Here is a 144,179-nt window from a genome sequence, read left to right as displayed (position 1 = left end):
AGAGGCATCCAAGAGGTCACTTTCGCAGACTCCACCAGTGCTTCCTTATGACTGTAATTGATTGTGGATGGAGACAAGATGAAATGTTGTCTCCATTCATGTCATAAGGAAAAGCCAGAACTGTGGAAAGATATGATCCTGCATGGTTTCAAAGTAAGCACCAGTAGGACAATAATAATAGGCAAACGTAATGGTAGATAACCATGAAACTTACGCAGGACTTCAAATTGACAAGTAAAATAAATAATTTCTATTGTACAATCTGACAGAGCATTGCATTTAATATTAAATACTGACTGACAATGCAGAAGTTATTATTACTTATTGAAATTGAATATTCTGAGAACTTAATAAAGACCAATCTTCTGGTCAATCTTAAAATCATACCTCAACAGATTGGCCAAGATTGCCTATCGATATCCATATTCACTTCAGTCAGAGTAAACATGCCTTCAATGCAGCGAATCTGACAGAGATTTGATCATAGACAAATACACATGGCACAGACCAGATGGCATGCTCCAACAGATCTGACCTTGTGTGATCCTTGGTTCACACGAAAACATCCCAGAAACATCAAGGTTTGATGCTGTGATCAAGGCAAAGGTCCAAAGGGCTTGAACCAATAACAGATGGAAGACATCCAGAACTTCTGGACTGTTGTAGAATAAGAAGTGCTTGGCTGGGTTTGCTCCCTCCATGCAAGCAAAGGTTTGGGCTGGAGGCCTGTCTTCAGTGTCTTGACTGGATGCCATCGGAGCAGGCCGCAGCTGAAAAACAGGTCAATACTGACTGTTAATGCCACGATTGGATGGTTTGTGGTCCGACCATTTGGAAGACTTAACAAAATAACATTTTACTGGGGTTCATAAACCTCTTGTGGATGTTAGAATGGCTCCTCCATAAATCCTAGTGATCCAAGTGTTGAAGGCGAGACATTAAAGTCCAAGTCACAGGAATGACAAAATGTATAGAACCTCAGACTTTCAAGGGAGTCTCAGTGCATGCCAGGTAATTAAACTGTAGGACGTCTGGTGTTATGCAGGCAATATAAAAAGCCAGTAAAAATTGATGAGTGGCAAATGATAATCACTTTGAGAGGATCAATGTGCTACAGTGCAATGTGGATGGATTTAGGAATGGTATTAGTTCTCTGTGAATAAAACAACACAAAACCATAGCTTGGAATTCCCCTCAACCCCTTCAGCTGGACATATTGATCTCAGAAAAATGTAATAGTATTGCAACAAGCAATTATTTTCATCAATGTTATTTTTCATCAATGTGTGATCGACTAATGGCAAAATTGTTTTGTCTTTAAAATGTCAGAAAATTGTAAAAAAAGATCCATTGCTTCCAAGTCCAAGCCAAATTGTAAATTCCATTTGCAACAATATCAAAAAAAGTAGATAATCTTCTCTCTGTGGGAGCTGACACAAGAGAGTGCATGGAGGTTTTGTATGAAAAAATGACTAATGATTAATCGAGTTCAGATTTTCTGGTTTCTTATTCTAATCGATGAGTCAGTTTAACGTTTCAGCTCTCAAGTCGAATCGTCAGATTGGAGTCCTAAACCCCATTTTTTTAACAGGTTTTTGATGAGGTGCACAAGTTTAATAGATTTAGAATGTTTTTTATGCAACATAATGTCCATAATGTATTTGTGAATTTTAAAAGCTATCAGGTATCTCAAAAAGGTGCTTGCTAACAAGGGGCTAAATGAGAAACGGCATCATGCTAAACACGAGTCCAGCTTTAGCTTCGCGGTTGTGACTTGAAGTCAAGCCACATGTAGCCAACAATGTTAGCTTATCACTTCTGGCGATTGTATTTATACTTCAAAAATATAACAATGGTGCTAATTTATTAAGATTATCTTGCTTGAAAACATGTAAGCGTTATGAACGTTGCTTTACTTTCTGCTTTAGGCAAAATACAATTGGCTTTTTGTCGAGGAAACAAATGCAATGCTAACTTCCCAGTTGGCCTCGAGGAACATATAAAAGGAGAAGTCCTCATGTCACAGAACTCCCATTGGTGCTAAGTGTGTACACTTTAGTAATATTTAGGGTTAGGGTGATTATTCCCTCAAAAGGGCCATCCATGCTGTGCAAAAGAAGGGCTGTGGGAACATATTATCTGCCCAGAGAATTGTTTTGTTTCTGCTGTTTGCATTCCCCCTGATGCAAATTTAAAAAAGGCACTAAAAGGAATGCATTATTGTTTTTGTTTTGTTTTATCATGTTTTTCTCAAATGGGCTACACCTGCATTTCATTGTCCAACCCTGTGTTGCATAAATACATGTTATCCATGAATGCTGTGGGGAGGCACAAGTTCCAACAGCCACTCAATCATTTCCAGGGACATCATTTATGAAACTAAAGTTAACTCAAATGAACAATGGAGCGTGTGGATCTGTGACACATGTGTGCTGTAGCTGTGTTGCCAGTGAAAAAACAAATGAAAAGCAGGTGATGCAGGGCGGATGTCAGTGGTAGTAAGGGAGGGAGACAATGAGCACATGGGCAGCTTTTATAGCTTGGAAGGTCCAGGTGAGCATAATCAAGCTGACGAGCCAACTGCCTGGTTAAGTTGTTCAGGACATTCTCCAAGACAGAGGGAGGGGCGTCAAGATGAATGAACAGATATTGCACAGGTTACAGGACAACCTGTTGCTGTGAGTTTGCTGTCCTGTCACTTGCCAAAACCCCAACATGACCCATGAAAGAAACCTCCCCACTTTCATTGTGTAATGTTGGAAGGACAACTGTGTTGTATATGATCTATCAAAACTTGACCAAAAAGTGCTGTATTGTGGGAATAAATGCAAACTTTAACCAAGTTAAAGTCGGCACTTTAACCAGGTATGCACAATGCATGCAGTGCCATCCTAGTTATTCCATCTTGACTTTAAATGCACTTAAACAATGTGTGTGTGATGTGTTTGTTACAGGCCTGCTGTTTTGATGGGGTGAGTTTTTGTCCTTGGTGCTGCGGTCACGGCATCTTCAACAGCAGGCAACAAGAAAACATTGTGTATGGGGGAAAAGCGACTCATGCTGATGCCAGTATGAAAATGAAGATTTCATTGATGTTATTGAAGGGTGACTCATCCGATGAGCTGCAGCCTCATCCGATAGGGAAGCCAGCAGACCAAAACACATCTGTGTATTACATCCAGTAAGTGGTGCATCATCTGATTTGATGTGATTTAAGCAAGGGCCTCCTCCTGAGAAGATAGAAATTATACTAATGTCTTGTATACTAACAATGAACTAATGGTAGTTTGAAGTTGATCAAAAGCCAGCTCAAAATGGATGTTCTGAGGTCAGGTTGAAAATAAAGTATACCCAAGAGGTTCTTCTTCTCTTATGGTTATCATTATGTGCACACGGAGGATTTGGCTTGATATGGAACCACTGAAGTGCATACACATATCAAAAGCAAAAAGCATCCCTGGGGTTATTAAAGTCCACCGCTGCATCTGTATAAAATCACATTTATCTCTGCGAGCACATGTACCAGCTCAAACTTGTTTATATTCTCAACTCTATCCCGGTCAAGTCATTCTTTTGTTTTTTTGCCCTAAACTATTTCTACATCCCATGTGGTGAGGGAAAGGCATCTTCAATTTTAAGTAGCAGATAACACCTGCTGCTGCTTTAGGTGAAAGTTAACCTGCCCATGTGGAATTTAGCCCCGTGGTGAGCCGAAAGAGGATCCTCTGGAGGAAAAAAAAGAGTGGCAAACTCCAGGACAGAAACCCCGCTGTGACCAATACATAAGCCAGCGTGAGTCCTCCTGCTAAGACTGCACAGATATGATGACCTTCTACGTTATGCTGTAGCTGCATCAGTCGGGCCCCATCGAGGCGAAGTTTGCATCCACCCGCTCTGATGGGTTTCAGATGTTCTCTCCCTAAGGGACAGTCAGGGGGGAGAGAAAGCTGGAGAACGGGGGGGAGACGAACCAGGAGGCCCAGTTTGTTTTTGATACACTTCCGGAAGTGACGCCACTGATTTGACTTGTCTAAGACAGACACTTATTGTAATAAAGGGTGCACCATCCAGTGGATTGTTGGATATTCATCATGAGATGACAATGAACAATCAGGAAGACTGATGTAATGATAATCAATCAGGATTTGATACATGGCACCATCTCCCTGCTTCCCCCGTTAGTCCAAAAATACTGCCGTTTCAGTGCGCCAGAAACTATACAGAACCGCAGCCGGAGTTCTTTCCCCCAATCCAGTCCAGTGTGGCTGAAGCAACCCACAGGGGTGATGAGGACAGTCTGGCTGACCCGTGCCTCAAAAGAAAATCCCCAGCAGGTGCCAGAAGCTCCCCAAACACCAGAGATCATATGAAGGGAACAGAGTTGTTGAAAGTAAACAAATGAACAGTTGGCTTTTTAATGTTGCGCTTAGGTTTTTGTGGGATTTCATTAGAGTTGGAAGAACATGCAACCACAGGTAAAAAACCCTCCTGGATGCAAAAATATATGGTATGTGTTTGAAGCGATAACTGCTCCAAAAACAAGTACAGAATGTTCAGACCCAAAGCTACATAGAAGGTGTAACGATTCTGGGAGACTCAATCTCAGACACAGAACAGCAGGTAGGTTTCAAAAAGTCTAGATGTTTAATGAAAAGCAGGTATAGACGATTAACTAGTCCAAGAAACAAATCCTGACGGGGAGTCGGCCAAAAAGTCAGAAAACAGGGGAAACCTTCCACTGGCAAATTGTTTTAAAGCAATGGCAACATAAAGTAGAGAACAAAGGTTGGGGGAACAGGGAAAACAAGGGACTATATAAACAGGCTACACTAACAGCAAAAATCAGGGGCAGGTGAGTAATTAAGGACAGGTGTGGATGATCAAGGAAGCAGGAAACACAAAAAGTGCATAAGTAAAATAAAAATACAAGGTGCATGAGGATAGAAACTACAAAATAAAACAGAATGAGCTTAAATGAATAATATGAGGCTAAGAAAAAAACTGAAAATCCAGAACAAATTCCCACGATGACTGATAACACAACAAAAAATAAAAAATAAACAAAGACAGATAAAGTAATAAACACCACTGATATTGTGACAGTTCAACTTAGGACCCAAATGCAAACAGACAGCAAATAGTAAAAGTCAGGGGGATGGAGAGGCAAAGCCAAAACCCTAAGAACTAAAATATTAGAACGCAAACAGTGTTGAAGTCCAAGGGCCCTGGACGCAGAGCCAGAATATTACAGAAGTGACATAAGAGGGGAAAGACCTCACAATTTCATAATATGTACTCCTTTTAATTCAAACTTCCAATCTTGGGAGTTCAAACTTGGCAAACCGAGGTAGGGAGTCCGCGTGTCCACTGTACACTCACTTTGCAACTGGGGCAGAAGTATTCTCAGTATACATCACACTGTCTGTTCACTCTCAATTACGCAGCGAGCCTCAAATCTGCTGCGACAGTCACACGACGGAGGCCCCCGTTTAATCATGTCGTAGTCCACCTGTTGCCTCAGACTTCACCTTCCCTAGCTCACTATGGGGATGAGTCTTTTATGTGTCAGGCTTGGCTTAAACATTGCTTTGTAAAACAAAATGTAACAAATAATACATATAAATTTATTGAATTTTTATCCATCATTAAAATAAAAAAAATATACACAAGCAACTTGTTAGAAAATCATCAAAATTATCAAAATGAATAGGAAATTTCAATTTAAGTCTTAAAGGTCTAAATGCAGCATTGATAAAAAATTCCAGTATATAAACATTGACTTGAATAGATCAGCCTGGTTACCACTGGTAACAGTGCTGTTGCATCATCTATTCTACATGAGTTAACTAAATTATAATTCCTTCAAGTTGTTGTAACTTTGAATGTTTCAATGCCACGTCTTTGGCAGTTTTTCTCGTTCACATATTTACAGAAAAAAATGCAGGAAATATCTTCAGTTAGTTTTAATGAATTGCCTCAGTCCAGAGTGACGTGTGATGGCCACAGCACTGAGATGATTAACAAATGGAAATAGCTTGGCTCTGAACAGAAAGAAAATGTAATATGTATCTTTACCTCATTTTCCCAAAGCTCAGCCAAAGTCGATGGTCATAAGTTCACAAAGTCTGAGACTGCAAACAATGATGAAACTAATTTTTCTACCGACATACAATAGCAGCCAAGTCGTTTTCAGTATCGGTTACCCTGGTATCTAACATTCAAATCATCAGGAAATGATGGTGCATTGAGCTGTTCCGCTCCATTCTGCATGATTGTACACGGATCAAAGAGTTCAAATCTGTTCAACGAATGACACCATAATACTCACATATCCTGCTGGGTAAAACTACAATACATACAATGCTGTCAGTGTAAATTCTCAATTCCCATTTGTCGGCTCAATGGAAAACAGTCCGAGAGAAAGCACAAAGGAGCGGTTGAAATAACATTTGCATACTATACAAAAGCGATTTCCTGGTTATGCTTGTCAGGAGACTGCTGGTGGAAGATGGACAGTGAGATTCAGTGTCTTCTGTGGTCTCCAAATGTGATGAATCCAAAATACCCGCATATTTTCCCAGACATCCTATCTCTATCGTCCCCCGGTCCAGCCGGCAGACCATGTATTGGGCTTCACGCTTCCCAAGCCCCTCGCCTCCCTTCTACAGACCACGACTTCCTACCACAGGACCCCTGTCGCTCGGCGAGGCCCTGAAGCCAGACCACTCGTCTACCCAACACTAATGGCTCTGTTTAGTAACTCGGAGCCTCTCGTGGATGAGCCAAGCACTCACCAGGAGTCAAATTTGACATGGAGACCTGGAGCACATTCTCACAGATTCCACACATCTCTCTCTCTCTCTCTCTCTGTCTCTGTCTCTCTCTCTCTCTGTCTCTCTCTCTCTCTCTCTCTCCGTCTATTATGGAGGGCTTTCAGTTTGCAAGGTGTCATTTTTATCTGGGGAATTCTCAGAGCACCACTAACCGATGGCTTTGATCTAGAAACACATAGCGTAATCAACGTAATTTTTCCAGATATTATGCCACACCCGAAAAAGAGAGGAGGCTTAAGATGCTTTTTCTCCACACAGAGTGTAAGTAGGTAGTGTAGGTCATCGGCTAAACTAATAACTTGCCTGAATCCATGTTTATTTCCAATAAAAAGCTGCTAGTAACGTCACTAGCCATTCCACTGTAGAAAGTAATGTCTGCTGATATTAACGGAAATGTCAACCGTTATCACGTTAGCAAGCGTTAGCTAGCATGCTAACCCTGGCTCCGGTCATCTGTTGGCTAGCAGTAAGGTAGGAGTACACATCAAATTGGTGGGTATTTCAAAATATTATAATTTCAGCCTAGAAATAGAGCAGTACATGACATGACTTCATCACATCAATGTTTTTTAGTCTACATCTGCCTTAAATAGTGTAATATTGTCAACTGAACTGTCCACCTGCTATTGGCTGGCCTTAAATGCCAATTGACATCTCTCCTAAAATGTGACCTCACTAACACGTACAAGCCAAAAGCACAGCACTTTAGGTTCAGCTTTTGGTTATTCTTACAAATTTGAACCTACATCCACACTACAATTATCCAGCCTGCATGTTTTTACAGTTATGAGTGAAGAGAACAAGCTGTCCGTAGGATCACGGCATGTGTGTGACACGACTGCCAAGCCTTAGTAAAGAAAGAACGCCAAATGAAAGTGTCTGGGTCCAAGGGTGTGTATGAGTTTAATAGTGGACTTTGTTTTGTAAGTCAGTCAGGGCTTGGTCATGCATTGAAAAGGGGAAAAAAAACTTAAAAAAAGAACACCATGTTCATATGGCCAAAAATCCATGTGTTGATTCTTGGAAATATCGGCATGAATACAATATCCTCCAGGTTGGACCGGTGCTGACTCGACGTGTTAGTGGAGAACACGTCAACAGAGCAGCAGTAAAATCACGTTGGATCCTCAGACAGCACTTCGACGCTTCCTGTATTGAGCCATGAGATTTATCGAAGGGTCGTGACAGCCGTTGAATTGATTTCTCTGTGTGGTCAGGAAGTGAATCGCAGACCTTCTTGTGCAGACCAAACATGCCTATACTGACACATGGTAGTTTCATAAACACACACAAGAGTAATCCCCGAGAGTAAATACACATTTTGGTATTCCAACCCTTGTTAAACGAGTCAAATAAAATATCTAACGTGTTTGGATGAACTAAGGCAGAGATCCACAAGGGTCTGAGCTACTTCAAAAAAGTACAGCACAAATGTTTGCATACAGTCAGCCCTAAAATAATGAATCGAGAAGGAAAAGCAGCATCAAAAGTCTTGATCAATCAATTTAAATGCAGTACAGCTCTTAGTAAATTTACCATTGGCCCTCCACAGTGCATTGATCAACATCCAAAAACACTTAAACAGTTAACATTAAAAAGGAAATATATTACATGACTGAATAACCTCAGTTCAACCTGTGAGCAACATATGACGTGTAGTGGGAATTATATATAAATGAAAATGTCTTACTTAAAGGAGAAATTTTTGACCCCATTTTCGTTGTCCCCAGGGTCATCCCGAATTATTAGAAGCAAAAAAACAGACAAAAATGTACTTGACCTAGCCCGAGATGTGTACCTGCCTGCCAGCCTTCCAGAATAGCTCCAATGCTAACCTATAGGGGGAAGTGTTATCTGCTTTTCTGGGCCTCAGAAAATAATAATAAGACCTATGCAACACAGGGTGGGTCCGTACGAGACACAACAGCGCTCGTTTAGCTCAAATAGTGTGGCGAAACAACATAAATATGTGTTTTTGCATGGAGTTACTCACCTCAAATCACCCCGTAGCCATTAGCAGTAGAGTGCCGGGCGCGCTCGTCCCTCCCACTCACCGCAGAAACGAAAACGTTTTCCTCGTAGTTTCGATTTTGTATCCATAAAGAAACGATCGATCCTCACTCTGGAGCTGTTTTCAAGCCAGTGAGGAGTCAGACAAGAACTTGCGCGAGACTTGCATTGTTTTGGCTACGGGCTGCTGTTTAGCTGTAAGAAATCGTTGCTATGTTGTAACATAGTCATACATATGGACATAACAGCTTCATGGATTTATATGGACATGACGACTGCACTGCTCGATCGTTTCTTTATGGATACAAAAACGATTTCATTTCTGCGGTGAGTGGGAGGGACGAGCGTGTGCCCGGCACTCTACTGCTAATGGCTACGGGTGATTTGAGGTGAGTAACTCCATGCAAAAACACATATTTATGTTGTTTTGCCAAACTATTTGAGCTAACTGAGCGCTGTCATGTCTCGTAAGGACCCAACCTGTGTTGCATAGGTCTTGGAATTATTTTCTGAGGCCCAGAAAAGCAGATAAAACTTGCCCCTATGGATTAGCATTGGAGCTATTCTGGAAGGCTGGCAGGCAGGTACACATCTCGGGCTAGGTCCAGTCAATTTTTGTCAGGTTTTTTGCTTCTAATAAGTCGGGATGACCCTGGGGACAACGAAAATGGGGTCAAAAATGTCTCCTCTTAATAAGTGAATTTATTAGCACAATCATTCCATCCATTGTAGTTTTATTTATTAAGCAAATAAATACAGTTCACAAAAACACTTTTCTGCATTATGTCAGTCAGCAGTGGTCCAAAATTCCCCCCGAATGATAGTGACCTTTGTGAGAAAATGTTTCTTTGAGTCACTAACACTACAAATGTGCCAGCAAGCCACACTGCCGGACTTGTACTTGATTTCAATGTGTGAAAATACACATATGTTGCTTAATGCGTCACTTCCAGCACTGGATCTGGTTTCAGACAGACTTTATGTGTGTTGTTACGCAAAACATGAGTTTATTAGCATCATGATTGTATAAGGAGATTGTCTACTGTCAGCTACTACTTCCAGTTTATTACATGACCACCCAAATGAATGCATAACTGATTATTTAAAAAAAAAATCCCAGATAAATGCAGTTGTAACATTCTTGCAAAATGACCAAAAATAATGTCAATAACAATGCAATATTGACAAGAAGGTGGCTATTATTAGTAGTTGTATTTATACTGTACATCACACAACAGTACCACTAACAATAATACCACCAGCAGCTTGGCTTGTCGTCTTTCTAACCGTCTCCCCTTCGGCATCCATATAAAGCTCTGGCTTCCCACTTGACTGGCTGATGATGAGTGACAGCATCCCTGATTCCCAGAATCCAGAGTGGGCTAGCGAGGGGAGAGGAGGGTGGGCTGAGATGCCGGCGAGCTGGATCAGGGCATGTGTTCCGGATGATTTGGTACGGGCCGGCCTGGACGGCCATCAACAAATCACTGCTTCTCTCCTTTCTTGATGACGGACCGTTTGCTTTCCTTATTTTACTGTTAACTGACAAGGAATGGTCGATCCAACCCGAGGAAGACTTGGTTGCCTGATGTTTAACCCCTGAAGCTCTTATTTGGGCTGCTGGGGTGGTTGGCGGTGGCAGTGACATCACTGCCAGCAGTGAGGATAAGTAATGAGATGAGTGTGTATCACTCAAATGAAATACATCTATCCATCAATCTGTGTTTGAATAATGATGGTGTCTGGATTTAACCTGTCTCATTAATCTCCAGGGGCTAGCCCTAGCCCACCAGCTTGGACCAGCATGGGTCCCTTTACCCCTTTAAATATAAAAGTAAGAAAGCACAAGTCAAAATTCAGCTCCCCCTATTCCCCTCTCTCTTGGCAACACGAGTCAAACTCGGCTTTTCAAATGTACGCCACAATTCAAGTCTATACTACCATCTGTTCTAATTGTAATTCAGAGAAGGAAAAGGGGATTTTGTCTTTCCCGGTTCAAATTGGCCGTCCAAGCATTCAGGTAGACTTGCAGACTACTCCTTTAAGGGCTTGATAAGACTCCAACAATATATCAGAAGAAAATAAGAACCATAAGAGTGTTGACGCACGAGGGCAAAACAGTAATTCTCCCAGTCAAGGAACGTAATAGTTTTGGTTTTTTAATCCCACTGCTGAGACCTCTAGGAGGAAAAAATAGCCCAATTTGGGCTGCAAGGGAAACCGGACCGGTCTCGATCTTGGACTGAATCACAGCCTGCACAACAAAACAAATTTGGATCAAGGATTATTTTCCAAAGGGGAGGTGGGGGGGGGGGGGGGGGGGGGGGGATCTTGCAGTAACTTTCCAGAAGTATGAACAGGGCAACTATTGACAAACAGTCACCACAAAGGTAACTTTACCCTTCTGACGAGCATGCGTCGTTCAGGGTGGGATATGCATTACTTATCCAGATCTTCACAAGTGCTGCATTGCTGTATGATACAGTGGCCTTAATGTGAGCAGGCAGCGGCAATTGAGATTATTGAGTTGGACTTAAGTATCTCGGAAGCCAAAGAGAAGGTAAACTTTATTGGACCTTGCAGAATTTGATAGCTTAAAGAAGAACCTGAGCTCCTCTCTCTGTTCGCCGTTGCTGCTCCTTTGGCTGTGCTGATACACAGATAATAGGTGTGATAATATTACTTGAAAATCTTTTTGCTGTTACTCAGTTGCGTAGTACTCGGATCCATTGCTTCAATAACAGTTCTCATGTAATATGTATAAAATACTAGCAAAAGTCATGCACTTGAAATGAAGTCAAAGCACAAAATATGGGCAGCAAAATAGGCAGAAAGTATCAAAAGTAAAGGTAGCTGTTTGAGGTGGAGCTAGTTCATCTACTTTATATACAGTCAAGTGGTTTAGCTCACAAAAAAGGGTCAGGAGATAAATCTGAGTTTGTGAGGTGATTAATTAGGATAGAAAGAAAAGAAAAGTAAAAGTTCTGTTCAGCAAATTTATATTCATTTCTTTTGGTTTTGATTTTGATCCATGCATTCTTGTGAAATAATGGATCATTTTATTGTTTTTGGGCCTCAATCAACTATTAAAATAAGATTCTAAGCTGCCAGCATGCTTGTCCGAATCAAACAACTTGTGAAACTTCCCGGATCCATCTGAAATCTCCTTCGAGCAGCGCTTGTTCAGGTGAGCAGAGGTGAGGAAGCATGGTTTGATCTTCTCTCTCTCGTTTATTTATTTATTTATTTTTTCATTCGTCACACAACTATTTCTTTCACCGAAAAAAAATTATGACGGTGATGAGAATGGACCTTAACGGTAAAGTTAACCGGACAGCTAAACAGTGAGCTGAAAATCACTATGAAGTCCAAAAGCTGAGAAATGAGGCAGATTCAGGTGATGATTCTCCATAGAATCTCAGATAGACGTGGTTGGATTGTTTTCACATCTTTATTTGATACCTTGTAACGATTAAAAAAAAAAAAAAAATACAGATTACTTTAAGATGGCCCGTGGAAGCATCCTGGATGGTGAGCAGCCATGTGAACTAGGTTTGTTGTCTGCCTCCATGCTGTAATTCCCTCTCTGTGCTGCTTCTGATGAATAATTAAGAATGGACAAAGTGGATCACTGCCAACATTGATTGTAATGCATTATGCTTTTTGCAATCGAATCCTCAATGTCGAACGTGTTACGATTATCTGCAACAAGCCTGACTGAGGAGATCCTCCGTGCAACACCTACATGCGTAATGCGTTTTCATATGAAAGATCCCACTTTGACTTGAGAGGAATATGTGGTGAAATGAGACTCTATGGTTTGGCTCTCTGGAAGACCCGAAGGGAAAAACCTGCAAATTGTAGCCAACGCTAATACTGGGAGAAGGTCAGGGGGGCAACCGCAGTGGACTTGATCAAGGGGTGTCATTTAATATAGGAAATGTAATGACTCGTATGTGAGAATTTACACCTTCCGTAGATTGAAGAAACACGATGTTGGACCAACGCCTGCGACTTTTAATGTGGTCGCTCAAAGCCAGATTTAACAAGTATCATTAGTGGCCCGATGAATATCTGGATGTTTTAGTGTTCCTGAAATAGAGAAATGCATAATTAAGAGCTTTTGCTGTCCACAGTCCAGATGAACAAAATGTCCATTAAAAAAGCTGCCATACTGTAGGTAATGCTGTTTTTTTTATACTCTGGCATGGATTTGAACTATTCATTTGGTTGAGGACCCAAACTCATAAACCTCTTTTTATTTTGTTTTTCTGTTTTTCTATTAGTCTACTGGCTATGCTTCACAGTTCAAGCACTCCCTTTGCATGTTTCTGTTCCTTCCTTTATGTGTCTCCATGAGCAAAGAATCCTCCCCAAGCAGAACTCTCCCAATTAGCATTTATTAAAAAATCCCTACCTGGAAGTATTGGCGTAAACTGGCGCCAAGATTTACATGGGTAAAAACTGCATGAATAAGAGATCCTGTTTGGTTTACACAAAAACGACGTAGACGTCTGAGAAATGTTACGGTAGCTGCCAGCGGACTGGAGAAGCACTTTGTCGGTGTGCCGTAGCCCCATGTTGTACAAGGTCCAAGCGCTGTGGAATGAGGAGTCTGCGCTGTCTGGGAGATAGAGACTGAGTGGAACCCATCACTATTACCTTGGCTGTTTGTGGTCGTCCGCCTGCCATATCCCTCTCGCCGCAAGCAGATGGTAGCGTCGCCGGCCTGCCAAGTTTACACTGACGAGAATGTGTGTGTGACACGTGTATCCGATGGCGTGTGTGTACGTGAAAAAAAATGTACGTGGCAATGACGCGGTAGAGTTCATCGCGATCCAAGACGAGAAAAAACGGCTAGATGAAAAAGGGCCTTTATCTTGCACGCGGCGTATGGTTTTTCGCGTCAATTTGCCTCGAGATCACGTCACGGGGGAAAGAGAGTGATGAATTTTGATATATGTGGGATATATGTGAGAAAGGGATGTAATACGGTAACCTTGCTCTGCTGCAGAAAAAGGAGACGGTAAGCGAGTGGTGGGGAAACGAGCGCAGTCAAAGCGAGTCAGCAGACCGCATTGCATGTCAGTATGTCCTGCAGATGTAGACATGAATCGCTCACTGATGCCATAATTTACACGTATGAAACAACACCAGGCTGCGTCGGGCTTCTCACTGGGGATCCTCATGTTTCTTTAAACCCCTCCATGTTTGCCAGTTATCGTAGTTGGGGAAATTACCAGTGACCAACCACCCCAGAGACGCTGGAGGAGACAAATGACTACCATGAGGATAAAGGAACCAGCCAACGGGCGAATGAAACCATGCATGGCTGCAGCTCTTATGAGCGCATATGGATGGAATTAATAACAATATTGCTGGAGATTACTAAAAAAGGGAAAACATGCCATTGGAGTTCGGGCAAAAAGCTTTGGAATTTAAGCAGACTTAACAGGTAGAGGGAGGCCGAGTCAGGAGCATGAATAACTATACAGATCTTTTACTTAGTTGAAGTAAAAGTAGCAGGAGCATAATTAAATTACTTAAGTAGCCTAAAGGTGGCTACAAGTATCCATGAAATGTACTAGTATCAAAAGTACTAGCTATATTTTGTATCTATAGTAATGCTGGATTAATACAAACAGCATTTAATGCTGGAACTGGATGTGACGGAGCTTGCTTTAAAAGGAATAGTTCAACATTTAGGGAAACGTGCTTCTTTGCTTTCCTGCTGAGAAGAAACCCTGATGTCTGCACGCCAAATAAAGCCCATCATAACAATTGAAGTCCACAAATTAAAAAGCGACATCTTGCATGTGCAAGGTGCAAAAATCAAAGTGTAGAAATTACATATTGTGGTTTAAACCGACAAAACCAGGCTGGCTGTTTGTCCTTGTGCTAAGCTAAGCTAAACTAACCAGTTGCTGGCTGCAAGCTTTATATTAGAAAAGAAAGTAGCTCTACTAAGATGTCACATAAATCTAGTGCAGTAAAAAAGTATGCTTCTGAAATGTAGTGAAGTAGATAGCATGGAATGGACGCTTTTATTTGAGGCCTTCTTGAGTATTTTAATTTAAACCTTCACAATGTAGATACTTGAGTAGGCTAATTGAGCATATGTACTGAGTTACATTATACTACCATTGACAGTATGGTATGCCATTAAAAATGTGAGAAGGAAGTGTTCACACGGCATCAAAGCTCCAACTTGGAGGAATATGTGTTCCATTGTTCCCAGTTGGAATGAGCTTTGGCACCGTGCCTCGGAACTCCTTTGACTCCGGCGCTGTAGTAAAAATAGTGTTTACCATTCCTGGATGGTATCATGTTAGTGTACACAGATGAGATGTCTCACAATGCCTATGGAATAAAAGAACATGTTCCAGCTTGTGTGCATTCACAAACCCGTGTAAACTCTGTCTGTACAACCCCAAACCTCCGCTACTTCCACATACTCCCAGGCTCCGTTGCATCCCTCTCAGGGTATAAAATATCCCTCTGTGGTCGCCATTAACATTCACCCAGGAAGCTCAATCAGTAGCCAATTCTGGTTTTCCCTCCTTTTTGTAATTAGGCCCCAGGCCTTGTGTGGGGTAAGCCTGTGCTTTCTGGCTGAGAAGACGCCCTGAGAGGGGATTTGCGGTTTGGGAAGCCTGGGTTGGAAAGAACAACTGTCTGTTGGAGCCAGCAACTTGCCCCTCTCTGATTTGACGCATGCCCTACGCTGTGACAAGAGTTTGCAGACAGGATGCAGCCTTGACATATGCTCGGTTTGAGGCCGCTGCCAGAAAAGCCTGGAGCTGAGAAGCCGGCGCAACAACCAGAACGGCCCGTGGAGGCCACAGAATATCCTCTGGAAGAAGATCGCAGCAGTCTGGAGCCTCCTGGTCAAGAGGTTTAGGAGTACAAGCATCGCCCGAAGCCAATAGTTTTAATTCCACGGGCAAAAGCTCTTCATATTGTTGAAATTACCACATAGTCTCACTCACAGGCAGACACACAAACTCAAGCTGACACAAAGGCATGCCTGCACATTGTCTGCACATTCATAATCACACTTTCATAACCACACTCTCCCTCACACACACACACGCACAATTCTCTGGGATGTTCTCTTGCCTTGAGAGGAAATTATTTTCCCAGCATTGATGCCCTTGGAGAAAAAAATAAGTTTGCATTCGTGCTGGTGCAATTGTGTTTGGGGGAAAAAATAATACAGAATCAACAAGGAGATATTGTGCAATGACCAGAAGAAAGAAAAAAAACCCTCTTTTGCCAGATGACCCGACTGCTTCATATGCAATGATTGCATTTTATTATGCAATACGAGGCTCCCTCTTTCCACATAAACATCCTACCTCCTTATCAGTGTGTAGCGAAGCAGTTTCAACGCTCTCTCCTTCCTGTGCAGACGGATGAGTGTGATGTGGTTAAATCTTAGCATGTATCCAAAAAAAAAAACGACTTTGATGAATGCATTCTTGTCAACGGTGTTTTCCACAAAATGATTTCCCTCGTGAAAACGGAGTTAATTTGACACGATAAGCCAAGCGGATCTACGAAAACACACCAGAATTAATAAATGTGCATTTATTATGATGCATGTGTGTTAATATTCAAACCTAATTGAAATGGATCAAATGCTTGGAAGTGCATTAAGCGTTGCGGATTTATTTATTTTTGCTGAATTTGGAGTTCTGGATGGCCGATTGCGTGGCGACTGGGGTAGTTATCTCCTCACAACTCTCCTCTACATGTCAGGTGTTGTTTGACTGATCCATCCTCGCTGGTCCAAACCCTGCATCTCCATTCCCAGAAAAAGGGAGTGTGGGTCAGGCCGTCCGTGCTCGTAGCCAAAACAGTATTTCATCACCAGGCCCTGGACAGGGCAGGATTTAGCGCTGCATGCCTCATCCATCTTTGGCGCTCCCAGCCTCTCCCCCTAAAACGGACAGAGATGGATGAGCGAGCTGGAGCCCTGCTCTGCCTTTCCACTCACTCCCTCACCTTGGGAAACTTCCCCCATGTTCCGCTCCTGAGCATCACGGAGCAGTTTGCTCTTCCCCTCTGTCTCGCAGCCCCTCCACTTTGTTTCGCTCATCTTCTTCGACCTCCACTTTGATCTCCCACCAATCCTATTCCCCTGGCCCGTCCAACAGCCGGTACCCTCCCCTGCTTTAAACGCTATGAGGCTCTACTTGAATTTGTCTCTCAACGCGAGCTTTGGACAGTTGTAAATTACCGTCATCACCCCTGCGTTTGATGAATAGGCCGATCAGGCTCGGCTCTATCCGGGTGTAAGCTCATCATCCCAGGGCTCATCCTGTTCAGCTAACCTGGCCACTGTAGTGCAGCCGAGGACAAGCAAACCCTCTCCAGGGGCTAATCTCCCAGGGAATCCAGGATTATGGCCAGCACGAACAGCGAATCCCCTACACACGCTAAACTGAGCCAGCAGCTTAGTGAGGTTAGAGGGTTCTCGCCTCTTGTCTTTTGGTCCGGCTCTGCTGTCCAGGTATAGACCGACGAGATGCTCAGAAGCTCTGAACTATTGGGACAAAGGTCGAAAAGGGCTGTCGGTGAGCTGAAAGGCGTTCTAAACAGTGAGGCGATAAGTGATGCTAAGATTTATTCGGACTCAGGAGGGCCAACATGCTATTTTTCTTGACTCTACAAGGATATGTTTGGATTGCACAGCTGAGCACAAGGAAAAGATTTAACAGAATTCATGACTGATAAATGATGCGTAACCCACTTTTCTTCTTTGCTCAGCAAATCAGAGTTGCAGACAGGCTCAAAATAACATGACATACAGGTCAAGTTGAAGTTTAATGCATGGTGGTTATAGCCTACTTCCAGGTGCAAACCGTTACTCATTGCAGTCAAAAGGTTTTTTTACCCAAAGTCATGAGTTCTTAATCCAGACTACAGATGGCACTATTGCCTCAGTATGGCTGGCACTGCATACCAATACCTCATGATGACCCATCAAACTGATTGACAACCTTTATTCCCTTTTTACAAGTTCATAAATGACCTATACAGCAATGTTTGCATGGGAGCTACAACAAAAATGCTTCAATTCAAACAGCTTCCACCCTGTGAGTGTTCAAAAGGAACCTAATTTAGCCTCAGTCCTTTTCCTGTAAAAAATAACTCAAGTCAGTTTATGCTCAAACATCCCCTGGCTTTCATTGGTTCCGCCAGACTGGTGAGGCAAATCAAATGCAGACACTCATCCACTGACCAAGGCCAGAGAGTATTAGGAACTTGAGAAAACTGCTTTACACACTGCAGGCTTTGAGTTGGTGACCCCTCTCAATTTAAAAGCAGTCAAAAAAAACAAAATGAGCATTAACTCAACACTCAACTTTTCCATCAGTCAAAGAGTGAAATTATGACCCAGTTGCCACAACTTAATAAACAAAAGGAATCGGATTAACAGCTGACCCCGCACGGCCGGACGACAACTTTAGATAATCATCTGGATCAATTCAGATTCAACAATTACATTAAGCGAATTTGGGGTACAGCCGAGGAAATCAGCGCTGCCTCTCTAAAGTAAAATAAAAATGACTTTTCCCCGCCTGTCATGAAAGTTTCCAGATTCATGAATAATTTTTGTTTTTTTCCCCAAACTTGTGGCGTGTTAATTACTGGCAGCGTTCTCCGAGGCTCTCTAAACTGAAATGACAGAGGTGTTTTTCAGTGTGCTGAAGTTGGTTCAGCTGCTGTCCAAGGTAATTGAAAGGCAGGATTTTGCAGCTGGGATCACTGGGAAAGAAGAGGCCCCTTTTAATGCCCCTGTTGTTACCACTTCTGCCTTCATAATGACAAATGTCTCGCTCCTTCTCCAGGATAATTATAGCGAGTTCAAATATGTCAATAAGTGTCGCTGCTGGGTACAACGTGACTATTTCAATGTACCGATATCCGAAAAACATCCGACTAACCCTGCTGCTACAAAACACCCATTACGAAAATGTGGTGGCAATCAATTCTACTTTTATTAAGACATTTTGATAGATTAGACAAAAGAAAAAAACTAATTTTATTTGATAAAGACGTTTCATTTACAGATAGCACAGAAACAGTAAAGGACCTCAGTGCAGACAGGTGGGATCGCCACATCGTCTTCATAAATAGATTTTACTGTACAGCTTGTCATCTTTACTGGTCACATAGTTATAGCCTTGATGTGGGTGTGCTTATTAGTGATATCAGTGAGAGACGAACCCAAAAGACAGCATGGAATGGGGATGGATAAAATTATCCAGTCATGGGGAAATCACAGTTGGATTAATACTAAGTAGAACTTGTTAAAATAAATTGGATTACTCGGAATTTGCTATTGTAGGTTCCAGATGGGTGGGGGAAATCTTTGCACTTGAGGAAAACAAATGTTTTCCATTGTCCATGTCAAGTCCAATCAATTACAGATCGAAACTTGAGAGGATGAAGAGGGGAATCTGCAACATCCGGTTCTGGTCACCTTGTAAGGCTGTTTGAGCTGCAGTGTCGCTCCAAGTGGCTGTGTGAACAGGAGGGGAGAGAGGAAGGTGACGATGAGGGCATCTAGGACATGGTGATCTGCATGGACTCCAGCATTTCCTCTACCGCCTTCATGGAGCATTTATTCTCCTTGGTCCCGCGACCGGCCAGCTGCATGTGAGGGAAGGTGAAAGGCAGAGAGACACCGAGTGGGACAGAGAGGAGGGGAGGGGAAAAAAAGAGAACATCAACTTGTTAGATCTCTTCGCCAACTAAAGCAATGGGGAACCAAACACACTCGAACGCAGCATCACAGAGGCAGTGATAATCTCATCCACTCAATATAATGATTCACGGAGTTTACAAAGCAAAGAGCAAAAATAATCAGATATTAGATAGCACACAGGTCATGCAAAGTCATACAATATCGCTAAACAGCGGGGTTTTTCCTCAACTGTTTCATAAGTGTGCCTGTGAGAGCTCCGAAATAGGATGCCCACATGATGAGTCCACTTCCATGGCCTCTAGTACAGGAGTACATAACACGCCACTATAATTTCTGTACTGTGTCCACAGGGTTTCACAGGAAGTGCCGCAAATTATGATCCACAAGCACATCCGGGATTACTCATGCATGCACACACATGCATGCACTTCTTCTTCCCAATTAAACTTTGCAGCAGACAAGGCATCCCCTCGACAAAAAGCGAAGAGAAAGACAACTTCCTTAACCTTGGGCAGGGGAACCGCGGATGTAATAAAGGCCTAATTAACCTCAATTTACCCATATTTAGATTGACATAAATCTTTCATTCAAATTAAGTGAAATATATATTTTGCAACTAATGCCAGTTGATAAAAATAAAATGTGACATGCATCTTCCATTGTAGCCACTTTACGTTAAAACGCACTGTCTGAGCAACAATGAGATGTAAAGCAAAGCGTCACCATTATTTATTGTTCATGTACAAGTCAAAGAGTCAACAGCCAGGCTCGCAGCCCTGTGAGGCTGTAGCTAAATGCTAACATCAGCATGCTAACATGCTCATGTTCAGCAAGTACAAGGTTTACCATGTTCACCACCATAGCGTGTCAGCATGCTGACATTTGCTGATTAGAACTAAAGACAAAGTTCAGGCTTATGGGAGAGCCATTGGTTTTGCAGGTATTTGGTCAGAAACCAAGTACTGGACAAATATATTGACCTGATGATGGCGCCAGATCAAGAGTCTGGGGATGACCAAAGTTTTTAGAATTGATCCTGAGAGGGAGATGAACATCTTTACAAAATTTAAAACATTTACTCTGGAGACTGAGTTTAAGGAAAAGAGCAAATATATCATAACGTACTAAAAATCTATAATTGGTATTAAAAATGCTCAAATTAAATGTCATTATAACAAATGTATGACTTAATACATATAAAACACTACATATCAATCAACATTTAAAATGTGTAGAAGCACAGCAGCAACAACTACAACTACTGAACAGCAAAGGACAAGCAGGAGGCAACAGCATTGCGGGTGTCCTTTCAATTAATAGTGTTTCAATGCCGTCTCTGGACAAGAAAGCACACCCTGCATGTCCTCCAAGGTGAGAGATGAGCTCCTTGAGAGCGTGTGCACACTTGCTCAGTCAGAAGCACACACAGTCATTGTAAACATAATTTCAATACTTGAGACACACAGTTGGCTGAAGAAATATTGTGTCCTCATCTCGGCTTCCTTCCAAAACCATATACAGCCGCTCCTCTAAGTTTCATCTTTTTGTGGAGCAACACGGCAAAATGGACTACACTCACCCTGCTGTGTATGCTGTGAGGTATTTATGCATTCAACCTTTGGCTATGTCTAGGCTTCTACAAACAGGAACCTACTGTAGCCTAAACCTAGCCTATACTGTATTTCCATGGTTAAAATTGTTTTCCTTCCTCGTTTGCCAAACTCCATCTTGGCTAAGGTGTGCAATTGGCTACGTCATTTCCAAGTGTGACTCATTCTTCTAGATTTAGGGTGTGTGTGTGTGTGTGCGTGTGGTAGGGTAGCTATAATGATCAGTGCATTTCATTGCCTTGCTGCCTAATGCACCATTACCCCGGGCCCGGTAGTCAATTATCTCCTCAGCCTGAGGTGAGACCACCACATTAACTCCTGCCCTGTTCTACAAGAGTAGGAGCGGACAAGACAGCTCCACATCTATTTAGAGCAGCTGATAATAGAGTCATGACGCAGTGGGAGCCTGTGGTCCGTGACAGAGGAGCTAATCAGAGAATCTGTTTAGAAAGTTAGGGCAGGAGGGCAGGCCATGTAGGGCCGCTTTGAAGCCTTCTGCACCAACGAGCCACACATCTCCAGGTATTTTACATGTCAACCGACCCCACCGAGGTAATTACATTTCTTGTTAAATGGGCCCCGAGTCAGTCGTGACCTCTCGCTGACGTCTGCTCCCACTTGCACTCACCTGCCCACCTTTTTCTCACACTGAGGTATGACAATCACCAGGTACCAGAGCCTAATAAAAGTGGACGACTGACACGAGCGACGCTTTAAAAAGGGGCCATCAATCAGCGAGCATAAGCCCACAGCAGCCAGCAGCTGTCTGACGGAGGCCCACATCACAGCTCCCTTTTAAAGATCTCAGAAGTCATTTAACTGGGAGGTGGAGAGGCAACCTTAAACCATGTCATTTATCTTGTCTCACACGGCAACCAAGAAAACATCTACAAGCGCACATGTGCGTGTTGCCAGGCTTGCATACACATAGTGTGAACATACACACTCACTGCTGAGTTGAAATCCCAGCAACACCTTACTATTACCAGGCAACTTAAATAAATACAAGAGGTTGTAAAGCAGGGCAGACTCAGAGGGGCTGGCTGAAGCTCACATGTTCCCTGACAAAGGTGTGACCGAGTGTCTCATTATTGACACCAAGGGGTCCAAAAGTCCAGATTGTTTGGCCAGTGTGAGCGCTCCGTTCCGTACTTATGAACGGTACGCTTCCTCGGCCCCAGCATGCTTGGAAGAGGTGGCTTTGAGTACATGCACGGGTAAGCAATTTGGACATGACTTGGCTTAAATCGATAGGCCGTCCCACTGATTATCGCTCAGTGTTCTACTCGGATCCCCACCCGCTATCGAGCCGATTTATGAGTAGGACATGTAGGACACAGCGGGATTCTGGGTCGGGCTTGGGCTTCAGTGGTGTCAGCGGCACCAGAGAGTAACCGGACCGGTACATTTATAATAAAAATGCCACTGTGTCCAAAATCCGCTGCCCGCTCGCTCACGGCCGCTCATGCAGGCCGGGTGTTTACTAGAAATATGTGCAGACGTGACTGTCAGTAAAGTTTCAGTCGTGTTCTCTGTGTTGTTCTCTATTGTGATGACTTCGAGATGGCGGTCCTTGAAAACAACATCAAGCCATATGCGTGTCGTATTACGACATGATGACGTATGTACAACAGGCAATTGGGCCTAGGCCCGTTTGGGCTTGGAGCAGTGCGAGTGCAAGCCTGCCGTGCCAAGGCACAGATCAAATGGCCCTGGTGTGAGTGTAACTGTTAATGGATACATATGCAGGAAAAATATGTTCCAAAACATATAAATGGTGCATAATATAAATCCGAAAAATGCTAGATCATATACAAAATGTTGTTTTGTTCAAAGTGTTCATTGACAACAAAAAGTGTTAACACTTTGTGTTCTGGGCCTCTGATTTATGATAAAAAAAAGTGAGCAGTTTGAGATATTCATCTTGTCCCCCGCCGGGATCAAATACCTTCTAAGACAGCACGGTAAGGTCAGCAAGCGTAATGATCAAAGTGAAGAGTAGTGTGGACAAGACATCAATAGAGATTTGACTGACTTATCTTCTAGACCAAACCACCTCTACATTTTCCCATCTGCACACATACAAGGTGTTATCCTAAACAGGAAAAGCTGCACCTTTTCAGTTACGACATTCCACTTGAAACCTAAACCTGACAGGAACAAGTAAAAGCTCTTCCATGACACTTCTACAAGAGCTCCAAAAGAGAACTGACATTCACCGTGACGTTACTCACATGCACACATTTTCCAATATAGCCGTCATACTTGTCCCAGTACTCGACACGCTAAATGTGTCTATAAGGCAGGACAGCTGAGTGTGGTGAGACAAGGTCTTTAGGGGCTCAGCAGGGATCCTCTCTCTCAGCAGGACTCACACATGCTAGCAAGGAACCGCTTATTACATGTTTAACCGTTGATGCCCAAATAACCAACACATATGGCAAATAAGATTTTTTTTTTTTAAATATGCTTTTCCATTTACGTTGCTATGACAACAGCCTAAATCACTTTAGTGATACCATGTGAGGAGCTCCTCACTTTTTCCTCTCCTTGCTTTGCATGCATGTGCCGATAGTCATACGTGAGCACACATGCCCACACAAAGTCCCATCATTTATCTACCATGTATATAACATCACGATCATCCTAGCCAAAAAATTTGCGATTCACGGTAATATCCCAATAATCATCAAAATATGCAGAAAACTAACACTTTCCATATTTTTACTGAGTCACAGATAAAAAAATAAAAAAATAGTGAACATGCTTTTGAGTGAAAAACAATCAAATAATCTTAAATTAGATGATGATGATTCATAAGGTCTCAATGCATAAATCAAGGATAATACAATCAAATTAATTTATTTTCGTATCCTGTATTTTTAAATCAGGCTCGTTTTTTCACAATGATACCAAACTAGAGAGCTTTTTTAAGTTGAAATGTATTGAGCATCCCTATTGGCCACCACTAATCATATTTAATTTCACCCCAATTCAAATATCAATGTGTACTTAGTTACTGAAACACAGCAACTGAAGAAATTCATTTAAAATGTATAATTAGGCTTGTGAATTTGCTGGGGACCTCCTCGATCAAGGTCAAAGGCACTTAAGGGTCACTGACCCTCATTCGAGAACCACTGATCTAGACAACTCTCTGCTACAGTTTAGCATGATTGTGGTCCTTGGAAAAGCAGCCTGTGGCTCTGCAAGAAGCTCATCTGTGAGGCCAGGGTGTGGAATAAAGTCTTAGCAGACGTTGTGGTCTTAAATCAACACATTAACAGTAAATGTACCCAGACACACTGAAAGACACTAGGGTTGTTATTACAACGCTGCAAGTCGGAGGCATCCTTTAGGATTGCTGTGCATTCTGGGGTCATTTGGTGGCAGTGAATACTTTTCACATACTATGCAAATGAGGGGATTTCTGGATGTCTGGATATTGTGTGCAAATAACCCATGAAAGCTAAAACAAAACAGAAGAGTCCTAAGAAATATGATAAGTGGCTGTGTCTGGCGGAATGAAAGGGGGATGTGGGAAAAAAGTTTAAAAGATTTTCTTCAGTAGAAGACAGAGGCACTATAGATATGGAGGCTAGACAACAGTAATGCAGATAGTGGTAAGAATAACATATAGTGAAGCTAGATTATCAAGCCAAATAACAAGTGTAATGTGACTCACCTTATATGCTCTATTTATTTGAGCGGCAGCCCAGGCAGCGTACTTCATATTGTCCTTCTTCAGCTTGGCACTAACTTTTGGACTGGCAGCGATGTGACTTGCAGACTAGAGGAAAAACAAAAAACGGGTGTCCTTGTATCAAAACTTGGTGAAACAGCAATAAAAGCGTAATTAAGATGAATATGCAACCACTCTTACCATCTACCACTCCACTAGTCATTGTGGCAAAATAAAGAGAAAAAACAGACGTTGGCCTGATGACACAGGAGAAATCATTTATGGGGAGGAAAAAGTGAGCGTTTTAATGCTTCATACGTAAATTGTCACTTAACGGGGCCTAATTTCTCCAACACCATCGATTCACTGCGATGAAAGGACCTTATATGTCTTTTTCCTTTTTTCCTTTTTTAAACGGCGCGCAGTGAGAGGAGCACTGTGTGAATCACGGTCTCTGCCTGCCCCGACAGCTCCCCTCCGAACCACAAATCCCATGTCTTTCCCATGTTCCTGCCATCATCTCCACGCAGCAAACCCCAGAGGGCTTACCCTGCATGCACTTCAAAGCCCTCCCTACCAGTGTGCTGAAACTTTAACTACACACCAATCAACCTGGCCATGTTTTTTCTATCCAATGGTTTGGCTTCTGTATTTTTTAGTAAGCACTTTCTTTATTCTCAACTCAAGAGCAACCTTAATTTAGCTTATGTCAACCTAGACAGGCTATCCCCGAAACAGCATGCACCATTATGGGGGGGAATCCCCATGCAAGTGCCGTGAGTAACCAACCCACAACCCAACTGTGGTCAGTGCTACCAGGTCCTCTATCGGAATGACTTAGATGGCGTGAGGGTGGTGAATGTTTCCTGTCCTTTCACTGAACTTCTTGCACCTGTCAAGATCTGGACCACCAAGACTTGCTGACAATCTGCAAAACACACTCTTAAGACAGATCTGTGACTTATAAAGAATAAACTTCCACTTGAAGTATCCATTAAAGACCAGAGTGTCAACGGATGACTTGTCAGGAACCCATACAGGGCCTGCTCTGTCTCCATACCAACATGAGCGTTAACAGAAGTGAATGTCGTGGTTTTGACCCTGCCCTGCACCTCCTGTACTCTGGCTACACCTCTGAGCAGTTTCAGAGGGTATGAGCTGCTGTGAGGTGTTTTGACTACCTGAAGAATCCCAGCGCAGCACAGCGGAAAACACTGGGGCTCCCTATGTAAGACCTGTTTTCCCTCTCCACCTTTTATTCCCTGCACCGCTTCGTTTGTGTTTTTATGTCAAGTCTCACTTACATGATGCATTGGCACAAGCGGACAACATCCTGTTTAAACAAATATGTAGACGAAAGGGCTGTTGGGCCAAGACTACAATCAAACTGGTACCTGGTTGGATAATTTGCCAGTGGCAAAATGCTTGCAGCAGTTGTACTTCTTTCTCTCTCTCTCTCTCGCTTTTCTCTTCTTCTTTTTTTCCCCTCCAGGAGTACTTTATTTATTTATATCATAAACATAAAAAGGTTTCGCCAAAGGGGTATTATTACTAAAATAAAGATCTCCAGAGGGGCCGACTTTTCCAAGGCTGGAGTTCACCGTCTGAGTCAGCAGCGGGATGACCTGTCTAAGAGCCCCTTTTTTTCGCTACCCCCAAAAACACACTTACACACACACATTACAGTTGTGCTGGACACACTCAGTGGCCAGCCTCAACCTTGACAAACCACAGAGTTACAGTTTTTTTGTATTTTCTTTCTCTCCCACTTTCTCTTCATGCAAGGCAGTACTCACCATGTACAGACCAAACAATGCCCTCATGTTTCGGTTGTTCAGCCTCAGCGCCTGGGCAAAATACTTCCTGGACAGCTCCAGGTTTTCCAGCCCCCCTTGAGTGTACTTCACCTGTGCGAGGAGGCATTAAACACATCCAGTAAGTTGTGCTGAATGGCAGCTTAAGCAATGACAGCATGACATCTGAACAAGCAATGCATGACAACCTAGTGTAAACACACCTCCTTTCATGAGCCTATATTCCCAATGACGTTAAGTATGTGTCCGTGTCTCTCGGTTTTACAGAGAGGCACCATTCACAGGGAGCTAACATTCATTCCACAGTTTGCCTCCATGCTTGATGATGTACATCGAAGCGGGTACCTACCTCAGCGTACTGCTCACAGTACAAGTGATTGTGAGGATTGGTCATCATCAGCTCCTCCAGACAAAATGCGGCTTTTCCATAGCTGTGGAAATGACAAGAAGAATAGTAAGCCAATTGATACAGCTGTGGCTGTGTCATCCTGCAGCTTGCTCAACTGTGAAGCACAACATCAATGCCCAATAAATTTACAGGTATAAATCGCAACCGAAAACTACATGGGGTACATTCAGTTTACATATGGACTTAAAGCCTATGTTGTGAAGATCTGTAAAGATCCACCACATGACATGACGTTTATTTCCAGGCTTACTGTAAAGGTTACTCAGTCCAGACAGCTGGCAAAGGTAAAAGTCTATCTAGTGTGGTGGTGATTCTCCCTCCTTTGGGGACATTGAGTATCAATCCTGTCCGTCTGTGTGTTTTTTCAGCCTTTAATGTGTAGTTAACTACCTTCCTGAGGTCAGCACTACAGTAAGAGTTGGCACACTGTGCCTATACTCAGATGAGATCACTTCTCAGCAGCAGACTGCTGAGCTGTTGACCTCACACTAATCTGCTGCTACTCCACTTCTCATACACAGTTTCCCCTTCACAGGCCTAGGCCAAGACGAGCTACGATACAGTATATCATCAAACACAAAGCCATAAAACATCTGTACACCTAACAAAACAGAAGCCAATGCACACAGGCCAAGGCAAAAGTAGACCTACCTACAGAAAATGGGGCTATTCTGGCCGTCTATCAACACACCCAAACAAAATGAAAAGTTAACGTAATTCTTTTAATGCCAAACTTTAACTTCTGAGGCAATGCCATTTTTATTTGCAAGATCTCAAGATCCTTTTTGAACAATCCTGATCAGTTAAAAGAAACACAAAAGATCACTGCTTGCATCAACAGACTTCTACTCTGGGATAGCTGGGGAGTAATTTCACTGCTTGTGAGAAACTAGGGAAATGCTAAGATGTTTCGTTTTGTCCGAACCAAAAAGGCCCGAAACCCATCGGTCTATTTTAAGTCTGCCATGGTGAAGCAGCTGAAGGATTAACAGCAAAGGAGGGAGAGGAAGGTGGGGACAGAGAAATAAAGAAATAAACAGGGGGAGGGGGTTTAGGAGGACGGGGGAGATCAGAGGGCTTGGAAGGTTGGGGGCTGCTTACAATTACAACTTCCTCTCCATAAAGACTTTCAGATGTGCTCATGCAGTGGCCGTGGACTGCACTAGAGCCTGCTCCATCAGCCCTCAACCAGAATCTTGTACCAGAGCCAGACCCTTACCTCTTCTACTCTTCCTCTAAGCCATCTAAACCCACCATCAACACGCTACTCTCTACAGCCATTACTGAGCTCACTCTTTACCACAGTGCTTGAGCAAGGTTGTAGCCACCATCAAGCGCGAGACTGTAAGAATTGTATTTGTTTCTCTTGGAGGCTTGTAAAAACCATCGGCAGTGGCTTTCCCCCCATTTCGATACCACATTCTGACTGCATATAAAGACAAAAATGGATTCAGACTGCGCAAAGTATGTTTAAAAAAAATATTACTATTTATCCTGTAATTCTGGATGACCAGTCCAATTTTGTCAGTCTCATAAGCTGGGTCAGAATGACAGCCAACGGCTGATTCCGACACTGGCTTTGTGCAATACTTGCAAACAGACAAAATAATCTGTCCAAACACCAAGGGGCATAAGGATTGTATTAACAGTGTCAACTCTGAGGCTATTAATTTCGTTTTTAATGTGTTAACACGGATGCCTGCTGCAACACTTACAATGGCAGTGCAGAGACACACTGCTTTGTTTATTTTTAGCTCCCAGGGTGTTGCGCAGTGAAGGGAGGAGAGTTTATTTCTCTTCTGCGCTTCTCCATCTCCCTCTGTTTTCTCTGGCTTGGGGGGGTGGGGGGGTGGGGGGGGTCGGGTGAAGGAAAAGTGCCACCACCTTCTCCTGGGAATTTCACAGCAAGTGCACTCTCTCTCTCTGCCCCTTGCTCTATCCCTTCGGAAAAGAGTGGCGATAATGCCTGGCTATCCGGAAGAGGAGGAGGAGGGGAAACAGGGAGTTTGTAACCCAAAATAAAGAAAACAAAGAAAAGAAATTGACACGCCTGTAGATAAGGGGCTGTGGGAGTGAATGGTGTGATATTAGAAGTGTTGGGATAAGCTGGGAGATAATCCGCTCACCCTAGGATTTCCTCTGGCTACTACAGCAATAAAGCCTCCCAGACAAAAGCATGAAATATCCAATAAGTAGCCTTCTCACCGCACTACACATTCCTGCTGCAACAGCCCTCGTACCAGAGCAACCAAGCAGTCATGGAGTCAGCACGCATACACGTATAAAAGCATAGGTCAACTACAGACACTGCTTCACTAACTTCTGAGCCCCAGACAATTAAAAGGAGGGATAAAAGGTGACACAAACAAAATCATTTTTTTTCTTACAATGCTCTTGTCTGTCTGGCTGCTCTCCTTGGCAACTGAGATATCAGCAGGAGGCCAGGGAGCCTTTTTGCTCTCATATGTAGGAGAGGGGGGCTTAAGACTAAAATCCTATTAAACTACTCTTATGTGACAAACATGGACAGGGCTCCATTCAGACCCCTGGCTGAGTTAGGCATCTCACCGCCTTCCATTGTGGCCAACCAGCGGCCCTCTGGATATCAAGCCATCAGCTCCTTTTAAACTGACAAATACATCTCAAACATGTGCCTACCGGAAGCAGATTAGTGGTTTCTGAGGTACTGTTTTATATGAACAATCGTCATTAAAAGGAAGAGCTCACACTAAAATAACAACTTAAAACACAACAGACACACCTCAAAAATAGTTTTCAGAATACATACATATAGGATGTTTGGACCTATGCCCTTTTCATTTTGCCACTGTGAAATTCACATTCAAAACAGTCTTTTTGGTGAAGTAGAAGTTGGTTATCTTGTTTTAACTGATATGAAGAAAACTACTAGTTTCTTTTTTGGTTGTGCCCTTATTTTATATATTTTCCATTTCTCCCTTGTTCTTGGGATCAAAAAGAGCTTATTTTATCCTCCAACAGTGAAAATCAAGCTTCAGTTTACCCTCTACAGCTGGTGAAAATATCTTGTTGGAATTATCCATTGGCTCACATGGGTTGTGGGTCACAGCATAACCACAAAGATGCAAGCTTTTTTTTTAGGTCAAACCTGTATATTAGCGGTACATGATGGAGAAAAATATGGCCCTCCTGTCACATATTGCAGTAGGCTACTCCTGAATGGATGCATTAATACAAAACGTTGACTCAACCTTTTCCAAGATGCAATTTCAAAGCTTGATAACATTTCAAAGCAATGTTGAAATTCACACTTGTTCTATGCCATTAAAAAGTGTACACTAAATCATCCTTGGGGATAAGCCTAACTGATTTTAGAATACAGTGCATAAAAAAAAATATTTACTCGTGTTCGTTGATGTAGAGCTCTGACAACTCATGCCACGCTTCTTGGTCGCCAACAAACCTGTAAAGACAAAATGAGAATAAATCCCCCCTTTCTCAAACTATTGTACAAGTATAGAAATATATAATCCTTCAGCATTAGTAAATAAAAACATGGCTATTTAAGAAAAAGAAAAAAACAGGCCTACTCCTACAGGCCTTAATCAGAGGACTCGCATAAGAACAGAGCTCTATTAGCGCACAGACAGACAGACAGACACACACACACAGATGTCCATTATTCTTAAACAACTAATAAATATTGTTTTTAATGTAATGTTCCATTGTTTTTCTATATAAAGCTTAAATATGAGAGTAAGACGAAAAAAAGACATCATGTGACGATCAGACGATTATATGAAAGAGAGTTCTCCAACCATCAAGATAGGAGGAACCGTTTGCTGGCATTTCATGCACAAGTTGTGCCAGCTCAATTGAAAGCAAACTTGGATTTTAATTAAAATAAAAGCCAGGGGAGGAGGGGGTGCCTGACCCTCTAGCCCTCTTGTAGAAACACTCACTGCTCCAGATACTCATTGAGCTCCCGGACGGCTTCAGCGCTCTTCCCCTGGGCCTTCAGTATGGAGATCTTGCGCTTTCTTGCCGCCTGTAGAGCAGAGAGTAAACAGGATTAGAAGTTCAGCTCCTCAAGTGTTTGTCTGAAGGGGAAGAGAGGATGAGTGAGTGTAAGATTTGTGAGTTTAAGTGTGTACATTAGCGTCTTTTGCGGTGAGCAAAAACCTGTTCCAAATTTCACTGTGAGGCTGAATCATTTCTGTAAGATGAATCAGCACTTCGGTGCATTACAACAGCAGCCACAACAATAAAAGGACAAAGACCACTGACTCTTGACACTAACCGCTAGTTTGTCAAGTTTATTCATATTATAGCTCGGAAATTTAACTGAATATAAGCCTCCCAAGACATAATTGGTGATAGTCAGTGGCCATGTCCAACAGAAGATGGACACACGAGTCCATGTTTGGGAACAAGCTCAGTGGCTGAGATAAAGCGATGAGTCATAATCTAACCTAACCAAGTGTGGAAAATGGCAGATTACCCCAAACCCCAATGCTTGTCTTCCTGCCGGCACGGCACGCATCTAGCGCTTCACCAGCCCAACTGACATCAGCTGAAAATTGCTTTCCGCTTCGTTTTGATGTTGGAGTGACCTTAAGGTGGATTAAATTCTCATCAATCTGAATTAGAAAGTATTACTCCTTCTGCTCCGACTTTTCCAAATGTTATACTCCCACCAAACCCCATCGTCCTTCTTTTGGTAGTAAGTGAAAACCTTAACAAGAGGCTGCCGCTCCATTCAAAGCGCACTGCCCCGCCACAGCCTATTTTATTTATGGACTGGCACTTGATTGAGTAGGGCTTCCTCTCCTGCACTCCTAACCAAAGGCATTGAGGGCTGTGCATGAGTCATATCTCAGGGGCTGTAAATTTGGGCCTCTTCTGACACTGCCGTCACAAGAAATCCACTTATCCATCAAGCTGCGACCTGCAGAAATACTGCAGCCTCAACTGACGAGCAATATTTTAACCTCTCAGAGGAAAAAAGCATGCAGGCAACAGGTCAACTTGATAAAATAAAGAAGGATTCCAACAACAGCGACACCTTCTACATGCACCACAATGTAGCATTTAGGCATGGGACAATATGAAAATGTCATATCACAAACACTTTCAAAATATGAACAAATAAAACAAATTTTCTTAGTGAATGTAATAAATCAATCAAATAATCCTGAAACCCGATGATCATCATGTGGTCATCCTGCATATTTTCTCTTCTGTACCATGATGGAGAGCAAGACATCTTTTTCAAGGGACTCATGACGATATTAAAAGTTATACCAATAATGGAATTTCACCAATATCAACTTATTGTGTTTTAAATCCTTTATCGTCCCATCCCTAGTATCTTCCCTATATCTTATTCCCAAACACACCGTTTACATCTGAAGTGTGTATCTGAAGTGTGTCTGAAGTGTGTATTTTTGTATCAGGGTGGTCTAAAGGCAATTTGAGAGAAAATGATTAATATGTTATGAAGTAATCAAGCAACAATGAACAATGAAAGGTCAACCCATTCTTTCTTCTTTAATGTCCTCTTACTATAAAACAAAAATCACACTATTTTACATCTAGTGCAATTCTCCAGAACTAGTTGACGATTCAGGAATTTAAACTCACTTCTGACTCAATTACAAGCATATGGGATCTTTCCTCATCCAATATCGAAAAGGGAAGCAGAAAAAAAAATGTAACTAACACTACCGCAATGTTGAATGTGGATTTTTGCACTTGTGCACACCCGCCATCACCACACCCACCTCTCTTCTCTCACAGCTTTTTTCCCCCCTCTTACCCAGATAAAGAACCACTTGGTGCTCAAAGGAACATATGGAAGTTGGTAGCCCAGGGAGTCACACAGCACTTTATTAAATGAGAAGCAATTCCAAACCACTCCTCTCACTCCTCTCTAACTAATGATCCAGAAAAACCTGGCAGTGGGTCTGATCCCTCTGTTGTCGTGATTCTTTTTTAATTAGTGCTCTGAGGAGCCCTTAGGAGTGAGGACTGGATTATTTACATCACTCCTGGCTCTTTGCTCTACCTACCGCAACCTCCCTTTATAATAAGAACCATCACAGCAAGGGTGGCACACCTAGCACTGTACACACTTGGAATTGGACGGACGAAAAAAGGCAAGAAGGGAAGTGATTGAGTGAAAGACGATTCCATCCAAGTATTAAGTTCCTTGGTGCTGTTAAAGGTTTGTTTACATCTTTACATAGCAGCAATGGAGGCATGATTATGATCAATTACACTCAGTTACGAAACATGTCATTATATTATCTGCAAGTCAAACTTCATTACATTTGTGAATATACTTCGAATTCATGCGGTCAAACCATTCTGAATTGGGGCTTTAAATATAGATGACTTGACCCAGAAAAATATAATCTCATCCGACAATGAAAGTGTAATTGCATATGATTTTGGGACAGTGGCTTATTTGTATAAATGCTAGCTTTATATATCAAATGTAATTATATTAGGGTTTAAAAAGAGTGTTGGAATTCAATATTAATGCCATCAATGAGTCCATGCAATGTTAAAAAATAAGAAATGTGTGTATCCATGTACACAAATGTTGTGGGCAATGCATAATCCAAAATAATCACAAGAAGAAATTAAAAAAAAGGTGGAAAAAAATGCATTTACGCACACAGACAAGAATTTTGCCAGATCATTGCTGTAGGTATTGGAACATAGCAAGCAATGGAAGGGCTAAGAGTTTGAAACATTTTTTGGACGCCGCCATGGCAAAAAAAAAAAAAAAAACCTTGAGCAATTTTTGTTGATTCAACAATTTTGGTTAATGGGTACCACATCTATTCCACAGCCTGTAATTACAACAGCTCAGTTTCCAATCTCTGCTTCGCATGCTGGGATGCCTCGCAAGTCTTCCTTGTGGTCGCCAATTTTCCGCCATTTCTCAGGCCCATCCCCTGCCCGATTCTTGCTGGAGAACACGAAGGGAGGAGATAGCCCTCACCCAAAAACAGGTGACATAAACTATGCAATCCTTTCATCGCTCCACCCTCGCAACTACACCCAAGTACTTCAGGACGAGGATTGTGGGGAAAAAGATTTAAGGTTAACATCCCAGGGACAGAAGACCTATTTGTCTGTTTTGTTCCATTCCTAGCCCCGGGTTTGACTGACAGCCTATGCTCACGAGGGTGGCAGCATCCAGCATGTAGATTCCAGGAAACAGACCATTCCCTTTCTGAGGATGTCCCTGGAATCCCCAGAAGATCTGTGCCATGAGGTTCTCATGGATTTACAACTCCCATTGTCAAAACAGTGGTCAATACGAAAGCAATTTATTGCAGAATATGCCAAATGTTGGAGCAACACCCCTTTTGTATGTGAAAATGAAAGCGTTTACAAGAAAATAGCGTGATTTGTGGCCTTTACTCCGCTCTTGTGTTGGACAATACAATCAAAGTATTCATTACGCATCCCAGTGTTATTTTCTCATCCCACATGGTACGGATCAAGACTTCAGCATAAATAATGAAAGTAGACCATCATACCAAAGTTTTTGTTCATCATTTGTGTCGCCAGAAATGGGTATGCCATGAGACTTAGAAATTCCAATTAGGGCGGCTGACAATCCTTCAGTTGTTGGTCCTTTGGCATTTGTTTTAGTTAGCGTCACTATTTTTGAGACTATTGTTGAGACATTCAGCCTACCTCTTGCCTTGGAAATAAGTATATCCCGTGACCCAACCATGCTTTAAATTGCCCCTTAATAAGACAGAGATGGTCTTGATAAATTGAAGTTGCGAGTGAGGCGTGGTGGCAATTCCTATTCTGTTATGCCATAGAGAGCACATGCAGGGTGGGGTGCATCTGAGTGACTTAACAATTATTCCTTTTTTTCAGACGATGTGAAGAATCTTCACATGGCATCCAAAACACAAATGTCTATGGTGTTTCTGTAGCATTTTGCCAGCTGAGAGAAAATGTTTAATATGTCTAAAGCGATCCATATGTCAGCATGGCACAGGGAACTTGTAGAACATCTTTGGGGTGAGGGGTATAGCCAAAATAAATAAGGTCATGGTTTCTTTTGAAAACCCTCGAAAAGATTTATTTTCTCACATGGCCACATGTCCTTATGGAAAGAATTAACAGCAGGTACATTATGTTTTGGGTTGGTGGTGTGGGATTGGCAGAACACTAGCTAGACATGCTTCTGCAAGTCATTTAACAGGAGATGAATAGTGCATTTAGTAGATAGCAAGGAGAGAGCTTCAGTGAACTTAAATAAAAAAGTTAATTTGGGTTTGTCTGCTTTAATGGCATAGGATACAGTGGACTTTGCACCTGAAGCCAGTAGATGGCAATGAAGAAGGTGGGACAGGAGCTCAGCCATGTTCACTCAGGGTGGGGATCTAAAAAGGTCCAGTTAATCACCATCTTCAAAGGCCAGACCTTTATTTACGCTTTACTTCCACCAAACACGTCTGCCACTGACTAAGACCATGAATCAACCCCCCCTCTCCCCCCCACCCCCATCCATGCAGCCCCCATCCTCAAAGACTTTTCAGTTGTGTGGGTGAAAAGCTGATGTGCACTGTGGTTGAGGTCATAGAGGCTAAAGGGACTTTAACTTAGCAATATCACCCTGCTAATCACCAAAGTGCCTCAGTAGATTTAAAGACCTCCAAAAATCTGAGAACACAAAATGAAGCATCATAGTATGCTAGGCTTTTCCCTTTCTTTCTCTACTTCTAAGTCTTACCGTATTGGTGGGGTCGTCTTGGAGAATGGCATCATAGTGCTTGCTGGCTTCATCGTACCTTGAGAGGGAGACGGGGGGAGAGAGGGAGAGAGGGAGAGAGGGAGAGAGGGAGAGAGAGAGAGAGAAATTCGTTTTTTAACCAAACCCAGTCCCCAGTCGCGTAAAATTAGGCGGTGAGGAAATCAAACACAGTTCAAGGTAATCAAGTTTCTGTATACAGCATGGCAGGTTCCTATGATTACAGTGAGGTTATGCAGAAATCAGTGGTGATCTAAAGGAAGAAATAAACACTCATTTAAGTTTAGGTTGCTGGTCACACAGCCGACATTGTGAGAGGCTTATATCACTTCACAATGAGTCATGAAATCAATACAAACAAAGCACTGTTTTGAAGATTGTATTTTCATTTGATTGTATCCAGTTTGATTCACCTTTAAACAAAAATTAAATTGCAGCTTTGACATCTGCCTAGATCCACAGCTAAGTTGTTGGTTCAGTTGTCCGTCTCTTGGCCCATACATAATACCACAACACACACACACGCATGAACCGGATAAGCAACAATATCCGACACAGCGCTTGGACTGAGCCCACATGATTCTGTTTAAACTGGAAATTTATGAGCTGTAAATAGCAAATCATACGGTAAAGAAATCTGGGAATAGAAGGTATGTGCACTTCACTTGTCATGTCATATCAGGCGCTGAAGGATGATTTTCGAATATTTTTTTCTATTAGGGGCAATCTGCAACGCTGACGTTTTAGCAGCCAAAGGCAGGGTTCAGTGATCAGAAACTTTCCCGCCCACAGCCTTCAACAGACAGAAGCAACTCTGGTTCCCATTAGCACTGAGAAGCCCCACTTCCAGCGCTGCTGCTTCCCTCACATTCACTTTATTACTCAGCCACACTTTGGGATATTTCAGATGGCACCAGGCGACCACTCACGAGCCACTTTGATTTGCTTTATTTATTTAGGAACCGTGTGTGTTTGTGTGTGTGTGTGTGCATGGGTGGAGGGGAAGGGCTTTGCTGTTTGAAGCCAAGTCATTCAAGTGTAGCTCTGTCTGCTGCCAATTAGATCCCAGTGTGCCGTTTATTTAATCTGACAGTGCCGAAGCAATCACTCTCAATTATCACATAAACTCTGACATAACCGATAAACCAGCAATGGTGATCTGGGTGGGAAATGTGAGAGCGGTAGTAAACAGATTGGAATAACCTTACTTTGCACAGCCTAAAGTTTATCTTTCTTGCTCATGCTCTATATTCTGTTTACTTTTCTTTTTTTAGAAACTGCAGTTTCACAAATAAAACATCATTGGAGAGAGGGACAAAATAAGGAAACAACGGAAGAATAAGAAACCAGAGAAGATTAAGGACCCCCAGAATAACAGTAGGATCCGACCACTTCCTTCCCGGGAATCCCTAACTCAGGCTAAAAGGGCCACAGGACTACCCAGTGCTGAACCTTTCCCTTCTCCGTTCCCCTCAACTCAAAAAAGGAATGCAGGGTGATCCAACATAAACACAACCTACCCCACACACACACATACTTTACTTAACACACACCCAGACCATTGTACCACTTAGGATCTGCTTAACAGTTTCTCGCCCTCAAGCCTCCCAAAAGTACCATACAAAACAGTGAGGCTGAGCTTTTCTTTTTTGCCTCTTTAGCTTCTGGAGCTTTTGGTACACGATACTTACCTTTCCAAAGCTTCCAGCCTCATGCCCGATAATCGCTTCACTCTGTGGCTATCTGGAAACTGCTTCCTCAGTTCCTGTAGACAGGTCTGCAAGGATGTGGGCAGAGGAGAGAGACCAATTACAGTTGGCTGTAACTAAAGTTTGTGTTAAACTCTTGCTCTCACACACGTACCTCTCCAGATACAAACGCCCGTCTTGAAAATGTAAGATGTTGCCTAAGTTTCAGCTAAACAATCTGAAGACTGACTAAAATACAGAATATAAAAAGGCCAATTCCACAGTCTCAAATTTGAGAATCTTTTACTACAACTGTATCCTAACCAGTAATCAGACTTGCTACTATAAAAAGGAGAATGCAGATTATCTCTGACACTTCCTCATCTACACAAAGCCTGGATTTGTTTGATCACACAGTAGTGACAGAGATGAGGAATGTTTATAATCACATATGGCATTATCCTGAATGAGATGAAAAGTCTGCAGTGTGACCCAAAACATTATCCATCAGTTGAAGGCTGGTCCTTGTGCTTTTTTGCCTGGCAGTGGGCCTGGATGGCCAACAGGCAACTAATTCCAATGACCGAGTACTGCCTTTTCTGTACTCAATGAGTCATTCTCTTTGCCAGGGGAGTCGTTACATCCATACTGATTGGAGATTAACCATTTCAATAAACGTGATCTCTTTTTTTTTTTTCATCCCATGCAGATTTTAACATTTTTAGAGCTATGACTATTTCAAAACGTGAAGTAAAAAAAATAACCCTAGGATGGCAAATAAATCCTGAGGGGGGAAATATGTTGAACTCCATAAATGATGGCCAAGTTCAGCTAACACTTGAAGCATGCTTCTCAACTCATTTGGTACACCCTCTAATTCCAACTCTCAGCAAATTGTTTTTTCCAAAGTACAGACAGAGTAATACCATTTGGCCAAATAAAAATCAGATTTTCACATTTGGCAGAGGGGGTTCTGCAAAGCAGGAATGACTGTGAGAGAGTGAACGATGGCTTTTGAAGCTCTAGGGCGTGCGAGGAAGAGTGGTTAAAAAAAAAAAAAAAAAAAAAAAAAACTTACCAGAGCCAAGTCGTCCCGACTGCAGTCCAGTGCTGCAATCATCACCTGCTCATAAATAATCCATACTGGGCAGAAGAGACACAGACAAAGAGGACTGTGTTAACGCCCTTTCCATTCCACTGTCTGCTGTAACGTGGTAAAATGATATATTGAACTGTACACTTGACGTCCTTACTTACAAGTCTGTCCCCAACAGCTGCACATCATCGAGTTCATTCTAAGAACTTTCCCATTTCATTTAATATGTAATGCTACATCTACTTTTTTCTGTAATGAGTACATTGAAGATAATGTTCAAAACCCATGCATTCATTTAAAACTTGGACAGAACTACAATAACTATAATAACTACAATAATACTCATCATAATTATAGGACCATTTCAAGTAGACGCCCTTGTGTAAGGCTTAACAGACATGATAGTCATTTCTCCACATTTAGTTGGTAATAAATTACTAATTCAATTTCAGTAATGTTACATTAAACGTGCAACATTAGAGGAAAATAAGTTGTTAGGTTTGTTATGATCACTTCTCAATTTGACCCTGCACCCCCGCTCATGACTATAATGGAGACATGGAAAAGGTAAGCTCTGAAGGTATCGAAGGAAAAACAAGATAGTCACAAGCTGGGCAGTTAAATCAGAGAAAAGCTACGTTTTATTAAAAAGACACATTACTAAGCTTGTTGAAAGAACTGTTGATGCTTTGTGAAACCAAAGTAGCTGACCTTATGTTTCTGTAAACGACACGCTGTTTCTCATCCCTCACTCTGGGTAGTGTGACTGTGGTAACAGTTACTGTGGTTCACATGTCAGAACCACACTAACGTTTCAACAATTTAATGTGGTTGGGTTAACAGCATTATGTGTCTGTTTTCACTAAAAACGTAAATATCAGTTTCAACATAGGGCCTAAACACAGTATACAATTTATTTGATCAGTGAGAGATCTTAAAGCATTAGTGATATGTCCACATAAACGGTCTAAATATCCTGACAATTTCACCGCAAATAGAATTACTAATGAATGTTTACATTACTTTTGGAAGGCAATTCAATTTTGAATCCCCAGAATCTTCCAGTTATATGTATTATACTTGGAGAACATGGTGTTGAGCAGTCATTAATACGTACAACCATTACTTTAACATGTTTCACTTGGTGGATAGCTATAAAAAATTATTGAATATGTTATTTCAGTCAGTCAACTGTAACATTATGACATACTGACTAATAGCCTGGCTACAGCAGCAAATTAATGGAATAAATACTACTTGTTAAACAGATAGCTCTGACAAGCAAACTGGACATTTTCAGCCAAATAAACACCCCTTGCTAATTGAAAAGAATCATAAAAACCAAGTCCGCCCAAAAACTGGCAGGTTATGCCAAAACAAACACATGCCTCTAGTTTTTCTTGACTTTAATGATTCCAACTCTGGTTTTGATAATTGCCATCTCACTTCACAGCCAATTTAAGAGCTGGTTTCAATAAAACCATGGCCTGTTAAGTGTTTATCCACCTCTTATGAGGACTGTATGAATCCTGATGACTAGGGGAAAAGGGAGACTTTTAAGGGGTAATGCAGCAGGACAATACTTTTGTAAGGGAAAGTATGACCTTTGATATATTTAAGGTAAAACTCCTGTTTTAATAAAATCTTGTGACCAACTGCAATCAACCATTTTCCATAAATGTCTCTGTCTTTGCTGTAACCCTGGTTATAATATGTAAAGAAAATATTAATATTATCCTTCCATGCTTGTGCAATTTAAGTATTTTACCTTTACCCGTAAAATCTAAAAAATAACTGTTTAATGGAAGCGTTTCTGAGATTTCTGGTCTTTGCATTTCAGTTATGAGTATGTCAGTGTTTTCCACATCATAGGAAACCTAAGATCCTGTTTAGAAAAATCTATCCAAAAGAAAAATGTATACCACAAAAGAGAGGAGAGAAGAAAATCCAGCTAACTTAAATCGCCCACTTAGATCAATCATATCTCACAAAGTTGTACAGATGAACCCACAGTCAATAACATTAGCCTGGCTGTTTTTTACAGAGGGACATTCAGTGGTTTTCAACACCACAGAGCAGAAGATCCACATTTAAAAAAAGTGTTTTTAAACTTTGAACAGACCTGCAGGCTCATCTCTTACTTCTATTATATAGCGTGAGCATTGCCACAAGGAAATGATGACAAGCTCTCTGTTATTACCAAAATAGTGGGGTGTTCCCCCTGCCGAAACAAGTTTGTCATAAAGGCCACTATTTTCTCTACTTCAGTATGTCGACATTCACCTGTCTAATGTTATAAAATTAACTGAAGAGGGGCATTCTCAACGTGTTGCCTCATCTGTCTGAAAATAACGCAAAAATCGGTGTGCAACTCTGGGTACGATATAAAATCACGTACTGATTTATTTAGTCTTGACACTTACCGTCATCTCCCAGTTTAGATGAATGTTCACTGATCAACTCTTCACCAACATCCACAATTTGTTCACTATTTCTGCTGTTGTCTTCTCTCCATTTACGCAGCTTGTCTCTCATCTCTGTGGACAACATTTTTAAACCATAAGCAACAGTTTCTACATAATGTATCAAATCCAGTCCTTTAACTCTGGGAATGTGACTATTTCTGGTCGTTTCGTCTTACATATGCAATGCACAAAGAGTGTGAATAGCAGGACAAATTAGGCTTCACTGCAATGTGCAATAAGGTTTTACATGATATATCAGTTATCTGAACTGTGTGGATGATGGGACCGAGATTCATGGGGCTAGTTAGGTAGTCAATACATTTAACGAAAATTCAAATGATCGAATTAACAAAGCAATAAGCACAACTTCTACTATGTTTGCGATAACGTTACTAGTTGATAGGGTGGCAACAACATTACAATTCCGGTGTTATTACAATGCTAAGTGTTTCGCATAAACAGAAATCTATTGCAACGTAACTATAAGCTATAACGTGAGCTGACGTTAGCCGGAGCCATGACTACGACTAGCGAGCATGCTACAGACGTTAGATTAATACAGACATCCTTTAAGACTCATGTCTTACATATAACGCGTCTTTAGCATAAGTAGCAACTGCATCGAGTCCGGCATTACCAACAATAGATTGAGCCGATACCGAAGTAACGTTACTGTATGGACCCACTGTATAAATTAGCACAATACGTTAGCTTACCGTGCTAACTAGCATTAGCTAACTCTTTTACACGGCGACCTGTGAGCTCGTATTTCCAGTCTGATACAGTGACAGCTGACTCCCATGGTCTTGCACTGGACAAATACCAAGAAAACGCCGAATGCCTTCGAAAATTAAAAACATGCCCCAATGTCACTTGAAGAGAAACAATTTTATCTTTTGTCTTACCTTCCCAACCCACATCGTACATTTCGGATATCGACGCCATCTTTTCTCTTTTGACAACATACGTCGTGATACGTCATGGACTTGCCAGCTATGGGCGTGCCTGACGTTGCACATGAATAAAATACAGTTCACGTTTTTTATTTTATTTAATAACAATGATGATGATAATAATAATAATAATATTGTCATTATTATTATTATGCATAATGATAATAATACCGTAGTAATTATTCTAGTAATGTAATAATAATTATGATTGATGGGCACAGTGTATTGTTTTATAGTGTTTTGTTTTTTTTAAAAAAGGTGTAAATATTAATATATCAACAGAATCACTTGTTATGTCCATGCCTTGCATTCAGGTTTTAAAACTGGTGATTTTAGGGACAGGGCAAATGTGATACCAGTCTATACTGTAGCCATTGCACTTTTCAGCAGTCAGCAACATGCAGGAAACACCAGTCATTGACAATCCAGATTATGTCCTTCTCATGCTCCATTTCCATGTTTTATGATTCCCCTTTTAAGTTTATGATAGAACCTATCAGTTTCATTTGAAAATATGAAATGTTCTTTCCAAGCACATCTATCAGTTTATCAGGATTTCCCTCAGGAGTCTCTGTGAATCTAATCTCCTTGCTGTGTATGTTTACTTACACACTTCTATTTTACCACATTGAACACTTGTTGATGTGGACTCAAACTTGCACACAGAGACACATCCAGTGCTGCTCACTGCACACATAGCCTACTATCATGCATACTTTGCCAATGTTCTGTTGTGAAAGGGCAACACGGAGAGTTTTTTCTCTTTTCTTTTAAGGACACTGATATAGTAAAACAGCTTACCATCATCAGTAATGGGCAAGTGCACAAGGAAACGATGAAATGTCATCATCTCTGTCAGGGATAGGCTACAAATAATAACACTGTGTACAGTTTAAGTTACGCTCAGCTTTGGCGATCCGTGCACTTGTAATTTCCAAGTCTGCACATGGCAGTCAGTTGATATGTGGTTGGGTTTCTGCTGGAACATGAAATACCAGAGAAACCACATTAAAACAATCATACACTGTCCTTTGGGGTAGAGGGCTTTCTCCTGTCTGCCAAGGTGCCACTGAAGGCCAGGGCTCGAACATTGACCTGCAATAAACACCATGCAGCGGGTGTGTACTCTCAGGATTTCGGGACATGATGGTAAAAGCACTCTGAGAACAAGCTGTCTATAACTTTGAGATGCAGCTGGATGTGTGGTGGTGGTGAAAAAAACCTCTTGACATAAGGCGCCTGTTTTACTTGGAGCAGCTCTCTTGTACAGAAATGTCACAATAAGGGAGATCAATTGCAGCCATCTGAAAAACCAAATTGTACTACTTGACTGGTGCTTACGTAGGTTTCCATGCTCAGGAAGCCCCCACATATGGTACACGGGACAAATATATATATATATTCCTTTTCAGTCTCCATGTATGAAAAAAAAAAAAAGAAATATTCCAGTAGAAACACTTCACAGGAATTATATTTTGATTTCTGACAGAAGCAATCAGAGTTGGCAATCTCTGAAATGAACAGTTATGGACTAAAACTTGAGGTAAGTTTGAGGTGCTCTCTGTGGTTTTGAAACAGTTCTTGTTCCATCTAGGTTTCTTCCTCGTTGGTGTTGTACAGTGAGTTGCGGAAAATGAAGACAGATGCAATTAGCAACAATGTTTGGACGCAGCCTTCTGGAGCCGGCGGCACAGTGTTTACTTTGAAATCTGATTAGGTCCCCTGTCTGACCAAGTTGCTTTCACCTCGCCACCAATAACTCTGTACAGATGACTTCACCACGCCGTTGCCTCTGATGCACTCCCTCCATTGCACCTTTGACCTCACCCATATCCTGAGTGAGAGGCCCTCACCCGGAAATTATGGCACATCACAATTAGGCTTTCTCACTCTCCTGCTCTTCTCCCTCTTTGGCTTCAGTGCCAAGAACAATATTCCGCCCCATGTCAGAGCAGCACCACGCTGGTAATTGACGTTACTCACATAGGACGAATCTTAGAATGTATTGCTCCCCCGACGCCCCGTGTACTGGCACGATCGCTTGTTGTGGATTGGAGTATTACCACATGTAGTACATTATGCGTTGCTAGATTGGTTTTAATAGCCAATCGTCCTTTCTCATTAAACTCGAACAAGGATTTAACATCACAATGCGTGAGATTACCCCTCTGAAACCTTTCAGCGCAGGCTGCAGGCGATGGCCGCATTCATCATGAGAAGTGATGGTTGTTTGGAATTAGAAAAACCCATCCTTACAAGCTTTGTAGACCATATCCACACGAACACATTTCTGTGCTCCTCCTGGAATTTATTATAGTGTTTAAAAAAGTAACATAGAAGGACTCCACATTTGATCCTAATCCCCATGCGGTCTTATTAAAGACAAAGTTTGATCTCTAAGAGAGTATATAGGCTGTGACGTGACAATTTAGACACATCCGAGACAAATTTTTTTCTCTCTCATGAACAAGAATCATATCATCTCCATCCTAAATTGTGGCAGCTGGTGAAGTAAACTCCATTCCATTCTGTTTTTTGTATAGTTCCAACATGTTCTACAACCTCTCCGAGGGTTGAGGTTTGACGTTCATAGAAGTCATGGCCATTGTTGGTCACTGGTCTTCCTGTCTTTCCATTATTTCAAGAGTGGTTATATTCAGAGGCCTCCACTTAGCCTCATATATTCACACAATAGCAATTATTACAGAAATGTAAAATCCGCAAGGAGCGGAATATTCAAATCCCATCCCCCATGCAGTGGAAGCCTGTAACTAACCGGAATAATCTCGAGTTATCCGATTTCACTTTTTCTGGTAATAATATTCACGACCGCAAATTTGGAGATAGCGCCGTGCTCTCTGTAATGTCATGTTTTGAAAGAAAATTGCAGAGGCAAAGTGAAGTTATGCATAACAAGAGGAGAGAGCATGGGAGCAGGGCTTGTGGAAGAGGGATTAGAGGGGTCAAATATTGATCGACTGTGCTGCATATTGCTGATGTGTGTGAGTACCCGTCGCTCCTTGTTTGTGCAACAAAACATGTGTTGGGCAGATGTTCTACCATGTTTGGTGTCTTTGGGTGCTCGCCGGCAAGCTTGTATTGTATTCTGGCCCCCCTGGGCCGAGTCGATAACCTTCATCCCAATGCCATCGAGTGTGACAGTGCTGAAGTCAGCACTGGGCTCCGAATCAGGAGCGTAGGCCTGATTTATAACCTGACACGCACCCGGAGTGAGGTGATGCATATCTAAGAAGTTTACAAAAGAATCATTGAAATTCATATGAGATGCTGGAATTTCGGATTTAGAGGAGGGACGCTTGGCTTTGCAACATCCAGCAGCGAGTCATTTGTCTTCAGGTCTTATTGATTTATATTTTGACAGATATTTCAAGGAGGCCAGCAGTGGGTGTCTTTGGCAGTGTCATCTCCTCTCCCTCTCTTGGATTCATTTGTTGACCAAGAAAGCTTTCAGGGAACTGGAGAGTTGAGGTTTCTCATGGAATATTTGGCCCGTCACTCCAGCGCCCTTTAAATTCATCCCATGATGGCCGAGTTTTATCTTCTGCAAGACAAATATGTCGACTGATGGATGTCTGTTTTGTGTGCTCAAATGGTATAGCGTTCCTCACAGCATCCCTGTATTGGACATGGGTATCATGTGTTGGTCAAAGCCATCGCTGCAACTTCAAAACCAAACACACACTTTGGTTTACAGAAAAAGAAATGGTGGATGACCAGATTTACTCAACCTTTGGACTTTGTTTAAAATTTCGATAAGCATTTAGCCCAAACCTCTTCATTCTCTTGCCTGGCTGAGCACTTTGGGAGTTGCTGTGAAGAAATCATTAGTTCCATTGACCCTGTTTGTTGGGTTGACTGAGAAGTTTGGCAGGAGGATATTATAACGTTGCAGAAACATCGCCAAGTCATAGTTAGAGAGCAGACCACCATGAACTGCATCCACACAGGGGTGGAATCTGACAAACAACAACCAGTTTGCAGCTGCTGTGCACAACAGCAAAGTCTTGACCTTGATGGAATACTTTGACATTTTTGGAAGTACACTCATTTGCTTTCTTACCTGAAATATATATGTTTGTAATATCTGGTTCGCGGAGGTTAAATTGGGATTTGTGAGGAGGGGGAGGCCTTGTCAAATGTGAGCCGGGGGGTTGGGTTTGAAAAATGTTGACAGTGTGGTCTGTAGATGATTGTTCAGAGTAACAATGGTTTCTGGAAAGAAATCTTGAAGTTGGAATATATTCATCTTTATTTTATCAGCTGTGTTCAAAGCTCACTCTGTTGGTCGGGCCACAAACAATTGGTCAGGCATAGTTTTCACCCTGAGAGGAGCATGGAGGTCAAGTCTGCAGGTGTGAAGGTGTGTGTTTGTGTTCATGCCAAATGTCAAAAAGGGGTTGCGGCAGTGAGATTGGCCTATAACCTAAATTCTCATAGACCAAACTAATGAACCGTCACTTATGCACAGCATAATTGCACCTTTTTCAATATGGTTTGCCCCACCCCAACACTTTAGCCCTGCCTCTATTCATAATTCATGAATTATTTGTCAAATACTCTTGCAGTGCACAGAAAGAGAACTGGATACAGCTTTGGAGGCGGGGCCTCTCTTCATTCCTCTGAAAGTTTCTCTGTGGCAAAAAAATATTCAACATCCAAGTAAATTACCCGGATCTTCTGGCAATCTTCCATATCCATGGGCCCATAGAGCAAGCACATAAAATTTCCTTTAACCCCGCCTCCCAGGTCTTGTTGCATCCTCGGTTGCCGATACATTCACAGAAAAATAACTCACATTGCATTTTACATCTTTGAGCATCTGATGATTTAAATGAGGGCTATGGAAGCATTCTATCTGGGAAGTTGATTTACCTAAAAAAATATATATATTTAGAGACTCTTTCTGTCTCTTTCCAGTGTAAGTCAATGGGAAAAGGTCTTTTTGGGCCCATGGCATCCCGTGGCAGATGACTTAGCCACACAATGTGCTTCAAAGCTGGGTGCTCTTCGTGGGGGCTTGTTTGTGGGAGACCTCATTATATCCATCAGAGAGTTACTTTCTCAGTATTTCAAGTGTGCACATGGTCGCAGCTATTGCAAAGTTTTTGGTAATTTGGGTGAAGCAACTCTTTTAGTGAAATTTGAGGGAAAAACGTTTACCTCCCTGAAGCAGTGTGATGTCCAAAAAGACAATAATATAACACCCCGTATATACGGCAACACAAATACACTGCCAGTGACGGACACATTTATTTTTCTTGGATTGGATTTATGGTTTACAAAACACTTAAAACCCTGTCCCTGTATAAAATAGACATGTTTACTCTGAGGCGAACAGTATCACTTATAGGCTTAGTGAAATAAATTGTGTTTTCATTATTAGGCCAGATATCTGTTGCCTTATTTTGTATTTACTTAAGTGGTTAGATGCGTGTAATGTCACTAATGCAAACATGAAAACTGAAAACTCCCTGTAAAAATCGACTTAACAGGCCAGAAAGAAATATTATGATTCTCCAGAGAAAATGATACATGGAAAGTTAAAAACAGCTTTGGTGAAGCTCAACTCATCCTGTTCCCAATTACTAAACAGCACGAACTTGGGATCCGCTTACCTGTTTGCTGTGCATTAAAGCATTTAAGTCAATAAAGCTATACTGTAAGATCACAGTGCCACATCAGGAGAATTAAATAATGACGTTGCTGCTGCTGTGCCACATGTTGAATTTGAGCACAGCTCCTCTCTAATTTTGGAGACATTTGTATATCAATCCTGTTGCTGTATGATGGCCACAGCTCTTTGATAAAGGCATAGAAAAGCAGCCTACACTTTCGGTCAGTGTAAGACAGTGTCTAAAAGCACCATAGCTAATACTCAAGATATTAATGAGTGTCCAGCAGGAAATTGCCTCGACCCATCTTGCTGAATTGCTTTATTGTTGGTTTCAATCACCCCTTGCCCATTTCCCCAAATCTCTGCAATGCATGGCTTTTACTCTGCTTTTCTCTTATAGGGGATGGATGAGCAAGCTTCCACAGGACCTTTTAAAAGACACGCCAGGCCTCAATGGTGCTCAGTGGCGAGGATTGTTAGCCTTGCATATTTCTCTATACACTCCTGCATATCTGAGGCTTCTAAAACAAATGTAAAACTGATCAAGGGTTAGTTTTGTTCAGCAGAATAACATCCGTGCGGCTCAGAAAAGAATCCGAAGAAGTGAAAGAGAATTCCGCTGCACATATTTTTCCAAAATACTCACTCTCAAGCACCTATTTTAAATGAAGACTGGCTGGTTGGAACAAGAGAAACCAAAGCAATGTGGCCTTCATATCAGTGTCATGGCTTCATATCAAAATACAAGGTTTCTTGTCATTTTGAATTTTGCTTGTGGTGTTCAATCTGAGAACGCTTATTGGCTTTGCCTGGACCGGTGAAGATTCCTCCCACTGCTTCCTAATTCAATATTGTGTAATAACAAGTATTATTGCTTGCACATGAAATCCAACACTGAAAATGGATATAAAATGGAAATATAGTGCACATGTTTATGTTACACAGAAGAGCAATCATTGGGTTACAATCATTTTGCAATACAGAAAGGTTGAGAGGACACAGTTTTCCTCCTTGGTAAGGGGCCATACAAAAATGATTAGTGTGGGTTTGAACATTTGTAAAAAATGATAATTGAATAATTGAAGGGTTAAACATCAAATACCACACACATTGCACACAAAAGTGAAATAAAAATGGCATTTTTAACATGTTGAATCATTTGGATACTGCAAGAAAAATGCTAAGGAGGGAATGCAGAAGTGAACACATAATATTACGCAGAAGTAGACATGAAGATGAAGAAATGCATATATTGTCTGCATACCGCCTAATGAAAACTGTAGCTTAAAAACAGGAACAGATTGTGACCTTATAAAGTCATCTTAGCGGCAGCCAAACTGGCTGAGCCTTTAATTATTACAATTAAATCTATAAATGATCTAATAGAGACAATTTCCTAAATTATACTTGCCAAAGTGACCAAATTATTATATGGATGACGCTTTTTACAGCAAAGCCTTTCCCGAAATGAAGCAGACGACACAAAGGAGGCTTTAGCAGAGTAAACGCTGTGCACTCTCTTTTTTTTTTACATTTTAAGCGAGCTGCCACTGAGCCAGAGCTGACTGTGTCAGAAGCACCCAGTAAAACAGCAACTGGCCATGGTGAGTGGTGTCTGTTTATGACTCATTTCTACCTGCCATCAGGGGGGAGTGGAAGAGTGGGAGTGGAAGAGTGAGAGACTCCAGTAGTAACAAGGGAACAATTGTGTGAGGATACAAGACAGTGCGTGCGGTTGTCAGGAAAACAAGGTCGTGAAACCTATTAGAAATGGGCCATTTAGTAGCTGATATTGGCTGTTGTCAGCTGGGTATATGGTGGACATATGGGCAGCTTTATGAGGCAGCTGCTTAAGTAAAGGAGGAGAAGAGAGGATGGTTGTGGAAAAGTCAAATGATTGGATATGATCTGGTTATTTTCTTTCACATTTAGCAGGCTCGTGAGTGGGGGTTCATCATGAATGTTTTGCCCTCAAATGGTTTTAGCCCTTTGAATGAGTCATTCACAGACACACACACGGGCTTTTAGAATCAAATATTGGTGGTATCTGGAAGAAAGCCTATGTTTTCACATTCAACAAAAAGCTCACTTAGAGTTTCACTGTATCAACACCACAAGGAAATTGGGGGAATTTTGAAAGGTTTACAAGTCACAGCCATGTGCCCTTCTGAGAAACCAATGAAACAAAAACAAAAAAGCATGTGTTGACCATCTCAATCGAATTTTACACCCCTGAATCGATATCTGCATTACCATTAAAAAATGTGCTTGTGAAGACAATAATAACAATAATAAAACCTAACTGTATCAGAATATATGTATAATAAATACATTTATTAAAAAGGAATATATAAAAAGGGAAGATGACACAAATGACTATGAGTTCATGCAACCATTCAGAAAAATCTATCTATCTATCTATCTATCTATCTATCTATCTATCTATCTATCTATCTATCTATCTATCTATCTATCTATCTATCTATCTATCTATCTATCTATCTATCCATCTATCTATCTATCTATCTATCTATCTATCTATCTATCTATCTATCTATCTATCTATCTATCTATGTATGTATGTATGTATGTATGTTGGGACACATAGAGCAGCCTATTTCTAATAGAATGCTGAGAATGTCGCTGATTGGTCGGTTCCTGCTTACGCAGCTGCAACACACTTCCGTTTCCCTTTCCTCGGAGCAAAGATGGCGGAGTACGACCTCACCACCAAAATTGCCCACTTTTTAGACCGTCATCTCGTTTTTCCTCTACTGGAGTTCCTGTCTGTCAAAGAGGTACGCAACAAATTATCACATACACGTTTTGTTACTTCTTTTTTGTTGTTTCAAGCAGCTATATACGGCGTTTTAAAAGCTGTGTTCGTGAAGGAGTTGGTCACATTTTGTGTGGCTGTGTAAAGTAGCCACTTTTAACCGGAGTGGAGCCGGAAACGTAGCTCCCTGCCTTCAAAATAAAAGCAATAACAAAAAACATTTGTCCAAAATACCCCTAGAAAGTCTCTAGGAGACTAGAATTCAGCAATTACGTCAACGTATGTGGTGGAAACATGATGACATTTTACGAACACTTTACGATATGAATGTTACGCATATTATGACACTTTATATTTGAACTGTGTTTTACATTGCGAATAAAGAATCGGAAGTGCTGCTTTAGTTGAGACTAACTTTACACTGGTTTAGCCTGCCACGCGCTCTTTCAGATGCAGATGATTATCGGAGTGCGCCTTCCGTAACTCGCTTTAGTAACTTCAGCAAGGTTGTTCAGTAGCTCGGTGGTGTTATCATACATGTTATTACCATGTAGGCCAGAATAAAAATAAACGGGGGAAAGCTTTCGATCTGCAGGGCATACCTGGGCTCTCTCATAGCCTACATGCTAACCTTAGCAGTGGTGGGTAACACTAGCAGTGGTGGGTAACACATTGTACAGACAAAACGAGACAGTAGCGGTACAGACAATCTTAAGCGATGCTCAATTAGTGTTAAAAGTACAATTGATTCAGTTTGATTTATATAGCCACAAATTACAGATTTTCCTTAAAATATGTACAGCATATGGCATCCTCTGTCCCGGGAGCCTCCATCGAATGAGGAAAACCCCTTTTAACGGGGGGAGGGGGACCTCAGGGAGAGAAACTGAGGAGACATACCTCTCCCAGATGGACAAAAGTGTAATAGATGTCGTGTGTACAGAATAAAAAACGAAAATGACAACAGACAAAAAATATATTCATAAAAATTGCTCATCTAATAAGAACATACTTCGTCAAGTAACAACTCAATGTTACTTTGTGTTTTAATATAAGCCCTTTTCAGAGCAGCCTTTTTGACATGCAGGGTTGCACAAGTTATTTTATCAAGTTCCAGGTCTTTGAGCTAGAGTCTAAGTCAAGTCTCAAGTATTTTGTGCACAAGTCCAAGCCACGCCTCAAGTCTTTGGTCAAGACTTTATGTCGTCTCTTTTTGGAATAATTAGTGTTACATCCGCTGTGCATCAGGTTAGAAATTCCCACTGTGGTTATTTCTAGGGAATGCCCTTTGTTTGATGTGGATTAGGTCTAATTTAGCTATTTCTTTTACATTAAAATATTTTATTTGTTTTATCTACATGACGGTACAGAGAAGATCACTTTAAAATATCATACAAACCAAACCACTTGCTTTGATATGAAGGATGCTGCATGTGTCTCCTGGAATAGCACAGGCACCCAAACACCCTTGGTTTATTCCTAAACGATCTATGAACATAATCTTGATAAGATGGATAATTATTGTGGCAATAAGATGGGAACTGCCCATAGATTAAATTATTAGTATTGTGGAATGCACTTGATTGGTCCTTGGTTCAGTGCACCATAAGCCTACATATAGAGGTAGACCTATTGTCAACTGTTTGTCAACATGTTTGTTGTCTCTTCCTATGCTTCTCAAAAAATATTTTTCCTTAATAAATAACAACTGGGAGGCTAATGAGAGTGAAAGCAGAGATCATATTCACTGGTGAAAATCAATGGGCTAATTTTTTTTTTCCATCAAAAGGAAGTCATGCTCTGCACAGTGAAGGGATTCTGTTTATATATCAGAATCAATCCAGTGATCACCTGACCTGGATATTTATACAATTTGAAGCCTATGTTTTTTCTGCATTAACTAAAACTAAACTATGGCATTATTGAAAAGTGGTCGTATTTCTGCCAACTTGTGAAAGGGGTAGAGCAGGCTGTTTTCCAACGTGGTGGCATATTGTGCAGTTACTGGATTTGAGTTACATTATTAGAAAAACCAAACCTTAAATTGAAAAGGAATTTGTGTCATTTTGAAAAAAAAAGGCAACTTATAACTACCCTCCCCTGCATGTATGGGGGTCTTCTTTGTCACTTTTCACAACCTGCTTGTTAGATGATAATATTGTATGACAACAACCCCCTCACTTCTGTTTTCTATCATTGGTCCTGTATCTTAGATCTACAATGAGCAGGAGCTGCTTCATGGAAAACTGGACCTCCTTAGTGACACAAACATGGTGGACTTCGCCATGGATGTGTACAGAAGCCTTTATCTTGACAAGGAGATTCCCCAGAGTAAGTATTGACGCTCGGTGGATACACACTCCTCATCCCCATTTGTCAAGCAATAACACATTCAGCCAAGGAAGATATTACTGCTTTTGGATTGAAATCATGAAGGGTTATTGCACTACACCACTCACTCCATTCAGAATTGATTTAGCAGTAAACCTTTGTTTCATAGCATTTTCAGAGCTGGGGTGCAGACCGTGTACATGTTGGTTTATGGTGTTGCTCTAGCTAATGGTTTTCTTTATCCTCTCTGTGTCAGCTCTAAGGGAGAAGAGGACAGAGGTAGTGGCCCAGCTGAAACAGCTGCAGTCGGAGACGGAGCCCATCGTCAAAATGTTTGAGGACCCAGAGACAACAAGGCAGATGCAGTCCACCAGGTAAAGGTTTTTATTTTTTTTGTAAAAAGTAGTATCTTTGCTCTTTATTTAATCATTATCCGAAAATAGATTTTTATGAAAGGCATGATTAGCCTTAGTGAGGTTGTGAAATTTATTTCTGTTCTTACTTGCCATGATTCTGGGATTAGTAAAACCTGTTATTTGAAACAGTAGACGGCACAGCAGCATTGCAGAGGGATTTTGGAGAGACCAGGGAACTGCATTTTGAATGAAAAATATATTAAACCTTTTTTTTTTCAGGGCTTTTGTGAGCAAAGTCAGCAAAGACGGACATAAAAACAGACAGACGCAAGATGTTGTGGTTAACTTTATTAAGACAGTTTTTTCGTATACAGTGATTAAAATAGTTTGGTCACATTCAGTCTTTATCCTTTTTTGTTTCTTGGCAAGCGTGTACAGTTAATCAAAAGCATTTTACATTTTCATCTCTTTTCCATTCATACTGTTTTGTTATATTGTTTTAGTTGTGCTTTAGACATTTGTTTATTTAAGACCCAGATTTATAGAAACTGTAATGTGAGATTTAGCAACATTGACTTAGCACATGTCTATGTTATAGTTATCTTGCTGTCAGGATGAAGTAAGCAGGAAATCTTCCTTTTTGGATGAGGATTCGCAAGTCTGTCTTAAGTTATGCACACTTTTTTCTTCTTCAAACCATAGGATTTGTAAAACAATAGAAAACTCATCTGGGGTCAATGAAAAATTGTTTCTCAAGCCAAAGAACATGCAACAGTTTTATGCCATCATTATGACGTGAATTATACTTGATGCAGTTGCTTGTTTTTAACATTATTTCTGCATTAGAGGATCATCCAGTACTGGAAATTGAGGAATGGCTTCATAGTTGAATCCCAATGCCCTGTCCGTTGGGGGTTAACACACACAGATCCACAAAGCATTTTACTGTGTAATAGAAACTAATGGTCTAAGTACTTTTATTGAGCAGTTAGCTAAAACACTTATATGCCTTACAAGGCTTTATTTGGACAACTGCTGAAACCAGAAACCAAACTATTATAATAAATGTTTGTACCGTATCTATAAACACTCATTATTAGCATTATGATCACCATTAGGGTGCTCTGTGATTTTTTTTTAATCAATGAAAATCACTTTTGGGTTTTTGATTCAATATGCTGCCGATGGCTCCTTGACTTTTTCAGTGCAGAAGGTGGCAGTAATGCTGTGCAGACTCTCCACGAACAGTTGCCACTTGCTGGACAGTTCGGCAGCTGATTCTCATCTAAATCTCATAACAAGTGCATAGTGCAAGATATTTTGAATCGGTGTCCTGAAGCAGCAAAGACTCCTGCTTTAGCCTAAATGAGATTTACGTAACGCATCTCTCATGGCAACAAATACACATTCACATTTAAAGAAGTGAACATACCCTAGAAACGCACATTGTTTGAATGCGGTGTCCACATAAACAGCATGCTTTTGGGTTAAAGGCAGAGTTGTAAAATGTAGTTGGGATACTATAGTTTAGAAAAGCCAGTACAAACCTTTATTTTGACAAAACCATACAGACTCGTAGGCTGTGCTGAGAAATCAGTATTCACTTTCCTCACCACACAGTTTTTTAGTGGCCAAACCAAATGTAATAAACGACAGATCACACTGTTTTAAAAGCAGAGTGGTCTTCATTTATGTACAGCTCTTGATTTAGACCAGAAGTGGAAAAATATACCTGAATGGGACTCCAAACCAGGATGTCAGCCAAACGGTGACTCAAGTTAAATGCCCTCTAGCTAAAGGAACTGTCTTCTTTTTTTTCTGTTTTTGCAGGGATGGACGGATGCTGTTTGACTATTTGGCCGAAAAACATAACGTAAGTTGGCCTGATTTTGCTGACATCTCACATCTTAACTGCATTTCCCATGTCTCTTGTGTGAACCCATGGTTGTTTTAGGGGTGAAGTGGGAGGGGCAGGCCGTGCAGGGAAATGCAGAACTGCTTCCCAAAAACCTTAACTCATTTTCGGGGTTTGTATGGCTTGCACAAATTCTGCGGGCATTTACATTCTGTGGTGAATTGTTAAGAATAAACGGAGTAGCTCGGGACTCGTGGATAGAGCCGCAAGAATGCCGGAGGTTCTATATTTACCGTGATGTTTGGCTTCTTACCCTCCCCTCCACCGGTCCCCTCCCACTCCGGTATCCCGCTGACCTGCTTGCTGTCCTCAGTGCACCTCCACCCAGCCCAGGCTCTGGGCCCCTTAGCATGCTGTGGGAAAGGATTGGGCGGCCCCAAGTACCCACTGCCCGTCACATTTATACTGAATCTTAGTCAATGGCCTGACGTCAGTGCACAGTACTGGGAGATACTGGACAGCAGGAAGGACAGTTAAATATAGGAAGACAAATAGACTTGAATTGTTTATATATAAATATGTAAATATCTATCTATGTGTGTAGTATGTGTGTGTGTGTATGTGTATATATATATATGTATATATATATATATATATATACACATATATATATATACACATATATAAGCATTTCTAGTTTAGTCCACATGACCTTTTCTTGTTAAATATTATCTTGCCATTCCTGGCAAAACACCACTGATATGCTATAGCAGTGTTTACTCTATTCTGATTTAGCAGTGGTTTGCCACCACAGCAAATAAACATGAAATTGAAATTAGATGTGCAATTTAGTTACGATGATCTAAAATGTATTTGATGTAGCCCAGATGTTTGGGAAGACACATATGATGGATCCCCTAACCCTGAAACGCCAATAGATATGATACAATACTGGGATTTCCTTAGGCGCCACAGCTGCTAAAAATTACATAGCAAGCACAATGTTTGATTTGAAAATATGTATTGTTTTGACTTGGTCTGACAACGATTCACATTTTCTCTGTTTGTGATATTGATACTCTGCTATTCCTCTTGAAGTTCCGTCAGGAGTACTTGGACACGCTGTACAGATATGCCAAGTTCCAGTATGAGTGTGGAAACTACTCTGGAGCTGCAGAATACCTCTACTTCTTCCGTGTCTTGGTAAGATTTCAAGTGTCATTGATGTTCAACACCAGTTAACATTAATAGTGATGTTTGCTGATAACCATACGCTTTACCTCACTTAACAGAGTGTTTGTAGTATTTTACTATCCCCATTTATATACTGACTTCAGGCATTTCCCTGACATACTGAAATTAAACATCACATTATGTTTGCCAGATTGCTTTAATTCCTCAGAAGGCCAATGCTTGCATAGGAGAGGAAAAGAACACTTAGAAGTAATTTAATATGAAAAGCTTACGTCATTGCCTATTCAATTCCCTGCACGTCTTTTGTATTAGGAGGAGACTGCTGCTCTAAGACTTGAGTGGGATCTTTTACTGGGCCAAGTGATCAGTGGTGGACTGGACTGCATAATCTGTCTGTGGTGTTCGCCCAGGGCAGGCCTCAGTAGACAGCTTATTGATTTGAGTGCTATGGCCAGAGAGTCCCTTGTCACGACTTCTGAGCTTATGGTGTGCTTACGTTATGCAAGGCATCTCTTAGTTAGCATTAAAGGGGTTACACTCATTTTACGTGTTTCAGGGAGGCTGCGCCTGTATGGAGGCTGCACTGTCTTATCTGAAATTAATGAGCTGGAGGAAAAAGACAAGACAACAATACACTTTGATTAAATACATTTTATTTAATATTTCAGGTGCATTTTTTTAGAAATGGAATAATGCCAAAATATCACCAATGAGGAACCACTAAGTGACTCATAGATTGTCAAGCTTGTGTAATATCAAATGATAAGTCACTGTGGGTGTTGAGGGAGTGAACTGGTGGAAGCCACACCCATTGGAGGTTGTGTGGTGCCTGTCTAATATATGTTTTCCAGTTTTCACACATTGGCTATTATTACAATAGTTATTTACTGTGATATACTACTATACAACAACTATGTCTCAAAAGTGATTCTATCATTATCCATGCAAGCAGCAGCACCTGGCTGGTGTCAATTGTTGCCTACTCTGCCTTCAAGGTCACACGTGGGGCATTTTCAAGATTGTAGTTACCCTACTGACTTAGAATATGTTCCATTTGAAAAAACAAAAAACAAATTTCCAGCGGAAATTTAGCTCCATTTCGACTCCTTTTGATGTTATCAAGTGTTAGTAAATCACTACTGAATGTCCTGTAATGACCGGCATAGTCAGTGGTTTCCAACTGTCACTCACTTGTCCTCCTGCTTTTGTATATATGGTTAAGCATTTAGCTCTGTGGTAAAGTTTGTGCCAAAACCACCTCTGAAATAATGGGCAAGAATATGATCAACATTTTGTGTATTCATTAGAGTGAAAGACATTAAGACCATCTTTTGTTCCCATTCTTATTGGCATTTGATACTGCATTGCGTTGCCTCTTGTCTTTCGGATGTCAGTGACTCTGGCTGGTTGTGCACATTCGCTGTGCTGAAAGACTTGGACGTAAATCCGGGTGATGACGAACCCCCCTTTGCTACAAACAAACCCTCTTAACCCAAAGCAGTTGTGCACTTAATTTGATGGGTTTTACACTTATCTGCTCAAATCTGTTGAAGGAAGAGTCTCATCCGAGACAAGATGACGGGTAATTCACCGAAGCTTTCCACTTCCACTCCCTACCCAAAAGAAGAAAAAAAACACTTTAAGAAAAGTCTTCAAAAGCTTTTCGGATACGTCCCACTGTTCCAACAACAGTTGTTTATTGCTTTGCAACTCAGTCTAAATAAACCAAAATTGCTTTAATTGAGGTATGTAGTTGGAAGTCCAGCACAGAATTACTTTTTACCCCTCAAATTGTTATAACCCTCATTTTAAGTTCCAGGCAGATCAGGCTCTGTAACTAGATATCCATTGCTTACTCTTGACAATGCAAGAGGCTTTTTAGATGAGGAAAAGGTAGAAATGGATTTCATTAGCAGGACTCTTTATACTGCTCTCCCCCTCCCCTCTTTTGGGTGTTTTGTGGACCTCCCATCCTCACAGGCCCCTTGTCTGTCTTTCCCTCCCCCGTATGGGAGAGGTGAGGCTCCATAAAGTCATTTAACGTGGGAAACCCAGTCAATTAAACGAAGCAAGCCAGCCTTGCAAAATCCATGCCTCAGGTCTTGTTACAGTGTGGCCTAGCCCGAAAAGAGCAACTTATTCATATCATCACTTAATGCAGGGATTGAATGTTAAGAATAAAGATTAAGTATCCCGACGGATCCCCAACACAGTAAATTTATTGTTGCTGGTCACTCAGCGAAAATGTGCCCATTTCACAAACCAATGGAAACTTAAGGTAACTGCTGGAAAAACCCAGGTATTGAAACTTTTCTAGCGTGGCCACTAGTGAAAGCCAGACTGTGTGTGTGTAGAAAGCTGCCATAATGACCTGGAGGTCAGCCAAACGTAGCAGGCAGGGACTTCCAAGAGGGAAAAAAATAACAAACAAAACACTTTGAACAGATGAAACACTGACCTTTATACTGGCAGTGGAGTAAATCCTTTCTCTCACTGTTACAATACTGATCTTTCTTGTGACTTTTGTACTCTTAAAAAAAAAAGTCAAAGTGGACCCGAGTTGTGCTCTGTGAGCAAAGAAACTGCAGTTCTACTGGATGGAAGGATGGACACCATCGTACTGGGTTTGTTTTTGGGGAAATACTCCAGGAGGTTTTCCAAATATTTGCCCTTACTTGCCACCACCTCATATTATAGTAGTTTGTAGAAATGTTATCACGGTAACTGGTGTAACTGGTCTTTGCAGATTAAAAAAAAAAAAAACTATCTGAATTATCTTACCAACTTGTGGGGTTCCAGCGGAAACCTGTTCTTTTTTTTTTAGTGTTTCCTCTACTTGTACATCTGTCGTGTCTCACAGTCCACTTGAGCCGCTGTCCGACGGTGTACGGGGGTGTGTGGTTAGGATCTAGGTTGATCTGGCCGCTCGGCAGACACCCACCCTGACTTCCTGCTTGACTCATGTCATTGCGTCTGGTGTTTGGCGTTATCGTGAACTACCGTGGCACAGAGTTTCCCATGAGCCCTTGGGTGTAGTCCAGAGTGCACTACAGAGTGATTGCCTTGCTGAGGTTCAGAGGCATTCTCAACCTGTGTTTCATTACCTGATTCTTTTTGTTGTTGTTTGTTTAAGTCTGTTCTGGAAATCAGAAACAGTAGCCTGCAACATTTTAGGGAGTGATTATACTCAGAAAGATGTCTTGTTAGCATCAGTTCATATTTCAGCCTGATTACCTTGTGTGAGAGCTGTTCAGAGTTACTGATGGTAATGGGTGGAAATGATTGCAATTATCATTCTCATGACTGAAACAATGTTAACAAAGCCAATGTCACGAGAAACATTATACTCGCATTTAATTACGCACTATTATTTGTCAGGGTAGATTTTATGTTCCTGAGGACCAGGAGAATATATATATTTTTTTCCCCTCATTAATCTACACTCAATACACCAATGACAGAAATAGAAATAGAAACAGAATTGGAGAAGTATTTGCAAAGTAATTAAAAAAAAAAAATATCACATTGGCACAAGTATTCAGACCCTTTACTCAGTACTTCGATGAAGCATTGGCAGCGATTACAGCATTGAGTCTTCTTTGATATGACATGGCAAGTGTTGCACACCTGAATGTGGAGAAATACATTCTTTTAGTAATATTAATAATGAAGCATTTGACCACTGCTGTGTCATGGTGTAGTGATTAAAAGACAGGGTATCTGGACCTTTTGCTGCATACATTTTTACCATTCTTTTGTCTCTAGTGTGACTGTATGGAACCATAATACTACATACTTTTGCAAACGGGTCAAGTGGCATTTGAAATGCCTTTAACTCCGCCCATAAAGTAACCTGTAAGGCAGACATCAATTCCAAATCTGTCATTGCTAATATGCCATTAGTTTTGAACACTTTCAGCATTACCCTTTCAAGTACACGCCACTGAAACGAAAAGCTCTCCTAAACTATTGAGACCGCATTGTTACACACATGCCCCAAGTGTCTTTACTTAATGGGGTAATCTATTATCAAACTCTGTGGTCAACTGCAGTGCAGTGGTTGTAGTATCTAAAAGTGCAGCAAATGTAGTTTTATTAAAAGCTAATCAGTCTTTCACGATCCATTTCTCTTTTTCCGTCGAGTTCCATTCCCTTAGGATGACACAATTTAATCCATTTATCCGGTGTAAATAAGAAAAGTGACTGCACAGTGCAGCAGTGCCACTGAAGCCAAGCATGTAGTGGCTCAGTCTCACTGCCTTATGTCTGCCAACGCGTGTTGAGAAATTGTGGAAAAACTGTGGGTTTTTTATTTTGTAGTGTTGTGTACTTCAGGTTTTAACAGGGCACCATGTATTTTTCCCAAGGTCCCATCTACAGACAGGAATGCCCTCAACTCTCTTTGGGGCAAGCTGGCCTCTGAGATCCTGATGCAGAACTGGGAGGCTGCTATGGAGGACCTCACCCGCCTGAGAGAGACTATCGATAACAACGTAAAAGCCCCACTTCTCAGAATTTGATACCACATTTAGATTCCCTTACATAGACTCTCATATTGACATTTCACTTTCAGAACAGCTCTGCTGTGGCATCTTACTCCTTCAACACACACACACACACACACACACACACACACACACACACACAAACTTGAATTAGAGTAAGAAATGGTTGTATGTTTGATTAATTGCCAATTAGGAAACAAGAACACTTGCATTATTTTGTGCCTTCTCAGAGAATATGACAGCTTTTAGGTGACTTTGGCAAAACATATTTATCATTTACAAATGAGATTTTTGTCTTTGTTGCGGCTTCTTTTTCACCTTTCTTCCCTGCCTGTATTTTTTTTTTTTTTTTCATCCTTGTCCTGTCCAGTCGGTCACCTCCCCTCTTCAGTCTCTCCAGCAGAGGACATGGCTCATTCATTGGTCTCTCTTCGTCTTCTTCAACCACCCCAAGGGCAGAGACAATATCATTGAGCTCTTTCTGTATCAGCCACAGTAAGTAACAGTTATCATTTCATTTATTTTGTTTGAACCTCTGCTTTTACATCCAGGAAACAATGGCAAGAATACTAGGAAGTAGTTGTAAAGATAAAGCCCTTTTCCACAAAACAATGGCAACAGGAAAGGCAAAGTTCTGTTGCTTGGTCGAACCTTGGTTGAGGTTCCAAGTGAGCTGAGTTGATATTAGGCGGTGGAGTTTAAACACTGTTGACCACTGATTTGGCAGAAAGAATCTCACTAGAATCGTCCCTTGCACACAAACCGTCTATTTTTAAATAGCCAAGCTACCATCAAAAGCGACCACAGTTATTTTTTAAATTTTGTATTCACCTGACCCAGATTTTGAACAAAGGGGAGCATGCTGAACTGTGCCGTGGTCAATTGTTGAAGTACAAACATTCCTCTGTTTGGTTGCCGATGGAAGTATCCAGCAGGAGAACACACTGTGCTGCGCCGTTTCGAAGTTGATGATGTCTGCAGTTTCATGTGTCATCGCTATGGCACTCAGCTGAGAATCCCACTTACATGTAGGGTACTACACGGGTACTGTCTGCAGTGGGAAGACAAAATTGGGGAAGCTGAGCAATACAATGCAGTGGGAATTTGGCATATGTTTGAGGCACAAACCCGGGCTGCAGTTAGCCAGAGTTCTGTTTTTTAAACTTGGCACTGCGACAGTCTTGGGCATCAACATAGGTAATAGACCTTGGAGCGATACGTATTTCATCAAGGTTAAGGAGGATCCAAGAAAAACCAAGCAAACACACACAGGATCATTTTGAGTTTTAAAGGCCTTTTTTGCATTTTAGTATACATTTTGTTGGAAAAATCACCTGTTAGCAGGTTCATGTGATCATGCATGTAGTGGAAACTGTTCAACCACTTCAGCTTTGTTTGAAGCTGAAAGCAGTGTGTCACAAAGTTCAGACCTACTTGACCAAAATCTGCCATGTTACACTTCTGAGAGATTGTATATCAACTTGGCGACTGTTTGTCAGCAAGATTCAATATCAAAATACACAAAGAACAATCCTTCTGTTGCGTTATGTTGTGACTATTTGTGTGTCTGTTTCATATACATTATGAGAGACATACAGTATGTTAATGGTTTTGATAATTCAAATTTGATCTTTATTCCCTGGCTCTAAATTTAGTGTGTTGTATTGAAAATGGAAACGTAGCGCAAAGGTAACTCTTGATTCTAAGAGGGTTTGGAGACAAGGTCCGTCATTTTTATAACATAAGAAACGGATTTAGCGAAAACCATTTGCTTTAATGAGACATTTTTGGGGGGTGGGCTTCTTCATGAACCCCACTAGTATTTTTAAAGTGGTTTCAGAAGTGTGTGTTTTGTGTGGTCTGTTTACTCTCCAAGTCGAGAACGAGACCATATGTATCGCAGATCGGAAACTTTATACACTGTGTTAAAATTTGCACACCGCCTATTATGATGTCTTTGCTCTCTCCCCCTGTTCTGATTGCAGGCTTGTATAATTGTACCAATGATTGGGCTCCGCAGACGGTATGACAGGCGACCACAACACAGCACATTCGAATGTCTGGTTCCCTGAATTTTACTCAGTTTTTAATTTTATTGTGGATGATTAAGGAGGCCTGCCCAATAATTACGCATGAAAAGCTCACCCAACCATCTGTGTGGACAAACTGAGGTAGTTTTGTGTGCTTTGCAGTTTCACAGTCTCGAAACCTCATGTTTTCCCCACTGAGGCTTGGCTCTTGTTTCATATCTTTTGACGGTCAGTACTTCCTTTGGCTTAAGTCGGTGACCAGTGTCTGGCCTACAGCTCCACATATGACCTCCCTTACCCCTGCAGTCAGCACATGCTGGTCCAAAGTCCTTGTTGGTGTACTATTGACAGACTCCAGGTGGAAACGTTGCTTGGTAACTACGTATGACACAGGTGCAAACTGGGCAACTACTGCAGATATACATCACGAGTGAATCGATTGACTATATCACTCATTCATTGTACGACATGATTTTCTTTTCCAGACGAGCTGTGAAATGGGACCTTGTTGCCTTGTCCCTCTTCTGTGTTCTCCCACAGCTCCCCTTAAACAGAGGAAATTTGAACTCATACTTGATTTCTTGGCTGCATGCCTCAGTAGCATCTTCAGCAAACCACAGCGCGATGCTTGTTGCCTCAAAACTAAAAAAGATGAAGTCCCCTAAGTGGAGTAGGGTGAATGCCCCCCAGCCATGGTACAGTGACTCATGCTAGATAGCTTGCTATTGGAGCCCCCCCTGGAGAGTGAGTAGGTGTAAGTTAAACAGGAACACAGTGCGGAGCGTTGCGGTCTTCCACGGGAGTCAAGCATCTACAAAGGGAGGGAGAGAGAGAGCGAGCCCTTTTAAAACCAGAATGGCAATGGCTTTGCCCACAGAGTTTTAAGACTCAATATCACTACGGCCACAGGTCCCCTGTCCCTTTTAATTGTTCCAGCTAATTAAACTGCGGCATCATTTCTCTGAACACCATGTGTTCCTCTGGCCTTGGTTTTAGGAGGCCTGATGGGGCCCACTCCACCTCCTCTTTTCAGATTGAATTTGGTCAATTTGGGCTGAGTGAGGGGAGATAAAAGACAGACATTAAGAAACCGATAAGTAGTATGGGTGATACAGTTATTGTTGATTGATTGCCATCTTGACGAGGAAAGTGGTGCATGCCTCTGTTTGTGTGTTTGTCTGTGTGCGTATGTGCACAGACCTTGTATGTTGTTTTTACAGAACGCTGTCTCCAGAGTTGGTGTGGGATTAGAATCCGCCTGTAACAGCGTCCTGCCTCTTGTGTTCAGCCCTTAGCCAGTTGACCTGTGGTTGAAACATCAGTCCCTGATGGATTGGGTTTCAGCTACTGGGCAGGTCCCTGCTCACTGATCTATATCTTCTTGCCAGGGTTTCCTTTTCCTCCTCCCTCTTATACGACACTAATGAAAGAGACGGCTTAGAGCTGGGTCTCATGTCCAGAAGTGAGGGTCCTGTTAGGACATTTATCTGTTTTAGCTGCAAAGGCTTTCCCTCTGTTCTAAATGCCAGGAGCACAATAGATAGCCAAAATGTTATATTATGTGTCCTTGCAAAGATCATGTCTTTGCTTACATCAGTCTGATAAGTATCTTTATCCTTCCTCATTTCAGATACCTCAATGCTATCCAGACTATGTGCCCACACATCTTACGTTACCTAACCACAGCAATCATTACAAACAAGGATGTCCGCAAGCGTCGCCAGGTCCTGAAGGATTTGGTGAAGGTCATTCAGCAGGTACCACACATCTTTTATTAGTCACCCCTTGCTGTTTACAAAGTGCGCCCACTTGTCAGGTCTGCTTACAGGACATGCATGCTATGGAAGATGACCATGTAACCCAATAGCATTGTGAACGCTTCCTTTTAATCTCAGGGAGTGTACATGGGTTTGAGATCCAAGCCTTGAACCCATTACTTCTGTTGGATGTGTACTGATGCCTTCTCCACCAATGACAGTGGCTACTTCAGAGATCTAAGCACTTTCTTGGTGGGTTTTTGGTAATAATCACTAAAACATGTGCCCAGTGGTCTATACTCTGTGGCCTCAGGTCAGGTTGGGTCTCTGTCTCTAAGCATGATTTGGAACTGCTCATAGTTCAGAATGTGTTTTCACTCAAACCCTTGTAAATTGTTATTGTGCCCAGCAGGTTGTTTAGAGACTACATAGTCATTATTGTAACTGTCCTAAACCAAACTAGGATTTATGATTTTATATCAGAATGTGTATCTGATATAAGTGATTTCTCACATTAAATCACATGTATGTGTCTCATGACGTCTCTTTTAATTCTATTCATCTTTACATACCTTAACATTGACTTCATTAAAAATGTAAGCTATATAGCAGATTTTAATGTATTTTTATTTTCTTCAGGAATCTTACACCTACAAGGATCCAATCACAGAGTTTGTGGAGTGCCTGTACGTCAACTTTGACTTTGACAGCGCTCAGAAGAAGCTCAGGGAGTGTGAGTCGGTGAGTAACCACTTCAGTAACCCCACTGACATTAATTTCAACCTTTTGTTCCCAAACCATGAGAAGCAGTTGGTTCTTTGTTTATTGTGCCTCTCCATGACAAAGCAGGGTCTTCTGAGGACCTCAGCTTTTCAGGTCAGATCCCTGAACTTTGGTACAGAGTATGATAGTAAACATTGTTAGTAATCATATGATCTCTGTCTGACCTTCTCCCTGGTCACACAGCCTTTCTATTTGCTGGACTTCTGTTTGGGTCCTGTTCAGACAGTACAGTGATAGTCTGTGCCTTGTATCATACTGTCACATATCAAGGTTTTCTTTGACAGTGCATGACTCAAGCTTCAGTCAGATTTTACTATGGAATGTAATTGACCCACCAGGCTAGTAGTTAACAGTAAAAGCTTTATAGGCATAAGTCTCTGCAGAGGCGTGCAGACACTTGTTATCAGTCACTGTACCGCCATTTAGAGCGTTTATTTAAATTTTGATTTGTAATGGCTTGATGTAAGCTCCTGAAGTGAGAATAGAACGAGAATACTATAAAAGTCTTCTTTGTGAGTTAAAAGTTAAAGTGACCTCAACTCAGGAAAATAAAGTATGAAAAAATGAAAAAAGTTATTTTGTACAAAACATAAAAATTCCACCCAATTTACATTGAATTTGATGTCTCAGTCTCGGTAATACAATTAAACATCACCACAAACTACAGTCTTAAGCAAACTGAACATTATAAACTTCTTACGGTAGGTTTTTATGACACAACTCTTGTATTAGACTGCATTATTTCTAGCTAGGTTTGCCTAATAAACTGGTGTACATTACTGTGTATGAAGGAGCCAAAATATTGAATCACTATTTAAGTACAAAACAGTTTATTACAACACCACAAACTGTAACCTGAAAAATTCAATCAAGAAATGCAGCTTGTCTGAAACCATTAGACGATGAGAAGACCTTTTATTTTTTTTTAAGTTCAACTATATTTAGAGTTGTGTGATGGGATGCTAGTACAACACTTTTAGGAATCGTTTTCCTTGTTTGTGCATACGTATGGATCCTCTGGCTGTGCAGCATATTTTTTACTTATTGCAATGCAAATGTTTAATTTATATTCAGTTGGATACAGTAAGTGGACACAATAACAGCAATACCTGTATAATAGAATGATAAATGATGTAATTGGTGGCATGAGTCCAGCAGACCCTCTTATAGGAGGCTGGCCATATTCTAGGAACACATTCATTGGGAAGTAACCAGATTCAGGTGTCTGAAGTGGTGTTGTGCTATATGTATATTTCCTTAACTTGGTCACAAAGTTCATTTTTTGTGTACACACTGTAATTTGCTTTCCCCAACGGACTTGACAATTTGGCCCTGCAGAGGAATAAAAATGCAAAACTCTGGGTTATTTTTTCAACCCTTTTTCATCTTTTACCTCTTGACGATAAACCTTCTAAATGAAAACCATCTGGCCTGATCAAATGGCTCCTTCCCAGGACTAAATGTTTATAAATCATGTCAGCGGTTTACTGGTGGTTCCGTTTCCTTTTAACCTATTTTTAAGCTAATACAAAGAGTCTCCAACTTCCCAAATCACTATTTAACAAATAGGGAAGTTATAACCAACCTCACTTGGTAAGATTTGTTTTTAACTTAGTTATACCCTCCAAAATAATCTGTTCATGGTCAGAAAAAATGCAAGGCATGTTTCAAGAGATAATGAGATTTATCTTGTGCAAAAGCCTCCAGGGGACATTTCCAAATAATATGTACTATCAACAATATTACAGTTGTATCCTATTTCAGCTAAGACATGACACACGCCCTCAATCACCGACCTTGTTAAACATGCACTTTTTAAGAACTCTGGGTTGGTCTTGACAATGACTCATGGGACTCATGGGGTCGTGTTTACAGAGATTCTACTGAGGTTGAAACAGATGCTCCAAACCCAACTACCTTTCAGGTCAATGCCCAAGTTATTACAGGTGCTTTTAACACTGGCCTAACTATCAGTCTTATCAGAGCATGTCCAGTAGGTACAAAAGCCCTCTATTGACCTTATTGAGTTCACATGCAGGTCTTGTGAGGTGGGTGGCTCCCAAAATGTTTAACAGCACCTTTAATGCATTACCTGTGATGGTCTGCAAACATTTTCCCAAAATGGTCTTGTTTGAAGTCAGTAACGCATTTTTTTTTTTCTTAGTAGAAATTCACACGCAAGCCTTTATTATTTCAGAGGTAAAGGGATGCTTCACAGACTGTGTAGTGATTGAGGTCATTAGATACCCTGTTGGGATCGTCTCTCATCTTGATGAGCATTTGTAATGCATCAAGTTTAAGCTATTGAGATGAGTGGCAACCATCTATTAACTGATTGCTGTTGCAGCAAGATATGGGTATTGTTTTCAGCTCTCCTGTCTTCAGTTCACTGTACCCTCTATAGTAGTTTAAACTAAGTGCTTTCAATGGGTTTAAATTGTCCTGTTCAGGCTGTACATTTTTTCTTTTCTTTCCCACTCTACCAGAATCTGGAATCACTGTCAGATGTTAGATGCTTGCATGTCAAAGAATGCAAAGTATAGGTCTACCTATAGTCGGGCTTTCAGATTGCACATAAAGGGGCTCTTGAACCCCCTTTCAGAATTTGTTTAAGCTCTATGGTCTGAATCCCAGATGACAGTAATAAGGGCACTTAACTGTTCAAAGTTTAATAGGCCTTAGATAAGCGTTGTCATAGCTGAAATGTGCGTTGCCTGATAGTCCCATGTAGTTGGGATTTATTCAAGCAGGGCTCTGGGCAGATAGCAGCTTTCTGAGCTTAAGCAAACAACGAGTTGGTAAATCTTCAAGAACTTTTGAAGATGGAGGTCTGTGATGTGAAATAGCACTCAGTGGAGAGTTGGAATGCAGCAAGCACTGAGAAATGGGAGTGTTTCACACAGTGGTACCTCTGGGGCCATAGCTGGGTCATGAACATGTACAGTAGATGAATTGGCCATATGCAGTAGTGTCAGAGTGTCCAAGCAAGGCTGTATTTCTTATGGTAACAAGCCACAGGTGATTCAGTATATAGACGGCTGAGAAGACTTGCTCTCGACTGTGAGTTTATTTGGACTGCTGGTGCTACAGTTGTTGGATGACTGTAGCCGTGAAATGTGGCGATCCTGCACAGTGGAGTTGACACTACCACTAGACCAGATGACTGGTGATAAGTCAAAAAAAAAATGTGTGGTCACCTCTGTGGTTGGCTCTGTTCTTCTTGTATCGTCTCAAGGGATGGTTGTAGAATTTGAAGATTTGTGGTTGATTTAAAGCACCTTGCAGGGCCTGGGATTACTACTTTACACAGGGAACTTGACAAAAGCAACCTTTGTCTAATCTAAATGTAGCCAGTGTATTCTAGCAACAAAAATGGATCGAGTTTTGTTTCAGTTAGTATATTTATTTCTCCTTAATTGGATATGAATTAATGCCTCGAGGCAGACTGATTGCAACTTGTAATCCTACACTCATGACTTTCCATTGCTGTTCAATCAGATTATCCGAATTAATCTAAAAAAGCTTTCATGTTACCCAAACCTTAAACAACTGCAAGAGAAACTTTGAGGTAAGCAGGATTTGTATAGTATTTACACTGTTCTTCAGTAACATGCTTTCTGTCTCTTAGGTTCTTGTGAATGACTTCTTCCTGGTTGCCTGCCTGGAGGACTTCATTGAGAACGCCCGCCTCTTCATCTTCGAGACCTTCTGCAGAATTCACCAGTGCATTAGCATCAGGTTAGTCGCACTATACATTCACAAGTTGAACTTCTGGTTTTGGGCCATGGTGTGATGGGGAAACTGCACTTGCTTTTAAATGCTGACCTTGTTGCGCAGCAGGATTCAGGCACACATCCCTTAAGACTAAGAGGAAGCCCTATTTGCTATCACTAGACTTTGTAGGCACAAGGTAAACAGGAAGTAGGAACATGGGCTTTGTGATTAGTGGAATTTTCCTCACAGATAAGTGTTTATTGCCCCTTCCACACATAGGCATGCTGATCCCACACATCTTGAGGATTAAGCATTGTGCGGTTTAACTGCTTCCGGGTCTCCACAGGTTGCTTTACTCACTAAACTTTTAAGACCACCTGTCCGTGGCCAATTCAGGGACAGTTTTCTCCCAGGAAGAGGTCAGAGTTTAGACAGCTTTAGATGTTCCCAGCTGCTGTAACAGACAGGAATCTTTCAGCTCCTTTTCTTTGGGTGAATGGAGGTCAAAGGGTTTTGTCGGTCTCTATTGACTCCTAGTTCAAAATCCAGTTTAGTTGTATTAAAATAAAATTGATCTTGGATGCCTCTCCAAAACCAAGAAATTTAGTCAATGCTAATTATAGTGAGCGTTAGCGGAGAGAAAATGATTATAGTAATTGTCTGCAATTAAGAAAGATTATAGGATTTGGCTGCATCTTTACATCAATTTTAGAGAGTGACAAGACTAAAGAGAGAGCATTCACTCTTTTCAGCCATTAATCCCCATTTTGGAAGAGTGGATTTGTGCTCGGAGCTGCATCTAATCTCTGATATTAAGTAATGCATACATTATCCTTTTGTGTATCCTCACTAAGTTACAGTACAAACTCACCACTGCTTTCAGAAGGCTATATTCATAGTGAATCCAGGGGATTTGAAGGGAGGTCTGCATTTCAAATATGGTCCACAACACATGATGCTCAGTGGAAATAGGGAATGAATTACTTCTGTTGACGTGAAAATGATTGCATTCACTGTTATATAGAGCCGTGGAGGTCTGTAGTCAAGGTTGAACCATGGAACATGATCAGGCCCTGTCGAAATCTCCAGTTGCAGATTGTCTGGAATTGATTAGGAGTCCTGGTTCTTTTTGGCAGACTTACTGCAATTGGATCCATTTACTTGTTAAGGACCACAAAGGTTAGTGGTAACACTGAAAGAGGAAGTCCAATGGTGATTTTTCTACTTTTCACCTTTTTTCTGTGCCTTGTGCTCTTGTTTGTTGAGGGTTCTAAAGTAGGAACACTTACCGGGGGCAGGGATTTCTGTGTGTTATTTTTGGTGGTGTTATGACGATGGACAGAATATTGTCTATGTTTTAAAGACACCCAAATTCCAAGTCATTAGTCCTCTACCCAGAAGCCCTCTGCACCCAAGCATGAACTCAAATGAATTTGATGGCTGTTTTTAATGAGGACATTTTTATAGCTGTTGGCCATGATGGTTTCACAGATATTTAGCTCGCCTCTTGCCCACAGCTTGAGACACAAAAGTAGACCAGAAGTTGGCGTAATTGAGTTATTTTATGCAATAAAGGCTTATGTAAAATGTACTGTAGGCAGTGACACTGTGATTCAGCCTGCACTCGTAATTGCATTCACACAAATCCTTTTGTCTAGACTTTCCTGTGTGTGTGTGTGTGTGTGTGTGTCCAATTTAGCTTTGTTTTCCTTGTTTGATTAACAGGGTTTATTTCCTTAGCCCTTCCATGAATGGTTGAGTGGCGAGACCCCGCTTTGACCTCAAATGCACACTTGTCCATTTGTGACATTTTGAGTGAATGCTTTAGACACATGATCATTTTGTCAGTTTTTTTTTTCCACCGCCATCACTCGATACTATTTGTACACAACAGCTCACTGGTAGTTGGAAGCAGTGTCTTGTGTATTTGTATGTAACGCTGAAGATCTTTCCACCTCACAATTGAGTCATTAAAAAGACCACACGATCATTTCGGTTTCTCCGAAAAATCAATTTTACCCCATGCCGAAAGTGAGGTTGCTCTAAATGGCTTGGAGTCTCACAAACACTATCATATGTTAGTGCTTAACAATGCATTCGCTTTAGGACGGCCATGTTAAGAAGGGGGCTACTTTTGAGATGGATCCCCCATCCTCCGCTCTCCTAACAGAGTTAGACCCCAATGCTCGACCCCTCTCTTCAAGTGTGAGACCGAGACCCAAAGGAGTCCCCCAGCCTGAAGTCAAGCTCAGCTCAGGAGCCAGAGTGAGCAAGGGGTCGAAATGAAAGTGATCCCCTCTCCCCCAAGGAACAGGATCATGGTTTTGTAAAGTAAAACCAGTCATGGAGGCTGTCTGCTTGGCTTAAGGGCCAAAGGATGTCAATAGTGTAGGTTGTATAAGTCTCACCAAATCCCTGCTCCCTCTCACATCTCCCTCCTTTTCTCTCTTTCTTTTCATCCCCACTTTTCTTCCCTTCCCTCTAAGGTTGAAGTAGGGGTGGCTGCTGTACACTTCTTGGAGAGACAATGAGATAAAGTAACCCTCCTCTGATATACAAATGTCCTTCCTGGGAGGAAAACATTGCCAGACTTTCTTTTATAAATTAGATTAGAGGACTTTGGCTGGCCCTGGGCCTTTTGGGGGCACTCTGTGTTCCTGTGTTATGCTGCACAGATCACGTTTAGACGGGTTAGGGGTTAGCTTAACTCCCCGGTGAGGAAACCAGATCATGTTTGTTTTGATCATCATATCTGACCTAGACTTGACTGACATGTGCCCCCACTTTACTGAATTGCCAAACAAAACACCCAGTACCCCTGCACAGCAATCACTTAATCACACGGGTAAAATGGGAACCAATAACAAATTTCATTCAAATTTGCCTGAGATTACTTGATTGTTAGGTAAATAAGTGAAGGGTGTTTCTAAATATCAGGGTGCGCTGGAGTGGAGCACTTAACAGCACTCCACGGCACTCACGTTGACACATAATGGAGTTGCAAAATATAAGAAATAACTAAATAAAATAACATGAGGCCGTGGGTCTGTCTTCCTCCCATCTTCCCCAATTTTGGGGGAAACCAACCATCACTGATCGTGAATTTTGATGCAGTAGTTTGAGTTGTTTTTGATTACATCGAGTATATTGCTGTTTAATCTTAATAACATCAACTCAAATACAAACTTTTATTAATTAAGCAATGAAGATTAGCTCCAGCTATTCGCCAATATCCCATTTATTCTCCATTCGCTACATTTAGGGCTGCACAGTAAAATGAGCAATGTGATGTTAATAGTGTCTCTCGGCGATCACCGACATGTGTTATCCATCACAACCGTAACTTGCGTCATTAGACAGCTGACACTTTTCCAAACTTGTTAGGTTCCCAATAATGATCCATAGGAGCAATTTCATTGTCAAGCATCATTTTCCCCAGGTTTTGATGAGCTGAAGTGTAATCAGTCGTCTGGCGGAGCAATGTTAGTAATTTGTTGGTGTGAGTGACAGGTTGATCAATCTCTCTGTATCCCTTTTTCCCTCCTCCGGGCGGCTAAGACACATATGAATCAACTTACAACTGGTGCTTTTCTATCTCGTTATCCACATCCTGCATCACTTGGTCGTCATGGTGAAAGTGTTGAGATACGCACTGTCACTTGGAGACCGATTCCTGTTTAGCTCATTATGCTGAGGTAATGCCTTTATTTGTTGTTTACGCGTTAAGTGCCCCATCCAGACACTGACATCATTTTGCTTCCCTTCTATATGTGGTTTTGCCACCATTTGACCAACATTCATGGGATGGAAAGTAGTAGTCTTTTTACCTCTTTGAGCCTTGAGGTAATGAAGACATTATCACACATCCCAAAGATTACTTTCCACCGCTCTCAGTCTGTCTGTCTTAAATAAGTCAGACTGAGAGCGACAGTTAAAAGCATTAATGCTGCTGGTGGGATCTGTGTTTCAAGAGCCATGGCGTGAGAAGTGGTGTGGTTAAAGCAGATTCTTGCTTACTTACCGAAGGAGTTTCAGAAATGTGATCAATGTACCAGGAAGTGATAATTAGCAGAGTAAATTGTTTTTATATAGGCCTTATAACCCCTATTATTAGTGTGTACAAGCACAGACGGGCTAAACACAATGTCAAATTGTACCTACTGTATTCCATTAAGTGTGTGTGTTTGGAAGGTTTTTCGGGTGGGAGGGGTTGGTGTCTTGCTTTTGAGATGGGGGTAAGGTTGCTTTAGTAATTGTGGGCAGTGCACAGAGGGTTTGAGGATATTTATTGGGGCCCTTATATGAAACGCAGTAGGCGTAGAGGGCGGTGGGGGTCAGACAGGAGGAAGGGGGCAGGAAATGTGGGGGGAAGGAGGTTTGGATGGGGGTATCAAGCGGGGGGCTAGTTATTTTGAAAGCCACAAGGGAAGCCAGCTGCACTGGGGAAAGCTTTGGATCAAAGAATGCCAGGCACCCTCATACCTCCCCTCCCTCTACTGTGACACATCCATGTCTCGCTGTATCAAAGAGCAGGCCAGTCTCCAACCTGGCTTTAATTTTGAGGGACAGTCACTGTTTGACCAGCGTGTCATGACGAGCTTTAGCAGCCACGTGGGGAGTGTGTGTGTCCTGGACAGGAGTGCAAAAAAAAAGGACAAGCAACCACACTGGCTCACAACATGGGGTAGTCCCAGCACTTGTAATTGAGTTATTCCTACAAGTCTGTAAATCAAGCTTCCACTAGTAAAGGACCATTAGAAGTGTTTTGGGGTGTGTTTCATGTTGTACACCTTTTTGCCTGAACACAATATATAGGCAATTCATTAGCACTGTCAAGTCTGACAGTCCGACTAGTCCCTTGGCACCTAATGTGCAACATCCATCATGATGTAGCGTAGTCGTTGACTGAGAGCTATTTGTGCTATTACATATTTCATATATGCATCATCACTTTCAGACAGCAGCCCAATCTAATTGGAGTTTGTTGTTGTAAGATGTTTGCAATGGACTGATCTTAAAGAGGCATAACAACTAAAGAAGATTGTGAGTGCCTTAAACATGCATTCTCTGGCACTTTCTAATGATCAGTCATCTGGTTGCAAAAAGAAGTTAGCATACATTCTCTTTGTTTGTTGAGAGGAAAAAACAAGAGCCTGTTAACGCCACCTCACTCCATTTATTTAAGTTTTGAACATGTGTTTATATTTTCAGTAAGATGCATAAAACAAAGCTGTGATTGGCTGGTTTAACTTTTTAAACTATGATAATACAAATTAAGAAATGGCAGCAAAAATATTCAGGAAAGTGTATTTACAAACAAATTTTCTCATCTTATGATTTATAAATAAGGCCTATTTTGAATTGGATCACAATAATTTGTCATTCTTAAAAAGTGTGTCCCCAGAATAAAAGTTTAGGAAACACTGAAATAGATGATAAAGCATGTTGTGCTTTAGGGCGTGGCTACCTGTGTGATTGATTACTTAGCTCCACCCTCTTGTGTCACTTCTGGCTGCAAAAAAAACAAGATGGTGACAGCAAGAAGCCACGATTATCTCAAGGCTTCAAAACTTCGGCCCATAAAGACAGAGGTACTCTAATCAGTAATTTTAGGGTTAGTTTGTTAGTATTGTGAATTGGCACTCTTCTCAAAAAAATATTCCTGATTCTGTAATGCTCCGTCATAAGACTGTCACCTGTTGATAACTGGGCTGTAGCTTATGGTCATATATACAGGACAGGAACACACTGACTGAAGTGCTTATGTTTTGCTAATGCAAATGCTTATTTCTGTATTATCTATGAACAAGTCAGGTCGCATATACGCATCAATAAACAGTCTATAGCAGCAAACAGTTATTACTTTGGCTCGGTCTAAATCTGCAGTAGGAGGCTGCCCAAACGCTGTGGGGAGCACGACTCGCCAACGACTGGTGCACTGCCAAAGCTTTTCGGGTAAAGCTCGCACTCCAGAATTCTTGCTCACGGTGTGCGAGTCGTAGACAGAAACAGCTGTTTGGGTCCCACCGCATACCGAAAGGATGTTGCATAACAAACGTCCTGTACTGAAAATTTCCACTACGAATACATATGCCTCTATAGCCCTAAGAATGGAATATGTAAAGTACGGCTTTCATGCCATGGTCAGTGAAAACTTGAAACTAAATTGGTACATCACAAAGCACCAGTGGTGATTTCCAAATATCTTTCCCTCAAAAGATAATTTTGGGAGGATAATTAATTAATCCTCAGACATAGTGATGTCTCATGCCAGTACAGACTGAGTCCTTAGCCAAGGTCGACAACCTTGGATATTCTTTTTCATTTCTGGGACATTGCACGGCACTGAGACAGACCCTTCTACCCTTTCTGTTGCCTTATATCCAGGTTAGAGCCTCATGTCTCTCTGTTTCCTCAACAGCATGCTGGCAGACAAACTGAACATGACGCCTGAGGATGCTGAGAGATGGATCGTCAATCTTATCCGCAATGCCAGGCTGGATGCAAAGATAGACTCCAAACTGGTGAGACCTTCTCTCTTCTTCCGCAGTCAGTCAACTCAGCACTTAACTAATTAATCAAAGCTTTTTAAACAGCCCTTTGCAAATTGTGGGTGGTAGTGATCGTCATATAGCGCTTTTAGATGCTCCACCTGTATGACTTGATAGCGATAAGGACACATTATGTATGTCTTGATTTTGTAATTGAAGGGTATACGGTAAGGACATTATGTAACCATATCTCACCCTTGTTGGGTCCCCTTTGTGAGGTTTTGTGTTGAACCTGCATGTTTAGGCATACACATCACAACAGTTCTCTGTAATCAGCAAATCATAGCCCAGTCCCCTAGAATGACATAGTATTATCTAGATGTCCCTACAGTAGATCTGAACAGGACCTAAGAAGCCTCCAGTTGCTGTTTGTAGAATGGTGTGTCTGCAAGATCAAATGTGATTGCCGTATTGGTTGTTATTTTGAATCTGTTGTCTGTATTTCTAGGGCCACGTGGTCATGGGGAACAACGCCATATCACCTTACCAGCAGGTGATTGAGAAGACCAAGAGCCTCTCATTCCGCAGCCAAATGTTGGCCATGAACATTGAGAAAAAGCAGGCCCAGAGCACCAAGACCGAGGTGAGTAACGCATATACTGTACATACAAATTGCACACAAACCACCGGTCCCAGTTTATCGCCGAAGGCAACCACTCCCTCCCTAAACCGATCAGATTGCTAGAAGGTCAACACGAAACTCGGAGCAGTTCAAAGTGTCTCAAATGATCAGCTCAGAAGAACAAGGCTAAAGAATGTTGATGAACAACCATCAACAAAAGCTCTCTTTACACGAAATAAGCCAGTAAGAGCAAGTTTAACAGAGCCAACGCTTTCATCCCTCCATTGCTCTTCAAAGGCCTAATGACAAGGTAGATTCCAAACAACCATAAAACGATGCCTGAGCTCTGTGACTCAGCTCAGCAACGTAAATAAGGTGGACCCTCATACTAGCTTTTGGTGAACATTACTTAAAGCCTGGAGTTCCCTGCACTTAGGACCTGTTGCAGATGTCTGGCTCAGGGTCTCGTCATCCCATTTAAGTGTGTTTTTGATGTTGACCTTGTGTGTTTTAGTGGTATGTAGACCGTTCAAGTACTACAACTACACAGAATTTCATCATCACACACATACCCTGAACTGAAGCGGTGTGCTGTTGCTTCACACAACTCCCCACTCCTTGAAGACACGGACGTCTGTCAAAGGAGATTGATGGGCCTGACACCTGACAGCACCAAGGCCACAGAGTTACAACATGTTAAATGTTCACTTTTTAACTGTGCAACTCTTGAGTGGCTATCTTTTGATGTGCTCAATTACCCTCCTCCCTGTTTGCATATCTGCAGCAGGAGTGCTGCCATAACCCCGTCCTGTAAAATGGCAAAAGCCCCCCTCATTAAGAAGTTTTTGTAATTAGACAAAAGAGGCTGCAAACAACTCGCAGAGTACCATTACATCCTGCTGTCCTCAAGGCTACAAATCACTTACATATAGTGAACGTTTACTGCCCACCATCTGGGACGTCAGCTCTCGCAGAAAAACGTCAGAACTTAACTGCTTGCACATGTATGCTACTTTTTCACATTTCCCACAATCAACAGCAAAATGTCGTTTTGATTGCTCTCTGATCTACAAATGGTCTAATTGTACGTTTTCTTCACACTTTTCTTCCAGACACCAAACTGGGCCGGTCAGGAATCTGGATTTTAGCCACATGATGAAGACTTATCCATCCTAGTCATTGTTACATCTTTTTTCCACACTTGTATCTCACAGTGCCGTTTTTGCACTTGGTTCAAGTCATCACCAATTCAATAAAAGTGACCAACAAAACCATTTTCACCCATGATTGCCTTATTTCTGGACATTACAAACGGCGGCTGAGGTTTGAGTGGTCGGGCTTTTTTGTACCGGTAATACTTGATGAAGTTTTAATGTGTGCATTGAGTCACTGAGTGGGACATTTAAGACTGCTGCGCGTGATGCAGCTCATGTGTGCGCAGTAATGATGAATGGCTGTTTAGTCTGTTGGTTTTATGGTGTTTTAGTGGTTCGCTTGACCGTGGCGGGCCGTCTCGCTGAGTGGGACATCAGCTGGCCGAGGGCAAACAGAGGTGATGTACAGATACCAGTGGTCACACTCTCTGCCAGTCATCCTGCCCATCTGAGGATATGAGAGAGCCATAAAGAACCATTAGCCAGACGGACACAATCTTTTTTAATGTCCCACCCCACCCCCGCACTTCTCTGCTTTAGACCTTCTCATAACTCAGCGCCGCTGCCTCTCTGTCCCTCCTCCTTTATCACAGTTGCGCACAAACAGGCTTCCATTCCTTCACCTGCCTTCAATTTTCTTCTTATTACATATAATTTAACTACAAAATGATCGATTTTATGTGGAAATACACCTGCTTTATTCGGTGAAATCAAACGTCTGGAAAGTACCCTCATCACTACATTAAGTGATATGTCAGACTCCTTACTAGAGATGTTTTTTTTTCCAGAAGAGACCGAACAATCCCTGGATTGAAATAAATTTTGTCTGTACTTTTGAGATAACTGAGTTTTCAGCCCTTAAACTGAACCAGCCGACTACAACATTTAATGATTATCATGACCAGTACGAATCTGTCTTTTCAGAGGGAATAAAGCTGCACTGCTTTGTCAGTCAATACAGACACATGCAGGTGGTTTATGCCGTGAGTCAGAATTCACGCACCGAGAGCATGAAGCTCCTGTCATTCAGCACGGCTCTGTTTTGTTTTGACCTCGACGTCTCCTGGCTGCCACCTGCAGCGCTCCAGGGCTCATTCAATGTGTTAAGGAATAAAAACACTCTCGCATTACACCTAACTATAGTATAAACACTCAAAGTTTAAGTTATGTGGGGGGAAAAAACGCATCAGAAGTTGGCAGTGCAATGCATGTATTAACAATTTAACTTGAGTGTAAAATGTCCCCGTAACCTAATGTAGACACTTGCAATGAGCTCCACCAAAAATTCCTAATCCATGGCCAAAGTTCCTGTAGATGAAAAGAGGATTAATTGAGAAGGATGTGGATTAAATCATGAAATCTCTCCGGTAAAACAACCAAAACGGTTCTAACTTTGACTGAAATGTTTGTGTACATATAGGACGTTGTGGCTTATGGAAAAGCCTGTTGATGAAATAGGCTCTCAGAGCCTTTTTAAATGAGCATGTGTCTTTATTTCACAATCTCATATTCTTTAGGAAATTTTAAGAAAATGTTGACTTCAAATCCACCGTAACCTCTTTAAACTGATTTACAGTCTGTTCTCTGTGATGGAGCTAAAGACAAACTTTTGACAGCCTACAAGAGTCGAGAGTTGAATATTCAGGAATTATTATAAAATGTGGGTTCCATAGATCATCCTTGATGTCGCATACAGACGTTTGCAAAAATATTCCACCTGAAGGTCCATTTCATAACTTTTTTTTTTTAGCTTTTGACCATATTACATGATCTTCATCAACAGATGGAGATGTCACACAGTCACAAAAGGGACCTTGAGGGTGAGATACAACTAGATTCATGGTGCATATTTTACGTGTGGGCTGTAATGTCTCAGCTTTGTTTGTGAATGTCGTGTTGGATTATTTCTGGACATTGAAGTTTTCCATTTTGGAGCCGCAAACATGGAGAGTTGCTAAGTATAACTTGAACTTTCCCGGCTCGCCACATTCGCTTTGACATTTTCAAGATTCAGGATGACCACTGTGGCCTGGAACTTTTTTTTTTTTTTCCTTTTTTTTTTCTTTCACCTTGTAAACTGTGACGAGAACCCACACTGAAGATCATCCAGTCTGGATGTCTGATGGACAGGGTGAATAGCAGCTCCCTTCATTGCTGTTATGGCACTGAGGGCTCCGAGCCAGACCATCCAAATGCTGACGTCACCTCCACTTATGTGCAACTGCAACGAGTGGGAGGGAGGGGAAAGGAAAGGAGAGGAGGGGATGGATGGATGGATGGATGGATGGAGAGAATAAAGTGATTGGTTTACTGGCCCCCTTCTCCATGACACATCATGAAAATAAAAGTGTCCGAGGCCTAAATTATCACATTCACCTTAACCGTGCACTCTCAGATGTTGTTTTAGAGAGGAATCCAAACCAAAGGCACAGCCTGCGGCTAACAGCCCTCCTGACCACAATGTCTGTCACTGCTCTCTGGATAAATAAATAAACAAAGTCGGGACAGAGGTCACTATAGGTTTGGCAAGGAAACAACCACTATTCTTTCTCGCTTTCCTTTACATATTGTTCACCCCCCCACCCCCACCCTCCCTTTTTTTTCAATCAGTTCCAGTGACGACATGGAAACTTGTGTGTTTGACTGATTGTATACTGGCTATTTCTTTCCCTTCTTCTTACTGGTGTTTAAAGTGTAAAACCAGCGTGTAAATGGCATTTTGGAATAATAAGATGGGAGGTGTGTGTGAGGCCACCAGACTTGAGGTTAAAAAAAACACACTTTTTTTTATCATAGTGTTGACTTCACAGCAGTGATGTAGATTCACCGACAGGGCCAGTATTACTCCCGCGTGTATATCATTTCCTGAAATAAATAAAAGATTAAGTGCCACACCTAGTGGCTGAAGGGGGGTAGAGCACCCCCAACTTGTGTTGCAATCAGGAGGGGCAGCATCGGGCGACTTCTAAAAAAATAAAATAAAAAAAATGATACCAGAAATGTCTTTTCATTAAGTCGCTCACGTTTCTGCATTACTGCAGTCTGATTCCGACCCTCGGAGCCTCTGTCCCATCTCATCTCCGAGTTTGCAATTGACGATCGGCCAATGTCACTGAGGGGTGGACGCCTGCCAGCTCTCATGCCCCCCCCCCCGCGAAGTAAATTCTGACTGAAGGACAATCTCTGCCTTCATTGACTATCTCAGTCACATGTCTCCGGTGATGAGGTCGAATGGATCGGCCAGTGTGTGACGGCCCGGGCCCGGAAAACCCTTACTTTTTATTCGTACCCGAGCCATTACAACCTCCTAACGATTACCATTAATTTCAGAGGAGGAGGTGGAGGGGGAAGAGGAGGAAGGGGGGGCGTAGTCCTCGGTGCGCAATAAAAGAGGCTTGACAAGATGGTTGACTTGCGGGCCCACATCGTTACGCACTTTATGTAGGTAATTGCTTTTTTTTTTTTTTTTTTTTTTTTTGGCAAACCTCTAATTATTCAACAGGACTGTCGTCAGCGGAAGAAAGTAGACCCAGACAGTTAGATTGGCCGCGTCTCAATTACTCCATCATTTGGTGTTCATGTATAATTGAGTCGGGTATCTACACTTTAATTGTAACACATTAGACATCCACAAAGAAAAAAAAACAGTATTTGTGATCCCAACTGAAATATTAAATGAATGTTCCGGGTGTTAAAGTACAATAGAGTCACTTTGCCCGCCGCAGACAAGCTGCAATCCCATATTCCCTTAAAAAAAAACTTTTTTTTCCCTCTGTAGGGTGTTTCCAGTTTTTAACGCTCACTAGGACCCAGAGGCCACCTCGCACCGGCCAGTGCGCGCGCGGGGGGTGGGGGGCGCTGAGGTGGTGGTGGTGGTGGTGGGGGGGGAGGCTACACTAAATGTCATCTTCAACATCTTGAAGAAGAAGAAACACAAAACTTGAACATCTCCACACGTGACAGCGGCCCGGCTCTATATGAGGAAAACGGCAGCAAGCATCAGGACCAGTCGGGAGTCAGTCAGCGCTCAATCTCAGCGGCGCGCACACTCACTCACTCTCTCACTCTCTCATTCACCGGCTCTAGTCTCCCCCCGTTCTCAAGAAAGCAACACATGCGAGTTTGCTTCTACGGGACACTGGCCCTGGGAAGCCCGAGAGAGGAAACGCAGGTAAACGGAATCTAAAGCTTTTTTACAGAGAGGAGGAAAGGAAATCGCACCCCTTCACCTCCACCACCTCCTCCTCCTCCTTCACCGCGACCACCTTTTTTCCCCTCCCTCCTCCTCGGACCTCTGTTCTCTTCTGGAGACACAAGTTTCTCACACAAAGAGGGATGCTGCATGTTCCCGAGCCGCACTTGCACTCAGAGGGAACCTAAAAAAAAGTGGACTGGAGCGGAATTACACTTCATCTGATGCAAGGTAGACACCGACACGTTATTTCACGGAGCGTCTTTGGCGGCTATTACGCACGACTGTTTTTGGGTGTTTTACGCAGCGCGCATTGCCTTTCCATCTGTGATTGTTTCAACACATTAACACACAGAAGATCTATTCATTTTTGTTTTTGTTTTAACCCCCCCTCCTCCCTCTCTCTCTCACTTATCACCACGCGCATCATTGTTTAGGAAGGTGTTGATTTCATTACACTGTTATCACACTAACCTCCTTTGTCATTCTCCCCGCAGCGCACCAAAGCAGACACTATTGACTGGAGGATCAGCGCGCTTCATAATAATGATCCCAATCGGCGGCGCGATAACATGTCGCATCTCGTCTGATGTTTGACACATTTGAGGAGTCGACCAAAGAAACTGGAGGAGGACATTACAAAGTGAAAGAATCCAAGCCCGAGCCCTCGCCGGCACCTTTTTACTGGAGTCCGAACAACAGATCGCCGTCCAGATGCAGTTTCGACTCTTCTCATTTGCCCTGATCGTATTGAACTGTATGGAGTACAGCAACTGTCAGGCGCCGTCGCACCGCTGGAGGAGAAACAAAAGAGGTAAACACGGGGGTTTGTAGCCTACAGGTATTTGAGTGGCATCTTGAGGGTGGGGGGGTACTTGAACAGATGGCTTTTAAAGAGTTGAAGTGGGTCACGGGAGGCAACAGCCCGAAACAACGTTGCTCACACGTTCTGTTCGACGCCCGCGTGTGCAGAGCGCGAGCGGAGCAGGCGGACAGTCAGACAAAAATGACATCAATTATTGATAACTGTTGATTGATTAAAAAAAAAAGAGAGAAAAGCGCGCAGGTGAAAGTTGACAATCCAACACATTATAATGCCGGAATGTTCCAGAAAATCACGCCGATAGAAAATTGTGATTTAAACCACAATTGAGTCTCGCAGCATCAAATATATAATTCATTAACCCCTTATAATAAGATGTTCCGGTACAGCTAATGCGTAAAATGTGCGCAAAATTGGGCGCGTGGCTGTCCCAACATTGATATGACAACGTGTCCGCGTCTTTGACTTGGTTAATTGCATGTAAAACCACGTTGCTCTCGATGCTATACTTCCCGATGTTTTGCTCCGAAAAAAAGGGATATTATTTACATGTAAAAGTGCGAAGCTGCTGGGTCGGATCAGTCTGAAGAGAGCTGGCGGCTTATAGGAGGGGAGGGGGGGTCGTATTGTTAGAGTTATTGAATGAATACGGAATCCCCTTCCCCTGACTTATGAATTGCACATCTCCACTCCAGACCCCTTAAGCTGCTTTTAATTGATCTCATAACCACTTTGAACAGTTGGTAGGAAACCCGCATAACAATTGCTCAGCGGAGGCGCGGGAGCCAAGGAGGAGGGGAGGGAGGGGTGGGGGGATCAGCCCCCCTTTTGCAAATACTACTCTATACTCTGAATGAATGAGGAGACAGTGGGGATTAGCGAAGTGGCCCCCGCCGAGCCCTCCGCGGACCCCGGTGACATAACACATCACCGAGATCCTCAGGGTGACCGTGAGACGAGTCCGGATTGCGCGCCGTGTCAAACAGTCCGGTACAGTAGAAAACGCTCATTTAAAGGAAGCAGACGTGGGGTCTTGTAAATTGTAAGGCAATCGCAGATTTAATCATATGCGCTGCGTGCCAGGGGGAACCTCCACACTCTGCAAGCCCTCCACTGCCCATCTGCAAATAATCAGGCAATCACTGCGGGGTACTGGCACACACACGTTTTTCAGCTCCTCTGTGCGTTTTGCTTTCTCAGAGGGGCTGTGTGATCTTAGATGGAATATACGAGGTGGAATGTCATTTTCTCAGTACCATCAATCTTTCTTTTTGGGGGGGTTGTACTTCAATTTGGAGGATATTTTGGATGGTCAAGCAGCAACATTTGTCTTTAGGTTGCCTTTTCATTTGCGTGGTGTGTATGAGAATTGTCAGAGGGAGAGAGAAAGGGAGAGGGGGGGTGGGCGAACCGACGGGGACGAGATCAAGAGGTTAACTTACACATTTGACCTCAAGAACAGCTTTAGGCTGAGTACTATAAGCTACACATTGTTACCCTCAGCTTTCAGAGCGGATGTTACACTTGTCAAACTAATCCCATGCAAATATGTACAGGTTTCCCCGCCCTTACAGTAATGTTGGAAGCGTGTTTGTGTGTGCATGTGTGGGTTTTTTTCCCGGAGAGTAGGTAAAAAGTGCCATTCTAGCAAGCGGTGGCAGGCAGCCAAGTTTTTTGGTATTTGCTTCCTTCCTTTATTTATCACGGTTATATTGAAAGAAGCATGTGTAAGAGATCATTGTCCAATAGGCCCAGCAATGCTTGAATATTTTTCTAGCCCTCAAGGTCCCTGTGACAGCTTTATACACAGCCGGTTTGGCATGCACGGGGGAGCCATCCGAACCGTTCAGGAGTGCTGAGACCCAGACACGTTAGAAACTCAATTTGGCCACGCTCCGCTCCCCAGGCGTAGCCGTTTTATGGGTAACAAAAACACAAAACACATCCTGCGTAATTTCACCAAAACCTTTTTTTTTTTCTTCTCCCCCTTGTTTTCAGTTTAACATGCGCTGAAAAGAAAGTTTTTGCCATTGATATGCTGTGCGCATGCAGCTACATGAGCGTGCGAGGTGTGAGGGATGGAGATGCCATTGTAATTAGGGGATGTCAAGGAGAAAAACAGTCATTGCGTATGACTCGAGCCCGCTGAAATGTATGAGTAGAGGCAAGATTAGGATCTCTGTGCGGTTTTCGGGGCTGATCTTGTCTCGCTCACTCACTGCATGGCACGACCCAACCTCCTATTTGGCTGCGGTAACTGAATATACAGTTTTTTTTCTTTTCTCCCATGTAAAACAGATGACAAAACATATTAAATTTACACCTCCTTACTCCGTATCCTGCCCACTAGAAGAGAGGAAATGGTGCCAATGAGCCCTTCTATGATATCATAGCTAGACACAAGGGTATTACTTTTCATTTTTATTCTCTGGCTAATGATGCCACCTGCTGACTACATAAAAATCAGGCTGGAGCACCAATGCTGCCTGAAGGAGCAGAGGCTCACAGTGGGGCCCTGAGATGTTTAAACAGGTAATGAATAGGTAATAGCAGGCGAGAGTGGTGAAAAGTTGCCATGCGATACTGTTAACCCCTCTGCCAATCCACCGAGAAATCCCAAATTTGAACTCCCAGCAGGCCGCGGCACGTCTGGGATCATGTTCGACTGTGTAATCTGTTACTTTAACAGCGGTCCCAGATGTTGTGAAGGGCAAACATGATTAGATGAAACTAATGCAGCCAAGCGGGGTGGAGGGACTGAGGTCAGAGATGCGTGACATGTTGTAGCACCGATGACAGTCAGCAACGAGGGTGTGAGTGGGGACTTTTTGATGCCAAATTACACAGAACACAGTCGTGATTTTGTGGCTTTATATATATATATATATATATATATATATATATATATCCCGCTTTCAACAAAGGATCCCATAAAAACAAATGTGGAAACTCGATACTCTTTGACACTTTTGAATTGACTTTCGTGGTTTTAAGTTATAGCAAAAGAAAAAAAAAGATTGGGAAAAAGGCAATTATTTCTAGGTAAACGTAGAAAAAAAAAAGATTAGAGCATCGTTGGATGCAGACAAGTAATTCAGACACAGTGGTCTCTCTTTCTAAGCTTTGGAAATGAGACCTCGGTATGCTGAAACCTCGCATGAAGTCCCAGGTTTGTTGTGTAAGTGTTAATGTTGGAACCCGGTGCTTTCGTGCAATATAACGGGGAGGAGGCTGCTTTTAAACCCGTCCTGCCACTATTGAATTTGGGGAAAAAAAAGGTCCAGCAGATCTGTTAGCGAGCCATTTTTTTTTAGTTTATCTCACTCATCACTTGAAAGGAAATGCTGATCTGAGACAGCATCGAGGAGGTTTTACTGGTTGCGGGGAGGTGGGGGCTTTTTAGGGGATGAGGAAGGCATATTTAAGCAGATCAGCTGGAAACGGCTGAATGTGAACAGCATCACCTGAGAGGGATTACAGCGAGCCGAGTCTTGACCTGAGCCTGAGCTCCGGCGTCAAGGAACAGAGCTCTTGTCTTTTCTCTCCCAGGCTGCATCAGCCAAGCCTCCATAAATGTAAATCTGAGTGTGTGTGAGAAAAAGAGTGGGAGATACACGCACTGCCCTGCAGGTGCATGTTCCTGATGCTCTAATCAAGATACCAGAGTCCAGTATACACCCAACACCCTCGCGCAGCCCCGACTCCTCTGACCAATCGCGTCCACGGTCTGTCTCGGGGATTATCATGGCCATTAAGGACAATGATTCACTTATGCGCTGTATTGATAAATCACATTAGTCTGACCTGGCCTCCGAACTCCGTCGAAAGACTAGCTCCTTGTTTGACCTACTAACCCATGCATGTCGATCCTGGCCTGTAGCGGAGCTCTTGCTCCGAGTCACAGCGATATCAGATGAAGCTGGTGAAAGGCTCCTCAGTGCGCTCATGCCATGCTACACTGGCGGAAAAAAAAATCCCCAGCAGAGGAAAAAACATGCAGTGGCATGAACTTTCTGCTGGAGAGAGAGACACAGAGAGAGAGAGAGAGAGAGAGAGAGAGAGAGATTCTTTTGGGCACCACGTGACAAAGTGAGGATGATCCGTTTCAGTTTTTTTATCTTATCTTGATCTCTTGTTTGAAAAATTCAATGAATCCTAAGGAGCGTTTTTTTTTACGTAGCAGGTTTGTGAATCGAACGCAGAGGATGTGGGTGTCGGGATCCATCCATCACCGCTTTAGGTGTCGCTCCATATATCGCTATTTCACATGGATGAGAAAGCTTGTTTTGTAACACTTCGGCACAGTTCCATTTATCACACCGCAGAGGAGGAACAATCACTGTGAGCCGATTTGATCCCTGTTTCTTTTTTTCCTTCGGGGGGGAACTAGGCTACATGAGGGGATCTTCTCTTCTACCCTCAGTCATTGTCATCAGAGGATCCCATATGCTGGCAAAGCTAAATGCCAAACAGATGGTCTTATTTCAGGCCACATTTTTTTACCACACTGTAAAACTTCATTTTTTTCGGAAATGTGAAATAAAAAGGAACTTATATAAAACATTTTGTAATACGCTCCACATTTCCTCCGTGGCGATTGGAAACTCCCGGGCAGCAGACAAACACGGCAGTGTCCCTCCAGAGCGCAAGGGCCATTTAGTAACCCTCACCTATGCCCGTTCCCTCAATTGCTTACTCCCCCAAAGCAATTACACCTTAATACGTTTCCTTATAAAGCTACCAAATATGACCAGCCAATTTGGTCCGATTCTCTCAAGTTTATTGGGTTGTAAAAACTCTAATGTGGGAATCATTTCTAAGTAGCACGCATAAAACAACAACACAAAAGGAACATTTTTTGAAAAGATGACTCATGCAAGGGCTTCACAGGTAGGAGAGCTGCCCAGAGCTGGAGATGGAGCCCCTCAGGCTTGCACTGAAATGCACTTCCAGACTACTTAGCTCTCACATCACTAATACACACCTCTAAAAGAATTCAGTGAAGAGCTGTTTCGAGGTAATGACCTGGGTACAATAGGCATCCATTGTGCTTTTTCCCCCGGTGAATTTGATCATGGGAATTGTTAAAATCGACCAATTTCCCCTTTTGCTGTTGACAAAATGGCTAAATCAAACTTAAACTTGGACATTTTGGGGAACACACGCATTCCGCTTGTTGTCGAGAGTAAGAAGAGAAGATTGCTACCACTCTCCATCTGTGCGTAAATGATCGAGTGTGTAGCTGGAGCCAGCAGCTGGTTAGCTTAGCATAACGACTGAAAGTAGAGGGACACTAGCTGGCTGTGCCCAAAGTTAACCAGATAAACCCACTTCTGCACCTCTGAATATCACAAATTAACCCTTATATGCTGTTAGTTTAACACACAAAAATCCAACATAGCATAAATACGGTCTATTCCAGTCTATTCCTCGACTCGGAGAAGTTGCCAGGAAATAGTCAAGTACATAAAAAAACCCTGCAAATTGTTGTTTTTACGCTTTGATTTTTGTACATGTTAAACAATGTTTTTATTTGTGAATTGTGGAGGTGTTGGTAGGATAGAGCCAGGTTAGCTGTTTCCCACTTTTCTAGTCTTTATGCGAAGCTAAGCTAACCAGCTGCTAGTGGTAGTTTCATATTTACCATACAGATGTGAGAGGTATTGATCTCCTCTTCCAACTCTTGGAAAGAAAGTAAATAAGTGTACTTCCTTTAATTTGATTTCTGTGTGCCCTAAATTGTGTAGAAGAGCGGCACAGATTTAGAGATCCTTGAAAGGAAGCTTAATGTCTAATGTTTCTAAAAAAGGCCACACTCTGTATCAGCTCTTGTTTGCCATGTTAGTGTGTACCTCTGTGCGCTTGCCGACGAGTATCTACTTTGCATCGATCTGCAAGACTTGGAAATCTGAAACCCAAGGAGGGCCCTCGGGAAAATACACCAACGTGTGCAGAAACAAACACACACACACATACTGACTCTAGTTTGCCGCTAAAGGCTGTTTGCATCAATGCCTGTTCAAATGACTGCCGGTCTAACAACGGCGAGGCATGGGGTTTGGATTGCTACCCCTGTGCCCACCCCTTAACACTCGACAGATGGACAAGACTCCTTTATTTATTTTTTTTCTCCCTGCTTTTATGGGACCTCTAATTATGCTTACACGCCACATCAAAATAAAGCTCAGCATGCAATGCCTTTGGTATGGAGAGGGATTGAGCTGGTCAGATGCAATAAACGGTCCCTCTGAGAAGCTCTTCTGTAATTTGGTGGCCCAAGTATGGACATGGGGTAGGTAAAGGTGAAGGTGCGGGCTGCTCCCACCATCCCACACTGACCATCTGGACAGCAAATCTGTATACACTGATATGCTTCGGCACTGGAATACACAATACCAGAAATACCAATAACAATTTCCTGCCAATATGATGATGAAGTACTGTGAAAGATAAACCCAGCACACATTCAAAGATCTTCAAATGTGAAACGGTATATTTTAGCCCCACCCTTGATGTATCTGAGCCTGTAGCAGCCTCTGTTATGGTTTTGGCTGAGGTTGGGCTTAATGAGGGTAATTGGGCACCCTTAGACTAAATGAAGACTTGCCTCTGGACAAGAGCTTTGAATGCCACAGTGAGTAAGGCTTACACTGGATTTTTGTTTTTGTTTTGTTGTTTTCTTGGGCAGGGAGCTGTGTTGAGGCTGGCTTGTTCCTCTATCGCCTAGCTCTCAGTCCCTGTGGTGTGAGGAGGGGAAGGCCTCATGGCAGCCTGCGGAGTGCAGAAGCACCCGGTGTGTTTTTAATCAGGAGCGAGGCTGGGAGTCATTACTGGGCCTCAACGTTGAGCTCATTGTCTCTGACTCTCTGTGGAGGGAGAGAGGAAGACAGCGAGTGGGAGGAGGGGGAGGACATCTTAGAGGGTCATCCCCCTCTCAGGATTTATATGGTCAGAATAGAAAGGGGCCAAGTGATGGGAAGAGAGGATGCACAGAGCGGCGTTGTGACATACACGTGTCCGTTATTGGAGCGGAGCAATAAGATAGCAGATCAATCATGTAATGCAAGCTACAGTATGTTATATTATGCCTCGAGGCAGAGTGTATCGCTTGTTCCACTGCTGCGATGCTCAAGCTAACACCACATTAACTGTTGCTCATCCTAATGAGCTGTGGCTGTGATGAAGGGAGCAACTCTAACGTCTAACTTGTTCATCCTAGATGTGAAGCAGATAGCAACCCAGCCCTGCCTGGTTACGGTGCTTTATATCATACATTGGATGGCTAAACCTGTATCAATGCATTTCTTGGCCACTTGGGGGCAGCAGAAACAAGCTGAACACAACCGTGACATATTAGCATCTGATAACCTTGCTAATGGCTAACTTGTTAGCATCTTATTTACAAATCAAGCAGATACAGAGCAGCGACCAACTCCTAAGGGATATGCTTCCATTGTCTGTGTTTTGATGCTGTGAAGGTATACCGTGAGTTGAGCAGCAAAGTTGCCAGTTCTTAAACCAAGAGAATGAGCACAAAAGATGCTAAAAAGTGCAATAGATCTGAGGGAAACTGCAAAGGTGAATGCTAATTCTGTTTGTGTTCGATACTGCGAGTGACACCTTCCATATTACACATAGTCATTGGATCCTTTGTAAATATAAAGATATTCATGAGAGCATCTTTAAGGTTAGGATTTGGCCATGTTTGGCTGTGCAAATTATACCGAAGAAAGTTGGATTTCTACACTCTTGACTATACAAGCCAGACTGAACGGCGTCCTTGCTGACGCCTCTCACAATCAGCCTTTTGTGGGTGGATCCAGCATCTTGTCAATCCAATTATAGCTTGCAGTTTGCTTCCATGGTTGCTGCAGTTGGGTTGCCTGAGTAAAATAAGGCTGGGTGACAAATTAAAGGAAAATCATCAGTAAACACTGATGCTTCCCCACAGGGGAATGGGGTCACTGAATGGTTTGTTAAAAAGCAGCTTTGACTTTGTAAAGTTTTTTAAAAATGTTAGGCCGCAATTTAAATATATAAAAAATGTGTATATTATATGCATGGAATATCTCAGGCGTAATTGGTTACCATGATAATGTGTCATAATTCACTGCTTTGGACATTGCACATTGGACGATGCGTTCAGGTCACCCGTCACTGAATGCATTCAAGTTGTTTCTCCACCCACCTGTATTCACTGTAATACAGGATGTCTGAGCCAGTTGTCGTGTGGTTGTGGTCGTCGTTGTTGTTTGTCTTGTTGTTGCCTGTGTTGACTTAATCCCATGTATGTTTTTGTGCTTCGCCCTGGCCGCACGCTATGCATGTAGTGTATAAAGACAGAGCAGAATTCTATTTGTTTTCATTTCAACGCGGCACATTTTTATGTTGTACTTTGTCAACAGGAACATCAATTGTGGTGAGTGCTTTTGACTTTTCCTTCTCCATCAGGGTTTGTCACTAATTTTTGTTTAAGGGTCCAGACAATGAAACAAAGCTGTGGTAGAGACAATATTAGAAAGAACAAAGAATACAGCTTTAAAAGAAAAAGAAGTCCATTAACATTTCCCAGATTCCTCCCTCCCCTCCCCCCTTCCTCTAGTTATGCACTTGTATTACATCTTGGCTGACTTCTCCTTAACTGGATATTATTTTATTTGGACTGGGGCCAGGTCTCAGGAGCAGCGGCCTTAGCTGTGTAAACAGCTGTCACCGGCAGGAGTCGTAACTAATAGGTATCCGCAGACAGGGGTCACATGTAGTTTACATGTTTACCAGCTAATGGCTTTAGAGATGGTACTGCCTTGGCGCAGTAATGGGCAGTAGTGAAGTGTAATGGACAATGTGGGGCTGGTTATCATCATCAACGAGCAGGAGGGCACACGTGCATATGCATATGGGTGGCCAGAACAGTGCATTGTTAAAAAAAAAAGAGCTTACGTAACTTTATTTTTGCAGACTAAGAGATTGCATCTAAGATATTTTTTTGTTTTATGACTGTTTATAGAAGTGTAGACAGCCCCTGCGGATGAGTTATCGCATTCGGGAACATTGTTGTATTATCAGCCAATGCATGACAACCCGAGTTGCTGCTCATTTGTAGCAGCGAACACTGGCGTGTAGGCACAGCTCCACGCATCTCTCTACTCGCACTGTAATGCTACACTTATCAACTTCGTGCCACCCAGAGATTTTGGATGCAAGTCTCCATTTCTTCATCCAAAAATATTCCCTTCATCGCAACACCTAACACGTTTGTTCAATTCACCTGCATACCAAAGCTCACTTTTCTTTTTTATTTTGTGGCAAGATGACATTTCCACACCCAGAAGCACACGCAATACTTTCAATAAGAGAAAATTGTCTTTGCACCACAGTAGTCGTTTTCATTTTGGTTCATGTGCTCCATTTTTGGCCTGTGGAGGCCACTCTTACTTTATGAGAGCATTTATTCCTAAGGCTCCCCGAAAGGGCACTGTAGAAAAGAAACGTGTACTCTTGGCCTTTTACAGCCAACACAGGCCGGTTCCTGTTAAGTAGCCCGGGCAGTGCCAGCTATTCGAGTGCAGTTTTGTGGTGGTGTGAGAACGTGAGGCCAGATGTGATCCAGACCAGACACCTGCTAGAGCAGAAGGTGGCTGCTCTCATCTGGTGCAACAAAATAAAAAAACTACAAAACAGAGACCTGAAGAACACCTCGGATGAACTTTTCCCTTAAGTCTTTGTGTGAATGTGTGTATGTTTGCATACTTTTGGGGAAACTCTTTAGTTATTTATCAAGGCAGGGTCAGATTCGAAGACAACTGGAACAACATATTGTCCGGTGACAGCGTGAGTAGAAAAATATTAGTATTAGACTAATATTTAACCCTCTTACAACCACTAGAATGAAATAATGGTGTGGCCGTTGCTCGAGTAGGAAACAGGCTTCTGTTAGGTGAGAAAACATGCCAAGTCTTCTTTTCTTGTGAGAGACATAATGTATATTGGATCCAGCCCAGTTGGAAGAAAAATAACGCTTTGATGTTTAGGGTTTTGTTGTTTTTTGTGTGTGGCAGGCACCATGTGTGAAAGTGAGACCATGTCTTTGCCATCTGTCCCCTGTGGTGCACTCCACTTTTGACCCTTGTGATCACCTCACATCTCCGCGATGTCCTCGGTGGGCCAGGAGGGGTTAGAGGTTGTATCTTGTTAAAAGGTTAATGAGGTAGAACTTTGAAGCAGACGTCTCGAGATCAGTATGAAAGGAACTGGAGGCAATTTATTTTGGTAGCAGGTATTTTTTTCTTTCCCTTTTTTATTGCTTTGTCTCCATATTTAACAGTGAGAGCTCGCAAATGTAAAACCTCAGCTAAACGCCGATGAAGTGCGCGAGAAGTTGGCCTGAGCAGTTCTAAAGTGCGGCCCCCCCGTCAAAGCTACCACCTGAGCCAATAGTTGAGATGAAGCTGGGCCCAGAGTGCTGCAGAGTACAAGTTGTTGGTGGAGACTAATGTGAGAGGACAGGTCAGCGACATGGAGGATGCGATCGATAACTACCAGAGCCAGCTCAAATCTGTCAACCAAGAGAACGAGGCTCCGAGAGGCTCGGCGGCCCAGAGCAGGTTGAGAGAGATCGAACTGGAGAGGGATCAGTGAAAATGAGGAAAAGCTGCTGGCGCTGTCAGGGGTTCTAGGATCAATTGGAGAAACTGTTGAGGAATAAGAGCACCCTTCAAAAAGAGCCCTTCAACTTAGAAAGTCAATGCAAATAGTTGTTTTGAGTGTTGATGGAGCAGCTGCAGACCCTTTTACAAATCAACATCATTATCTCAGCATTTTTTTACTCTCTTTATTTCAATTAAATCACAGCAGAATCAGTGTATTTTTGGTTTCATACCATTGTAGTAAACCAGCCGATGTGTGGCTTGCTAGATTCAGTGAATACAGCTCTGTGAACTTCATCAAGCCTCTGGACGATACTGTCGTTTTCGACGTATCGGGACTTCCGCGACATGAACAAAGTAGCAGCAGCAGTGGCCATGGTCAATATAACGTTGGTATCTACGTGGAGGTAACCCCCCCCACCCCCCCCCCCCCCCCCTACCAGTGCGTTGAGTGCAAGTGACATGAATAAACACAATTGATATAAATTAGAGTAAAGTGAGGCTTAAATTCGCTTTGTATTTGGTGTGAACACACCATCACAGGGAAAATACAAAATCACGGAGACTCAGAGAAGATATATAATATATCAAGATGAAGCTTTCAATACAGGAGTACATTCTGGCACACTTACCAATGGCCAGACCAAGAGGAAATATGATGCTCTCTCAAAGACACCAGAGCCCAGCACAAGGCCGAGCTTCAGGAGCCCTGACAGCTCCACAATAGCATCTAGGCGTGCAAGGTGAACAGCTGTAGAACTGGGACTGCACGTGCCAATGGGAAGTAGAGTCATATCCTGCTGGCCTCTGCAGCATCACTGTTTCAGCTCTTAAGGATCCATCCAGCTTTTTTCTAATTTTACTTCATTGAATGATTTCTTTTTCCAGCACTGTCAATCAGTGACAGGAAGTCATAAAACCCTGTTTTCTCATATTAACATTTAATAGTCTGTTATTGTACAATCTGTTTTTGTGCGACACTTCAACAAAACCCGAGCATCTATCTTCCATCTGGCCTCACAGCTACAGTATATTGCGCTCTTTGGCGAGTACGGAAAAAATCCACGTCCAACTCTCCTGTTTCTCAGATGTGCGAGCTGGAAGTCGGGATGAGTTTAGTCAAGGTGATGACAAATGGGGAACGGAGAGTGAACACAGGTTTGGGGTGTGAGAGACAGAGCAATGCTACCTGCGGTGCAAATATGCCAAGCACGCCCCGCTAACTCCACTGACCTCGCCTTTTCGACGTCGCCGTTCTCCCCCCGCACCGAGGGAAAGCCGCGGCCATGGTTGCACTCAGCGGTGGCATGTGTGGGAGGTGTGGGTGTGTGTGTGTGTGTGTGTGTGAGTGACTGAGCGAGTGAATTACTAGACTTCCAGCACGTTGAGGTACAGGTGTGAAAATTAGGTGTGAGGTTTATGTGTGATAAATTACCAACATGTGGGCTAATCAGAGCCACTCCACCTTTTCCTCCACCCACCCGTTCTTGCTTTTCCCTTTTCTTTCTTTCTGTAAAACACATTTCTTCCACAGCTTGAGTGGATTTGACAGAGTGTAAATATTGAAATATTCCAAAGGTCCAAACTTTTCCCTTTCTTTGGGGGCTCCTTTCTTACTTTGCACGGATTCTTCTTAGTTTTTATTTTATTGGTTTCTTCTGTCAAAGACTTGAGAACTTGGGGGAAGAAATGGGCGTTTCTGGGATCTGAGCAGATTTATATGACATGTACCAAAGACTAATCACAACATTTAAATCCATCTGTTATCTTTTCTCTCCTTTCCCCACTGATTAGATTATCTTTTTTTAGGATGAAATACTTCATATTTTTATAGTCATATTCAGAAATTTAACATTAAAGTTAAATGTTTCAGCCAAATTGCAAAGCATCATTACAATTTCCTCCATACTTTATTTGCATGTCTTCCTTTTCTTAATTTAGTGGCTTTCCTCCTCTGATGTTGACTGCGGTCCTTTCGATTAGTTGCCTGCACCAATGCAATAAAAAATGATCTTTCAAAAGTCAGTAGAACATAAAAGCCTTAAGACCCACAGTGGGAAAATATTCCGGAGAGGTGAAAACTTCTTTTCGTTGAAGCAAATTTCTACTTTTTCATTTTATGCTCCATTAGTTGCACGTAGTTAAAAAACCTACTGTATTTTAAAAAACACATCTTGGATAGTTGACATTAATAATTTCCAAATGTGGCCTGCATCATGTCTGGACCCATGACTAAAAGCTATAAAAGTATTTATGATACTTCATATAATTTTGCGGCTAATGGCCAATGTGTTTCGGCCATGATTTATCAATTCCAATCTTCAGAAAGCCTTCGTATTTCATCATCTCAACTTCTTTAGACATAATTTTCAAGTTTCATATTCGCTCAATCTGCAAAGTCTAAGTGCTTAGTTTATCCGTAGTTGCTATGGTGCTTAGAACCCGCTAATTTCCAGTTGCAGCTGCTTTTTAATGTCAAAATATAGATCATGTTGCTTTCATGGAACGACGCTGTAGGTATGGCGCGAGCTCCTGAGAAATCGTGGAGATGAGTCGAAAATTGCTGGGCCGTTTCACGAGAACATCAACCTTTTTTCTTTGAAAGAGAGACTAAAGACGGGCGAAAGAGCTTGAAGAGCTGGCAAGAAACATAAACCACATGCTCGTCTTCCAGTGCCTGCCCAGAGAGCGATAAAGCCCATCCCCATGAGTCATTAAGGAGCTCCCATGGCTCAAAAATAATTCTGTCACAGAATTCTTTTTGCACCTGTGCTGTCCAACAATGGCGTACGAAGCGAGTATCACCCTCAAAAGAATTAAAGCCAGATGCCCAGTGATGACCTGTGCTACTCAGCAGGAAGTGCCAGGTTGATTTTTTTTTTTAAAGAAAACGGTGATAAGAGAAACACGTTTTTCGTTTTAGTCTTGTGTAGAGGTTAAGGGAAAATCCCAGGAGATGTTTCATACATTATATCGTGATGAAGTGTTGCTATTTACATATTTGTTTTTGGTTGGTGTAACCACTTTGCAGCTGTGCCATTAATATATAAAAATCCACAACCAAAAATAAAGTGGACCTATAAATGTAGCATCACCAGAGGTTATTTTTAAAAGTTTTAAAACTTGTCTTGTAGAATGGATTTTTCCTTCACTGGAACAAACGTTTAAACTGATGAGAGGTTTGCATTGTCTTAGCTAAATTGACATTGACTGTGAACAGATATTCTTTTGTTTTCAAGGCCCAGCTTAACTGTAAAACATTTTATTGGACCGCGACTCACAATGAAGAGGCGATGTTGTTGCTTGACCACCACATCAAGGTTTTCTCTCACTGTTTTCCTCCTGTGTGACCATAAAGCTTTCCATGTCCGTCATGTGTCTGCTATGGTCAAGTGTGGATCAATGTGGCAGAAAGTGTGAAAAGACGGCGCATACCGTGAGATTAGGTCAGCAGGGTCACCTTTTTATTTCTTATTTTTCCTCAAGCAAGAATTATGAGGTCTCTTTTACATCAGGGGATCCAGATGTGGGATTTGACCCAGGACATGGGATTTAAGTCATAATCCATCATAAAGATGTTAATAAGGCAACTGAGGGTCTCCATATAGAGTTGGAAAGAGTGCAGGGGTGAGAGCCATGATGATTGCAGCTGGACAGATGGGCGAAAGGTGGCGAGAGCATTTCCAGATTGACTCAGAAACACTGTCAATGTCTCTATTTGACTGGTTCAGAAAAATATAGGACAAAGATTATGTATTATGTATGCACACTGTACCCGCAACATTTTCTGGATAATTCACTTTTTATGATAAGATGACAGAGAAATTGTTTTGATGTGGACATCATTTAGACAGAGTTGGTGGCAACTTTGACCGTAACCAGCGAAATCCTCCACTTACAGCTAAACAGTACCTTTTGAGAACAGACACAACACGTCTTCCTCTTACAAATGAGCAGTTTTATTCATTATCCATGATATAAGGCGTAGCTTAATTTAACACATTCAAGGGTATTGCTGTCACAACCTTACCTGGTCTAGTATGTCCTGTAGCTTATGGTGGCTAAAGGCTATGCTAGTTAATGCTACCACATTTTCGGTTAATATCCCTGTCTTACACATTGATTCAGTTTGCTAACTTTATGATTGCTGTTACTGTTTGCTACTGTAACATTGGTAGTAGTGCTAAAGAGTAGTGTAAGATTTAGCATTATTTTATAATTGTCACATAGGCGTTCAGCTTAAGCACGTCACGTTTTAAAGATAGCAGCTAGCACGGCTCTGTCGAAACAACAAACTCCGCCTACCGACACCTCGTATTCTCAGATTATGTCTTCATTGTTCAATTTGTACAAAAAACCCACGCTTAAAAGGGTCAGTCCTGCCAACAAAGCCTCCAGGAAGTTACCGCTCCCCAGAATGGTCTCGATCTTCCCATTGAACTCGAAGTGAGCAAGAAAACAAATTAGTGTATTTCTCAAAATGTTAACATATTCCTTTGACAACAAGCACTTTGTACGATGGTGATGTGGTCATCCAGTGAGTCAACTGTAGTTTTCTCACCTACATGTGAATGTGTCTCAACCTGTTGAATCACACCAAAGTAAATTACCTTGAGCTTCTGTTTTATTGTGCACTATAAAGTGCAGCATTAAATTGGCTCCCATTTTCCAGTTGCCTGTTTGAACCGCAGCTGCCTGTTTTACCCATTCACTATATAAACCGCCACCCTTTCAAGTGAAGGTTCAAATCTCTGCGCTGCCCGCCTCGCCCGGTGGATCTGTGTCACAGGAACACTTTGGCTGAGCTAATATGTCTGACAGCAAATGTGTTTGCTCAATCTCATGCTGCAAAATCATTATAAGCAGCAGGACTGTCCTAAATTATAAACATGTGCTTACAGTATGATCTGTTAAAGTAAACTGGGGGAAAAAACGTGGATCCTAAAACCTGACTATTTCCAGCTGGAAAAGAGTCGGAGGCTAGTCCAACATATTTTCTGCTAAATTGGAACAGAAATGTGCCTTCAGCACGCGGCCCGAACCCCCTCTTGTTCCTTCTGTTTTTTCTCCGCTATTTTTTGAGCTAAGTGCAACTTCCAGTTCCATGGCAAATAAAGTCACGGCCTTGAAAAGCAGCCGGGTTTGATGTTATTTTCCATGTACAGGCTTTTAACGAGCTTGAACAATGTTGAGACGCTACAACGCTTGGTGAACTCTGAGTGCGAGGGTTGACACCGTTGGCTCTCCTGCCTTTGACTGCTACACAGTGCGAGCGAGCCTGGATGGCGAGGTGGTTTGAACAGCATGCTGCTTCTTACATCCGCCGCCCGTCGGCTGGTGGCTACAGCACGGCTCTGTCCCGTATCTGCCCTTTCTCTCTCTCTCAAGCTTTCTCTTTCCCCTCTTAAGTGGAGCAGCAGTAAGCTTATACCATCATTTAGGGGGAACAAGGGAGGTGGACAATAAACAATAATTGTCTCAGTGCCACGAGGAAAGCATATAATTCTGTTGGTGGATGTGATGCTTTCCACATGAGCACACAACTCTTCTTGACCTGCTGCTGCTATGCAACTCCAAAACTTGAGGTTTGCCATCGCTGCCTCTTCACCATATGACATTTATAGTTAGTATAGATGTAGTGAATAAACATTTTTGTCGTGTTACTTATCTTCCTCATATAGACAGTACTGTAAGTGCCTTTTTCCAAACAATGGGCAGTGTGGCTGCTGGTTAGTTGCATTCACAGGCTGTATTATTAGATTTACATACCAGGGGCCCTTGGAGAAATGGAGGAGAACTGTGAGAAATGGTTGTGTTTTAATATAAACTCTTGTCCTCCCTACGCTGGGTTTGGAATTTGCTGCTGCGTTATGATATTGACTCAAGTCTGGTGCATTTCCAGGTAATTTTAGTAGTTAACAAAGGTATCCAGTGTGTATCCTGTGCTCTCATTTTCCATTTAGTGTGGTGTTGTTGAAATGATACGTGACAAGATAAAGTAGGGTCTAATGAAAACAGTTCGGCTCCACCTCTGTGCCCAGTAACATCCACTATTAATGGTGATACATTTTGGTTTATGTCTAATGCTTAATTATGGTGACCCACTGCATTGGGTTTTTACATGGGGAAGAAATCACTAAACCGTATAAAAGTAGTAGTAGAAAGCTAGAGAAGTGATGACTGGATAGCATTTGGTCTTCAAGGAAAATATCTTCTGGAGCAGCTCAGTCGACCAGTCTGTGATTGAAGTGAAACAGCTGAGAGGTGAGATAGAGGCATAAAACCAGTTCTCAAAACATTTTGCAGATATGGCAGACCAAAAAAAAAAAAAAAAAAACTTTCATCTGATAGCAATATGTACATGAATATAAATGTTTTGGCGTTATTTAGTCCCATTTTGTCCATAAAACATGAAACATAAGGAAATGCTACTAAACTTGAATTTAAAAAATCGGACACGGTCCAGCTTGTAATGCCCATCTCTGACATGATGGTTACAATAAAATATGTTTATGTTATACTGTATTTCTAATACTGTAATGTATTTTTTTTGTTATTCTTTAGCATTATAATAAAGTTGTCAAATTTAAAGAGCTGAAAAGGGTTCCAAAGTATCGGCTTTCCGCAGGGCCACCTCCAAAATGTTTTTACCGAAGCCAGCTAACAAGAGCCCACATCAGTGAAAACCCTACGTAAGAATGTCTTCTTGTTCTCAATGTTAACTTCGGGGCTCTAAAAGAAACACAAAAATTATGTGCAATTTGCCTTGTTAGGGTTTCATGTTGCAGAAAGTTGGAATGGGTCAAAGTGAATGATTTCATGGGTGTAGGTGAGTGCAAGGCAGGAAGTGATCCGGCCGTGGGTGGAACCCCCTGTATATGTGGAGGTTTTTTTGGCAGCCTCGAGCGCAGTCTGTCACGCATGCTTTGGACTCATAAAAACGTACCTGAGACAGAGTTTGGGTTTCTGCAGGATCTCACTGCGGCCCTAATTGCTCTTGAGCGACTTCAGAGCAAACCTCCCAGCAAGGCTACGGCTGTTGAATGGAAGTGTTACAGCCCAAACATGGCGTCATTCTTCACGTTGTGAGCCTGACTGTTTGGCATGAACGATGGACCAATGCTTCACCTGAACATGGTAGATACCTATCGATGAATATCTGCACAGCCTTTTCACTCTGTAATGTTGACTTGTCTAAATTGTGGGTTAATGCCAGATGTTATGATTAGTCGGGAAGTACACTCATTCACTCCTTTGGCAAGCGTTGAGGAAGCTAGTAGCCGGTTAGCTTAGCAAAAACTTTAGAAATGGGGAAACAGCTAGGTTGGTAGCTGTATATTTAAGGGCTTGTTGTTTCCCTGTGTTTCACAAGGCCTTTTGCTCAGCTAAGCTAACAGGCTGCTGGCTGTCATTTCATATTTAGCTACACACATACATAAAAGTGGCATATCTTCTCAAATTAACAACCGGATTCCCTTGAAATTTGAAATACCTTTTCTATGTGTTACAGAAAATCATCCTCAGCTTAGCTGACACAATATCTTGTTGATGTGTGTAAGGATCCTTCATGTGGTTCCTGTACGAGAGCACCAGCTTTGAGCATCCCTCTGCTTTGTAGACATGACACATTGAGGCACTTATTAAGTCTTTGTGTTAAAAAAATCGTGCCGAGGCTTCTTCAGTGATGTTCATATGGACCCTGGCTTTTGTAAATACAATACTTGAGGCTTAGAGGGATCTTCAGTTAGATGTCAGAAGTGGGAACTGCGGATTTGTTTTGTTTCACGTAATATGTATTCTGTGGTTGAAACCGTAAACGGCATCGGGTTTTATCGTGCACAGGGAGTGGCACAATGGCGTGTACGCTCCTCTCCTGTTTTAAAAAACATGTATGGTAAACCTGGTATCCATAATTTCACAACGATCACTTTCTGTGCGGCTGGGTCACTTTGGGTTCGAAGTGATTGACCGAAGAAACGTGTGTCAAAACACGGTTATCATTCGGGATTGAACTGGGTTTGAAGGCGTCTGCTGTTTGAGAACAGGAGAAAGACACAATGTGCAAAACAAAAACCACATCCATAACTCATAACACATCCCCGGCTCACGAAACGTTATGTTCCTGCCAAATTAGGTTAAGATGCAGTGATCTAAAGAGGCTACAGAACTAACACTTAACCCATTTCCCTTTGATTCTTTAGTTCTTTAGTGCCATTTAAAAACATGACTGCTACATGCATTGGCAACACATTTTGAATTTTCATGCCAATAAAGCAGGCTGAGGTAAAAGATTTTTACTCACAAGCCTCTTCCAGATACTTTTTTTTTTTCAGCAGTTCTGCTATAAGGGAGCTATACTCGGTATCATTCTTCAAGTCGGATTCATATGAATGAGTGTTTTCTTTAAGAATGGTTGAAACCTGTGGCAGTCGACAGATTGATGTAAAATGCGCTAGACATTATGCCGGTAGTGTAGGATGTGAGTTGGATGGCGCTGCTCCAGACGCTGTGAATTGTGGCCTCCTTCCTGACATACCTGTGGCCTGAACCTCCAAACCTTTCCATGGAGACACATGCACAAGCTAATCTCCCAAGATCAGTACCAAAAGCGTTCTGTGCACCGTATGCAGCCTTTCGACCTCCCCACCCCCCAATCGTACCAGGATGTGGGATCTGCTGCATTCAAACTGCGTGTGATTACGTTGTCCTCAATCAGCGTGGATTGTGAGATTAGCAACCGGCAAAAACAAATGTTTGACAACAAAGAGCGAGTGGGACTTCTGAGCCATGTCACGAAGAACCTTTTCAGTGGCTATAATTTCTCTGCTGATTGACTGGCCAGTGATCTAAGATGACCACATGCCCTGATTGTATTTTTCTATTATTGTTAGGATAGTAATATTAGCACTCTGTCGATGGTTATACAGTTGAGCCTGCTCATAATGGGTGGGAGAAATACACTTTCCAGCTTCACAGTTCTTTACTTTTGCCAAGTTGGCTTTCCCTTCCTGTCAGTGTTGTGTTCGAGTTTGGCGAGGGCAGAGGGAGTAAATGTGACCAAGTTAATGTGAATGTCAGTTTCCTGTAAACACATCCAGACTGTATATTCTACAGAAATATATGGCTAAGTATGAGGTTTGGTCTAATGTTGCAGTTTTACTGAGTGGAAGAATTGGCAGAATGAAATACGAGGTAAAGCAATTCAGTTTGCGGTGTTACCTGAATACAGTTGCAACAGCTTTTCTTTCTTTCTTTTTTTTGAGTATGTGCAAAGTTATACGTGGGAAAACATGAACATATATCAAGATATAAATTCCTGCACATTATTTTAGTAATTCCTGCAAAGCATATTATTTAAAAACGAAAAAAATAAAAGTCAAAATAAAACCAGCTGTACATTACTCAGTTGTCCACCAAACAGAGCCAACTGAATTGAGAGACAACCTGCATTGGCAGAACTGAAATAAGAAATAAAAATATCTTAGACACTTGATTGACAGTTGAACCTACGACACCGTTTTCCAGTTGAGATGTGGGACAGCCAGTTCTGGGTTTTTCTCTTCATGTCTTACCGAGCGAGGACCCGACTGGAGATGAACAATCACCAGTCTGTGTGATGAACAGGCTTGGAGCGCTGCTGTGATCGATGGGCTGACGCTGTAAACCTCATCCCTAAAGACCATCAGAGACACATTCTGATTAGCATTTAATCTGACTTCTATCTCGAGAATGAATACAGTTTGGCAGAGCCCAGCGTACCTCTCTGAAGGCCGTCTCCCGAGCACATCAACAAAAGAAATGAAAAAAAAAAAAAAGATAAGTCTGACATCCGCTGACTGCTTTTCACATGATTACAAACTGCTGCTTGCACTGGGCCCACTTAGCGCTCCCTTTCGTCTGGGTGAATCCGTTCGGAGAAATCTAATATGCGCATCCACGGCCAGTTACGCAGGCATGCTCTGCTCTGTCTCTCAGGGTTTGTCCAGTTTGCTGCACAGTGTGTTTTATTAAGCATTGTGGTAGGTCGCGAGGGTTTGTGCGCCGCTGTTACCCGGTCGCCGTTTGTGATATTTAAGACTTGGCTTAGATCAACTGAAGTGTCTCTCCTTGGGAGAGATTGGATTCGCCCAAGGACATTTTCCTGTAAGCGGGACACTAAGGAGTTTCTATTGAGAGTCACTTCTTGTGGAATGGACTGTCTTGTTACTGGCTCCTTTGTCTTCCGCAGGCAACTCGAGCCGAGGCCAGAGCCACTGCGGTTTTTGGGGGCTTTCATCGGCTGTCTCAACACAATCGTTATGGGGGCCAGCTCTGACCAGAATTAATGCAATATTCACATTCAAAACCAATCAGCATTCGAGCGTCGAGAGGGGAGCCAGAGTTTGCATGAATGACAAATTGTTGAATTGGACATATTTACTATGAATTAGAGAATATACTGCTGATATATCTATTATGGTTGTTTGGATTTTTGTCTTGTAGTCGGTCAGCCCTCCCACAGTCCTGTCTGTTCCCTTCAGTTCACCTTGTCCGTGTCATCGGGTGAAGTCAGGGTCATCCACACATGAGGGATGGTATGGCGGTCTAAAAGAATTCTGCTTTTCTGTTCCTGCAGAATAAGCAGCCTTCTGAACCGACATGGTAGCATCTTCCAAGGCAACTGTGGCCAATGCTAACAATAGCACTGACATAATATTTAAATACTGATACATTCTCGTAAGCCATATAGGACGAGCAGTAGGAGCTATGATCACTTCAGATCATAGCTTTATATTAACATCATGCACCAGATTGCAGGAAAACAAAGCAGGGAAAAAATGAATGTGTTGGTTGTGATGTATTTCACACAAAAGTAGGCACTCACAAGAATCCACCTTCAGAGTAAGGGATGGATTTGAATCCGAAGCCCAGTAAAGGATGGATGCTTTAAAACGTTCTCATTCTTTTTGCCGAACACTGGTCATTTTCATGTTCAGCCACAGGACGATTGTCATCTCACAGGATGCTCATTGAAATGTCATTGCCACTGTGTACAGGGAAGTCCTCAGCAAAGTTTTGGCGCTCATATAATATAATTGTAGGGCAATTAAGCCTCTGAATACCCACACAGGTGTTTTAAATGCATTTGACTGATTAGACCTCTTCTAAGGACTGCTAGGTATGCTAGGTGACATCTTTCTGAACCTCCTGCTTTGTTGCACCTATATAGGCTTTTAATGTCTAAAGAGTTTACGTTTGAAATTAACTTCCTTCTACGTGTCTGAACAGCCACATTCGAAGGGGTGAACATCCTACTGTCACAGAGAGGGGTGAGACTTGATCATTTAAATAACTGCATTTGATTTGGATAATCTTCCCTCAAAGGCATTCATGCACTCAAATTGTCGAAATCGACAGAAATAGTCGTGTGGATAGTGAGTTAGAGGGCTCGAAATAAAACTTTTAATCCTGTTTACTAACATCCGTACTCCTGGCTGATTGCTGCATGAGCCTGCTTGTTTTATCAAAACTGTAAAACGTAAACAACATAACAGAAGTACGGAAAACACATCGGTACTAATGTAATTTCAAATTGTAAGTAGAAAGTTGCTCGTTTATACATCATGATCAGCATACTGCCTAAAAATGACGTGGATGGGTTTACATCAGTTACTTAAAAGCCTGGTCTCATGCAGACCCTAAAGGGCTCCTTGTGCATCGATATCAGACAGGAAGCAACGAAGCAGCAGCATTTGACACCCTGGGAATGAGCTGCCGTTCCAAATACTGTTTGACTTTCCAACGAGCCCTTCAGGTTCAAGCATACTGACACGTTTATGTATTCACTACCATCATATTAATCACCTTTGCTGTTTACTCTTCTGTGTTTGCCCTGCAGCTAGCTATGGAGCGTACCCCATCTGTAAAGGCTGCTCGGTGTGCTCCAGGGACAACGGCTGTGTAAACTGCCAGCCCAAACTCTTCCTGTTTTTGCGGAGGGAGAGGATGAGGCAGTACGGGGAGTGCCTTCACGACTGTCCAGCCGGATACTACGGCATGCGCAGCCCTGAACTCAACATGTGCTCCAGTAAGTTTAACACACCCAGCCTCCCTCGTACTCCACCCCTACAACCCCCCCTCCATCTCCGCTGAGTTTCCCCTCCTTTACACCCCATTTTCCCCTCAGACACGCACACTCCCTCAACTTCCCCTCCCCCCCCCCACCAGACATGATTTATTGACAATTATCCAGAGGAGACACACATACCTCACAATTTGAACGGCTCATCTGTTCACACAGGTGGATGTGAGTAGTGAAGCCTCGTCTCAGCAGTGTCTCCCTCGGGATTTAACAATGAACCCCAGCTAGTGGGATCGCTGTTTCACATTTCTCTGTTACACTCTCATTACACCTACAACACCAAACCTCCCGCAGTCACGGGGATGTTTGAAGACCAAACCTACCCCCTAACACTCGTATTGTCACATTAAAAGCAACATGTGAAAAACAGCCCTTTTGGTTTTGTCATTCAATATCATCTGCACTACAAAGATGATTATATATTCGCAATAGGGCATGAAGCTAACTTCTCTTGGCTTGCGGATTGAGACTTCCAGCAGACGGTGTAATTTCTTGGCAGCTCAAGTCGTTTTTGACTTTGATCAGAAAGCCAGTCCCAACCGAAGAGTCCAGATCCTCCACCAACAGCAGTGTGTTCATTGAAGTTCGATAAGAAAGAAAACAAAGCGTTAAGAGCAGCTAAGCATTAATCTTTACGATTAGGAGTGTATTTATGAGGAAAGCAAACATGGCCTAATTCTTGGCTTACTTCTAGCTATTGTTTCAGTGATAAAACCATATTAGATATTTTGCTAATAGTCCCATAATCGTCTCATTGTTACCAATGTTACTCTTGTGGCGGGGAATAAAAGCAGTAAAATGTTATTTTTCACCACACGGTTTTGTGTGTTTGGTTTTAATAACTTCAAACTGACCACACCTTCGGTCTCACAGACTCTAAATTATGTTTTACTCTTTAAAAAAAAACCTCCAAACAATAACATAGAAACATTGATATGCTCCCACGATTCTCGTAAAATAAAATCTCTAAAATCCAATTAATTAAAATTGTCCCTCTCCTCCTCATGAAGCGCCCCGATCTCGTAACCATTTTTTTTTTTTTACGTGGAATATGTTCGAAGAGAGAGAGGGAGCATTTATAGCTTTCCACGGCGCCCGAGGTGTTGGCTGACTGTTTCATATCAAAAGAGAAAGGAACTTGAACTCATTTGCTTCCCTGAGCCAAACTCCTGACAGACGCAGGCCCCAGAGGAGTTTTCGGACCTTAAGGCCCTAAAAAGTGAACATCTAGCAACCGCAGGGAGAAGAAAAAACACTACATACTCTGCTCACCCAATCACTAGATGACAACCTCCATGCAAGTACATCCGCTGGCTCCATACGATTACGAAGATTAAAAGCATGTTCAAGCTGCACCGGCCAACGTTGCATGTTGAGGAAATTGAAGCCTGTTCATGTTTAGCTGGACAAGCTGTGATTCTACATCAGTGTTTATTAATTAGTAACATCTTGCAATGATGACTTTTTCCCGCTAATATGTAACATTGTAGGATGCTGCTAAAGTAATGCTAATTCCACTAACTTTACTTTGAGTATTTTAGTGGTAGATTTGTTTGCTGTCTTACCAGGAGTTGGGTGAAGGATTTATATTGTCTCGTTGCATTCTGTTGACAGACTGGTCATGGAAGAAAGATGATCTTTTTGTAAATTATTAATATGTTGGTCTATTCCGTACTCACGACATCTATTGCAGATGTGTGCGTCCTGGGAGAGGAATCCCATCAGTTGCTCTTTCTAACCAGTACCAGTCGTGTCACCCTATTTCTATGACTCAGAGAATTGGAACAGAAAGACATCTTGTTTTCTGGTAAAAGAATCTTTTTCAATTTTTTTTTTACTTTAACCCTGCTTGCCTAACCGCTGTATCCCCATGCTGGGTGGATTTTGACTTTAACTGACTCTGATGTGTGCGGCAAGTTAATCTGAATCCGTCTCCGTACAAACTGCTCATAGAACAAAATCTTGTATTGTCACGTAGCATCAGATCTCAGAGCGAGACCCACTTTGATGTGATCGCCACTTTGGTCATGCCTCTCTAATCCGGTTTCCTATTTGACCCTTATTCTCAGCTGCGCTCGGCATGTCATTTTCACTAAACGCTTCACGTGCGCGGATATTTTATTGGGTCGGAAGCTAATTGTTGGGTCAGCGAATATTATTTGTGAGTTGACACAGGCGACTGGTAGGCAAGAGCTCAAAGGCACAGGGGACACATGATTGTGAGGGGTTTTTCTCTGCTGACGCGGTCGGAGCTGCTGGGTGCTCCTGGTTTCCAAAAGAGGCCTGGAACGTGGCATTACGTCTCTGTTATCATGAGCTTTTTAAACACAGGCTCTGAAATCACTTAGGGAGCAGCTGCTTATTATTACACCAGAGTTTGTCTGTGTGATCTTATCTCATTCAAGAATTTTTTTTTTTGTGGACGGCCTGGGTGAAGGAAAACAAGAGCAAGACAAGCAAGAGGCTTGTACACTCAGCCACTCGCTGGCTGAAACCTCACTTTGAGTTTTTCTGATGGGCCTCCCGAGACGTGACAGAGAGAGCCTTCAGTGGAGAGAAGGGATATGATGCAGTCCGATGCAAGGAAAGAAGAGTTGAACCAATAAGAAGCTTAAGGCCAGTGCAATACTAAATATTATCTCTGTCGGAAGGATCAGGCAAACAAGTGAGTGAGTGACTGTGCACCTCTGTGTCTGTCCACAGCTAATTTTGCATTTCTACTGCAGCAAATTACATAATATTTTGGGTGGCCAGTTATGGCTGCATACTCGGGGACCTCTCATGGTTGTGGTGATTCAAATCCTGTTTTATACTACATATTGGCTGCCTGCTGACTGCTCACTCACTACTGTTAACCGTACACTAGTCACTAGTGATAACACAGCTGAGTGCATCTCTGTACTACCAGTACACGCACTTGTCCATACCTCTCGGCTGCTGCTCAGCAGCTCAATTTTATTAGCTATTTTTATATAATTAACTTATTTTTAGCCCATTGTCTAATTGGGGGTGAGTCAATTGTGGGTTGTATTAATTAAATCACACAATACAACTACTGTGCACCTTTCTAGTGTTTCATGAAAACTTCTCAAAATGCACTCAGATCCATTCATTTTTTAGCACCGTGATTATGTGGTGGCTTATCCCAGCATGCACGGAGCAAATAAACTCTAGACAGGTCATCAGTTAGTTTATCACCAGGCTAAATAATTAGCTGTGTGATGCACTCACCATTAACATGTTTGCCAGTTGTTCACAATGTGCTGAAGTGAAATGTCCCAATTCAGACTGTATTTTAAGTCAATCTCCTGGTCATAGTCACTGTCTCACCTAGAAACAATTTACTTTTAGACTTTCTACTTTACCGGATGTCTTTTTGGTGCAAATAAAACACAAAAGGGCAGAGTCACGCTCAGAACATACACACAATACAGCTTTGTGTAACAGCAGTCTCTCAAGGTCTCCCAATATGTTACGATGTAAGTAAGTAAAAAGGCTGATTGGAAAAAAGAAGGTTACCAGAAGGCTATATCTATTTAATCGCAGAACATTATGGAATTATGTAAATCAGCATACTAGTGTTGGGAATGGGAATTGAGAATTGAGACGGGAACCATAACAATAACTAATTTCTCTTCTACTTGAGTAACTTGATACATTTAGAGTTCAAGGCTCGCTGTTCTGGCAGCTTTTCCTCACACTGTACAGAAAATAACTCCATACTTGGAGCCAACAACAGTAGGAACTGTACTATACCGCAACATAACATAACTGGAAGCCCATTTACAGCCGCACTTCAGCTGGACTCCAGAAGGGCCCGAGACACGGCAGCCCCGATGTTAATGACCATTACTTAGATGTAGCTGGTTTGTTAGCGATGCCTTTTTGTTATATGATTATGTTATATTGGGCCTCAACTTTGCAAGAACTCCTTTCAGCGGCTAATGGATGGGTTGATATGAGCCATAAACCATGTGCAGTAACTCCAGCGTTATCCACAGGGGTTCTTATCAGCTGCCCAGAAGAGGCCCCTCACCAGTGTCTGTGGGTGTCAAGCCGCCGCTCCACGGCGAAGATTTGTAGCGAGGGTCACACAGTGTGCTGCTTTATGTGCTGCCAAATCTGTGTGAATGCGGTCCAGTCATACTTTCGCCTCAGTCACATTTCATAATACCTCGGTTTTTAACATACATTCCCAAGCCAAAGCATATTCTGTCATTTTCTATCACAAGCGAGCTCTCTGGCTGAAAGAATTATGAGTTGAAAGGCGACTATCAGAGCTGTCTTTTAGAAGAGAGCAAGTGGTGAGAGGGTCAGCATGGGAGCAAGGCTGCATTCAAAACTTCCTCCCTCGGGGTGTATTATGGACCCCCCACTGCTGCACATGCATGCACATGCACGCAAGCACACACACACACACCCACACACACACACGAACCAACCTTATCCCACTGCAGCAGGGCTTTAAAACATGCAGAAAACCCCAGCTGTGTTCGCTGCCAACCAGCAACCAGTCTGATCAAGGCCTGGGATTGCCAATATCCTGGAAGCATGGTTTAAATATCACAGCTCAGTCAGTGCCAGCCTAATGTGCCACTACAGACTCCTCTGTCAGAGGTAATCGTTTTGGATTGCCAATTGTGATTCATTTTTTTAACTGCAGGAAAGCTGTTACCAAAATCCCATTGTTGTTTGTTTCTGCTTTGTCACATCAAATTACGACTTGAAGTACAAGGTGATTGGATTTGACTTTTTCCAAGATCGTTTCAAGTGCATCATGGGAATTTGTCGGCTTGTAGTGGATAAGAGCCATGCATCGCGGGCCTCAGCCAAACTGGTACCAAGTTTTGCAACCTTTAGCTGGCTGTGCTGGCAGCCTCTCCTTGTCTCTCATTCAAACTTCTCTCTTTCTCGCTCTAATTCTGAGCTTGTGGGTATTTCCATTGCACAGTCTAACCAACAAAAAGACCAGTTGCTTTTGGCGTTTGTGCTTTACCGAGAGACATTTAATCATCACAACTTTTACTAACTGTACTGTCATATTTGCCAGACAATACAACGGGCCCACCAAACCAAGCCCTGCTCCCAGGACATTGCTGCAAGATTAGACATTACGCAGAATTGAAGCGGTCTAATTTTTCACCACTCGTGCGTTTTTTTATTCTACACGGTGCATAGTGTGAGTGGATAGGCTGACTGTCTGTCTGGAGCTGGCTGAGCAGACACAGAAGCAGATCGTGGTGTATCAGAGACTGTGTTCCTTGGAGTGAAGAAGCTGACACATCTGTCATTGCTGTTCTCTTTCTGCGGGATGCTGATTGACACGAACACCACCTCTGCTTCACCTAACCCTCTACGCCAGCACGCGGTGGAGCACCCAGGTGGAAAAAACAGCATAGAGGGAGTTGGGAAGAACATGGCAGCTCTGGCCTTTGCCATGAACTCCTGCCATCTGCAGCTCCACACGACATGGCTGGGTGGCAGCGAGCAAGCCAGAGCTTCCATGTCAGCCAAGCCCGGGGCCTAGAGAGTAGGTCAGAGCTGTTCGACTCGAGCTTGGAGGCAAAGGATGGAAAAATAGGGCTTGTTTTCCCCCTCACACTGCCAGGCCTTTTACGACATGGACACTCCTGCTGTGCAACATCGGTTCTGGTTAGCTTTCTGGAGGAGGCTGCGATTCTCTCGGTAGACTGATGAGCAGTCTCACAACCCGCATCCAGCTCAGATAACGTAAAAAAAAAAACCCAGTCTGAAACACGAGAGATTCGTCTTCGCAAGATGATTTAGCACCCTTTCTTTACATGGTGAATATTCCTTTTAATAAATAGAGTGATTACACATGGTGCTGTCAGGCTGCGGAGGAACAGAAGTTGACTGAAGCTGACTTGAGGCTTTGCGTGTCCATGATAAAATCGATGGGTTCCCTATCCAGACCACAGCTGAGGGACCGTCTTTTGCCAAGCATGCACCCTTAGAGCACTAGTGACGCTCTGTGACTCATCTCTCGACTTCAAATGCACTTGACATGCAAACCACATAGAATTCATGTGTAAAGTCAAACAAACATGAAAAATCCAAAAGGCGCATCAGCGATACGGGTAATGCTAGAACTGCTGCAGCCCTGACGACGTCTCTTCGAATCGGGCACCCTCTACTTCCCCCACAGCTTTGGAAAATCCTCTCCAGAGCTGAAACACAAGGCTCGTCCTCCTGTGTTCATAATGTAACTCCCCGGCCAGAAGCAGCCCGGGAGATAATGATGATAATGCGTTTAAGTCCCGGGAACACAGGGCCTTCAATGGGATCTGATGACCTCATTATTTCTCATTAGACTCTCCGAGGCACCTAGATGAAGATTTTAAAGGTGGTCCAGAGGTTAATCCTGCAGGGAGAATGAACCCGCTCCCCTGTATCAGTTTCTGGAGCTGTTTGGTACGAGCTGCCTAACATGGCCATTGATCAGTGTGGGAGCTTCTCCAGTGTCACAGATAGCCCACGCTGTTCCCAGATAGCCTTTTAGCCAGATAACTGTACGGAGGGATAAATGCCTGTCATGGTGATCACTCTCCTACCCAACCTCGCTCTCCGATGACCTCTGCCCCCGGCCAGCTTTGCCTCCCTGCATTCTAATTCCCATGGAGCCGCATTGATGTGTCATCCACCTCATCCGTCTCCCCCAGTGACATTGTTACTTATCTTCTATTTAGAAAACAACATTTCCGGGCATTTGCACTACTGCATCTGGGACCCACGGTGATGTTTCAATCAAAAACCTTGTCAAGTGCTACTGCGAGGGTACAGCATTTCACTGTGTGTAACTTTATTCCTATTTACTGTCAATAACTGAGGATTGCGCAACAACCTCAGTCCTTGAGAGTACTGCCAGATGTTCTCCCTCTTACACTTTTATTTTTTTTTTGTTTTGTTTGGGAGCTAAAAGTCTCTCAGGTGATGACAGGCCTGGGAAGTGTGAAGGGTAAAAGACAGCGTTGTGCTTTCCAATTAGCTTGGTGATTTATTGGCCTGCTCCTTGTATTGGGTTTGTCTTGTATCAAACTCCAAGCCTGACTGATTCAGTTTCACCCAGAACGAAGTGGATGAGAAGCAGAGAACTTAAAAAAAAAAGGACAGCAAAAATGCATTTATACCTCTCTTAGACTTACACATTCCACACAAGTCTCCGCACACTGCGTAGATCCAAGACATATGTTAAGAGATCAAATGGAGCGAAAAACAACCTAGATAAGATAGATAATATCAGATCGAATTAATAACATGATGTGAGAACACAGGAAATTACCAAAGAGATCAGTGATTTATAGTCAGTTTATCTAAGTTTTTTTTTTTTTTTCAGAATGTGGAGTACAGCTTCATATCTCCAGCCATATCTGATTGGTATGTGTGTGTGTTGTTGTATATGTGTATGTGTGTGCCTCCGAGATTTGTTTAGACTGGTCGGGAAAGCGTGAGACCAGAGTGAGTGGGCAGAGGCCATACTTTAGGGTTCAAAGTAAAGCGGGGAGGGACCCCCTCGTTTTGGAGGAATGTCGAGGAGGAGGCCTGATGGTTAGCTGGAGATGGTGTAATTAAGGGGTGTGATTGTGAGAACCTTCCTTCCCCGGGCCCTGCAAGGGTCACAGATAAAAGAGCAGCCCTCAGCCTGTCGCTCTCACATGTGGAAAATCACAGTAACGCAGGTTTGCGCGCCGAGAAATGATCAGGCGCTAGTGCCTACACGCAACCAGAGGTGCAGATGACACCGTACCTGCAAGCGGTGGGTCATGGTGGTTACAGATTGTGGTTCCCCCTCAACAGTGGAAGCCCATTTGCCGATAGGGCCACATTGAGCCCTGTGAGGGACGCCGTAAATTAGCCAGCTCTGGTAGGCTCCTTCTAATCATGTGTGCCTGTGCGTCGCCCTGTTGGTGTGGTTGTTGTAATTTGGCCCTGCCTGACTTGCTATTTGCAGGGTAAGAGACTAGATGACACATTGCCGTGCCTTCCTTTTTGCGAGCGTGGCGCTGTTTGTCATGTGTAGCAGCAGGGTGTGGCGTGGGAGGAAGCGTGCTGTTATGTTTGCTGACTAAATGCATCAGCATTTGTTTGGTGAGGCAGCGCGAAATGTTGTCCCCCCCCCCTCCCTTCCGAACCCACCTTCCCCCTTTCATATCCAAGCCAGAACTTAAAAGATCCACACAGCTGGCCAGCATTGTGATCATGAGCCACCAGTCACCCTTTAATGGAAACCTGACTTCCAAGTAATCCTCCGTTATGGACACAGATCGGAGCAGTGTGGAGTGGTAGGGTAGCATATTTAGGACACTATTCAGAGTCCTAATGGGATGTACTTTTCCTGTTGCAGCACGCCATTAGTTGTAAAACACGTGAGCGCCTGCTTTTTGTGTCCAGACCGGTGGATGTTGGTGCAACTTGATGAAAGGGGTCAGCGTGACATAATTCCTCATAGTTCCTTCCTTCATCCTGTCTCTGCTGTCGATTTTCTCACTCGTAACAAGAACAGGAAGGCAAAAAGTAAAATATCTGTCAGGCAAAACACGTTGTGTGAAATACACATTGAGCCCCAGAGAGATTCACGGGGCATCTCCGGCTTTTTTTTTGTGTGTGGGAGAGACAGCATTATCCTTTCAAGAACCCCCCCCCCTGCTCCCAAAACCCCACAGCTTTCGATCAACTCCAGATGACAGGGTTTGCTTAGACCCTGATGACTCTCCTCTTTCTCTCCTTCTTCTCCCTCCAGGGTGCAGGATAGAGAACTGCGAGTCCTGCTTCAGCAAAGACTTCTGCACCAAGTGCAAGTCGGGCTTTTACCTACACAAAGGGCGCTGCTTTGATAAGTGCCCTGAGGGCTTTGCCCCGCTGGAGGAAACCATGGAGTGTGGAGGTACGTGAAAAAACACAAATACATACCATTTAAGTGTTAAGAGAGGGGGAAAAGCTTGTCTTTTACACCTTTCTTTACCTGTACACAGTATTCTATAACTTCCCAGTTGACCTGCTTATTCTGGCCCAGAAAAAAAACAAGCAGTTGAACTGGGACCACACACAAAGAGGTTATGACATTCCAGTAAAGCACTGTCGCCCTGTATTAAATCTTGACTCGGGGTCTTCGAGTTGCCTCTAAATTTCACTACACATCACTGTTGCTGTGTGTCTCCTCAGAGGGCTGCGAGGTGGGCCAGTGGAGCGAATGGGGAGCCTGCACCAGGAGAAACAAAACCTGTGGCTATAAGTGGGGTCTGGAGACCCGGACACGGCACATTGTAAAGAAACCTCCCAAGGACACGATACCCTGTCCCACCATCGCCGAGTCCAGAATGTGCAAAATGGCCATGAGGCACTGTAGGAGAGGTAAGGATATCATACAGCCATATGTTGATGCGTGTGAGAGATGTTCTGTCAGGCGGGTCCCAACTCCCTCCACTTTCATTTTAATGTCCACTTGTGGTGAATATTAAAGAAAACAGCCCACTTTCCCCATAGGAGAGCTTTTTCCACCTGCTTCATGTAACCCTTGTATCTTCCACTCAGCTTTGTTTTTTTTTAATCGTGTGTTTTTAAGGCACACCGTAGTGTTTCCGTGCATGAAATATCAGTATTTTTCCATGGCGTCCTTGTTCAAGACAGCTTCTTTTCTGAGGTATATTTTCCCCCCTCTCGCCCGTCTCCCTTCCTCTCTCCTCGGTGGAATTCTTCAAAGTACGACCTGCAGGTTTCCTCAATGAACGTCTCTGTTTCCTCCCGTCAGAGAGAGATTTGCGGTGCACAGCATGTATGTGAGGCCTTTAAATGAGAAGTCAAATTTGGATTTTTTTTTTCTGTGTCAATACAGCTAAGGGAAATATTTTTTTTTCCGGAAAGTAAACCATTTCTCTCAGAAGGTCCAAACACACCATTTAGGATGGTGGCCTCAGTTAGCAGCACTTTTAAAATAAATGTCTTCTCCCTTAATGCACTTTTACATCTCATAAACTTTGGATTAGGATAGGGCCAAGTGTAAATATTTAATTCACCAAATAAGGAAGCAATTACAGTGGCAGATATCATTCAGGCTGTCAAAAAAAGAGAAGAAAAACATTGTTTAACAGCAAGAGGAAAAATATTCTAACCTCTCGGATTTTTCTCCATTTTTGGTCTGGAGTGTTGGATGGGAGGATCATTTAGTGAAGTGGTAAAAGAGTAAATAAACTGGAAATAAACCCTGATAGTTTCTCATATTGCAGCACCACCAAGGCAGTCGCTGCTGTCTGTGTTGGAAACTGTGATCCCATGGCACATTTAGTTCTTAAAGCCCCGTTTGTCACGGGGAATTCTCCCCAACCCCCATTGCACCTCTTCCTGACTTTGAGGTGCATACTTGACCTTTTCCAAGCAACTTTATGACCTTCTTTAATTAAAATTTGGCATTGTTGGGCATGGTTACTGCCGTTCATTATCTCAAGCATGAAGTCACTAATGGGAAGTTGTTGTGAAGTCTAAATTGAGTGCATGGCAGAACCATTCTTCTTCGGCCCTTTATAAACCGACGGCAGACTCCCCGTGTTCGTCTCACTTAAAGCCACTGTTCATTGCAAACCACTCAGCATCCAATGACTTGAGCTACATCTCGTCGGTAGACCGGTGGCCTCAGCTGCGGTTTAAAGCTGCGTGTAAACGTGTCACAGCGTGTGTGAGACATAGGACTCTCCGGGCTCGTGAATTGTCGCAGTGGCTCGGTTTAATAAAGGTAAATTTCAGACTCGGGGCATGTGTTGTTAATTCCCCGCCGCTCGACCACTAGTGAAAAATCCCCACTTGGCAAAAGGCAGTGAAACGCAACACTCTTCAGTTCAAATAAATACGGTGTACGAATGGAAGCCGCTGAAGTCGAAACGGGAGGAGACTGACGTTGTAAAATAATCACTTCCCGTTTGTGATAATAAAGCGTGGCCCTATGGGAGGAGAGGCCGCCCTCTGAAAATGCAGGTGATCGGGAAGTGGAGGTTCAAGAAAGGGCTGCAAGACGGCTGAGGTCATCATTAAAATTCATGTTATGTGACCTTTTAAATCAATAGAAATGTAAAGTACTTTGCAAGCTGGAGTAAGATTATAGTAAGACTTCTAATAGAATGTAGAAAACTCAGCGTGTGGATTTTATATTCAGAAGGAAGTGATTGCTTGGATTGCCTAAGACAGTCTAAAAATGAACATTTTTATCAGCTCTTCTCACCGGACACCAGACACCGATGTTTAGAATAAGCATAGGATTACATAACTCCGGACCGTAAAGATGCTGTGGATTACAAGGAGACAGGAAATAAGAGGACACAGCATGTAGGTATACACTATTTATGGCAATGCTTATCTGATCACCCAGGCTTGCATTTCTACATATCTACGTATTTAAATTACACTGGACCAGCTTAGGAGAAAAAATGCGACTGATCTTCTTCTTTTCCCCTCTGTGTCTGCAAAGATCTAATCCCTCTGTAAAACACACACACAAGCAGAGAAAATAAAGCCCAGATAATGTCGAGAGGCGAGGTCTTCGCAGGAAACATGACGAGTTGCGTAAACCGTGTCTGATGCGTTCCTTACAAGCTGGTGATCGGCGTAAACACCCTATATCGTTCACACTGCTGGGATTCATTTGCTGTTCTCGTTCTGTGTCTGGCAGGAAAGCGTTGTCCTGGTAACTCGGTCCCCAAAAACGGTGGGGGAAGATGGTGTGGTGAACAGGGACAGACCATAATATGTGGTGTTACCCTATCACAAGCGCTATTTCCATCCAACTGTCAAACTGATTTTAAGCAAACTTTTAAAGTTTGACCAAAAAAATTGGTAGGTTTCAAGCATCTGCCTTGCACAGATATGCATCTGAGGCCATATAGAATAGACGCATGTTGGCAACGGAAGTGGCGTTTTCCCCCGGCCGTCCACATGAATTAGCAAGATTTAAACATTGAATCAAACTGTTACGAGCAGCGAAATGTCTGGTTCTTGCATGTTCGGTTGTCAGTGTCGATATTCCAACAGCGGACTGGAGTTCACCACCGTTTCAGATCAACAGGTGTTTCACTTCAACGGGTGACTGTGTCAACTTGGGACTTTCAGTTGGAGTAGATAATAAACACAGATGTATTTAATATTGCTTTTCAGAGGGCACCTACGTGTGTTTTCAACAGCTGCCATCACCACGAGCAACCAGGACACATTTGACCGAGTCACCAGTTAACATGGTCACTAGCTAAACTGAAACATCGGCGTCGTATCTATGGCCGCAAACAATCAAACGTCTCAAAACTCTTGTGATTTAGTCAACGCTCTGTATGTAATAGATAATCTGGACATTGAATATCAGACCACCTGCTAATGTATTCTCCCAACTCACACGGGTCTGGAAAGTCATTTTGTTGCATGTGGGATCTTTGGCAGTTTATGCAATATGCTGATGCACGCCATACTTCTGTTGCCACAATGTGTGCACATTTATGGTGTTCTCCTCGTTATCCGAAAACACAGAGTGATGTTTGTTGAACATCTTTGTTTAATCCAGCCAGCTGTGTCAATTTGGTTTTCATGTAATACTTCAATGGAAGATGTGCGAGACGATCTCTAGAGGAATCAGGGAGTCTCATCTCGTGGCTGCTTGGCTGGCGTGCGTGCCAGGCGTTTACATTGTACCCTTGAGACGTTAAATAGCTCTCCTATCCTCCGGATCCCTGGAGTGCTACTCTGAACAGCCTATAAACAATAAAGACACTTTATTAATAGCTGCTCCAGCGCTATCACTATTGACAGACTGTGTCCCGCCCCCCCCCTCTCTGTCTTGACGGGCTGATGGGAGGAGAGGAAAGGTGAAGAGAGTGATAACACTGCAGTGCCCGGCTGTTTCACGTTGATGCCATTAAGGAATCCCCTCCAGAGATTTCCAAGCAACCCCTGTCACCAGATTCACTGGTGTACAAACAGACACGTGTGTGTGTGTGTGTGTGACACGTTTATTCACTCCTTTATTCTTTTTTTCCCCTGCGCCCTACGGTGCCAATCAGTCCATCTGGGTATTTTCCTTTCTTCCTCTCCTGCCCACCCACTCTACTATAATCTTTGAACAACAGCTGCTTCTGCCTTGTCAGTGACATTAGATCTTGTGTAAACAACTTAAAATGTGAAAGCTCTCCAAACTCCCACTCTTAATGTAATCCCTGATTTGGGATTTAAGAGGGACTAAAGTCCAACACAAACGCACCGTTCCGACTCAGGCTAATTTCCGACAGTTTTACAAATCGGCTTTCAGATTCTGAGACGGCACAAAAGTCCTCACGGTAGAAGGCAGGAGTGACATTAGCGCAGCTCTGCCTTGCCTGATTTGTAGGGAAAAGTAGATTGATTTGAGGGGCAGTGTGTAGCGCAGGAGGTGGTTTTACAATGTGAAGTTATGGAACAGTAAACGTTTATAGCTTAGCAAATTTTGGAACTAAAACATATTTAAGGGTTTTACAGAACGATGAAGTTTAATTTACACCCTAAATGCTTCTACGAGCCCATGAAGACTCGGTCACCCTGCTGACATCGTGGAAAGAGAAGAGGGAGAAAAAGGAAAGAAGGAGCCTATAATGGTTATATTTGATCATTGGATTATGTACCTGTACTTGGAGAGCTACAGGCCCTTTGTGGGAGTATTGATCTCTGGTGTGTAACCAGAGAAACCATTTCTGCTGTAGGGCTCAATCGAGGCCAAGCACTCCATCCCATCAGTCATACGACTGCTCGGATCCAGCCACCACTAATACTGTCTGTCATAACTTCTGTGTGCAGTTTGTGTTTATACTGTAACTGTGATAACTACCTCTTTGTAGCCGTGATGCCCAGTCGATTCCCTCTGCCATCAATTTGAAACCGTGGATAAACAGGTTTCGTTGCACACTCTGTGGCCGGCGTGTAGAGGAGGATAAACCCGCCTGGACTCAGTTTACCACCTCATCACTCCTCCGCAGTGTGACATCTGAAGTCCCTGCAAGGTCTTTGTCTGTATTTACGGCCACGGACATGACAGAGAGGCGGGCAGTTGTTTAATTTTCACCGCAAGCACCTACAGTCTGGGTGCATGGGACCAAAGTGAACCCAGATCCGCTCCGGATCGAGCAGACCCCGGGAGGATTTGGTTGACTGGTGGGATTTACGCCAGGTTCTGTCTGAAGCCAGTGCGGTTCTGCGGTGAATCTGCAATGCTGTGGACCTCCTGGTCCTCACCGTCTGCGAACCATCTGCTCCAAAAGTCTCTGCTCCCGTAAAAAAAAACAAACAAAAAAAACGATGCACGGAGCAACGGTGATTGCCTGAAATCCGCTGTGGAGGAAGCTCAACCGCCTTGTCTGTATCGCACGCCACTCGAGACGCCAAACAATTCCGGTTTCTGGCAGTCTTCCTCGTACGAAGCGAGCAGTTAATGCGCGTGCGTGCGCACGAGCGCGTGACACACAATTTGGTTGTTTATACTTGCCGAGCCAAGAGGTTTCAGCTCTGGCGAAAGACGCCGTTCACTTGTGAGTTACGCCGTCAGCGTGATCGCATCTGAGTCTGGCCTGTGTTTGGCTCGGAAAACCCCGGCATCCAAACACATTTCTGGATGTGTTTTCGTTTCAGATGTAGCCTTCTATCAGGCCAGCTTCTTTTTTTTTTCCTTCTTCTTCATGAAACAGATGCATGCTTTTAACTCGAGGCTAATTGATGGAGCGTGTCTCAGCAGAAGATCTCATGGAGAAGCTTGTCCAAGTCAAGCAAGAAGCGAGGACTGCGTCGAGCCACCGCTCTGTAACCTGCCCTGCACTTGAGAACAAGAGATTTGCACTTCTGCTCCCTCGTGCACTTATTTCATTATTCCAATTAATGTTACCTGGGTGTGCTCTACGGGAAGTCAGGACCGTCGTGAAGTGGCTGGTGCACAGATGACAAGTCCGGCTCTCACTTCTGCTACAGCGGGGTGACGGGTGGTGATTAACGGCGATCCCTGGCCCCCGGGTAATATCACGGACAATCCAGATCAGTTCTTCCCGCCAGCGGGAGCGGAGCAGGGAGCCTTTTCCCAGGACAGAAGGAGAGCACTAATTGGCAGCTGACCTGTCATAGTGATTATGTGTGGACCTCGCACCGCAGCCTGTTGTGACGGGTGGGAGCCACAGCTTAATCTTCATTTAATAAGGCCGCTCCATAGGGGCTGACACAGTAGCCGATGAGAAGGCTCCTTTGGACGCCACGGCCTGACTCCGGACACAGATCCTGGGTTGGCATCTGACCGAGTCAACCGCCGACCCCGTCGGACGTGCTTGCATCATTCATTAATTTAATTAAATGCTGGGGGAAAGGAGATAAAGATGAAACTGATGACCATTAAGGCATCCGTGAAACTGCAAAGCGGAGATGACGGAGGGAGTGTTTCGTAAGCTTTGCACTGTGCTGTAGTGCTTCATGGTATGGGTGAAGAGGAAAGACCCAGCAACCTGTCATTGACTTGGCCGGGTCTCCAGCAATCCCAATGCCAGTGGCAGTTATGGTCACAGTTGATTAGTTCTGTTTCAGCTATAACATATTTGCAAGTCTCTGTCATAGATTATTCCCCTTCTCCATTTCTATATCTCCTCCTCTTAACCAGATACAAAAATTATTATTATCTGGGCTCATGTCTGGACAGGCAATCAACACTTGCTTTATGCTGATGTTCTCAAACCTTCTGGTTTATTTTTCTGCCTCTCATGCAGTTTAGCGGTGTTAAATCTTCTGTCAGAGGAGAAAGTCATTACCAGTAGTCTTTGAGACTTCTCTGCCCTGGGTACATTCCTTATTGGTTGTGGTGTATGGCAGGGGGGGGAGAAGGGGGGAGGGGGGGGGGGGGGGGGTCTCTGATTAACTTCCCACTAAGTGCCCCTGCTCTCTGACCAAAATAAATATGGCTGCTGTCATTTTGTCAGCAACTGTCTTCAGAGAGCAATATTTGAAACACCCCATGATCCTGCTGGCTTTTATATGGAGAATCCATCGTCATACCACAGGCATGAGCCATAAACATGTGGAGGCCTTTCAAAGACCAGGGGGGGGGGGGGGGGGGGGTGGAAGAGGAGGGGTCAGCAGCGCTCGCTGGGGCTCCATACTCCACATTATTGTCATCTGGTCTTTTCCAAGCAGGAAGAAAGGGGGGGTGAAGGTTTTTTTTTCACACTCTTTGGCCCAGTTGAGTTGTGGTTTTGCTGAACTGCCTTTTGTAGACTCGTGTACGCACATTATATACAGTGGCCCTTTTTATTTGTTTGACTCGCTTTATTGTGACGTGTACATCAGTAGCAACGTTATTCCAATAAATTTCAGCTAGCGGATGGTGATCACACTTTGATGGTGACTGGATGTCCGTTTTGACAGCCAAAACATCCGTTTGACAGCCAAGACACCTCCCAGGGTTGATCTTTGTACTTCCATGAGTATGGATTATATACTTGTATGAAATCAAGACCTAAATAGATCATTGGTAGGCCTTGCGTGTGTTGCTTTGACTTTTGTCAAAGAGGAGGTTTGGTTTGCGAGGCTTCCGTCGCCGTTTGTTCTGGCAGAGGAAATGAGGCATATGGGGCCGACATCAACAGCACCATCAAAAACAGACGTACACAAACAAACAAAGTGGCAGCAAACTGGAGGGGGAGGAGGAGGAGGAGGAGGAGGGAGAAGAGGAAGGGGAGAGATACTGTACAGAAGTGGAATGTTTTCATGTTCTCATGCTCCACAAACGGGAGCTATTTCCCCCCGCTGAGCGGTATATGGGCCGATATTGCCCATTACACGGTAGGGGCCATAAAGCGCGCCTTAAGTGAACGTTCCCTTGATGGGCAGTTTGCTCAATTTCACCCCGTGATTTTTTTTCAACAGCAGACGTGACACGGTCTGTGTCTTTCACAGGGATGGATGGCAACAGCTTGTGATGAGATCTTTGAAGTAGGATTGGACTCATATAGAGCTTTTTTTTATAAACATATTTGATGCCTGATGCCAGAGACTAAGCTTGTGATATGACCGATGCTCGCCCTCCTGACCGCAGTCTGTGATTATTTCCTCATTTTTATCACAGAAGGCTGACCTGAGAAATCGATACAGTGATGTGTTAAAGGATTTTTACAGAGTGGCTTCAGGGCGAGCGATCTGTAAAAACTTGTAATGAAACCCGCTTACCCTGCTTTAAAAAAAATTCATTAGTATGGATTTGGAGTGTGCTACGATGGTCCAACTGTGTTTACAGGCTCTTCCTAGAATTTCATGCCTGTCAGGGTGGGAAACATAGTTTTCTTCTTTTATTAAAATGGTGACATTTTAATCAAATACACGCAAGCTCATCTGTTTTCTGCCAGGGTTTCTCACCTCATATTTAGATAATATGAGCTGGTCAGATCTGTGTGATGGTGCTGTGTCCATGCCTACCAGAACCTCCAGTCCGACACTGCTCCCAGCTCTCCTTCACACCCCACATCTCCGCCACGCCGGGCAGATGCACACACACACACACACACACACACACACACACACACACACACACACACACACACACACACACACACACACACACACACACACACAAACTTGCAGACACGTCCACGCAGCCAGTAGAGTGTGAGACTCACGTAACAGACACCGCCAAACAATAAAACAGACCTCACAGGCAGAACAAGTCACCACATTATCGACTCTTTTCCGCGTCCCTGTTTCCATTCTCTTTTCCTGTCTCACACGCCAATGACACCCTCACGCTCGCGTATCACATGTCGCGGCAGCAGGGCCGCCTGAGGAGCGCCGTGCACGCCGCAGAGGAGGATGCGTTCGCGCGGTGCGCTAGGTGTTTGAGGCAGCGCTCCGTGCCCCGGAGTCGTCCCTCTCCGGCGGTCTGGCTGGAGCTGGGGAGAAGGAAGGCGAGGAGCCGAAACATGGGAGCCTTAAAACATCTGGAGCACAGTTGCACTGGCTCAGCCACCAGAAGCCCCTCTCCTCCTCTTTCCACCCTCCTTCCCTCTCTTTCTCCATCTCTGGCAGGCGTCTTTAGACATCCAACTCTTGATCACAGCTGGTGATTCAGAGTGAGGCTGTGGCTTCTGACCCACTCATGACATGAGCGTGGACCCAGCGCACAGACATGCACGCAACAAAGCAGCAAGTGTAGACCTGCCGGCCTTTTGGCTGTGTGTCAACGAACAGTGACAAATACAGGGGGGGGTAATCATGGAGCCATTATAGTGGTAAGTAAAGGCCAGGGCCAACTTACCAAGGTTGTAGAGCACTACACTCCCATCAACACACAGAAAAAAGCAAAGCACTAAGGTGATGTCACAGGTTAGCAATTTCAGAGAAAACAGAGAAAATACTAGCACAAGTTAGTGCGCAGCACACAATATGTTAAAACAAAGATATGTTCCATAAAATAAAGTAGACGATGACAATGCAGTATTTGCACATTACTTTAACATGATACAGTTAAAACTATATAAAAATGAAGCTATGCGTGTGAATCTTAGCTGAACCCTTCCTGATTTGGGACACTCACATTTTACTTCCCCAATGTCTGTAATTTAAGTGAGCTTCTATGGAAGAAATACCCATAATATTGCCACGATGGCTCTTCAAGGAAAAACTCGACATGATTGAGTGGTCCATGTCATGAAACTCAACTCCTTCCCAGGTAGCATATCAAATCCCTTTTAAACATAAATGCTCCTTCCCGCTGGGTGGCAAGGTTCAGGACCATGATCCCGTCGGGCCTTGAGACATTTCTTGCGGATTAGCGGGAGCTTATGCATCTCTTTGATTTGATTCCTTTCTCCTGGCCCTGCTGCATCTCTTGACAAACGCTGCAGCCTTTCTGAAGTACACAAACCTCTCCTCTGCACGGCGAGGTGAGACCCTGAAATGACCGTTGAAATTGCACTGTAATCATACACAGCCAAAAACAACAAGAAAATGTCTGCCATATGCCTCAAAGCCCTCTGTTTGTGTTTGAGCGAGTCGAAGGGGGATTATTGACAAGAGTGGGAGAGCGCTGTCTGGGATAGAGGAGCTGAGCGGCGGTGGCTCTTACTGCCCGTGTCTGTGATCAGATCTGTCAGAGTCACTCAGCTGTCTGTCTGCCCTCCGATTTGACAAGTGTTTGATGCAGCGCAGGCCTTAGCGAGGATCAAGCCCTTCCTGGATTGGCTTTACCTCACTCTCCGCGTGCAACAGGAGCCCTGCGAACACTTCAAACACCCCCGCCCCATCCCCTTTCTTCTGCCTAAGATGAACTATTTTTATCAAACAATATGCGCAGCCTGTTGGATCATCAGAGGAGACGGAACATCAGCGACTTTCAAGAGTTAGTCGAACAATCAAAGAAAACAAAAAGCGCCGGCTGGCCTTGATTCCCTCATCACTGGCTATTGCACGGGGATTGCAGCATGATCCTGATGGCCCCTGTCTCTGTTTTAGTGTCTAAGCCCGTCTGACTTAGCTTGGCTCCCCGCTTGTTAGGGTCCGGCCCTGTTTTGGGACAGTTGTGCACCGTGTCCAAACATGTGAGGGATTTCCTCCTGGGGTTTCCCGGTAGAGAGAAGGGTGGATAAAGGGACTTATGCAGAAATGAGATATAAAGAGGGAATCATGCTGGACAATTTCCTCCTATATCCTCCCCCGTTCCCTGACAGACCCACAGAGACCAGGAGGATGCAGACCAGGTGGAATTAGAGAATGACGAGTGTGTGCACGCACATGAACACACACAAAAAAAAGCCTCACGCCCGACGCTTGAGCGATGGAGGCGACTGTGTGGATCACACACGGTCACCTTGTTCTGTCTCAATATAGCCATAACCTCATGCTTTCTGAGAGAAACAAACACGTTTGAGCAGCTGATGTTAGCTTAATTATGTAGTCATGTTCTAAGTCAGAACCTCACAAGACAAGCTTAGTAATCGGCATACTTCCTGCCTTGTAGAGGTAGTCCGTATCATATGGATGATCATGAAAAACTTTTATGTAAGACTTTTACTACATTATAATAATAATCATCAAGCAGCTTAGCTTTTATACTTCATATTTCATATTTTCAATCTGCATGTTTTATTTTTGTTTTTATCAACAGAAAAAGGCTTTTAGTATCAGGACACTCCGCTGTTTGGCAAATGCTCTCTCCAGTAATGAGTTTGGCCAGGGTTGCTAACATTAGCCTAAACTCTGATAGATGTTGTTTTTGTGTGTGTTTCTGGTTTTGGAAAGGCTTTGGAAAAAAAGAAGACACAACTCTTTGAACGCTCTCTCTGCAGCCCCGTGCACATACAGAGAAAGGTTGATTGTGTGCCTTGTCCGAATTCCTAAGCTATGATTGGACCATCGCTGTTCGGGGGGTTTGAACTCTGTGTGCGTGCACTTGCATACCAAAGGAGGCTACACCCTGCTGTGGACTGTAGGCATGTGCTACCTTTCAGGAGTTTACAGTGTTTACAAATTGTTTGTTGAAACCCTCGTCCATCCTTCCCTCCGCCAGCTCATAGCCCCATTGGGTTGCAGAGAGCCACTAGTGCAACTTATTGCGTGCCCCCATCATGGCTGTGTTAAGCGTTTTATTCCTCTCCATTAAGCGGGTGGGGTGCTGTAATGCAGAGGGATTGTTCGTGAAGACCTAGAGGCTCATGGGAGGAGGGCTGGGCCAGGTAAATCCCCAAGCCAGGGCTCTCCGTTGGGGGTTTGAACCCCCCCAATCCCACCGTCACCAGAGGCCCAGACTTACATTGTAGTCAACAGTTCCTGGAAATGCAGCATTCACCGACTCGGATACATAATAAGTGTTCCAAATATGTGTTTAATTGCGGTGAGAAGAGGTCACCTCTGCTGGAGGATGGGGTTTTTTTTCTGCCTTGATGTGTGTATGAGTATACGATGCTTTTAAAAGTGCACAGTTAATCCTGGTGGGGTGCTGGTTTACACAGAGAGAAGAGGATTGGTAAGAGAGTGCGCTCCATTCTATTAGTCAGATGCAAAGCCTGTTCTGCTGTTTAAAGGAAACAGTAGAGTTTGTAAAAGTACACTAAACCCACCAGCCAAGTCCAGCTTTTACTACTTAATGGCACTGCAAAGAAGCTGCAACAGTGAGCGATCCTGCATCCGTGTAAAGAAATGTAGATGACAGTTATATCGGAGTAGCTTGAGAGCAGCTTGTTATCAAAGATTGAATAGAGCAAATAAATCCGTGCAGGATCTTGGTGTCGGTTGGAAAAAGATTTATTTCATCAGCTCAATGCAATACACTTATTGGGAACTAAGATGAATGACTATCATAACTCTGTGAGTCACTTCCTGCTTCATATCAAAGCATATGGGAATTATCAAAGCCTTTTTTTTTGGAGGCCACATCTTGGATAGACATGGAAATCAAAGTGGGGTGTTTTTTTCTAGCTTTGAGTAAAGACAAACAGAGGCCACATCTGTGGTAACTTCCCTGCTAGAATGATGAATTTGCTACTGTATATCGCACCAGGTCTCCTGATCTCAAGGTCCGCGGTCACATATTTAAACCACTTTCTGCAGCTATCTTCAGCTCAGCCCGCCTCCCCCCGTCACGCACACAACAAATACAAAAAAACAAACAGACGCACACCAGCGGCAAGCCTTCAGGAACATCAGTGCGGGGCCCCCCTTTGATAAGGGCCCAGCTTTATATTTTTCTCATCAGAAAATGAAACACAACATTAAGCCATTCATTAAAGTCAACTAAAGCTAATTATCCCTCATTTACTCAAGTGCCCGTGGGGCAGGAGAGCCCCATATACTTAGGCCCAGATGTGTCGATGAGTCAGTCAGGGGGGAGATAGGAGACCGCAGAAGGGGCTGCTCACTCCTCTGAGTCCTGCGGTTCCCAAGGCGCATCAGTACTCGGCGAACTGGTCGCATTGCCTGTTCGCCGCCTGGCTGCTGACGTTACCCTCATGACACCATTGGCGGTGTAAAGCCAGTGCAATACAGCAAAGGTTCCATTTAGTGGGGAAAAAAGTTGATAATGATCAGTTATACGCCTGAATAATGAGGAGAGAGTATGAAACCTCACTAGCTGGCACATTTTCTAAGTTTTGCAGCGGCTGAGTCACATAAACAGCAGGCTCCCATTCAAATGACCTCTGGTTGCTGGAGGGGGCGGCGGCGTGCGTACAGATTTTCTGCTTTCAAGCTGAACTACAAGTCGTTACATTTTGGCAGCTTCAGGCGGAAGTGGGGAAACCGTAACAGTTGGCAGGATGTCATAGCCCAGAAACCATAATAACGTCATGTGATTGAACTCCTCAGACCTATTTTCTTCATGTGTCTGGTACCCCCACCAGAAATTAAGAAATAATGGCTGAACCACTTTACCGCGGCGATGAGGAAATCTAGCTCTTGTTGCTGAGTCCAATTGTTGCCAGTTTATATTTTGATGGGAAGTTTATATGAAACACTTAATATATATGTCGTATATGAAGCTGTTACTAGAAATTAATTTGGGGAAAAACAGTAACCATGGCCATTTTTCAATTAAGGCTGAAAAGCCAGGTGTATTTTTCCATATAAATAATAACATAATAATAATATAATATAAATATATATACTGTATATATACATTTTCAGTCCCGATACCGATACCTGGGCTTCGGCCGAGACAAACTATGATTCCTGAGACAAACTACTGCTCCAATGTAACACATACATACATATAAATGCACTGAATTAACAGTAATTCTAATTCCAGTCTATAATGTATAATATCAGCCCGGTATTTGATATTGGTTCATCCCTAAAATAAATCTTGCTTGGTGCAGGTTTAAACTAATAAATGTTTCATGGAGTGGTTAAAAAAAACAAAAAAAAACATCTGGTCTTGTGTGTATAGCAATAGTGAAACTGGTGACAATACAGGCATTATCCAGCAAAATCAATACACATTACAGCTTTTTAAAAGACATTTCAAAAGTGAAATACTCATCAAAATGAAACATTCACAATAGTTGTTAACATGGTAAATCATTCCTTTTTACTGTTTTAAAGTAGGGGATAAAGATTTTCCCTAGGAATGCGCAAACAAAGGTGGTGGTAAGCTAGCTGCTAGGTAGCAACCAGAAGCTAATAATTACATCCAAATAAAATCCATTATTTACACTAAAACAACTCTGCAGCTCATTTTATAGGAGTTATCCACTGTTTGTGTTTTGTTTCACATAGTCACGGACTGCTACACATACGTGCAGCACTCGTATTCCTAGAGTGCAACATTGTCCAACAACTTTAGCAGTAAGCGAGGATTACAGTGCCGTGTTGACATGTCAGCATCAAAGTGTGTCTGAGAAACCTGAGAAATCCTGCCCGGAGTTTCCAACTCGGGAGTCTGACCTAAGGGATTATGCCATTTAATTTTTCCGAGTACAGTAGGAAGAAGTAATTCCCAACTTTCCGACATTTTCTGAAACACAGCACAAGTGTTCAAATGGAGGTGTAGCAGAAGAAACAACCCTGGAAAGCCACTCGCTTACTTTTTGAGCTTTTTTGGAAGTTGGCCTAATTTACCATCTGTCAAGGCTTCTACTTGATAACCTACCTTTGAGCACTCAAGCCAGAGGTGGTAAACCCGGCAGCACAAGGGAACAGTTCCCATATTGTGAGCTGCAGCAGAGCGTGACTTTGAACTCTGAGGAGACTGATGGAGAAGAACTTTAATGCGCAGGGTCATCATCTGTTCTGTAGCCTTCCTTGGCAGCTTTTGGCTGCTTCTCGCTGGTGTGATCGACCTTCTCCAGAGGGGGAAAAAACACGCTGTCTGCGCTGACCATCAGGCGTATTAATCACTGTGTCAGTCATGCATGTTTTGCCGGGACTTCTCTGCTTGGAGACGTTAATCTCCGAGTCGGGTTTTCGCTTTAACTTATTGTCAGTGAAACGAAGCATCAAAGAGCCGAGCGGTGAGCTAACCTGCTTTTTTAATCTCTGCGCGGATCTTCCATCGGGTCATAGATGAGAAAATAATGACCGGCCTAATCCCAACATTAGCTTTTTAAATCGGAATGCGTATGTTTTAAATCATTCTCGCCTTGCAGGGCAGTGATAGTAAGCAGAGCACGGAGGGAAGGGAACGAAAGAATGAAAGAGTGAATGAAAGAGTGTGATCCAGAGTAACCTTGTTAGGGCTAAGTGACGCTGTGCAGAGAGCCTCTTGTCAGTTGGTTGGCAAGATGAGCTTCTTGTAAATGATTGTCCTCTCCGTCAAAAAGCTGATTTCTTTTTTCCTACATCTGACGTCTGTGTCTATGCCGCAGTATAGTTTCCCTCCCAAATATTGTAGCCTTTACACTTTGTCTGTCTTTGTTTCCCTACAGCACCCTTTCCCTGCAGGACACAGCTCCATGAAAAGTGTTGGCCTACCTCTGGCCTACGCCTTAATGAACTATCGGTCACTTGAGGTCGTACCACCGTGTCCCACCTATAAATCAACCCAAAACAAAGTTCAGCAGCACTATAGAGCAATGTCGGCATCCGTAAACCTTTTTTTCCTAGACAGAGGAGTTTGTCGGTGTGTGAGTAAAGAGAGCGCTGGCTGGCTACAGATCCTTTCCCCTTCACGGCATTATAAATGTATGTGTGAGGAGGCCCTTAATGGCTGATAATCCAATTTCTGCCACTGAAATCAAATCTCACTGGCGCCAGTAGTTCTCTCCTTCCCTCACAAATAATGGCCTCCGATCTGGCCTGTTTATGAAAAAGACGAGCCGACTTAAAATTCCAGCTTTACCTTCCTTAAGTCCACCCAAATCTTCTTCAAAATTGTTTGGATTTTTTTCTTGTTTGTTGCCCCCCCCCACCCCCCACCCCACCTCCATGTCCTATGAAAGTTATTAATTGACTGTCTGCGTCGAGTGGAGGGATGGGGGTAACAGGAGAGCAGGGGAGAGTTTTCAGCAGTGTAGGATCCCATTTACCGTATGTCTTAATGCCTTCTCGAGGTCAGCCATTGATTTTTCTCAAACCGCAAGCAATGGAGATAAGATTAGGCCTTCGATTCCTGCACTGCTGCCGGAGCCGTTAGTGGATGAAATCACTTGGCCTGTGCCGACAGTCGTTGCATTGCTCTTTCTTGGGAGGTCGCGGCCTCTGTGATTATAGGGCAACATACAGATACCCCCACAGTAGCATCAGGGACAGCACAAGAAAAAAAGTCCTTTTTTTTTCTTTTATAAAAGCTTATACACCACTGTTGCATTATGCAGACTTTCCCCCCTTGTAAACTTATGGATGTGCTTCAGTTTGGTCCCCTTTTCCAAAACAAAGATATTAGCTTTGACACAGCTGAAGGGAGCTTTGGCTTTGGCTCCCTTCCCCCTGGATATGGATTTGACTGATTATCTTACAGTGCATCAGTTGGACAAGTAGTCATATTGCCGTTCCGCAAGGAGATATTATTCGGGAGTGCGGGCCTTAATAATATGATACGTCTAATAGCGCTTAACTCTTAGCTGGACCTTCACCACGCAGTCATCTCGATTATTGCCGAGAGCCTCAAATAGCAGTGGCAGGAGCACAGAGAGAGGGAGGAAAGCGGAGAAGGAGAATGATGGGGGAAGAAAAAAGAAGGAGCGGTGGATGCCGGCTGGCTTTGAGAGGTTATTGAGGAACGTCCACCACAGTGCGTGCAGAAGGAGCTCTTCGCTCACTGGTTTGGCAGCTGAAAAGATTGGAAATGACACTAAGTATTTCTCAAGCTCAATATAGGTGATATAGAAGCACACAATTACTGACGCACATGGCGTAAAGGGCACTTCTATCCTTCACAAGAAAGCCCCGCTCACACATACATGCGGATTACATGAAAGAATTCCACAAAGGTCACTTTTGACAGCGGTAAACAACCATCTCACCACAGGCTCTGCTTCTGATTCAGAAATACAAAACATTTTGATTTTTTGCTCTCGAGATTTCTGTTTGTTTGTTTGATTTAATTGTCATTTAGAAAAAAAAAAAACTTAAACACAAATGTCAAACTGGCAGATGGAAGATTGTGTCTATGAAGGAAAACTAAACATTGGTGAAATTATGGTCTGCTGTAGTGATAGTAAATGCCGCCAGAACGGAAAGAAAAGCATAAAGAAAGGATTATCATTTTTTTATGATAAAAGCCATACTTCCTTTTGATTTGAGCGTTTACCGCGCCAGTCACGACGCAACACAACGACAGCAAATGATTTGAAACCTGGTGTGCCTTCCAAGACAAAATTATCTTTACATGCTCTAAGATTTATGAATTTGTTCTTGGTTTTGAAAGCAATTGAGATGACTTAATCATTTCTTTCCAGGCAAATTAAACTGTTTCCTCTGTGAACCCTGGTAATCAGCTTAAGTGATTACATCGGCCGTAAATATGAGATGATGAAAGCTCAGTGTACAGAGTGCGTATTGCCTTGAGGAAAGGCTAAATGGGAGTTCATGGGTAGATATGATAGACCATCTCTGAGTATCGGATGCTGGGGGGGAAGGGGCTTATGTGGGGATGGGTTGCCCTCTAGCTGTCAGCATTGAGATTGGGTTATAAAATATGGTGTGAGATTGTTGTATTGTTGGGAGTTTATGACGTCTCATCAGTTACTTTGGGGGAGTTTGAGCTGATACACTTTAATAATGCTGGTCTGATTGGGAGTATTACACTGAAGGATGAATTGCTGAGACTTGTCGTTATCGTGTATATCTCATTAGTACACTGGAATCTGGTACAATTTAAAAGTGGCGGCTGGAAAGTATCAGCTGATTGTATTTGGTTCCAGTTGAAAAGACTTCCATAACTTCTTATTTTCTTGTCTTTAGGAAGAAGGTGTTGAGTGTTGTTGTATGTAGCATCTTACAACCAAAAGTGCAACATCATAGGAACAAGACAAAAAGCCTCGGAAGAAGATTTCAGACGTGTTGGCCAACCGCTTAACAGATTAAAAAAAAAAAAGATTGCAATGCTTTCATTTAATGCCTTTTTAGGCTAATTATTTCCCCCCAGTGCTGCATGGTGGTGTAGTGGATAGCAGCGGACTGGGATAGCTTAATTGATGACTCGTAGGCGATGGATGGATAGATATTTCCCCCCAAATCATTGTATGGAACCAACTCCTTACCTAAAAAATACAGAGACCGCACTCTGCCTTAAATCTCTATGGAACGCTTTAAAAAGTGCCAACAAAATATGTTTCTGCGTTCTTGTCCATTTTAACGTGTTCGAGTAAACAGTCCAGCTCATAAGGATTAAATGTTTTCTCCATCGGGACCAGATTTAGCTCGTACCTTATTTAGTTAGAAGAAAAGCAAGATATGTTTTCTTCAAAATGAATATTTTTCATCTGCAATAATAATTTGTTTTTAATAGTTTAATAGTGTGTGTGTGTGTGTGTGTGTGTGTGTGTGTGTGTGTGTGTGTGTGTGTGTGTGTGTGTGTGTGTGTGTGTGTTATGGAGAGGTTAAAACCCTTTGGACCGCAGACCTCCTGCCCAGTCCTGAACTAGCCAGGAAAATAACTTTTTAACTTAACTCTCGCATATTTATTTGTGTTTCAAGCAATTGCAGTAAACGCAGCCTTTTTTCAGTTTAAATGCAACCCTTTTTCAGTTTAAATGCAGCCCTTTTTCAGTTTAAATGCAGCCCTGCGTCCAAGAAACGGCCCACGAAGGCCTCGCCTGTTGTAGAGGGGAGTTTAATGCCGCACCATGTTACTTTATTGCCGTCAAATGTAATTTGTCTTGAGTTGATTGCACTGAAAGCTGTGTTTATCAGGCACCTAGCAACACTGTTTTGAATGAAAATCACCTCTTTAAAGTTAGCAATTAGGAAAATGAACCTATAGGCCAAACGCCTTTCAGCTCCACATTTACTTTAACAAACATTATCGTACCTTAAGTCATGCAAAAAATCTAAAGTGGCATCAGCTAAGCAAGTGTACAAAGTCCTATAATATGTTTCAATCGGAGGCCCGTGAGAATTTGATGGAAGAGAAGTTGTTTTTCAAGGGGTGATTTCAACTACGAGGACTGTGTGCGAGAAACTTTATAGCCGTGGCTCCGAACGGAACGTGACTCAAAATAACAAGATTAGGGTTAATTGCAGGAAATAGTTCTGAGATGGTTTGATGTTTGCATGCATCCGAATTATTATATGGGAGACCCTATTAGCAGAGCAATATCTTGCTTTCTCATGCACGTCGGTTTAAACGAGTGAATATTTTCAAATCTACCTCACAGGGTAGGCCTGAGAATGGGCTTTAAAGGCCGCCACAACGCACATACGAGAAGGCAATTAGAGATAACGCCACGTTTTACACACCGTTACCTGTTTGTCGTGAGAGAATAAGCTCGATCAAGTGCAGCAGTGAGAGCCAGAATCAGGCAACGGAACCTTGAGGCTTGTTTTTCTGCAGCGTTTCCCCGTGCTTCCCCCCTCAGCGAACCATAGCGTGGCTTGTTTCTTTGTGCTCTAGATCAGGATCCAGATAGCGTCTCATCATCCAAGCCTTACTCCACTTTTCCCCCCATTAGATTTTCTTTTCCCTTAAATTCCCTCACACTCACTCCCCCTCACACACACACACATCTCGCACACACACCTCGTTATCTTATTTGTGGCCTTGGCAGCCAGATTGTTGCCTTGTGGTTCAGTAGCCAGAGATTTTCTCTGTCACAGAGAGCCGTGGGTGCAGAACCTCCACCGCACAAGCTTCCATCAGAGCAGGAAGTCAGTTCCCAGCATGCCCAGTGAAACCTGGGATGGATTAACCTTGGGCTGGGGGACCTTTCCAACTTGGAAAGGGGAGTTATGCAACTTCCCATACTTATCTCCCCTCTGTATTGCAGTGACAGTGAAAAGTGTTGGGCTGAACAGACGTTTGTTTAAAACTGGGGTTCGGTCCTTAGGGTTGGAGCAAACCAAGACCTGATATGTGATGTTCCCTCATTAGGTCCACTTCTTTGCGTAACGCAGCCTTTTTTCACTGGCAAACATTTCAGAACTTTATTTTTTTTAATGAATCTATAGACATCAATACTCAAAGCACACTTTGGTGTTTATCTTCCCATTATCTTTTTCAAAAATGTCCCAATGCTTGGACGGTGTAATCAAATCCAAGCCCCAAATAACCAGGTTGACTTCACATAAGTGGAGCTCGCAGGTCATTAATCCGTTACTTGAAAAGCATCCATCAATATGTTGCATCGTCCCGTCGGCGGTTGTTTGTCGAGACGTATTCTGACCAGATTATCACGTACGAATTCAATGCAATGCTGAAAAACTCCGATTAATATCAAAGTGAATGCAGCCCTGCCTCTGGTGCACTCAAAGCAAATACGCTTAGTGCAGCACCGCATAGTTGCCAACAATCTCTTTATAGCGAGGCCAGGTCACTGAGGTTATGTGATAGAACTGTTTTTCTGTGTGGGACTGCATGGATCGTTTCACAAACAAAATACCTGATAAATGCTGACATTTTCTTTGGATTTCTCTCGGATTTTCTTTTGTTTCTCACAGAAGCCTCAAAGCTTCTCGTCAGAACTCCCTGTAAGGACTTAGCTAACAGTAGTATATGTTTTCTTCAAAAAAAGCAGTTTATTGAAATACAAGCTTGGTGGATTACATGCAGGGGTGAGCGAGCCTCCCGACACTCGTGTCACCAAATCCATTTGACCCAGAAACCAACCAATATTCTTGGAACTGGACTACGACCGTGCCCGAGGTTTACTCTTGGTAGCTTTGCAATAATTTGATTAAACACACTTTTGTGTAAAAATGAGCACAGTGTCTGTGCAAATATCATTAAAGAGTTTAAAACTGAGGGCATTTACCGCTTTGGTTCTGTTTCAAACTGATTTACAATGAATCAAGTTACCACAAAGTAATTACCACACAGAAAAACCTTTGGCCCCTGAGGGTCTCGGACCAAAGGGCAGTTTGCCACTTGGTTCGCTGGTGATCCAGTCATATATTAGTTGGACATGAGGATGTCCGAAACGCAGGAGGATGGAACAAGTGGGGGGTTGTACTGATCAAAGTCGTAACCATTGCTCTCCTGCTCTTTCTTTATTCCCAGGGGGCTCAGGGAAGCACCGACCCAAAGAAGCAAAGAAGAACAACAAGCAGAGGCTGCGGTTTCGGGCCCAGAACCAGCACAGTGACCACTTGGCCACTGCGCGCTCCAGCCAGTGAGGACTTGAAACCACGGACTTCCCAAATGAACAAAGAACCAACGCAAAGCTGCTAGCCGCTGCTGCACTCATATTCTGACCTGACGACTATCACAAACCCCCCCTTTGCCTCCCCACCCTAACCCCCCCATCCCCACGCCCAGCAGGACACAACCATGACTCACAAGTTCGTCGCTACAAAACAAAAAAACAAAAAAAAAGCCCCTGTCTAACGTACGATATCAGCACCACCATGCTAAACACATGCTTCATGCCTCTGCCTCCCGCTGCTTCTACCCCTGCTGCAGTGCCCAGCCAGGTGACTCTGTTCTCTCAGCCCCGCCCCCCCCTTTGCCTTGCCTTGTGGACCTTTACAGTTGACATTACTGAACTAATTTCCCGTCATTAACAATGTCATTAACCGCGCAGGGTGATGGAAGACGGAGGGGCAACCAGAGACTGTGGAGGTGGGAGAGCCGGATAGAGGGGAGGTGGACGGGGGAGGTAGCGAGGGAGTCGGCAAACCAAACAGCTCGCGGAAAGGGGTCCGGGTGGGGCGGTTGGCCCGGGGGGGAGGATGACGAAAAAGAGGGAGGATGAAGAGACAAAGGAGATTTGGCTGAAGCAAACGATGCTGATGGACAAGAAAATGGCATCTTGAACTGAAAGAGACTGTTTTTTTGTTCCTATATTTATGTCAAAACGACCCTCACCTTCCAATCCAAACGGAGACGGAGCGTTCCCATGTGTGGCCTTTATGTTATGTACATTTTTTTGAGAGTAATATTAAAGAAATTACCATGCATAGTTGCAAAGTATTTTATTCTCAGCACAAACTGTTTACGTTCAGACCGCTTTATGCTCTAACTGTATAGTGTGGATAAAAAAAAAGAAGAAATTTAGTTGTTCGACAAGCATGGCAACAGACTCATATGTACATAGTTTATCTAATTATGAAAGCTTATTACTGTATTTTCAGTATTGACATGTTCACCGTTCTAAATGTTTTAGAGATCAAACGGTTGTAATACCAAGCTACAGATTAAAAATGATTAAAACAAATAATAAACATAGCCGCCACATAGCTATTTCATTTATATGGTATATATTTGATTTATTTATTAATTCTATTTTGTACTTTTGTTTTGGTTCAGTGAGAACTTTTTGCCTCATACTGTTACTCTTATATGCTGAAATATTCTTTGAGTTCCCTATAACAGTGCATATCTTTAACACGTGGAGAAAAAAAAGGTTTTTGTCTGATGTCACGCAAAGTGTTGTATTACATTCATTTGACCTCATCTACTGATTTCAATGTTTTCAAGTGAGAAGATAAAAAAAAAAAGATGAAAAACTATGCTTTGACATATTCTAGGTTTAATGATTAGGATCCAGCAAATGTATGGTCATAGGACTGCATATGTGTACATTGTGTTTTATTAAAATACATTTCATGTGACTGTACGACGAAGCCTTTCATTATTGTCTCTGGCTTTAATATACGTGGCTATGCTCCCAAAACTGCCGTTTTTCCTTGTCTCACTTCAGCGTACAATTATGTGATCTGAAAAACATTTGTGAAATCCATCATGTCGATCTGCGTGACACAAGTGCTACATCCAGCCAAAGGATTGGATATGGTCGATTGAGCCTTAACAGCATGACGGCACTGTTAAGGGTTTGTAATTCACTATGACGTCTCCTCATGAATGGTGAACAAAACCAGCGCATGTTGTTTGGTGGCTCATTTCATTTCCAACATCATACCGTAATGCCCTCACGACACATGTATTTGGCCGCGGCACTTGCCTTTTATCACGCGCACGCATTCGATCACCTCTTTATGTGATGCATGCCGCACTTATTCACTTTTGTGGTCATCGCAACATCAAATAAACACATAAAAAAGAAAAAACGTTTTCTCCGGGGCGAAATGTGCTTGGTGCATGGGCAAAGAGAATATGTTTTAATGCTAGTCACGGCTAATTTAACTCCGAGATCCACACTGTCCCAAAAAGAAGAAGAAAAAGAAAGACAGCAGAATCTGCCGGACAGCTTATGGATGCACAGTAGCGGATGAATCATCACCCTGTGTCATGTATATATCATCCTAGGAGACACAGACCACAGTCTTCCTGCTCTGGTTAACCCCCCCTCCCTGAAATCACACATGATATTTCCATAGGGGGGCTGTCAGTGTTGAAATACCCCACTCTTCACATGCTCTGTGTCTATCTGGAGGCCGAACGCAGGGCAGTTTTAAGTGCCTGAACATCTTTCACAGGTGGGAAGTCAAAGTGGGCGCAGCATATTTTACACGGGAGGATGTACATTTTCACAGCTTAACACTCACGTGACATTCGTGCTGTGGGAAGATAAAGTCACTACAACGACATCTTAATAAAGTGCAATGAGCTGCACAGCTAAAGCTAACTTTTGTCCAGCCAGGCCATGTTTGTAATGTTACTCACCCACATGCTGTACGCTGCTGTAGCATCATAAACTCTTGTAACAGTAGCTAAGGTATTTAGCCTGCAAAACAGCATGGTATTATATGGACAGATCTACAAACTGTCAAGTGTGATTGGATAAAGCTCAAGACTTCATTTGTGGTACTTAATGAAGAGGAAACATGCACCTGATGAAGATAGAAGCGTGTGAAACCAACTTATTTCCTAAACCTAACCAATGAGATTTGGTAGATTTGCTACAAGTAGTCCGTACGTGGGGACTCAGGAGGTTTTGGAGGATGCAAGAATTGTTAGCTCAGCAGCAGTCCTTTTTTTTGTCGGATAAAAAGCATTAACTACTGTTAATAGAGGTGTAACGATTCATTTGATTAATCGATGAGTCGATTGTCAGTCCCATAGATTCAACTAAATCGTTCTGCTAAAATAAATAAACAGAATGAATCGTTTTGGCTTCACCAATAATTGATATAAATGCGTTTAATCGTATGAATCCTGATTCTTACTTATGATTAATGTTTTAATACGTTTAAGACGCTCTCTCCCCTGCCAGCATTTAGTCTATTGAAAAATGTTAAAAATAACTGACTTTATAAAGGAGCAAATTTGCTAGTTTTAAAGACTTTTTTTCTCTGAATATTGCCCATCCTTCTCAGCTCCGTTTTATTTTTATTTTTTCCCTACAGTGGCCCTAACATCCCCAGTAAAAAACAATAATGCAGCAAATTAAATTTCTCTTGTTCCTGCACATTTGTGTGTGTACTTAAGTACTGTTTATCACAAATATTTTTAATTTGCTACATTTCAAGTAGCATCCATTACAGACTAAAAGCAAAAAGGAACATGAAAAAGCCTTGATACACTGTGTGGGAATGAAACAGAAGAAAAGGAGATAAATCAGCAGCTGCAGCAGAGAAGGAGCTGAATAGCAGAGAAGTGACACGCCGGAAATGATACCTTATAAATGTTTGCTCTCACAGGCGACTTCACAGTCTGCGGCCACTTCAAGAATGATCAAATTAAGGATCACATATGTGTGTCCACCCCCCCTTTTTTTAAATGTAAGCAATGTTTACTCAGAGTACTTATACTACTTTTACTACTTTTGAAAATCTAAGAAATGTATATTTGAGAAGCCTACTCTTCCCACCTACAGTACATGGATGACTAACATCACTGGTGTAGTTGACATAAGCAGAGTTGATAGTTTCATTTCAGTCCTCTCAAAAATAAAATGAGCTAATCAGAAACAGAAAAGTCAAAAGAAAAGATGGGATTCTGTTCAATTACATTTTTGACTTGTCTGATTGCCATTTATCACATTTTGTCTGTAAATTGCACGCTCTCCTTAAAGTGTGAGGTCAAACGGCACCATGCATCCAGTTGGGCCCACCAGTGACTGAAGCAAAAAAAAAAAAAAAAAAAAGTGACTGTTGCAGGGAAAGGAATAAGGCATAGATGTTGTGAGTTGTTTTTGAAGCCATCTGCTGCTGGTTACAAGTTAATGAACGATTCACAGATGTCATCCCCTGGGCCAGACTATCACTGCTCCAGACTGAGGGATTAAACCTAAAGGCTTACGGAGAGGAACTGCACTGAAGTGGATTCATTAAGCACAAGACCACCACTACAGCGCACATTGCAGCGTCAATGATGGAAAAAATAAGAGGATCGAAGCGGAATCACAATCGTGCATTTTGAAGGAACGGGTCTCTTTGTTTCGCGTTTGACATCAATCCATTCGTCGCTGTTGGTTTTCTACCACTGTGAAAACAGGACACTGGTGGTATTCTTAGTGTTAAGAGGGTTAGCAGTCATCCACACATCAGAAGGAACGCTCTTTCTTGTGTAAACCACTTCTGTAAACTGTACGTGTGCGCGTATGGCCGTGCGTGTGTTTTACTGTTTGTGCTGAATGTGGTTAGGTGGCCGAGACTGAAGCTCCCTTTTAATCTGACAGAGAGCATTTTCATTAGTTCTGTTGGGTCCTATTATTAAAGCCTGCTTCAAAGGCACGACAAGTGAAACCGCTGACAGGAAACGACCCAGCGGGCTCAGTGCCGTATAGATCAGTGATAGCAATTTGTGCTTTTAATTCAGGTCGTTATGGCGCATAAATGCATCGATTGTACACACTGCGAGTGCCTCAAAGGACAGGCGGAGGCTCTCGGGGACCTCTGCTCTACATTCCCATACACTGTAGCCTACTGTGAGTTGTGCCGCTGTGGCACATGTTACACATTCGTTCCAATGCAGATGGCAGGAGTGGAAGTTATGACATTGGTGGGGCAAATGAGATTTGCCCGGGATAATAAATGTTGTAATAATTTGCAGCGTTTAATAACTGTATAATGAGCCATCGCTTGCTCTTAGAGCTGAGGGAACTCCTGGAATCATTAATCTTCATGCGGGTTAGCCATGGTGCTTGGCAGGGGCCGAAAAACAGAAACGAGTGGGAACATAGCGGTGTCAAAGGACAAGCGGGTCTTAATATTTTTCGAACAAGTTTGCCATATGTTAACCATCATGGTGTGTACAAGGCGGCTAAATGGTGGCATTAATGGGAGGCTTTTATTACTAAAACTCGCTCTTAATTGCAAAGCTTGCAATCCAAAGTCAACTCTCGGTGCAGATTCTGGCTCCATTTTGGAGTTGCTAAGTAACGAGTTAATCCCAAAAATAAATATGTTCTTCGGTAAAAGCTAATTGTCTGTGACAGCTATTTGCTTTTCTGCAGAGGGCGTTTTGGAACTGTAACAAGAGCCCCGAGTAGACGACGAGCACAGTCGCAGTCGGGCCCTCACCTGCTGGACAGGAAGCGAAAAAAAAGGATTAATGCGTCTTGATCCTCACCTCGCGCATTCATATCACCACGCTTTGCTTGATTTGACAAATGGGGGAATATTTATGAGTCACTTGCGGTGGAAGTGTTTCTGCGGTTAGGCCTCATAACAGCAGGTGCAGTGGGGAGGAGGGGGGGGGGAGCATAGGATTTTTTAATCACCATCTATTACATGGAACAAATGACCCGGTGTGATGTTTCCTATGGGTGCTGTAAGTATTTTTGGGGCTTATTTAACCCCATGCTCCTCTGAAATGCCTGTTTTTTTCTTTGACATTGGGATCCAAACACAACACTGAGCCATATTCCCCTGTTCACTTGAGGGGGGATGTAGAGCCGAGTAGCTCTGTCCTCTCTCAGGATGTGACATGTGACATTTATGACCTGAACTGAATCACACTGTGCACCTTTAACACATTACAGGCTGGGGCAAATATTTCCTCTTACTGGCGCTCAGAGAGTCATGGGCACGGCCATTATATTGGGCTCAAGAGCCAGCTGGTGAGGACAAATCCACAAGGATTCCTATTTTCCCCCTTCTGACTCCCTGGCAGCCTCGCTCCATTCATTCAATTTTTATATGTGCCTAGTAGCCGTGTTACTACCGGTTTCAAGGGAGAATTAATCGAAAACAGGTCTTATTAAAGTATATTAAGAGCAGTTGAATTGGATATAATGTGCTCAACATGGGCTCAGAAGGGCTGTATCTGCGCCATAGCTGACACTTGTGGCTTCAAGGAGCGGGAGCTGTGGTGGCACTGCACTGGTTCCACGGGGGGGGCTATTCGCTTGAGCCAAGTGTTGCATTGTGGGTAAGCAGATTTTAAGTGGGTATAAGCACAGCAGGGGGTAAAGGAGGGTCTCATTGTCCAGGAATGTTTATCTTCCTCCCCCGCCTTCATTCAAGGCCGGATTATGCAGCGCCATGGTTCCGAAGCAACCTTTGCCTCCACTTGGAGGGTCTGGGGAGGAAATATTCATTCATACATATATGGACGTACAAACAGGCATTATCCTCTCTATAAGGAGCCAGATTGATTGCTCCCCAACGGCACAGCGAGTAGGTGGAAGTGGAGCCACTGCGGTGGGGTGTTGTACCTCAGTCTCACTTGCTGGACTGAGCTCATTGGTGGAGGCTGGGGCCGGTGATGCTCCCAGTGCAACAGTCATCGTCCTCAGCACAACACATTTTATTGGCCAGTGTGTGGGTTGGAGAAACGTGTTTAATCAACTCAGCTGGAGGGGAGGTCTTGACCTCATGTCAGTGGTTCCCAGCCTCGATTGTGTGTGTGTGTGTGTGTGTGTGTGTGTGTGTGTGTGTGCGTGTGTGTGTGTGTGTGTGTGTGTGTGTGTGTGTGTGTGTGTGTGTGTGAATGGCTCACAGCCCTTGCTGTGGAGTGTGACCTGCGGTGGAGCCTCTGGTTCACACTGTGCTCTCTGCTGTTACTGATTTAAGAGATTAACTGTAGAAAGTGATGACTAATCTGTCGGTTAAGAGTCAGAAACAATTGCAGTCAATTACAAGATATTACCGGAAATATTGTATGCAATGTGGCGCTCTGGATCCAATCAAGGAAGCAGTACAACAGTTCTATTCCACGGCCAATAATGTCAGTCAGATTGTTGTTTGGTTGGTCGGTCGGCCACCACTTTGGTCCGGAGTCAAATATATTAACAGCAAACTAATGCTCAGTATACTTTCCCAAACACTTCTAAGGTGTACCCCCAAAATTGTACTAAATTAAACTCTTCAGACTTGTCTGGATCTGCATTGACTTTGGAAAGGGATGGCAGAAGTGTTTGGATTTGGATTTGGTGTTTGGAAGATTTTGGTGAAAATGCATGTGTGAGCATACAACTAGATACACAAGACTTGGATTATACTGCATGTGTTTGTGCTTGATACCTTCAGGAAGGGCATCCAGCGTAAAACCTGCCAAATCAAATATGCAGATTAGAAAATCAGATTTCCATACCAGATTGGGTTACCAACAAAGAATATTTTCAGTCTGAATTCTCAACCTGCTAAACATCAGCATGTTAGAATTATAGTCAGCATCCTGACGTTAGCATTTCACTTAAAGCAATGATTTCCCAGACTATAGCCTCATATGGCTTCTGGGGAGTTTTCATCTTTTCCTGGTAAATTCAAGTGGATTAATGACCACCTTCTCATCAGTCATGTGGCTGACCTACCTGAGGAACACAAAAGAGTCCAACAAACCTGTCGTTCACTGCAGCTTCCGATTTTGTGTGTCTGTAACTGGAACTGGAAAAGTAACATCCTGTGAATTCTTCAGTTTCCCGCCCGAGCACTTTGGACTCTTTAAAAACTCTAGCTTGAAGATTTATAGAGCAAGCATACTGTAGTTCACCGATGAACAGGCCCCTAATTGCTGCCTGCATTGTGTTTTGTGTGTGTGTATGTGGGTATGAGTCAGATAAAATAAACCACATGGTGTGTGTGCAAGGAAGCTGAACATTTACTATCTCCTTGTGTGGTTTGGCAGCAGCTCTGTTGGTATGGGGGCGTGCAACGGGCATCCGTCTGGGCGTGAGGCAGGCCTGGCATGCCGCTCAGCCCCCTGCAAGGCTGCGTGAGGGTGGGATCAGAGCAGGAGTCCGCCAGGCTCCAGACTGGTAGTCTGTGCATGTGTGAGTGTGAGCAAATGTGTGTGCTCCGGCGTGTACATTCACTTCTGTGTGTGTGTGTTTGTGTGAGGCGGGGGCTGGTAATTAAAGTGTAATCACATTGGTTTAAATAGCAACCACAGGTTCGCCATTGTTCTGCTTGTCACTTGCAATATGTTGACCTCTATGTATGTTGTTTCACCATTCATACCTCTATCACAGAGTCTGCCTGTGTGTTCCCTAATCGTTTGTGCGCTGAGTTAACACCCAACCATTTATGTGACCTTTGTGGTCATTATAATTGCGAGGTGCGATCCAGCCATGCTGAACGTAACACAATAGCATGCATACCACCATGGCTAGATGCCATACCTCCGTTCTCTGTAACAAGCGGAGCACAGCAGAGCAGAGCCTGGGCCTGGATAGCACTTGGACGGCAGACCACCCTTGGAAAATGACGTTGCCTCTGGGAAGTGGTGTTTGTTAGAGGCCAGTGGAGGATGTTACTTCCTTAACAACCAAGTATTTGGGCCCGCATGGCAGCGCATATTAAGTGCTGGAGTTGCAGCATAGACCCCTGTGAGAGACCTTTACCGCTCTCTCTTCCTGATGGTCGTAGTTATGTTTCATTGGCTGCTCAAACACAGAGGGGGTGTGATTATCATAAGTTGACATGTCTCTTTTTACTCATCTTGTTGTATGACAAACTGAATATATGCAGGTATGTATTCAATATAATAATCACTGAGCACATAGTCACTTCCAAATTTATTTTACAAAGGAAATTTCAATACGTGTTGCTCAAATACCAGTTGCATCCAATGGGGCCACTTTGACACTTCCCTCTCTAGATTAGTTAGTTATATAGCCTTTGGGAGAAAGGAAATGTCTCCTGTATTCATTCTTTTTATCCTATCAGGGCAGATTAACCTTCACAGTCCCCACAGACCCCTGAGGTATACTTTTTGTCATATCTTCCAATTCTTTGCCGATC

General features: G+C 42.8%; 3 protein-coding genes across 3 annotated transcripts; 2 read left to right on the top strand and 1 right to left on the bottom strand.

Annotated features, from left to right (window-relative positions):
- Window positions 1-18,828: 18,828 nt before the first annotated feature.
- Window positions 18,829-42,062, bottom strand: emc2 (ER membrane protein complex subunit 2). The gene is made up of 11 exons (XM_084027257.1): window positions 41,997-42,062; window positions 41,050-41,163; window positions 38,609-38,673; window positions 37,534-37,619; window positions 35,825-35,882; window positions 31,017-31,102; window positions 30,458-30,517; window positions 27,016-27,097; window positions 26,649-26,759; window positions 24,856-24,960; window positions 18,829-19,505 (listed from the first exon to the last, which is right to left on the bottom strand). Exons 1-11 carry the CDS (start codon window positions 42,034-42,036, stop codon window positions 19,419-19,421), a joined length of 894 nt encoding a protein of 297 aa, XP_083883383.1. The 5' UTR covers window positions 42,037-42,062; the 3' UTR covers window positions 18,829-19,418.
- Window positions 42,063-50,336: 8,274 nt separating this feature from the next.
- On the top strand, window positions 50,337-77,367 carry eif3ea (eukaryotic translation initiation factor 3, subunit E, a). Its single transcript, XM_084027256.1, has 13 exons — window positions 50,337-50,477; window positions 52,669-52,786; window positions 53,043-53,160; window positions 54,973-55,015; window positions 56,096-56,200; window positions 60,559-60,684; window positions 61,067-61,191; window positions 64,357-64,483; window positions 65,123-65,224; window positions 68,895-69,004; window positions 75,402-75,504; window positions 75,980-76,114; window positions 77,206-77,367. The coding sequence occupies exons 1-13, from the start codon at window positions 50,388-50,390 to the stop codon at window positions 77,239-77,241; spliced, it is 1,338 nt and encodes a 445-aa protein (XP_083883382.1). The 5' UTR covers window positions 50,337-50,387; the 3' UTR covers window positions 77,242-77,367.
- A 3,885-nt stretch (window positions 77,368-81,252) lies between these two features.
- rspo2 (R-spondin 2) lies at window positions 81,253-136,703 on the top strand. Its single transcript, XM_084027365.1, has 6 exons — window positions 81,253-81,670; window positions 81,937-82,253; window positions 104,787-104,975; window positions 113,788-113,931; window positions 114,210-114,398; window positions 135,151-136,703. Exons 2-6 carry the CDS (start codon window positions 82,154-82,156, stop codon window positions 135,264-135,266), a joined length of 738 nt encoding a protein of 245 aa, XP_083883491.1. The 5' UTR covers window positions 81,253-81,670; window positions 81,937-82,153; the 3' UTR covers window positions 135,267-136,703.
- The last annotated feature ends 7,476 nt before the right edge of the window (window positions 136,704-144,179 follow it).

This window comes from Eutrigla gurnardus (genome assembly GCF_963514095.1).
Source record: "Eutrigla gurnardus genome assembly, chromosome: 14".
Classification (NCBI taxonomy): Eukaryota; Metazoa; Chordata; class Actinopteri; order Perciformes; family Triglidae; genus Eutrigla; species Eutrigla gurnardus.
Note: the sequence above shows the minus strand (reverse complement) of the source record. Positions and strands in the feature narration are given on the sequence as shown.

Bases quoted from the DNA above. Each gene is read 5' to 3' on its own strand.
- emc2 (XM_084027257.1), bottom strand. From the start codon at position 42,036: ATGGCGTCGATATCCGAAATGTACGATGTGGGTTGGGAAG. The intron at 41,164-41,996 runs GTAAGACAAAAG...TGTTGTCCACAG, and splicing joins GTACGATGTGGGTTGGGAAG to AGATGAGAGACAAGCTGCGT. The intron at 19,506-24,855 runs GTGAGTCACATT...CCTCACATGCAG, and splicing joins AAATAAATAGAGCATATAAG to CTGGCCGGTCGCGGGACCAA.
- eif3ea (XM_084027256.1), top strand. From the start codon at position 50,388: ATGGCGGAGTACGACCTCACCACCAAAATTGCCCACTTTTTAGACCGT. The intron at 52,787-53,042 runs GTAAGTATTGAC...TCTCTGTGTCAG, and splicing joins TGACAAGGAGATTCCCCAGA to CTCTAAGGGAGAAGAGGACA. The intron at 60,685-61,066 runs GTAAAAGCCCCA...TGTCCTGTCCAG, and splicing joins GAGAGACTATCGATAACAAC to TCGGTCACCTCCCCTCTTCA.
- rspo2 (XM_084027365.1), top strand. From the start codon at position 82,154: ATGCAGTTTCGACTCTTCTCATTTGCCCTGATCGTATTGAACTGTATG. The intron at 104,976-113,787 runs GTAAGTTTAACA...TTCTCCCTCCAG, and splicing joins TGAACTCAACATGTGCTCCA to GGTGCAGGATAGAGAACTGC. The intron at 113,932-114,209 runs GTACGTGAAAAA...GTGTCTCCTCAG, and splicing joins GGAAACCATGGAGTGTGGAG to AGGGCTGCGAGGTGGGCCAG.